The sequence below is a fragment of the Eutrigla gurnardus genome (assembly GCF_963514095.1).
Source record: "Eutrigla gurnardus genome assembly, chromosome: 4".
Classification (NCBI taxonomy): domain Eukaryota; kingdom Metazoa; phylum Chordata; class Actinopteri; order Perciformes; family Triglidae; genus Eutrigla; species Eutrigla gurnardus.
The window spans coordinates 20297500-20440109 of record NC_139918.1 but is presented as its reverse complement, the minus strand read 5'-3'; the positions used below and the strand labels follow the sequence as shown (position 1 = coordinate 20440109).

Genomic DNA, 142610 nt, shown 5'->3' with positions numbered 1-142610 from the left:
GGGAGATAATGACTCGACATCGGGTGAAAATAAACAGTAGCAATACATAATAGTCGATTAGTCAGTGTATTTACTTTTACTATTATGTTTGCACTGCAATTATTTTGTTACGGTCATTGAGTCACTTGCAGGAATCGCTCAATAGCTTTTTAAAAATATATTTTTTTTTACAAGGAAGGTTTCCTCATGACATGATGTTTACAGGAAGCACCATAGATTATTGGAAGTTAATTGTAAATAGTTTGGATCCAACTTTCCCTCCTGATCAAGGATGAAGGAATTTATCAATCCGAGCTCAAGTTTGTGTCATGAACTTAAAGTCTTTCTGGAGGAATATTTTTCTGGAAATGAATAATCCACAGATCAGTGATGGGGGCAACTAATGTAAAGTAAAAGTGTAGTATCATAGGGTTAAGATCATGCTTCTGTTCACATTTGATAGATTTTTGTTCAGAGGCTTAGAAAAGTGGCCAGATGTCATTTTGTACTTTTATTTTAAGTCTAAGTCTGAATTAGTTGTAGCTCTTCAATGCTGATTGCCTCCTTAAAGGAATACCGGGTAAAGCGTTTAAATGACTGAGTTCTGGGGAAAGTATTTGGAAAAATTAGAAATGTTGCAAATGAGATTGCAGGTCATTTCTGTGTGTTTATGTAATGAGCCAAAGGAGGGAGTGGTTCCAGTGTTGCACCAGTAGTGAGCAGATAAGCTTTGTTTGTACCAAGGCATTGGGAGGATCAAAGTCCGATGCTGCCCAAACTGAGATGCCATAGCACACGCATACGCACACACACACACACACACACACACACACACACACACACACACACACACACACACACACACACACACACACATTCAACATTAGTGGATAAAAGGTGTACAGAGGACATCTTTTTTAAATCAACTGCTTGAATGATAACACATTTCTATTGGGGGGTAAACACTGTTTTTGGTATTTTGTGAGAAACCTTATTTATAGTGTGTATCAAATAACATTCCAACCTCCATCATAACATTGATATTCAAATAATCATCCGAATCCCAGTTGAGCACAGCACATAGAAAAGTCTTGCACCTTCTCGGTGAACTATTGATGCCAAATGAGATTTTAAAACGGTCACATAGGTGTGTTCAACCACGCCCCCTGCTGGGCAGACGAGACAGGTGGCCTCAGCTGGAAAGAGCTGATGAATTTACATCGTGTAAAATTAAAATGAAACAAAGCAATCATTATTGTGTGTGTGTGTGTGTGTGTGTGTGTGTGTGTGTGTGTGTGTGTGTGTGTGTGTGTGTGTGTGTGTGTGTGTGTATCATTTGTGAATTAGTCCGGTATTTTTGTAACAATTAACCTTGAAGCAAAGTTCTGAAATATAAGCTATATCAAAAAATAGTAAAAAGTATTTTGTCACTGTGTTGGGCTGTATTATAACTGGTTCATATGCATTAGAAAGTGAGATGGTCAGCTGCATCACTGTTTGAAGATTTAAATAAAATGCAATGCAATAGGCTTTCATTGAAAAGCATCAATAAACCAATGCTGGTTTAAATGACATGGCGAAAAAGAAAAGCAGACGCATTTCAAGCAGCAGAGCGATCAGACTATGCAACCATTTAGGAGGGAAAGATAACATCATCATACAATAATACACACACACTAGGAAAGGTTTAAGAATAGTTCATGAAAGTGTTTGCAGAAGCTGCTATGGTTGTACATTTACACTCCAAAAATAATTACTTTTTTTTTAGCTAGTTGGAAGCATTTTGCAAAGTTTGGTGGATTTTCATTAATGGGAAAGCAATTATTTTGTCACCAGAAATAAAACAAAATATAGAGATATTTATAAAAGCTAAAATATTAAACACGTCACAATAATTGTTTAAATATTTAAATTTTGAATTGCTTTGAAATCTTTTTGCTCTACAATAAAATCTGAGTAAAAGTGATTTAAGTGGAATTTGCAGGAGCATTTTACAGGCTGAAATTGTCATTTATTTCTATTTTAAAACCATATAAAAACGTTGTATAAAACTTTGTAAAAGCTAATGGAATTTGTTTTACACATTTCAAACAGCTTATTTCATGTCATAGCGATCCTGTTACGTGACAAAGTCTTTTTAGACTCAAACAACATTAGAACTATAACCTAGCATACAAAAGCCTCATTCATATTCTATAGACGGACCAGCTTGTCCCTAATCTTTATTATCACACAGCAAATGAATATTCCCTGGGCAAATCCATCTCGATGTTGTTCCCGCTGATGTTCAGCAGGCCATTTAATCTGGTGCCGGGGTGTTTCCCCGCCGTACCGGCCTGTAGCATGTTGTTCTAACCGAGGTTGTTAAAACCACCACGCCGCTGTTAAGAATACTTTCCCCCGGGGGCTTGCAGACGTCTTAGCATTTAAGCAGGACAGAAAGCTTTAAGTCTCATTTAATGGAAGGTCAATATTAGTGTTAAGTTCACAGTGTGTCCTTTTCATTTTTACACCTCGAAGAATGTAATTGCATCGGTGCACTTAAGGATTAATGCAGCGCTGTTGCGTTTTCCCATATTCTCAATCCGGTCTGGTGGTCTGACTCCTGAAACTGTGGAGTGAGAGGCCTGATGGAGCTCTAGGATTTGACTGTTGCATGATACACGCAGGCTTTGAACTATGATTTGTGCATTTAATTATCTTATTGGCTAATTCTCTATGTGAACATCCTCTTCCATTTGACTGTTTTAGCCATGTGTGCCATGTGGCTCTCAGGGAATGCAACCACCGCTCGGGTCCAGGCTGAAATTTCTTCGATTGATTATCATACAAACATTATACAGATGTTTTTGGTTCCCAGAGGATGAATCATCGTGACTTTGAAGATCTCTTGATTTTTTTCCGTAATGCCACCAGAAGGTCAAGGTTTTCAGTCATCCAGTAAAATGAATGAAGATCTAAAACATGGATGAGCACAAATGTTTGCACAGATATTCATGGTGCCCAGATGATGAATCCTGAATATCTATTTAAATTTTTTAAATTGAATATGGACAAAGCCAAGTTGGGGAATAAAGTAGACATGGATGAAATATTGGTGCAAAAAGCAGAAATGGAGATTAAGCTCTTAAACATTCATACACAGAGCGACAAATAACAAAGACAATATGTGGAGGGGAAAAATAGGTCAACCAACAACAAGGCAAGGGATATTAAAAGAGCAAGGACCGAGAATTAGATGTTTTTTGATCCCCTGATTTTTCCTGTTGGAGTTGACGTTTGTGTGAAAGAACTCGACAGCTATTGGATGACTTCCCATGAAATCTGGTATTGACATTCCCATTGTTTTAGGGATTCTGATGCCACATTTTAACATTCCAGTTTGTTTCTAGCACAAACGGCAGCATGCTTAAACACTCGACTCAGATGGAGAACTTGGTGAACTTTTAAACGTGCACGCTGACCTTTCAATTTAGCTCAAAGTATCAGCTCGTACAGCCTCTTCTGTTTTTAGCACATAAAATGTCAGACGGGTCCGTCGAAGCCATGTGGCGCGGTCCGTCCGCGAAATGCATCCTATTCCCGTCGCTCTCACGAGAAGTTGCTCAACGTTCCACTTTGAGTGGCAGCTCACGGTCTCGCAAAACGTTCTGAAAATGAGTAGCCAGTGTGTCTGTGTGTTTACACTGAGGTTCTGCAGCTCCGAGTCAAGGCGACAGAGGATCTCCTGAGCCCTGTGTTTACACTGTCTGTTTCCTGTATGGCTGTTTGGGAGCCTGTGAGAGAAGAGACACTGCAGTCGGAGACCAATCAGACATAAACACCGAACAATGGGCGATGGATTTCGGTCTGAAGACGCAAGTTTTTTGGGGGGGGGTATTTGTGTTAGTGCGTTCAAAGGACAACTCAACAGCTCTGCTACACATACATGCACAGTGAGGACAAAAAAAAGGACTTCACCTAAATGAGTTCCATCCTTTTGGGGTGAATTATGGTCATTAAGAGAATGTGCTTATATTCCCTTACAGCCATATCTGGAGTGAAAGTGACTCTCGTGACACAGCTCTTTGCCTCTCTGGGGTCGTCTCACTAAGTTGTATGTTTATGTTCACTAATAGGCCCCGTGATGTTTGCTAACGGGCCACAGCTGAAGCAGTAATTGACCAACAGGCTCGCCTGGCTTTCCCTCGGCCAAACTCATGTCCCTATCAGACTTTGATCCGGCAGCTATCAGGCGAACCTCGCTACTCTATCAAAGCACCATCCCTCCTCGGAGAAGGCTTGCCTTTCTTATCACAACAAGGACCCCGGCCTCTGCACAACCGGACCCCCGGCTCCTGGGTGGTCCCGGGGCTTAGCTGTGTAATAACGGGTGTCTGGCTGTTCCAAGAAGACGTGGAACACAGTGAGAATGCTTCATTTCAGCCGGATAGGAATCGCCGGATAACCTCGATGGGACTGATAAGGTAAGCTGGTGTAAGGCGCCCTTTCTCAAAATGAAAGTAAGTGAAATGTTGGCGAGGTGGAGACGTGAAGCAGAAAAACAAAAATCTTCACATATCACCGAGATTACAGTGATTTCATAGGTATAAGTATCAAATCACACGCATTCGTTCCATGGCCGTATCTCAATTGTGTGGAAGCGTGAGTGAGTCCGGCGCTTGGGAGGTGATGAAGAGGAGCACAGTGAAGGGGGTCGCAAAAACAGCCTTGGTGCTGAATGCTGTATGCCCTTCTCCACTGCCTCTGTCCCCATGTCCCCGACCTGGACCTGGACCCGGACCCGGACCTGGAGTGAGAGAAGGGGGTGTGGTCTCTTCTTGTCTACCCCATTTCCTGCCTTCCACACCAGCTCTAATTGGAAATTTGGGTGGCCCTATTTATTTACATGGTTGAAATGCGGCGAGGTTGTATTTATATTTTCATGGCGCGTTCTCAGCAGTGCTGCATTACATAGCCTTCCCCTGAGATCGCTGTGGGAGAGAGGAGTGTAGAGTGGCCCAGTGGTCGAGTGTGTGTGTGTGTGTGTGTGTGTGTGTGTGTGTGTGTGTGTGTGTGTGCGCGTGAGGGAAGAGCGATGAAGGTTGTATGAGGTCTAATCACTGTGAATCTGCACTTAATGATCTCTAAGGTAAGACCGAAATGTCCCGTGTTACCTCTGTTGATTTAATTGAAGACTTAGAGGAACAAGATACTGTCAATAAAAAATGATTTGATTCCATCATAAACAGTCGACTCAGTTCAGAAACAAGAACCGGGATTCATCCAACATGGGACAAACATTTCAAAATTGAAAATAATAAACCGAGCTGTACACGGAGGGGATCAAAAATTCCATAAAAGAAATGAATATGTGATAACACTCTTCATGGTGCTGAGTCAGAGACCCAACATTTGTGCATTTCATACAAGGGTTCAAAGGGTTATTTATATGTAACATCAGTGTTAAGTGAAAGGCAATGGTGTGCTAAAAGGCTAAATATACAAGGATAAAAAGTAATAACAAAGGGAAGTTGAAAAGAAATTATGAAAAGACATTTAAACGTCAAATGTTATGTCACGCAAATATATTAAATGTCCTTGAACACACTTTGTAGGCAAGATTAAGTGATTGTGTCAATTTCTAATCCAATGACATTCAACAATTATTCCAAACAGAGCTGTAGTTTCAGATATGACATACTACACTAAGACCCTCTAACCTAAAGGTCTCTCCGGTCCCGTATGTATACATGGATATTAAAATGATCCTTAGATGAGCCATGTCAGAGTGGTGGCAGTGTGTGTTTATCTTTCAGCCTGTGGCTGCTGAGTGGCGGAAGGCAGAGCTTTCTAGTCAAAGCCACGGCTGCAGAGAGCCCGGGCCTGACTCTGGATAAAGTAAACACATGGTGCGCACACACACACACACACACACACACACACACACACACACACACACACACGTACACTCGCGGGGCTCTCCCGTCCCTCTCCCTGCCCGTCAGCTGGAGACCACACACCCAGACCACACAGAGTCTGAGAACAGCCCGAGTCACTCTCACGCAACACGGCACACGAGCTGTCACTCCGACCACCTCCGTCTCTCCGTCAGCACCGCTCCTGGCCGTCGCTTCACACGCCGGACAAAGTATCTGTGTTCAAGGAAGACGTAGCATCCCAAACTCTTTAATCTCAAAAAGGAGCAAATCCAGAGGCTGTGGTGTGATGATGTTAATGAATCCAAATCAAGTGTGGGAATATGTTCTAAAAGTGTGATGGGATGTTTGTCCTGCCAATACGAGTGGATGGAACCAACGTGGACACATGCAATGTACATTGGCAGTGGAGGTGTGTGTGTGTGTGTGTGTGTGTGTGCGTGTGTGTGTGCGTGTGTGTGTGTGTGTGTGTGTGCTGAGGCAGGGGTGTTACAGGGAGTCACGTCCCTGCACCACTAAGTGTGATCAAAGGCTTTCTGTTCCTGCAGTCCAACTTCCCAAATTCATATTTCCCCTCCCTCCAGTGAAAGTACTGCAACCGGCCGATGACACATCACTCCCTGCTGGTGACTTAATGTACTGCACGTGTATCAATTTGATCTCGGTTGGTAACTATTTACTTTATAGCTCCGCTGTGTCTCTCTGGTGAGGAAGACTGTGGTGAAACGCAGCATTTCCTCCTCTATCTAATGACGTCTAAGCGCCACATCCTTTATCTCCAAAACCTAAACAGGCGAGGCCGACCCCTCGCACCAGTGCCAGGTGGAACGCCATATTGTTCTGCTTATCAACCCTTATCTGTTTACACTCGCGTCCCCGAGTCATCCGATTGTTTCGCATTACCTCGCTGCTCCTTATCCGACAACTGTTATTGCTTTCCTGCCATCGTAACGCGTCGGGTCGAGTGCATTGTTAACAGAAGAGTCCCAGATAAACACAGACGTCTGAAAACAATTCAGGCCGATTAATTGTGGCGATAAAGGTTTTATTCACCGGTGACGGGGAGCAATTCTCATGCCTCGTGTAGGTCACATCCTATAATCATTATTATCAGGATTGATAATAATATGTTGTTTTAATGATAATGTCTTACAGTTTAATAAGGGGATAATAGAGAGTAATTATAGTATGTACTCAGTCACACCTACGCGGGTCAGTTTTATTGTCGTCATTACAAAAGTCTTCGCGTGATCGTCTGTCAACAGTTCGGCTCGTGTTTGTTCCCATCAGCCACTGCTGCATGAGGAAACAGCATCAGCGTTGGGCCTGGAAGTGACGATTGGTTGATTTGCAGTGTCACTTTCAGGGTTCAAAAAATGTGGTCTAACGGGAGAATGAGGTCAAGGCCTTCCTAACCGCGGGGTCAACGAGCAGGATCTGCCGGAGTCGACGGCGGTTAAACGGAGCTGTCATCGAATCCGGGGCAGAGGGCTGACCCTAAACAAACTGGGGTCACCGACTGAGTGTAGAATTACCACAGGTATGCTGTGAGGGTTTTAAGAGAACCAGCAGGGGGATGTTGGTCAGTTCAGGCTAGAAGAATACAACTCATAAAGAATTGAATAATTGTTAGAGGCTTGAAAAGGTAAAACTATCAGGGACGTTATGAGGAGAAGGCACAGATACAGCTCATCGTCCATCAGCCAACACTGACTGGGGGATCCCGAGGCGTTCTAAGGCCAGTGTGGAGATATAATCTCTCTCAAAGATACGTGTGTTTAGAAATTATTTTATGCAGCAGAAATGTTTTTGTTGTTCTCTCCTGACTTGTTGATCATCTCGTCTCCCCGTCAGATTCAGAGCCTTTAGTTCAGCTGCAGCAGCACCAACCAGTAGATGTCAGCAAAACGTTGTTTTATTGTGAAACACCCTCACGTCTTTCTGGCCTCGGAGCCTTGAAGTGTGTATGTGTATATGTGTGTGTGTGTGTGTGTGTGTGTGTGTGTGTGTGTGTGTGTGTGTGTGTGTGTGTGTGTGTGTGTGTGTGTGTGTGTGTAGAATAACGAGAATGAGATAGTTAGTTATTAAGCAAATACAGTGATTTTTAATACAATTATTTTTGTGACAGATTTTCAAGGAATCTGAGAGGAAATATTAAGCATAAATATTTTCACAGTATATGTATAATATGTCAGACAGGTGATTCATAGTCACTGACTCACGATGGAATGGATTTGTTTTGTTTATATGCTGATTTTAGTTGAATTTCTCTGTAAATCACTTTTCGGCTGATGTGCGAGGCATCAGTTGACTAAACGGTCTGTTCCAAAACATTCAAATGAAGGGCTGTATGTCACTTGGAGTAACGGCTCATTAGGGCGGAAAAAACTGAAGCCTGACTTCAAATGATGTGGCTTCCTGCAAAAGGGGAAACACCATGATGTGTGAATGTGCTTTTTTCTTTTTCTGTTTTGTCTTTTACTTCGCAGATAGTAGTAGTCTCACTTTTCCTCCCCTTGTTTGGAAATTAAAAAGAGCTCGATAATAAAAAAAAAAACAGGCACAGCAGACGTGAGTTGTAGAAGACTGATTCATTTATTTCAAAAATAATTCAGGTATTTTTTTACAAAATATTGGAGAAAACTTTACATGACGCCCATGTCTATATTGCATTATAAACAAACGTAATTTACTTTGCTCTGTATAATTATAGCTGTAAGGATTCATGAATATTCATAATGTTTTATAAGAATAATCTTAATAAAACATTTCAAGGTAGATCAAGTATCATAATACTTCAGAATTCACTCTTTCCAAGGAGCATACAGAATTATAATACCCATTGTTGTAATATATACATATACTTTTTAATATGATGAGTAGTCAAAAATTATTAAATCTGCGAGAACTGCACACAAAACATGATAAAATATTTTTTTACTAAAAGCAAACAATGGCCATATTGAGTCACTTTTAATGACATGATTGTAATGGTGATTATAATGTATCACAACTATGGTTATTATAACACACAACAAAAACAATATCTGTAAGTGACCAGCAATTATGATACTTGTCCATTTACGTCATTATTAAATACTTTACAATTTGTTGTGATTACTGCATATAAAGCTGATAACTCAAATGATACAGTGCTTTAAGCAGATTTTAGCACATTTAATGTATGTTTATGATGCATTATGGACATAGTTTAGTACCCAGCACTTAGAATGCATTCCTGTTTACTGTAACTGTAAACTATGATGTGAAATCGGTGTGTGTGTGTGTGTTTCTGCATTTGAGTCACCGATGTTGTAGGTGGGGGAGTCACATGTTTTATCCTGAGTCCATAAATGTCAATTCCTGATAACAATAATAGTGCAACCGCGTGACACACACACATCCACCTACACACGTGCACACTGCACGGTCCTTTTCTACACACACACACATAGCGTTTACCACCACAGCACGCTGCACACGGAGCTGGCGAGGGTTGGATTTTGATTTCGTCAAATATCTCACTGTGAAGTCATTTGAAATAACAGTTTTTTAACCCAGCAGTGAATCAGACTGACTGAGATGTTAGACAACGACACACAAAAACAAATTCCTGCCCCCGTGATTTTGGTCAGACATTTGAAGCCATTGTGAAAGTGATGTGGTTCAAGTGAGAAGGAAGTAAATGCAGAGATTGAAACTCTGGACCACAGATGAAAAACGTCACCAATCCTTTATTCCTGCTGCTGCAGCGTCAACCTTCAGGGCGTCAGCTGCATGAGGAGTTGCATTTTTCGATTTGGATTTTCACTTATGCTATGTACACATTCCAGTAGGTTGTTAGGATCGTGAAATCAAGTGAACCCCTACAGTGTCGCCATGGGAACCAGAGAGCTCTGCCCTGGCTGAAGTTGCACTCGGACCACAAAAGTAGTTTTTCTTCCCATTTTACGAGGCCTAAAGTTTCAGGTCAAGCGGAACAGGTACAGTTTCCATGAAGGTTACGGGATGAGTGTGTGTGTGTTTTTTTTCTCCAGTTAATCACTTTTAGTCCAGTCGTGACAAGGACGCCCTCTCTTTGGTGATGACCAAAGCCTTGAGGGCTGCACTCTGATCAGGTGTTGTAAGCCAGGTGGTTCTTTGAAGTAAATGTCCACCTGCAAACCCTCGTCGCAAGTCTCGTGTCAATAAGTCCTTTTGATGTCGTAAAACTACGAAGCATTTTACAAGAAAAAGCAAGAAACAACGGATGGAGAAAACGAATGGATTCATTTAAGGCAGCAAATACAATATATATATATATATATATATATATATATATATATATATATATATATATATATATATTAACTCTTATCAGTAAGGTGTGTAGGTGCTTTGATAATTTCCACGTCATTTAAAGGAATCAGATATTTTTCAAAAGCTGACCAGATTCAGTAGAAATAGATTTTCTTGAGTGAGTCCTGAAACATTCAGCCAAGAGATAAACAATGTGTGATAACAGCTTCCTCCACTACCCCACAAGACCTGTGATAACATCAATTTCTCTCAAACTACAGTTTCTTCTACTTCTTTTTCTTTTTTTTTGCAATCAAACCCAGCATTAAGGTCTACAATGGACTAAGCACTGATATTGTTCCACACTTGCTCACCTAAATGTATTTAGTCATTTTGCCCATCTAGTAGCGCATGTGTCAGCTGAGTTTAAAAGTCAGGTTCAGTGTGTAACAATCACGTTGTTGACTGTTACCTGTGAAAATGCAATAAATATTCATTCATACTGGGTTTGTGTCCCGTCGATGTACCAGTGTTTGTCATAGGGGCCGTTTCTTCCTGTGCACCTGTGCTAGTACTTCCTGTCTCTCGCCCTCCGCTCCCCTCATCACCCCCCACCTCAAACCGCATCCTTCACACTGTCACAATACAACTTGTAGAAGAAGAGAAAAAAAAACACACACTACTCCAGAGCAAAGACACAAAGCCTACGATGCATAGGTGTGCAAGTGAAAAGATCAGGGTCTTCCCCACGTCTTACCCTCAGTACCATGACAGCTTCTACCATTTACAGTACAAAAAAAAAGTCACAAAGGTGTGAGAAACGGTCAGCGGTTTACATTCACATTTACTGTATATGTTTGTTTGTGTGTGTGCGTGTGTGTGTGTGTGCGTGTCAGTCCTGAATATGCTGTAGGGGTCTCTGGGAAGGATAGTCGGTTGTTGGAGATGTGTTCTGTTCCTGGATGTGATCGAAAGGGTGCAGGTAGTGGCCATTGTTCTGCTGGTAATAGTACACCAGTTTTCTGGCGAACACTGGCTCCACCTTAAAATGAAATCAGGTCTTTGAATGAAATAGGTATTTAATAGATGATACAGCGTGTGCTACACAGGAATAAAGCAGTATCTAAGAAGGCGTGAACTCGTAAAAAAAAGCATACTGCCTTCAGTTTATGTCTTTTCAGGTTTATTCTTGTTTTCCCCACAAAGATAAACTATACATAGAAACTACGTAATATCTCAAATATGCATATACTGCATATTCATTGAAAATTCACTTAATTTTGATTGTTTACAGTCCATAAATATGAATAAAATGCATCTGCATTTTGCGAGATGTCTTTCTGTTGGACTCGACTACTTCATATTTTTATTGAATTTAATTTAATTAATTTATATACATTTGAATACATTTAAAGGCGACTTAACCACACTGAAGTGCAAGAATTCAACCAGCTAAGCTCATTACCCTTAGCATTAACTGTTTTTCCTCATTTATGATTGAATATACTGCTCTCTCACTGCCTCATTTAGTTATGTTGAATAACCATCAACTTGTATATAAGAAGGGGAATAACTGACTGAGTAACTTATATGTCAGTTGTCTTAACTTTGACCAAATCTGTAGGCTAGTTAATGCATTTTGTGTTTACAGGATAGTATTGAGGTTGAATTACTTAAAAAATAAATAATATCTAGCCAATATGCACACATGGTTGTGAATTAAATCATTCAAACGTATTTCGCAACCTGAGAATGTAATAGCTAGTGAATGGGTACCTGTGCTGTGATCATCTTCCTCGGGCGCTGTAGGTCGGGGAACTCATCTCCAAAACACAGCACCACCTGGTGTCTGGGCAAATGTCGGCCACTGTGGGCAAAGTCTTGAAGCTCTGAGAGAAGAGGATGAAGAAAAAGAGAAGAGGATGATGTGCATCACCCACACAGATGTCCACTTTGTGCTACTTGTCACACACTCCAGCCTGGAACATTTCAAATATTAACATTAAAAACCCCAATTCGCTCACTTTCACTTATCATCTCGACTCTTCCGGAAACGACCGGTGTGGATGATGGAAATGTCGGTGTGAAATGGCACAGAAAACACCATCTAGTCACAGTGTGGTGGACCACAGCAGGTGGGTGGGGACTCCACACATGTCGGACCCCCGCTGGGAAGGTAACGAGCCTTTCTAGTGCTACTTCAACACTGTGAGGGACTTACCCAGCCCCTGCAGCCTGTCCTTCATCCTTATCATCAACACATCCAGCCTTGCAAGTACATTTACTTCATCAATGTACTTCAGTACAATTTTTAAAATACTTTACAGGAGTCCACTTTGGGCTATACTTTACACGATGCTTCATTTTGGGGACTTTATTTATCATAAAATTTGACATGCAAAACACTAATGGTGAAAATCGTCAGGATTCCATTTCAATTCAGAGGGTCAGGATTCCATTATTAAAGAATTCTCCATGCATCTCTATTTTGGATATAAATATAATTTATAGTATTATTCCTTCAAATGTTTCAAACCATTTCCTATTTGTATAATACAGTTGATGTGCTACATTACTTAAATATATATCAAATGTGGAAAGATTGCCCCAAAACAAAAAATCATTGTGTATTTAGGTTTAGCTCAGGAGGTAGAGCGGGTTGGCTGGTAACCACAAGATTGCCGGTTCGATCCCCGGCTCCTCCTAGCTGACAGCAAGACACCTCACTCTAATTGCTCCTGACGAGCTGGCTGTCGCCCTGCGTGGTTGACTCCACTGTCGGTGTGTGAATGTGCGATTGAATGGGTGAATGTCAGTCATTACAGTAAAGCTCTTTGGATAAAAGTTCTATATAAATGAGGACCATTTACTGCATCAAATCATTCAACAAATCATCACGATGCATCATAGAATTGATTATTTCTCCAACCTCTACAAAACATGGGATAGAATTAGGGGTGTGAATCTTTGGCTTCACAGCGATTCGATTCAATTAACGATACAGTAGTTGGCGATTCCATTCAAGGACGATTTTTTTTTTTTTTTGTAACGATTCGATTCAATTCAATTCTGTAAACCACGATTCGATTCAGTAACTTGCAACCAAAATTCTATATCCATGAAATAAACATACAATAATGTGAGTGAGACTATTTGTATTCTTCTGAAAGGTGAAAAAATAACATATTTATTCTAAAAAAAAGTAGTCCTGCATAATATTTTATGCTGAATACAAAAATGTAATTAAACATTGCTCAGTTATTTTTAACAACAATAGACTACATGCTGGCAGGGGAGAGAGTGTCTTAAACGTATTAAAACAATCATAAGTAAGAATCACGATTCATCCGATTAAATGCATTTATATCGATTATTGGTGAAGCCAAAACGATTCATTCTATTTATTTATTTTAGCAGATCGATTTGGTTGAATCGATAGAACTGACAATCGATTCATCGATTAATCGAATGAATCGTTACACCTCTAGATAGAATAGATCAAACTACCAAACTGTATATAAAGTAGTTCCAACCAGCAGCTTACATGGTAACACTTTACTCTTCTCACTTTACTTTACGTTCCATAAGTAAAAGGCGAACATATCTGCTTACCAATAAGGAATTGCTGGGTGTCAAACAGTTTGCACGGCTGCTCCTTTTCCAGCTTGTTGGGTTTATCCACGTACGGAGCCAGAGGTCCTTCCCAGTAAACTCGCCCCTGGCAGAGGCGCTTTGCGTACAACCCATCGGGTGTCATCCACAGAAGCACCCCCCTCTCCAGTACGCTGGGAAGCATCTCGGCGCCCTGCCGCTGAGAATCAGGGTACGGGAATGGGAAAAGGATGGTTTCTGCGCCGCTGTGAAGCTTCTCCTCTGGGCATGGCGAAGAGGAGGAGGAGGAAGAGGCTGGAGAGGAGGAGGAATGAGAGGTGATCCGACATCCTTGTAGGTTGGTGGTGGTAACCTCCTTCACCAACGCCTCTCTGTAGTATAGGGACACGTGCAGGCTGAAATCTGGAAGAAAGAGATGAGCAGTCAGTGGCTCCATCTTTATGGGAAACAAGTAAAGCCTCACAGCCTGATCAGATGGCCCCGAAATCAACCTTAAAACAGGTTTATTCTCAGTAATCTTGGCATGCATAGAATTACTCACTTCTCTGTTATCATGCCAAGCATCTTTTACAAAAACCCTCTTTTTTAATCTATCACCATGTGATAGATTAAAAAGAAACTCACAATTCATTATCATGTCCTGTTGCTCTTCAGAATAGGGAAGTGAGTAGGTGTTGTACAAAGTTTGTAGTTTCTTATCTGTAAATGCAAATCGTTCTGTTTCAAAATAGTAAACAAGAATGTTCGCGAACGTTCGTGTGTGCGTCGGTCTTTAAACGAGGCCGAGGCGATGGTTTACCTGCGATGCCGTTGTTCTGGTCGACTGAATACACGGAAGGTTGGGAGTCTGAGAAGTAGGTGTGGAAGGAGAGCTGGAAACCTGCGCAGATAAATAGAGGCTATAGTTAGAGGACTGAATGTCAGAGATTGTATTATTAAAATCTGGAGAAGAGATGAAAAATCCCATAAAATAAATGTATTGAAGCGCAAAAGTCACATTTTTTATGCATCAGTCATACCCAAACACAACCTTCCTCCAACAAGCAAGCCGTCCACAGAAATGTTGTTTTTTTGCTGCAGAGACCACTGATGCGTAGTGCCGTTTCCCAGCCACTTCACTTCATCTGCCCTATGTGTGTGTGTGTGTGTGTGTGTGTGTGTGTGTGTGGTTGTAATGATTAACACTAATAACATTTCAATTAAAATTACCTCACCTGATACAATCACAGGCTTTTAGGTGATTTCAAGCTCTCTCAACATTTTAACACCAAAGTGACAACTTTATTCCATCTCAGAGTCCTCTTTAGTAAAAAGAAATTGATGCCATTACTCGGATCATATAAAAGTTGGGGGGAAGCATATTCTCATACATTAAAGCAAGCTAAAAATCTATGCAATACACCAAATGATACTGAAGATAAGACATTGCGTCACGCTGTGTATGCCGAGCATTCCAGCCACACTTACAGTTCATGATGACGTCCATCTATTCCCTTCCACCTCTAGTTTTATAATATCTTACCGTTTTCGGCGTGTGACCCCGGCCACGCCCGGCTGAACGCTGACGGGTAGTGGCACTGACCGTACTGCAGCTCTGCATGCGGCCCGTGTGGATGTGGAGGAGGAAGAGGTTGCTGTTCTGGGGTTGAGTAATCCCTCCAGTCCCGTCTCTCCTGAGAAGCCATATAGCTAGACACCTGAGACGGAACCACAGGGGACGGTCACTCGGAGAATAGACCGATTTAAAGCATGCAGCAGCCGCAAAATCAGTGTCCTGACCTGGTTATGAAGAGACGTTTGTGCAGTATAGCTATGGGCATTTACATGTGATGGGGTCTCCTCCATGCTCATCTTTATTCCTGTACATGCAAAAAAAATAAAAAATTCTCAGATAACTGATCCACGATATTGGCCATACTTTGTTTTGAAGACATTGCATTTCCCATCCTGAAAAAATAAAAAACATCTCTGACAATAATCCAGCTTCATAAAACAGTTTGATTGTGCAGCCTGACAATAAACCAACTCTATACGAAGCACACAATATTCTGTGAACCTAACTAACCCGACGGGGTGTTTTGCAAAGTGAGCTGCAACAACTGACAGACGAATTCCTGTTGATTTTTGATTCGTTCGCTCAGATAGCGAGAGCTGCTCTGGTGCGACAAACACTGTCGTGTGATGGCAGAGGCTCGGTTATGCAAGGCTGGAGGTCGCCTGGCTGTGTTACGTGCACCCGGCGCTCACTAACTGAAGCCCTCTAAAAAAAGCACTACGGCCCTTTTGGTACAGGCTTTGGCTTCCTTTGTGCTTCCTGCCTCATCAGAAACAACTGCAGTGGTGCATACGTGTGTGAAAAGAGCTGCCAATAGTCTGTAAACAAAGTGAGATGCTGTGAGAAACGCAACAGTGTGCTGCATATATATATATATATATATATATATATATATATATATATATATATATCACATACAAATGTATGTATGTGCTATCTATATATAGCACATACATACATTTTTTTAATATTTACCTCTTTTGGCTCCCTCTGGAATGATTCTGTAGACTTTATACGGGTCTGAGATGTCCAGTTGGCTTCTTTCCACCAACTCATCAAAGTCATTGCTTTTATTAAGAGCACAGCGTAGTCTGGTTTTCCATGTGGGGGGATCTGGCTTGTCCACTCCTTCCTTGTATTTTCCCTTAAACAATGCCCATGCCTGAAACAACCATTAAATAGAGTCACTTCCACTTCCTTCTTTTTTAAATTTGAACTGAAAATTTGAAGTTACGGCCCCGAAGAATGAATAATTGCATGAAATATGTGCGATTGAGCCGGTCTGACCTTGAAGAGCGCAGCATCCTCGTCTCTGTTATAGTCTTGTTTCCCGGCATGTTTCCATGGAATCCTGAAGATGCTCTTTTCCCCGTTTTCCCAAACCAGGTTGGGATACACCCCACTGTCGATCTGATCGATCAGCCACTGTCTCAGCTTGCCGTTGCCACAGCTGACGGACAGGCCGCTGTCCTCGTCCACATTCATCTCTGCAAAATAAAAAGAAAGCACGGTGAGGTGATGTAGTTTAACGATATTTTTATACTTTAAATTAAAGGTCGATTCAGATTTTTAGCTTCAACTCAAAAACGCTCCAATTACCATTATTACATTATTTTGTTTTAGTGTTAATATTTAGTGAGTCAGTGCTGAACAAACTTCTCCTCTGCAGCTCTATGGCTGCTATATTATTAATCATTTTAAACACATTTTATCTAGCTGTGCTTTTGACTCTTATGTCGACGCATAAAGGAAGGGCATGAGGATAGAATAAAAAAGTTTGAAGCACAAGTCTATTATTTAATTTAGGACTTTTAACACAACTACATTGCATGGTGGAATATATGTGAATAAGACATAACATGTTTATAAGTGGGACATTAATTCACCTTTTAATAAGAATTATGGAGTCCAATTAGCAGAAATTCTAAGCTCACTTACAGATCTAATGTTTGCTGTTATTTCCTCCTGGCTGAAGCTGCTGGGGTTCATGGGTACATTGAACAGCATCATGTAATAATACTATGGCTCATTTAAAAAGAAAAAAAAAGGAGCTGCTGTGGCTTACCGTTGTTGGTGCGAGCTCTCCCCGCTGAAATGTGTTTTGAAGCTGTCGCTGCTTCTTCATCACATGTTGCTGTGTGACGGGGAGGAGGAGTCTGCCGGGCTCCGAGGGCTTCGGGAGGAGATGCGCCGCGGTCGAGCCCTCGTTTCTGGGAAACTCGGCGCCAACGCAGCGCTGCGGTGGGGAATCCCTGTAGTGACACGGAACGGAAGAGTTACCTGTGAGACACACACACGCACGCGCGCGCACACACACACACACACATATAAATACCCCTTTTTTTAGAGTTTCGGTGCAACATTATTTCCAGTGTCATATTGTTATTTGGGGAAGATTGAGGCACGAGGAAACCAAATCCAAAAGATGTTTGAGGCTACTTCAGTGTCACTGCCCTCCAGTGGCTATCAATGCGCATGCCCAGCTCTCTCCTACTGTAACTGTATGCAGTAGGAACGACCTGCCCGAGGAGCTAAGGCTTGCTGGATCAGTTACTTCTTTTAAAACACTTCTTAAAACACATTTTTATAGATTTGCTTTCATGTGACGTCATCTTTAGTACATTTATTATTATTTATTTCTTACTTATTGTCTTTCTACCGTCGTTTTGTATGTGTATGGATTCCTATGTGCTTCTGATCTGCTCTGTCAAAAGCACTTTGTAAACTTCTGTTTATAAAAGGTGCTATATAAATAAAGTTATTATCTCATAGTGTTAAATTAATGTTTTTTTTTAATGCTTTATCGTCTCTGAAGACAATCGAGAAGAAAGAACGATAAAAGAATGTGAATGTGTGTATTTGGATGTCACCAAAGTGTGACCTACTGTGACATTAGACAAACAGGAAGACAACCAGGAAGCAGAGATGTAAACACAGCAGTGTGTGTGTGTGTGTGTGTGTGTGCATGTCTGTGTGTGTTCTCATCACCTTCAATATGACAGCACACTGACAAAACCTCAAAATAACGCTTGGCTTTACTCATTTTATTTCGCAATTTGAAATCGTCATGACACAGTACATAGAACGACGACGGCGTATTAGGGCTAATGTAGGGGGGGGTATTTTGAGAAAAAAAGTTCCAAATTTGCAACCTTAAATTAGCAAATTTGCTAGTTTTAATGGCGCAAATTCGCTACTTTATAATGATGCTAACAACCGCATTTATGCTAGCTAAAATCCCATGAAAGTCGCATATATTTTTGTAATTAATACATCACAATGTATGACAACGCTTTGCTAAGGTCCTTAGGGTGACTGTTGATGGTTATTGTTGGTTAATTTGATATATGGGCCAAATTCTCAAATTATGGGTGTTTATTGATCAGGCAGTTGGGGCTAATGCTAGCAGTAGCTTGTCACTTGTCATAGCAACGGCAAACATCCGGATCCAAGCAACTTGTTTATAGAGAGAGGGGGCAAAATTCTTTATTATATCAAAAGTGGCAAATTTGCGACTTTATAAAGTCGCAAATTTGTGACTTTTTTTCTGGGTATATTGCCCACCTCTCTCGGCTCCGTTTTGTTTTTTCCTACAGTGGCCCTAATACGCCGTCATATAAAACACGACACTAATAACTTAGAAAAAAAAAAAAACATCAACCAAAGCTAAAGAAAAAAAGAAATATGTGCTGTAAATGTTGATTGTCTCTTTCGGTTTTCATGTCCCTGATATTCAGAGGATCAGTCCAACGGCACTGAACAGTAGTCCGCTAGACTTCCAGATATATCTTCCAGAATAACGTAGCATCAACACAGTGATGTAGTCCTCCAGGCTGAGCAGCAAAATATCTCAACGGATCTGATCAGATATCTCCAGGTGGGGTAGACGCCTGTTTTTCCACCACCTCACCGTTGACTTTCGATGCCGTGGCGAGCAGGTCACGTAGATCAGCCTCGTCGTTGAAGGGGTTGTCCTTATATTCCCTCTGTAGCCATTCTCTGAACTACAGCAAAAAGGGGGAGGAAACATCTATTACGTCAGTAACACATTGATTGATTCCTCCACTCCACCTCACCCTCGCTCAATTCCTCGGACTCACCTGATCAGCTTGAGTCGCCTCAAACTCCTGGAGCTGATGCTGAAAGCCAAGGTTGGGACCAGCACAGGGCCGGACCAGCTTCACTGCAGCCAGCGCCTCCTTCCAGCCCAGGCCCGTCACCGTCATGATGTAAGCCACCACCAGGGTGACACTGCGGGACACACCTGCCAGACTGGAAGAAGACAGGACATGATGAGCATCATTTTTCACTTAGATAGAGGCGAAAAGTGCTAATTTTTTAACAGGGTAATCTGTAAACCTATTCAAGTTCTAAAGTATCCTTCCCAACTCTGCATGCAACACATGGTATCCTGGTTTGTATCTATGCGAATAAGTCCTTATCCTGGTGTTGATAAAATGTACTGTATGAGTATTAGAGCATCGTTCTAATTGAGGATTATGCAAAATAGCTCAAAGATCCCCATTATTAAATGTTAGATTAAATATCTACAATACCATTAAGATGATAAAATAAGGGAACTGAGGTGCAGAAATGGATTAAATACACATTTCACATACTAGATTCATAAATCAAAAAGTATGCTGTATAACATGCGGCAGCGCAGTGCTCATAAATAGCCTCTTGTTCCCCTGTATTTCTGAGAAGACCTCCTGTCTAACCAAATATAACTTTCCCCTGTGAACATATGGTCAGCTACCTCAACACGCAGACACACACACACACACACACACACACACACACACACACACACACACACACACACACACACACACACACACACACACACACACACACACACACACACACACACACACACACACACACAGGTCAGACTGGTTACTGAACTCCGTTTTGGGAAGTTCAAGAATAGGCGTATGCTTATCATGTAATCCCCTCTGTACAGCAGATACACATGAGTTCACTTGGTTGATCTCAGTATATATCTATATATTTTTTTTTTTTTTCAGCTCTAGATGAACTGTAAATCATATTCAACACATCTGTGATTGTGTCGTAAGACAGATTGGAGGAAAACGATCCGCTTTGGGTGCTTCTCTCGTGCGAGTGAACCTCGATTCTCGCTTGACGGCGGACACAACGAGCGGCCTTGTTCTCACCAGTGAACGATGCAGCCTTCTCCTTTCAGACGGGACTCGTGCATGAACATGATACTTTGTTTAAAGTGCTGCGTCCTGTGGAGCAGAAAAAGGATTGTTAGAAGAGACCGGGTTAAACCGCTATGAGAACTGTAGAGCACCTACATGCAAGGGTTTGTTTTGTTTTTTTTATACATGCCATGCGTATGATTTTGCACCTGACTTGACAAGCCGTTTGACTTTTTATCCTGGGTGGGTGAGGAGGGGGGTGTGTAAGAAAAATGGGTGTCATATTTCACATAACAGGTTTCAAACACTTCGTAGTCTACCTAAGAGGTATGAAGCAACCACGGCTGTAATTGGGGCAAGGGCATTAGCAGTGTGTATATATAGTGGATGTGTGTGGAGGTGTGTGTGGGGAGGGGGGGGTGCATTTAAATAGAGGCACAGCACCGACCACAGTGCTAAAAGTGCAGAACTGAAGTGCAAGTCTTCCTTCCTGCTAAAAGACTGCCTGATATGCGACATGGCCATATACGATTGAATGTGCGTCTATATCAGGGTGTCGTTCGGTGGTGCATACACAACCCCCGATTGTCTTGATATTTCTTCCCCCAGTTTCCCATGTTGCTTAAAAACCACTGCATGTTTTTGTGCACATCACATGCTGATGTAAAAAGAAAAAAGAAAAGAATCCAGCCGCATTAGCGTGATCTGGTCAGAGAATACGTTGACAGTTAAACGTTGAGCTTGTGAAAGCATATCATTTACACGTCGGTTAGAAGAAAGTGAACCTCGGACGCCCACACGGCGCAGCCACACATGGATGTACTCGCTCTCTCGCTCTCTCTCCGCCTTCCATTGCTCTGTGCCGCGTTGCTGCGCTACACATCTCGGTACTTACAGATTTTGTGTGGGCAGGTCAGCTGCTGTGATGCAGAGGTAGGTCATCTCCTGAAGGACAAAGCCATGCGAGTTACATGTCAGCAGTCACTTGCTCTGTAACACGGATCAATAAGGAGCGGGGAGATGAACGCAGCTGCACATCAACGCTCCCAAGGTTTTATGTGTGAACATGTGGCGCAACGTCACTTTTCATCAAACCCATTGAGCTAGAGAAAAATAATAATGAAGCGAGGCCGTGCGGTCCACACTGGCTGAGGCAAGGAAAAACCGCCCACTGTATAAACCCACGCAGGCACACAGCTCAGCACACTGAACAAACCAACTGTTGTTTGACTTGCATTTTTCCCGATACTCCCAATTATCACACGAGTATGAAACGCCCCTGCTTATTGTTTGCTCGCTCACTCGGGACGGCACAGCACACCACTCTGCCGTGTGGCGCATCTTCCCGACCGACCTGTCGGACCGGTTTCTGGTCTGTGTGAGAGCTGAAGACATGTGCGCTGTACTAATACACAGAGAGGGCCAATCACAGCCCTGTTGCCTGATCGTTCTGCTCGAAATACGGATTTAAAGACGCACACGAGTGGATGTGTATGACTAGGGGATGGAGAGCCTCTCACCTGGAGGATGGGAGCTGCGTTGTCGTGGATGGACAGGATGTGTGTGATGTTGTTTCTGGCTAACTGCTCTCGGTCTCTTGCATCTGAAACAAACACAATAATAAATAATATATATAAAAACAGGGTTTGTGCTGTCATATGCAAGAACAATATCAAATTGATTTAAAAAAAGAAAACACTGTGGCAAACCTTTGAAATTCCCCAGGTACAGGTCAGGCAGGACCTGTAAGGACAGTTAAAAATAAATAAATATATATATATACACAGACACACACACACACACACACACACACACATATGTACACGTGAAGCAGATGTGGTCAAAGCATCACTGATATCAGCAGCTGAGGGAACTTGAACTGAGAAATGATTGGTTCAAATCCAAAACCGAGATCACGTGACATATCAGATCGAAAGTCAAGCATTCTTAAATATTCATAGTTTGATCAATTAAGTCAAAAGTATGTTTACTTGTATTTGTATTCTTATTATACTCTCATACTGATGACATACAGAGCACAACTCTTAGAATAAACATCTCAAAGACGACTGATCTCCTGAGTTGTATTCAAAACACCGAGAAGGTCTCGTGCGCGTGAACTCAACGCGAGTCGCGTGCAACAGCTGAGACTCCTACCTTGTTGATGCCGTTCCCCATGCTGAAAGAACCTGGAGGAGAAAAAGACAAAAACAACCGTGAAAAGAAAAGCCGCGCCGCTGTTTGTACCCGGAGACGTGTCGGCTTCCCGGCCCGCCGTGGAGGTGCAAATGCGGCAGCAGCTCCGCGTCCGCGTCCGAGCCTGGTCCGACGCGACTCGAGGGAGCAGCACTGCTTCCCAAGCTCCCCGCGTTGGATGCTGGGAGTTGTAGTCTGCTGGCTGCTACATTATGGTGAGGTTTAGTAAAAAGAAAGTAAAAAACACTGGTATAATGGGTCTACAGCTGAGGTCTTCCAGTCCAGTTTTAGTTCGACATGACACGGTTATTAAACATACTTAATCCTAAAAGAAGCTTTAAATCCAACAGACTGTTTCAGTATTGTGTTAAACCACATTAGATTATAGGTCAAGCCTTACACTTAAGATATCCTGTTAAAACTGGGGTGATGATGGTTGGAATAAATATACTAGCAACTTTTATTCACACTGTTATAGTAGTTCAGTTTATAGATCTGTGATGTAGATCTATGCTAGAAGGCCAATAATGTTTAGGGGCAATTCATTTTTAATTTACAAATGTAAATGTAAATGTAATTCCTGTGGAGCCTGCTGGTTGACTTTGCCATCATGACCATAGAGGGCACACAGACCAGCCTATCACAGCACACCATTAACTCTGAAGGCACTATTCAGCCTAATGCATCCCCAAAATAAAGACATTAAGCAGCCAATCACCAGCATAGGAAGGTTTAGTGGTGCTATTAGAGAGAAAGGATGGCACCTGGCAGTTCTGTAGTAATTATGAACCCGATGGAAACATCAACAGGAAGTGCCATTACCCACCACCCCACATTGACAGAACATACACCACAGGCACCGTCTTTTAACTTCCTGGTGATCTGATGTTCTATGTGAAGCAGTGTGTGACAGCGTGAATGGGAGGAGGTGTTTGCCTATTACAGCGAGGGTTTTATGTGGTCAAATGGCCTCTTGCACCATGGCTGGAGCTAGAAAACTTCATGCTGAAACCCCATTCCTAAGAATCCTCCTGTTATTCTAGTCTAAGACCATCATTGTCTCATGGTTAAATACCTGAAATAAGTCACGCTGTTAGTAATGAAGTTGGTTGAGTGCGGACGGACATTTCATTGTGTGACTTAATGACTCACAATTTGCAAGACATATTTGAAAACAAATCATTGCCAAAGATGACTGATAACAGTTTTGCTCAGTTTTGCTCAATACACTGCAAACTGTCACAGGTGGGACGTTTTCCAAATAACCTGGGGATTACTAGCAAGCAATAATAGAAAAGGGGATTGGGGGGGGATGTTAACCAGAAAACCATGACAATATAGGACAGGGGAACATGATAGCTGCTTTGTTGTGGCTTTAGTGTGCGAAGGAGACATTTAAAATGTGGGTGTTTGCAGATAAGCTGCCCAAAATGTAGGCCTACATGCCATAAATCGCCCACGCTGTCAGAGACTACAAATTAAGGTGGTTTCCTGCTCTAGTTTCACATAAACGATCATTTTATCAATGAACTTTTCTTTTTTGTTATTTTTACCCAATGACTATTGTGCGTATTTAATTCAAATTGCATTTCCAAAATAAAGCTTATCCTCCTCATTATTATTGGTTCTGTAAAAAGCTCTGGTCTTGGATGACAGATGCTTTTTAAATACAGCTGGAAACTGTCTTGGAGGTAAAGTAATGTATCAGCAACTCCTTGAAATCTGAGATAATTAATTTCACCAGTAGATGGCGACAATGCTACATGAGAAGATTTACAATAATGGTTATCGGCTTGTGAGGTTGTTTGTAGTTTTTATGTTTACTGAAATGTTGCGCTAGGTTTATAAGGTCGAATACTGAATCTGTGTTATCATGAGGAGCCGCCATACAGGTTTTCATTTATAGTTCTCTAGTTCGTTGGTGTTTTTTTGTTATCTGAAGATGCTTATGCAGCCAAGGCAATCTCTAGTGGTGCAATTTCACTCCCCACCGCTAGTTGGCGCCAATGAGCGTTAAACGGCGGTAATGAGCGTAAAATGGCAGAGCGACCCCTAAAGGCCGAACGACGATGAGTTTTCCTCGGTTTTGTTTAGTGTCGTTACGTGTCATCATGACTCGCTTAAAAATGTGTTTCTTCCGTTATTTACAGGTAAGCAATCATTATACGATCATTGTCAGACTATTTTCATAGCTGTAAATGTTCTGGGCTTTTCTATTTGAGGCCTTTAGGTTCATTAAGAGGATGAAAGGCCAAGTATGTTATCGAGGTTTTCCACTTTGCTGTTTACTGTTGCATTTAAATTATCTTTTTTCCTCTATAAACTATTTGTATTTCCTTCCAGTCCCTGCTGCCTGCTTTCCACCCGTTGGGTTGTCGTGCAAAAAAGTCAAAAACTGACTGTTGTTCGTTACAGTATAAGTTTTTCCTGTTTAGCTTTGATTATTGACCTGACCTTTGACATTACATAGATGGACAGATCCACTTGAAGGGTTGGGAGGAGGGGCAACTGCCCCACTCAATGCTCCTGCCTTTACAGTACAGGTATATATATATAGCATGTTTGGGACCATGTAAGCACAAGACAAGTAGTTCTTGAACACAAAAGCATCACTTAGAATCAAACATTTAACATCAGTAGCAAAAGCAAACAAACATCAGCATTAAAATTCCTGAAATCTAAATTTGAATGTCACTTACTTGGTGCTGTCCGCAGGTTTTCTGGTGCAGTGAGCCCTCAGGAACGGTGATGCCGGCCTGTTCACCTCTTGAGCATGGTGGCGGAGCAGGATGCAGGCAATCGTTGACGTTTGGAGGAAGAAAAATGGTCGCCTTAATCTGTCCTTCAAAAATTATATATATATAAAAAAATAACACTGTTGTCCTGCAGTGGGATTTACAAAAACTGGTTGGTCTGTAACAAGAACAAACCTAAGTTAAATTTGTACATCTTGGTGAATCAGAACAACTGTAGTAGGATTTGATATCTCTGAACAGCGAGCCGAGGTCCCACACAGATATAGTGAGATTTGAGCTTGCGGTTATATTCAAGTGATATCATCTGTCTTCGGCCAGACTCGACCAATAGCAGCTGAAACCTGGGCCCTGGGTGGATGAACACTGAAGCAACCTGGGAAACTCGGTTGAATGGCTGTCCTTGATTTCTTAACAACTTTCCGATATACTATATTATGGCTTTTCTTAACATGCTATACTAAGTCAAATGTTGAAAAAAGTCATAGTATAGCATGTGGGAAAATGTCATAAAGAAGTCATAATATAGTGTGTGGGGAAAAAAATGTAATTAGTCAGTTATAAGTCATAGTATGTGGAAAAAGTCCTAAAGAAGTAATTGAAAAAAAAATGTAAAAAAAAATAAATTAGTCCATGTTAATATAATTAATACCATGTTGAAAAAGTCATAGTATATTATGACAAAAAGTAATTCAAAAGTTACAGTATAGTATGGAGGATAAGGTAATAGTATAGCATGTTGAAAGAATTAATATGAACTTGGGAATCTACATTGTTACTTTTTCTCTTGCAACATTTTTAAAACTAAATAGTGACATGTTTACAGTGTCTGAGCAAGAAGTTCAACAGTTTCAGCCATTGCTCAACACACATGCATGGATTGCGATTTATCAAACCGAACATATACTTTAAGGGTTTCATTGCACTTCATCCTTTGCTGTCGTTTGGGAGCAGCGAGCCATGAGCAAGTACTCCACAGTTTAATCTGCCTGTTTAGTTTTGGAAACCTCATCCCCATTAGTGTTTAAAAAAAGAAAAAACCCCAAAGAATGAAGACTTTTAAAGCAGGTGAGAGCAGAGTGAGAAAATGAGACACCAAACTCGAGGTTAACTGCTCCCACTTGTCTTTTATCTGACGTCTTGCCACAGGTGTGCTCCGGGCAGAATCGCGGTTGCCTGTATTTGCGAGGGTTCATAATGTCACGACAACGTACAGGTAAGTGTTTTATTTACAGGACAACAACATTTGGATATATCTACTTGAGTTCTAGCTGCAGTAAATCATGCTGCAACGCAGCCAACCTGGAGCGTGCCCACTTGTACTGGCATGAACAGGTGCGACCATTCCTCACTACACAGCATACTGGGCTTTGCTCCATTATGTCTGTTGGACTTGTATGTGAAAATAAACAAAAACCCATATGGACATTGATGTTGGTGGCAGAAGAACATGATGATGCAACCCTCCCCCCCTATAGCACGGTGGGTGTCTGTTTCAGAGAAGGGGCTCTGGAGAATGTTCCTCTTAACACATTTCAAGTGTGCACATATGCGCGGCGAAAACCATTCACACATTACAAACTAAAAGCAACATTTATAGCAGCAAACTGAGAACAGCTTTGAGGAGATAACACAAATAAACGGAGCGAAGTGAGACACTCGGAAGCAAGGATAAGCCTCATTATTATGTATATGCTAGTGAGTTATGTCTCCTGCACATGAATTGTACACTAAATTCTGTGTCCCCGAGTCTTGGCAGCACAGAAACCAGGCCAACTCTCTTCAGGCAGGCTGTCGACGACGTCGGCGACAACGTGGTTCTGTAAAACTGCAATTTTGACTCTTACCTGAACAACAAAAATGATTAAGACAGACTCACAGACCCACTTCCTGTAAACCCAGCAGGAGATCTAAATTGCTTTGCAACAAAAAGGAAAAATGTGATGGACTTGGCTACTGACAAGTTCAGAAACTAGCCCACACTGTAGTAGCCTACTTCATGCCAAATGAGTGAGACCAGATCACCACGATCTGGATCAGAAGTGCAAATCAACCCCAGAAATTTTATCTGGAACTTTTTTTTTTCTCTCTCTCTTTTTTTTTTGTTGAGTCCCATCAAGGTTACAAAGTCACAAGTAAACCTGTCATGTGCAGAGGGACTATAAGGGTAAATTCAATGAGATGCAACCATCATTTTGTGCCTCGTAACAATGCAACGCACACCTGTTCCCCCGCTAGTCAATGCCACCCTCAAATCAAGCATAAGAGCTTTGTGTTGAAGAAATTCTCAGCCATCTTGTGAGGCGTATTATGGTGTAGAGCTAATAGATGTGGGAGGACAGGGCATCTAGGAGCTACTGTTGTAATTTCTCCTAAGGGGTTATTTAACAGTCCAAAAAGAAATCCACTCGATCTATCTTCTGGCTCCAAATAATGCCGAGCCTCTCTTATAATTCTTGCCCCTCTCTCTCTGTCCCGTTATATTCTTTCCTCTATCTCACACAGTTGAGTTCAAGGGCACAACTCTGTACAACATATGCAACGGGAGTATCCCTCTTCCACGTCTTCACACTCACGTCTTCCATTTCATTTTGCTCTGTTGCTTATTCATCTATTTGGGTACAGCGCCGGTAAAAAAAAAAAAAAAAAAAAAAAAGAGCAACTTCCATTATCCCCAGGTTCCAACAGTCCTGCCTTGAGATCGGCTTGTCAGTCATGTGATAGAGCCAGTCAGTAGGCAGGGAGAGATGAGGCGGAGGGCTGCAGGGAGCCGGAGGAGTTTGAACGCCTCATGTGAGGGAGGAGGTAGGAGTCCGAGCACAGTTGGTGAACATCAAACCGGTCCTCCTTGCGGTAGGCCAGACAGCGCCGGATAAACGCCTGTAGAGAAGAACATATATTAAAAAAATGAGCTGCAGGCTTTTTGTGGACTCTTCATATTTACTTAAATAACCTGTACCTTTTGTCTGCTTGTTGGCAAAGACTGTACTTTAAACTAGCTATACTTTAGAGATGAATAACATTGCAACACGTGCAATGGGTGGATCAAATACCATGAGACCGTTTACATTTGCCAAGTGTCGCTGTGCTTTGATGTTTGTACTGAGGTAACCTTCCCTTTGATATCACCGGTTTAAACCAGTACACTGTTTATAAAAAAATAAACACAAATTGACATGTCATAAAAGAGACACATTCCTTTTAATCTGAGGCTCCACGATGTTAGAGTTAGGTGGGCTGCTGAATCCATGGATCGCAATTAATACATTTATTTAGTTTAGTAATGTAAACTTATACGTGATGACTGGTAATTCATTGAAAATACTTTTTTTGGGGGGATGAGCAGCATTAGCTGTCAAACATGCATGTACTACAATGGAGCGTCACGTTGAAACTGATGCCATATTTTGCAAAAAAGCATCAAAACTCAAAGGGTTTGATACATTAAAGTGTATCCATCTACTCAAAGGAACCGATTCTGTTAAGATTAATTCTGCTCATCACTATTTCTGTACAGTGAAACTGTAAAACCCTTGTATAAATAAACGTAATGTACACATGTATGTGTGCGTATGCTACCTTGGCCTCTGTGCTAGCCTGTGGTTTAGCAGGGAACTGGACCTCTGTGGCTTTGAGGATGGTGTTTTCCTGCAGTATATCCTGCTGAGACTGGTTGTGACCAAACGGCTGGAAAAAACAAAACACAGAAAATCATCACCAATGCAATATCTTTTAAACAATCTACTGTAGCGTAAACGGTCTTCTCTAAGGTGGTTTAACATGAAGCAGGGGGTGTTTAGTGTTGTACCTTGCGTCCGTAAAGGCATTGGAAGAAGATCACCCCCACAGACCAGACGTCCACCTTGTTGGAGATTTTAGGTGGCTCCTTTCCCACCACAAAACACTCTGGAGGAAGGTACCTGTATCACATATACACACACAGAATGCCATCAGTGTCATGCAATGTAAAAGATTCACAAATCCTACTACTACACTATTTTATTAATTTATAAATGATTTCATACCATACATGTCGGTAATGGGAGGTAATTCCTCAAAAAATCCTGTGACAATCCACCTTCCGTAATAATGATAGAACCATATATATGAGATTTGCTATAAACTACAAGAAATGGTCAAGAACACAAGACAGGTCTCAAATCAACCAAAAGGGGGTAATGGCGGAAAGGAGAGTCAAAATATGCCATGAACAGGAGCGTTTAGATAGAACTTTGTTTGCAGCGTTAGATAGCACCCTGGCTTTGCAGGACGTCGGAAATCGGATTAGCTCGATGCATCAAAACAACTACCACAGGTAAACTTTTGGTAGTCTCGCATATTTACACGACTGTTCAACTGCAAGCAAAGTTGCTGTGCATCATAAACATGTCGATGCGAACGGCGGCCTCGTACAAGCAACTAATGGCGTTTTATCTGCTTCGGATCTACGCTTTGAGCTCGTTGAGCTCGCCCTGGTAACCTGCTTCACTACATCACGTCTTTTCCGCCTGAGGTGCTCGGAGCATTTAGATAGAACGCTGTTTCGCCTCTGATGTGGCTCTTTGACTTCCTCCGTTGCCATCTCGGAGGCGTAATATTCTGCCTTTCTGCCTAGAAGTGCGTTTGGAGTGACGACGGTGCGGAATAACAGCGGAATACTCCCGCAACGAAAAGGCAGTCTAAAAGGGGCTTTTGATAGTGTGTGTGTGTGTGTGTGTGTCGTACCAGTAGGTGCCTGCTCCCTGTGATGTGAGGTCCATCCCATCCACACCATAATTATCATCATCCATAATCTTAGACAGGCCAAAGTCTGTGATTTTGATTTCTCCACACGCAGTTCCATCCACCAGTAAGATGTTACCTGCACACCATGCAAGACAGTGAGACAGTTTAATGTGTGAGACGCAGTGATTTGACACCGATTCCATCCAATCCAATCCAATTCTAACTCATCCAAAGACGTTTTGAACATGTGACCCACCAGGTTTGAGGTCATAGTGGATGATGGGGGGTTTGATTTCGTTGAGGTAGCGCAGGGCGCTGACAATCTGCATGACAATGGAGCGTGCTTCCTTCTCTGACATCAGCTTGTTTTGCTTTAGGTAGAAGTCCAGGTCGTTGCCTTCACAGAACTCCAGGACTGTACAGAACCTGGGGGAGCAGAGGACGCAGACGGACACACAGTTACATACAGGAGAACGAATGGAGGTCAACAGTGCTTGCAGCTTGTTCTTACTCTCAGAACAAAAACGTAAGAATGCTGTCATCAATGTGCCGATCCTGAAATACAGAGATCGACTGCTCATCCAGGTTAATCTAAGACTTGGAATGACTGAGGAGAAAGAGGAGAAATTTCACTTCCGCTTCCTCCACATGGAGTCCGACCTTTCGTCCTAATCTGATAACACCCCTATGATGCGTGTCCTTAAGTGTAGCACCCAGTGACATAAAGCCTGGAAGCAGAATACAAACATGTGCATTGTTGTCAAACTTTACTGGGGAGGGCTTTGAATCTTACTGATGTGCCCCATGTTGTTTCAAAGTCACTGTGAAAATACTTTTTAACCCAGCACTGGGTGATATACAACCTCAGGATACGTAAACCCAGCAGGGCAGTAGCTGGCAGAGGTCAGAGGTGACTCACGTGTCAGTATCCAGGGAGAAATAGTCGTACAGTTTGACTATTCTGGGATGGTCCAGCTGCTTGTGTATCCGGTACTCCCTGCATGCATGCCTGGAAGGAAATAAATGTCAACGTTGTGAGAAACGTGTCGTCTTTGTGCAACTTAATCACTCTGTGTGTGTGTGTGTGTGTGTGTGTGTGTGTGTGTGTGTGTGTGTGTGTGTGTGTGTGTGCGTGTGTGTGTGTGTGTGTGTGTGTTGGAGACCTACTTGTGGTAGTTCTCCTTTTTCTCCTCTCTCCAGTTCTTGTTGAGCTGGTGGATTTTAACAGCTGCATAGCGCTGCTCAAACAGGTCGAAAGCCTGTGCGTGACAAGAAAACACACACATTTGTCGCTAGACATACTTTACAGAGAATAGAAGAAAAAAAAAGTCCAACCACACAGACATTACCTTATAGACTTCACTGAAGCCGCCCCTGCCCAGCAAGTGCAGCAGCAGATACCTCTCATTTAAGGTAGGATGGTCTTTAAACCTGTGTCAGAAAGCACAACATTTTAGGCTCATTCCTGCCCCACTCTATTGACAGAATAAATTAAATGTCTTGACAGTGGAAACAGATTTTTAGTCTCAGTCTTAACCATTAGGCTACTTGGCACGTTATGGTTCTGTTTGCAGAACGGACTTACGCTGAGCTGTCCTCGTTGTTTATCCTTTTCAGCTCTCTGATATGGAGGTTCCTCACCCGCTCCAACCGCTCCAGCTCGGCCTGAATCTCAGCTTCCTCCTGCATAAATGCACCGTACAAGATTATTACCGTTCATACTTGTAAAACCCATAGTACTAGTCTGTACATGTGCAGTATCAATCAGGCAGGATGTACAGATTGGCTTGCGAGTGAAATGTGTTGTTGTTCCTGTGTAGCGTGATCTGATAAATTATATGATAATGTGATATCAGATATACACCTCTTACAAGCTAATATACAATTCAGCATTTTAGGCCCTGATAGAGACATTTACGAAACTGGTATCAATATCGGAACAACTCTAATGCATAAAATCAAGCAATTATAGACTCCAGTGTCCAGTTTAATTACATTTGCAAAGTACATGTTGGCAATTTCACTGGATAAAAATGTCTTATCACAATATGTTGGTAATCAATTTGATTTTTTTGTTCTACCGACCTTCTTCAGATGTCCAAGGCGAAGCTTGAAGATCTCTTCCTGCTCATGGTACTCAGCAAGGGTCAGTCTGACAAAATGTGGACAAAAATAGAATAAAGAACACAGACACACTATATTGGGAACATTCATTTCGGACTACAGGAACATTGATAATTCAACTCCAAGTCATCTTGTACTTATTTTTAAGCCTGCAACTGAAGAGGAATTGTGAAAACAAGTGTATGTGAAAAGAGGTCTATGACGTAAAGGCTTCTAAGAGTTCTAAACAATACAAATACATAACGATCATCCTTCTCATGGTCCAACAAACATTTATGGTCTTTCAGTTTTCTATTGCCTGCAGTTATTTCAGTGTACTCACAGTTGAGGCAAGGAGGGCTTGAGGAAGGGGTCAGAGTCGTTGCCGTTGACCACCTTAGTTTTGCGCTGCTTGGGTTCAGAGGTGGAGGCAACGGAGAGGGAGGGAGATGCAGGGTTTGGAGGCTTCCTCTTAGCCAGCAGCTTCCTCTGTCTCTCTATGTCCTCTCTCTGCTGGTTGATGCCCTCTTGTTGCCTGCACAGGGAAGACGACACAGAGGCGTAGGAAATGGGTCATATGGGAAACGCTGTAGCGGACAATAAACAGCCTTTCTGATGTTTTGCTCCTGGCTATGAAGCATACACAGAAAGATGTACTTAAAAGCCACTGTACTGACCTTTCAGCACGGTTTAGTGCTGCAACGATAAATGCTAAATCTAAAAGGAAATACTTTGAAATGCATGTATTTGAATGGAAAAATTTGCATGGGTTTTTAAGTCTCTCACTTGATCAGGTTCTGGAATGCGTATCCGTCTGTCCACTGCTCCGTGTAGGACGCTCCGTGTCTGACAGTGGTGAAGTGACCGAGGCGGAGACGGTCCTGCATGCTCTTCTCACGACACGACTGCTTCTCCTGGGTGCTCTGTTCACAAAAAAGGCACACATTAGACACAACAAAATGTGACAAGACGCCCTCAACGAGAACCTCTCTCCACCCAGAATAAACGTGTGGTCTGTACATCTATTTGTTAATGTTAAATACTAGGGATCAACTGATTTTTTTCAGGGCCGATACCTATTATTATTATTTATCAAGTGACGGCTGATTCATATGACGGATCCAACACGGGTTGAATGCACATGGGCAGGTCCGCGTCAAATTCATCTGGTGTATGAAATGCCTGTGTCCTCACTGTGCTGCATTTATATGATAAACTATGATAATCTGGTCACATCTCTGGTCCGCATCAAGGCGCCATCTCACTCCCTTTTCCTCTCCTTGCAGTTGTCGTACTTGTACACGGACGCTACGCACAGCATAACCAGCAGAATCAATGGGTACTTTTGCAACTTTACCATAGAGGACTGCAATGTTTATAACAACAGAGATGGGCGACTGCATGAGAGCCAAAGGAGCATATTTTTCAATTAACTTTATCAGCTAAATTAAATAATAATTCCGATTATGTAAAAAAAAAAAACGGAATATTGCAATCAAGCAATCAATCAATCCCTATGAAAGCCCCATTCAGGAAGATTTCAATATCACAGAATCAAATTACTGTATTTTTGGACGGCACACTAAATCCCACTACCACTGTGCAGCTCTTTGCAACTCCAGCCAAGTTGGACCAAAGCAGAGCTAAAACACCAGAGAATATTGTAGCTGCATGTGCTAGTAATAGGTTTTGAATCTTCTTCATAATGCAAACACAACAAGTGTAAGCATTAAAGATGATATGATGTCTCTGCTTATATAAAGTGGGCTGTGTTTCTGTCAGTGTTTTTCTTTCTGCCCACAAGGGGATAATAAAATATCTTAATTTTTTTTTTTAAATCAAACGTACAGTAAATATATACCATGGTGTGCATGCATGCAAAGATATACCTTTTCCATGAGTAGTTTTTTGCTCATAGTGATGCATTTATTGAGCCTCTCCTTGTATTTCTCCAGGAGTTTTTGCTGTTCATCTATCTGCCTCCGCAGGTCACAGTTTGCCTGTTGGAGAGAGACAGCAGGGACTGCATTAAGTTTGGTTGTGTAGTTATAAATGTAATACAAACCTGACACGATAACACGTTATACATTAGACAGCTGTCCTTCCATGCACTCCCCATCAAAACTCAAGTTACGGATGTTGAACTCACCCTGAGCAGGTCATCTATTCGCCCCTCTTTTTTTTCCAGGTCCAGACTCTTGTTGCTCTCCAGAGCAGCAAGTTTCAGGCCTGTTAAATCCGTCTAAGGAATACAAACAGAGGTGAACCAGTCAGGGGTGTATTAATACATACAATGAAGTGTGTCGTGTCAGTGTTTTCATGTATGCTTCACATTACCTGGACACACTTGCTGGAGGACGCTTTAGGATTGTGTTCCCCAAAACACAGACTCGTAGGAGAGGAGCTGTTCTGCCGGATCTATAGGCAAAATGTTTTTTGTTTTTTTCAACTTATGTGTGTAATAACACACATAGGCTCACATCGTCTGCGAGAGAAAATACTCACGATTGAGCCCGGGGCAGAGTGCGAGTTCTGTGGAGAGCGGCGAGCTGATGGGAGGCCTCTGACTGGACTGGAACCATTTCCACCCTGAAACTTTGCAGAGAAAATGGCCGAACTTAAAAACCTGGATCGAAAGTAATACGGAAGGTAACAGGACTCCAGAGTGTGACCATTTTGGGCGCACATTCGACAAAAATCATTGAAGTGCAACTAAATATATCCCTTGGTCGCACCGGTGCACCTAACATTTAGCTGGTCTGTTTATGTGTGTAGAGTAATGTTTTTTTCCCCAGCAGCATACAGCGAAGAAGAATCACCACGGTCTGAGCCAATCAGAGGCTGAGTAGGGTCGGGCCTTCGTCTCTGATTGGCTCTGACCCCGGTCTCTTCTTCGCTGAATGTTTGTGGGAAAGCCTTAATATACTAGTTTAGAAACTGTCGTTTTCCTGCTTCTCCCCTCGCAACGTAATATGCCGGTCCCGTCTCACCCGACTGCGAGCCGGTGTCGTGAACAGGGCGGTCCAGTCGGGCATAGCTTTAAGAACTAAAACTGTTTGATTCGGTCTCTGGTTTGCCGCGGGCGGGCCGATATTATGCATTTACTGCAAAGAGTACGACCAGAGCCTGGCTGGGAACGCTGCTTTTACTGTTGGAGCATCAAGTTAAAAAAAGCAACCCCCCCAGTGTCTCAGCACCAGGCAGCCACAAACCGAAGCAGTGAGGAGTCAGAAATAACAATAACATTAAACACTGCTTATAAGCTTTTAAGTTCATTATTAAACAATTGAGGTTATTGTGAGAAAAAACATTTTTTATTCCTGTTAAATTAATAAAATGAGTATTAAATTACCAGTATATATGAGAACTGTAAAGAAAAGGTGCAAAATGTGTATTATTATTATTAAATTAAGTGCTGGTGCACCTAAAAGAAAGAGTTAGCCTCACTAGTGTGACCAATGTAAAAAGTTAGTCTGGAGCCCTGGCTAACATTTTGGAGTTGTTGCAATACTCACATCAAAGTAGTCGGAGATCTTGGGCCCACGTGTGGAGGTCTTCCCTGTGAAGAAAAGTGAACAGAGATTCATTGCAAGCCGCTCAGTAAGACATTGATGCCTGTAGTTATACTGATTTCATGCAGGCAGGTGTCAGTCATACCTTGACTGCTCTCTGAATAGGTGTCAGCTTTCCTTTTCCTCCCTCTGGACGATTCAGAGTGCTTCTTCTCTGGAGTCTGTCAATCGATATGAAATAAGAAAGACAAAGAGAAAGAGAGAGAGAGGGAGAAGGAAGGCATGAATCCCCTGTGTTTTACCTAACAAAGCTGGTTCGAGTGATGGTGTTCAGCAGGAAAGAGCAGCAGGAAGAAAGAGTACATACTGAGTAGGCTGGGGAGCTCCCTCTTTTCATATCAGAGTTCTAGGAAGAGAAGAGAAGGAGAGGTGGAGGTAGTGGGAGAGGCCGAAAAACGAGTGGGCAGAGCAAGGATGGACTGAGAACATTGCAACTGTGTCTAACAGGGCTTCACTGTTGGAATCTGTGTAATGAAGTAGGTCATATTTAATTTGAATATCTTTTGTTCCGTCTCCTCAAAATAAATAGTCATCCATGCCCGTTCCAAAAATGACGTGTGTGTGTGTTTGTGTGTTTGTTTCACCTCTGACTCTTTGTCACTAGATGAGCCCAGACTGCCATAGCTGTGGTTAGAAGACTCATTGGCCAGACCCTGCACAATGTGAGAATTCAAACAAATGAGTGAACACATGCAATATGAAAATATGCTCCACAAGTGTGTTGCGCTATCCAAGTTAATCCTCATGAAATGTAAACAAACGTCAAACAAAGACTGGGCGCAGGCCTCTAGTCTGACACGTCGCCTCAAAGGAATCCAGATCTCCAGTTAATAGGTGTGTTCCTTGGCTCTTTTCCACCACATGAACATGGGATCCCTCCATTTTTTTTAGAGAGAGAAACAGCAACTTCTACCTGCTTTTCCACCATGAGACCTTGATGTGTTTTTTATTTCCTGCCAACAAAAACCTCTCCTTTGCTGAGGAGGAACTATCATAGTGGAGTTAGTCACTGACAAACACAAGTCTAAAGACTGCTACAACTTGTCTACAGCATTCTTTATGGTACAAGCAAGCACTGGTTGTCACTAGTATTGATATTAGAACTTGAGATTGGAGATTTCTTATTGTTGGACATTGAAAACAATGCAGTCACTTTCTTGAGGAGCCTCAAAAGAGTGTTTCACTTTTGAGCAAAGATAGTGACTTTTTATATATCAGTGAGAAAACAGGAATGCAAGAAAATCACCTTTTAGCTTATGAGACTCTATAGTTCCTGGGTCAACTGTGTTTGTGTGGGGTGTCTCATGTATCATAAAAATAAGGCTTCAGTTGTTCTGTATGGTTACCTTGGCACCTCCACTGGTACTCCCAGTGCTGCCTCCTGTGTTGCCGCTGACAGCCCCTGTGAATCTGGCCTCCAGCAACTCCTGTCTCCTGGGGTCCAGACTATGCAGCTCCTCCATGGGGCCTGACATAAGGGGATGGAAAAAGGGTGAGGTTAAACACTTACATTAGAAGCAAACAGCGATGAGAAGTACGAGGAATCAGCGCAAATGGAGCGCCGAACATTTCTTGTGACCAAATTGCCAGAAAGGAATAAAAAAAAAAAAGGGCACTAAGGGAATGAACAGAGGACAGTATCTGGGGAAGGCTTAGAGAAAATTAGAGTGATTAGAGGGTAAAAATAGAAAAATGGATTCAACGGGGCAGTAGAGAGAGCTCTTTAAAAGATGTACTTTCATGCTACGATGGAAGATACTGGAGATGAATGACACTGCATTTCTCACATAAGCAGGAAGGTCATTCTACCACTGGGAAGTCAGCACTGAAATCTTCAACCAACCCATCTATTATGTCATAACTTAGACCGCGTTCACAAATGTCTCACTGCACAGTGCTAAACTGGTCCGACATTCAGGGATCCCAATACATCAGAAGCCTTGCATATAGAGAGCAACACCAGCTGAAATAAGGACACTGGAAGTTTTCTTCCAAAGTCACATTTTTCTACAAAAAGAGGGATGAGGACTAGATTCGGGCCTTCCAGCACTTATGTGCTAATTCAAATGCTACATATCTGCATTGATGATCCTTATGCTGTTGAAACACAATTTTTTTAACGGGCAAACAGACTTTTGCAGAGTTTTACATTGCCTCACTATGTAGTCAGCCCTGCAGATGTCTGAATGATAGACCTTACCACTGCACAATCTGAACCACAGCGCTCATAAATGATTCTCACACAAGCAGCAGGCTAAAACATATATATGCTGCCTGCCTGGGCCTTTCTTCTATCACCATATTCCAGGGAGGGAGACACACGGTTCCCCTGCTCCCCTGCTGACTACTGCTGCAAGTGTTTGTTTCCTTATTGGACGTTTCCTGGCTGTCATCTTTGCATAGCTTCTGGCACAGGGGCAAGCCCTAAAAGGCGTAATGGACATTTTGAAACCCCTGAGCAGTGAAACAGAGAGCACACAACAAGGCCGCAGTGAGTTTATCCAAGGACAGGGGAAAGAGTGAGTTAGCTTAATTAATCTATACAACGTTAGCTAGAGCTTCATGTTGCAGCATTATATTTTAAAAGGTACATTAGTATAAAGATGTCTCGGGTTGAAAGTGAATTATTAAACGATTACCTACAGTTACGTTATAGTTCTTATACAAAGCAGATGTTCTTAGCGACTTATCCACACCATCACCGTCTTTTTACACGTCCTGCAACTACTATTCTTAGATAAACATCAGGAGGTTACGACTAAATGCTCTCACTCGTGATCACGGTTTTGTCACAACAACTCAGCAATATCGAGTTAATTAAGTCGCAACAGCACATCGACAACAAAGTCGGGCAAAAATAGATGCATCCAAACTGTCCCCCCCAAAAAAGGTACAATCCAGGGCCCTGTCGTCAAGTTTATAGCAGCCGTAGCATGCAATGTAATGCATTAATGGATGCGTGCACAGCTACGTTGTTTAATATGCAACTGTATGCTGTTGATAGGGGGGGTCGGATGTTACAAACAGCTACAAAACACTGTCGCATCGACAGCTACGAGTAACAAGAAATCATGTAAGCTGACGAGCAAAACAAGCTAGCGCTTCCTTTGTGTAAACATGATCGCTTCGCTGCTACTCAGACTGGCCATCAGATGAACTGACAGCTGACGTTTGGCTTCCAATTCACGGCATCAGTGAACTTGACATCCATTTTTTTACTTCAACAAACGTTAGCTCGACACCGCCGATAACAATCCACTTCTCCCGTAAAGGACACGCTTTAAGGGGGATACGAGTCAGTCGTGTGTACTTGGTGGGCTAATATACCTTCCTTGCTCTTTGCGGTCGCCGTTATATGTTGTTGAGAAATCGTTGGGGACGAGGAGAGCTGCGACCAAGATGGCGTCGCCTCCAAACTTCCACCACCACTTCCACTGTTACTTTGGACACTCATGAAGCCACTTTACCGCCGATAGGAGCCAGCGTACACACTGCCGTTCGCGGAAATCCCAAACTCGCGTCCATCGTTTGACACCTGCTGTAGCCAAACGGGCCGGTAAACGTTGAGTCCGGGCGAGTTTTTTTTGTGTAGCTAGACGTCTCGCATGTTGTGCTCCGTGCGGGTCCTGTGGAGAAGCGGCTTCTTCAGAGACTCGCTGAAACAGATCCAATGTAACCTTTGCATGATGACCGCACCGCGCGCCTGTCAGCATCCAGTTCGCGAGCGGAGCTTTGATTCTAGTAGGCGAGGCTATCGCGAGGCTGGCGTGCTCCGATGGGGGATGGCATGACACCGAAACAGACACTGATCTGGGATCATTTTACCCTCCTCCAAACTGGCCATAGGTTGACTGGTAGGCACGTCTCAGCGTCGACCTGAGAACAGCCCCTTGTTTTGGTGAAAACAACAAACACCCCGAAAAAAATGGCCGAAAGTTCTTGTCTGCTTCGGCTCGAGAACGACAGAAAACAGGAAAACATACATGCGCGCGCGCGAGTTCTCCCTCTCTCTCTCTCTCTCTCTCTCTCTCTCTCACTCACTCACTTACTCACTCACTCAGACACACACATAGACAAAATATTTAGAATATATATATATGTATATATATGTATATATGTATGTATATATGTATGTATATATATGTATGTATATATATGTATATCAATATATCAATATATATATATATATATATATATATATATATATATATATATATATCCACAATATATACATATATATTATACACATTATATATAAATGTGTGTATGTGCATTATATATATTATAAATGTATATTATAATATATATATATATATATTATATATATATATATATTAATATTTTATATAATATATATTATATAATATACATTTATAATATATATAATACACACACACACACACACACACACACACACACACACACATATATAATGTGTGTATCTGTATCATATGTCACACTGTTGTGTGATTGAGTAGATGTGTATAGGGCTGGTCTTGATATGCTGTTTCTCAGTCTTGAAATATAAGTTGCGGGGGTGTGGGGGGAGGGGGGTGATGCAGGTGGGAGGATAGTGATGTGGTCTGGGCAATAAGGTCTTTTGTTCCAAATTTGGTGCAGTGCATCAAAATGCCTTTGCCTTCTTGTAGGGCAGCATACACAAAACACACACATACACACACAGAGATGCTTTGACATTCAACTGTTTGACCTACATCCTATTCTTACATCCCTTGCTAATTTGTTTTGGATTGAACATTTCTCTTGAACATTAATTCACGGTAATCCAGACTGTGAGATCAGCAAATTAATCTATCTATCTAAGAAACATTTTTATTTAACCTCTAATATTTAAAAGGAAATGATAAGGTAATTGGTTCAGATGAAGTATTTACAGTATGTTAGTAAGTACACTGTAAAGGGGTCTTGTGTCTGTCAAAGCCCAGGTTTAATTGCAGCCAGATTGCATCAGGAAATAAGACAGTGAGGAACAAATGCTAATGCTGCACCTCATATGCACCTGCCCATGGTAACCTGATTTTTGGTCACATGGTTTCCATGGTAACAGAGCAATAGTCTTGACAGACTGGTTGTATAAGTAGTCTACTACATTACACTACTACATTTTACACCACACACACACACACACACACACACACACACACACACACACACAGTTTGTGATGTCATTTAAGTTATAAAATTGGAGTTGTGTTATGAGAGTTAAGAAGGATGGATGGGTGACTCATATATTCAAGCAGGAGTCAGGACGTTTTAGGAGGATCAAATGTCTGATGGAAACCTGGGAGCATCGGCTGATATTGTGTCTCAAGCTTGTGAAAAAGATACACAACTGTGGCCTACAGCAACAAAGGGCCCTTCAAATAATAATATTTGGAAATACAAAGTAAAGAGGGAAATAAGTAGCTGTACATTTATATAAGGTACATTTCAAAACTGTCTAAACACAGCTTTATATAATAATAAACATTAAACCATCATGGTGAAAAGGAAACTTCACCACCAGTTCATGTATTTATGGCTTAATAACAATTAGCAATGTTTTCATCATGATTGAGATTGATGGAGTCTTTGGGGAAATATAGTTAATTCAAAAATTAGAAGTAATTGACTTAAATAAAATACAATTTGAAAACATCAAATTAAGGCAAAAGGAGGGCTTAATCTACTGGAGTAAAATGATGGAGCAGGTCAATTAATTCACTCATCCGTGACTGCAATAGGTATTGATAAATCACTGTTCATATATTAAGTTAAATGGCTTGGTTTTAAAGGTTAATACCGCTAAATTTACATTGATCTCAATTCATGTTCTAGATTCACAGTACACAAAGGCAGTCGAGACAAAAAAATACAATACAATATATTTTAATATCACTATCTGGTTTCTATGAGCAATCTGTATTGGGGGACAATTTGATCATTTAAAGTCCACAAATACATGAATGTAAAGATATTGATCAAGAGTACATATAAATCACAGCAGCTCAGTCTATGCTTTTGCTCTTGAAGCCTCAAGAAAACATCTGGTTCTTTGGTCGAAAGGCCTCCCTCTGCCTCTCATACATGAGGATGTACGATCTAAGAAGGTTCTCCATTGTGTCGGCCTGTAAAAAGGAAGACATGGAGGTCTTTGTCAGAAAAACTTTCATTTCAAAATCACTTCTCAAGGACAGAGGGATTTATAGAATAGTGTGTATTGGCTTGCGCGTTTGATAATTAGGACGTTCCATTTAAAAGATAGAAACTTACATGTGAAGATTCACAGACAAAGATGTTGCCGAGCGTGCCGATGGTCATCTCGAAGTAGCCGCTATCGCATTGGTAGTCTGTGATACGACTGAAAGGATGCATGACCATCGTCTCCTAAAAGATTTACAGTATCATTAATATAGGTTAGTACATAATTTGGATAACAGTGAAATAAAATACCACACAATATGACACAAATGAGGATACATCACTTAAGACTTGCCTTTGTACTTGGGTCTATGAAGCTAACCCCCAGCTTGCTGATGATGATCAAAATCGTGGCCGGGTAGCTAGACTCACACGTTTGCTGCAAAAGATAATGCAAATGAAATCGTAATGAGACAAAACAGTTTCCTCAAATTGTTTTCCGCCATCTTTTGCCGTCCTTTCATCCCGATGATGACTCACTTTCACTTCAAAGAAGCTGCAGCCGAAGGTCGGCCAACTGGAAATGCCTTTCAGGAAGGCGATCTTGGCCTCCTGCACTGTGATGCCACTCTGCTTGTTGTAAGCGGAGATGATGTGCTGTACGTAGAACAAAAAGGAAAGTGGACAACTCTTATCCTGCACACAGTTATGTAAAAGCTTTTTTTTTAGAAGAGGAATTGTCATAAATGTCTTCCCTGCCTCTTTACATTCCTTCATTTACCTTCTTCCATTCGTCAGAGGACATGATTTTTAACTGGTCAGCAGGAACCAGCTCCCTCAGCATTCTGGGGATCATGACAAACTGCGACCTGTCGGAATCTACTTCTACTCTGAAGAGCAGCCCACCCAGGTTGATCATGTCCTCTTTGCTGCAATTGTGGTATCCACGCAGGTACCTCGGCAGCTCCTATACGGAGGCAAAACGTGCTTACGTGTTATGACAAATTCTGCATGAAAAAGAGTTAAAAAGCCAGCAGCATGAAGGGTGTGTTTTGGTTGAATACCTGTGGGAAATGGAAAGTGAGATCTGCAATCACATCTTTCCCTGGGCTCACATTGAACCAGAGCTTCCTCTTGAACATCACCCGGTAGGGCACGCTGGCCTGGTTGCCTGTGAAACAAAAACCCCACTTATAATACTAGGAATCACTGACTATAAAAACCTGAACGTGTCGGTATGAAGCGTTACCTTCTTTAATTTTTTTCCCTTTCTTAGGAACCTCTGAAGTCAGCCTCAAACTGTCGAAAAAATAGTCCTCCTCCTCCAAGCTCAGGACCTAAGAATGTGTTAAATATGTTAAACAGGGGAGAAGATAGATTAGATTTTAAATTCACCAGCGAAGATGAGATTAAAATTATTACCCTTTTACATCAAAGTGAGTCATAATGTAGCTGTATAAGTTATCAATACATCTAATCATCTTTTCTGCCATATTATACTATATCCATATTGTAATGAATAGTTCGAAACGATTATGAAATCAAACAAACTCCTGCAGGAATGTAATCCCAGCCCACCTTGTTTGGCGTTTTCAGGTACAGGCCATATCCATCGGCTGAGCTCAGTTTGAGCTGCGAGGCGATACTGAAGCACAGCTCGTCCATTTTGCTTGTTGATTGCACCTCAAATATCTGCACAACAGGAAGACCAGTGAGGAAAATGTGTTTGCTCATACCAACAATAATAGAATAACCAAAAACGGCTAGTAAAATTAGTAAAAAATGAAAAAAGAAGTCTTACATCACTTGTGTCATTTGGAAAGTGGACTTTTTGGAAGATCTGGGTGCTGTTCTGTATGATGGCGTCCACTTCGACCGGATGGGGAGGAAGCTTCCTGGGCTCCTTACTGAGGGTTTAAAGCACTCAGATACATGTATTGTACACACACACATATACACATCAACAATACATTTGGAGTATGACCAAAAATAGCTAATTCCTATTCCATTTCAGAGTGAAAGATGATTCATTCATGCATTTTTGACCTAACTGCCTTTAACACACCCTTTGTGCACTTATTTCTAATCTCTGTTTCTATCTCCAGGCTGACCTGTACATCCCGCGCAGTCTCTGCAGGCAGCCAGCAGCCAGCTGGTCTCTGGGCCGCGACACCAGGAAGTGCTCAGTGTGGCTCCTCAAATTGGGACTGGGCGGAAACAAGCCTGAACACAGCCACATTAGCTGCCACCCACGCTCCACACTCAACCTGAGTGTGAGGGAGCGCAAGAAAAAGGGGGGGAAATTTAATATGTTGGCTTTTTATTACCCGTGGAAGCTTTAAAATCTGAAATACACTGAGGGGACACCTGCTGCCATTGTTGGTCATCTGTCTCATTATTTGGCAGTAGATCTCGTCCTGCAGAGCTTCATGCTGGGTGGCAGGACCAAAGATCTGGTCAGTCAGCTCCATGGGACTGCGAGCATGTTTGATGGGGTAGTCGCCCATGTACTTCAGGATAGGTAGCGGCCGCGGTTAAGAATTCACACATACAGTCATGAAACTAGGGTCTGTATCACACAGTCCTTTATGTGGTCTCTAGCAGGGGTGTCAAACATATGGCCAAAGGGTCCAATGTGGCCCTCTGGATGATCCACTCGGGGTCACGCTGTCGTAATAAGAGTAGCAGGTCCTATGCTGGATACGCTACTATAGATCCACGTGCTTGTAGGCTATTTGACATCACAATGTCAAGCATCGTAGGCTACTGTTCATGTAGGAGGTATACTGGTCAAAAATGTCTTCACAGAAAAGGAGAAAAGTGGAAACAGATGGTCTGATTTTCCAAGAAAAATGGACCAGTGCCTTTCCCCATAGAGGTTAATGGTATTCCAGTGTGCTTGGTGAGTTCACAGCACCATTCAGTGCTCAAGGGATAGAATATTCATCACCACTAACAGACTCGTCATAGCAAAAGATAACATGTAAGGACAACTAAGAACACAGAAGATAATCTAATTACTTTTACTTAACATGTAAAGAATGCAATGGTTGTACTGGTTTGGCCCACTTTTTTCAATTTTAATTATAGTGTCACAACAAAAAGGACACTTTACACATAGAGCAGGACTAGAGCACGCCCATACATTTTAACTAAATAGTCATTACATTTTCAAAGTCTCAACATCACCCAGGAGAAAGCATTAATGTGCAAGAGTGAAGACTTTTAGGCAGACATCTCAAGCAGACCAGGCTCTTGGGTAGAAGCATGATGAACTGAAATTAGTTTGACACCCTGTTAGTGAGATAATTTCCTCTAAAAGAGTTACAAAGGTACAGGTTCATTGTGTGGTATCAACAATATTGTGTGTCTGACGTTTTGATTTAAAGCCAATTTCTCCGAAAGGAAGCTGGACATATTCTCTACAGAAAACAACAGAGTACAGTTTTGGAATTTGGGGTTTCACCACCGTAATGTATCTCAACATCCTCTAAATTTATAGCTGTCACTGAAACAGGCTGCAACGGGGAATCATTCGTTTCAAGGATATCAGTGAAGGCGCTGCACGCCAGGTTGCTGAGGTCAGAGTTGCGGACCAGGTTCCTCATCAGCGGCTGTTTGAGAGGTTCTCTGGAACAAGCCCACAGCTTCTCCCTGGTGACCCCTTTGGACGTGCCCTGTCGACCGACATTACCTGCAGGCCTGTTACAAGGAGGAAACGGCGTGAGAGCTTCCAAAGAATTGTTCATATTTAAAACAAGCTAGAATTCTTATAAAAGCTAAAGAAAGGAGCCATGATGGCTGACATATTGTTAGATGAATATTCAATATTTGAAAGTGACTGATATCATATCAAAACCTGAAGTTTTCAAGTGCAAACTCTTTAATAGAGATGGGAGCCACGGTTTCGTCTCTGTGTGTGACGCTTTGTGTCGTCGAAGGTTTCCTCTGACCTGGACTCAGCATTTCCTGAGGGGTCAGAAGCAGTTCATTAGTTACACCACAAGGGGGGGCTCACATGAACCATCATACTCATGGATCCACTGATGCATCCATAGACCTGGAAGCTCACTATGCAATAATTTCACGTCTATGCATGTCGACTTGAATAAACTTATTTTATTATGCAAATTATTGTTGTTTTGAATTTGCATATTTGCCATTATATAAATATTAACAATCGTATTAAAGGGATACATATGGATCTATATCTATGCCGATCCAAATAATTAACATTCACTCTCTTCTCATGTCCGTTTAGTATAAAGTTAAGTTTAAGTCTGCAGAAATGTATTAATTTTCCAATAAAATAAAAATATAGTAACGGTAGTAACGGTAACTCTACCAGCATATCGTCAGCGGGCTTCTCTAGAGTTGGCAGAAACTGCACCGTATCCCTACAGACTTCCCCACTGGCACTGGTGCGTGTGTTGGTAGCTTTGATCCACTTCTTATCAGGAGAACTTTCCTCATCTTCCTCCACCTGCAGCAGGTCCCCTCGTTTACAAGCCAGGAGCCTGGGGTCATCTGTAGCAGTGAGAGAATAGACTGTATAGAAGTGTGTTTGAGCCTACGATAACAATCTACACACTGTAGACTCCTACCTGATTTACCGCTATCCTGCTGAGCCAGTGCATACACTGAGCGCTGTCTCAGACCTTCCAGGTTTTTCTCAATTAGTGCAGTCATGACCTCGGCTTCCGTGGACTTCAGAACAAACACTCCTTTGACTGTGGCCAAACTCAGTGACTCACTGTGTTATACACAACAAAGTATTAGTGTTTTGGGAGTAAATTCAAAACCAAAAATGATCATATTAGCAGATTAAAAAAACAACTGTCCATACCTGCTGCTCATGGATACTTCCTTGACTTCCAGGTAAGGAAGCTCTAGGAGTCTCTTGTCTCTCCCGTCCATGAAGAAAATACCATTCCCATTTACAGCCACAACAAACCTGCTTACGGGCAGAGGAGGTCCTGTGGACAGATATGGGAATGCACATGCCATTTCTTAACTTGCAACATATTAATTCCAAGAAATGGTGATATTCATCTGCAGTAAGAAGTTATTTACCCTCTTACAATGTTGATTTCTTTTGTAATGATAAAGAAATACAAATCATTTTAGGTCATACAGGCATAAAGACATGGAATTATATCAAGACCTCCCTAGACCTACCTATACTACATGTATATAACTGCTTGTAATATAAGCTGCATATTGACTGACCTGACATCATTGTAGCTTCATAAAACTTGGAGAAGTGCAGCGGCCATGCGTGTCTGGCGTCGCTGACCAGTTCTCCCTTCACGCTGTCGGTTTCCGGCTTGGCGTTCATATAAGGACCCTGTGTGATCAGGATGTAACAGTGATGCTGAGGTGAACCACCTTCATTGGGCCAATGTGATGAGGATGATTGATTGCATGCATTATACCTGTAAGTGTTCTGCACTGATGAGTTGGATCCACTTTGTCATAGATTTGTTCTCAATAAGCGGTGTGGCGATGCACTCCTCCACCACTTTCTGGACGTTGTTTCTGTCGTATGCGGGACCAAACTGGATGTAATAGTGCTTTGCTGCCAGCTGGACGTATTCATCCTCCTGAGAGATGCAATGCATTGTTTATTGATTCAATTATTTATGCATATAAATTATCATGCTGCAATAGGAAAGGTGTGGCTGTCTAATATGCTATATTTTGTGGGATAAAAAATGATGTTTATCAAAAATCAGAAAAGTGGTGTTCAATGGTGGACATTATATTGCTGAAAAAAAAGTGTAAGTATCATAATGTTTTGTTGACAACTGAGCTTATTTTCTGTCCACCTCATGGCCATTCAAATGTTGGTTTCTGTCTTTAAGCTTCACATCGGGAATAAAGTTATACAAACTCCTGATCCGCACCTTCTCACTGGTGTACTCTCCCATCTTGATTCCCTTGATGACCTGTCTGTAGATCAGATCCGTGCTGATGGGGTCTGCCGAGGAGTCGTGCCACGGCGTGAAGGCTTCCTTGCGGAAGGAGAGCCTCCAGGGCGTGTTCTTCTCCTCCCTGCCCTGCCTCCTGATCTCCTGCTCGCACTGAGACACTGCATCCATGACGTACTTCTCGCAGCTGCCCAGAGACCACATCTGGAGACGGAAGACCGACAGTGAGTGTGGTTCTGAACAAACAATATCAAGAACCTGCTTGCACAGTAAATGGGACAACCACATGTGATGTGCACATCTGTATGCAAATAGAAGCGGGGACGCTCTGAATGGATACTTTCATAAGAAATGAAAGCCCACCTTCTCGTAGAGAGTGATATACAGGGAGAAGCCATGCGTGTCTCGAAGATCAATCTTTTCGGCCACAGCTTGACAGACTTCAGCAGAGGTGGAGGCCGAGTCCAGATGTACACTGATAGCACGGCCGTCCAGTAGGGTCACAGACGCATCAATGGGCTCCTTGGACTTGGCAGCCTGTCAGGAAAGGGAAGGAAGATGAGATTGGATTGAACATAAAGAAAATAATCCAATAATTTGGAAATTCACAGGTGATTAATGTGAGGAATGCGGCCTTTTGTTTCCAAAAAGTAAAGTTAGAAATATGATTCCGTGATTCTACCTGTTCCTCTATCCAACAGGGTAACTCTTTTCTTGCTCCGTTGGCTAATATACGACGCAGGCGCTCAGTGCAGTATTCTCCATAACCACTTGGACCTTTGCGGACAAAACACTCCAAATACTGTGGAAAGGAGGAGAACAGGGTAAATAAAATGCACTGCCAAATGATATCACTTTACTACTTTGATCATATCAACACAGCGGGCGGTTATGAACTACAAAGAGAAGTAACCGTGTTTATCATCCGTCTTTGTTATGATTATATATATATAAAAATGACACCATGCAATACACAGTTTGTTTGTTTGTTTTTAATTTAAAAAGCTTCTACATTACCAAATACTTGCAGCAGACTGACCTTCTCGAAGCGCTCTGTAGGGGGGAAGATCCCAAGACAGATGGAAAGAAGGGTCCAACCGAGCATACGACTCTTCCTGTTCTTATTGTTCACCAGCTGCTTACAGATCTGGCAGTAGATCTCATCCCTGCACAGGTTGCAACGGATTAAACAATACAGATAATACAGATATTATATATATGTAATAGCCTGCAGTAGAAGAGGAACTCAACAATGAACAACAAGATTCACAGAAACCTCCAGGAGTTTACAAGATGGTTAAACTGTTAATTATGAAACAAAGAAACAGAATAATATAATGTCATGAGGCTGCCCAATGTATTTCCACTGTATTTGGATGTTAAACCTGCATATCTGTTTGTTTGCCCCCTATCATGTGATAAATCATCCCACCATTACCTTATGTCTTGTCTCGTTACACCGTATCCGGCTATAATGTGCAGTTTTTCCAAGGACGAAAGTGGCCGATCCAGAGTTGGACCCTCTCCGATCAAAATGTCCTCATCCTCCGTGAAGTTCTCCGGCTGGTTAAAGATGACAACAACAAAAAAAGAAACAAATGAGCATACGACGAACATAAGGAATCAATACAGAAATAATGATGAGTGATGAACACCATGGCAACATTAGTGCTGACCTCCTCAGGAATCATGGAAGCTTTTCTGCCTCCAAGCTTCTTCTTGTTCTTCCTCAGTATTTTCTATTCAGAAAAGACGTGATAATTAGAGGACTGATGCTCGTCATTCAAGCTGATCTTCTTTATTATACAGCAGCAGAAAAGAAGCTGTAACATGTTACCTGGTCCAGTCCCACCAGGGAGCTCAGCCTCCTTCCTTGCCTATGAGATGAGACATGACGGGAGATGGTGCTGGACGCTACAGACATGGAGTCCACAGATTTGGGTTCTGGAATGTCCCCCATGAAACGCAGTATAATCCACCATACAGTCAGACATGCCTGGAGGGGAAAATGAGAGGAGAAACCGGTGAGCGGGCTTTGGCAAAAGATGAAATCTTCTTCTCAGCTGGGCAGGAAGAAGGCTGTCCTCTTACCAGTGCATCGCCCTCGTCGTCGTGGGGCAGAAGAGACTGCTTGAGTCTCTGGCTGAAGTGCGTGTGGCCGATATTGCTCTCGAATTTAAGGATGCTGAATTTGTAGAACGAAAACTCCTCGCTGATATCATCAAAGTCATCACCATCCTCCTCTTCCTCTTCCTCTCCCAGCGAAGGGGTAGGGGTTGTTGAGCGTGAGGCTAGAGGGATGATTTTAATCTCTGGGATCTCCATTGAAGTTTCCTCTACTGGCTCTGGCAAGTCGCTCGTCTTCTTGTTGCTCTTCTTTTTCTTGTCGCTCTTCTTCTCGTCACTCGTCTTCTCGTCGCTAATCTTCTCGTCGCTCGACTTCTCGTCGCCCGACTTCTCGTCGCTCGACTTCTTGTCCTTTGACTTCTTGCCCTTTGACTTCTTGTCTTTTGACTTCTTGTCTTTTGACTTCTTGTCGCTCGTCTCCTTAATAGTCTAAACAGAAGTAACATCAGGGGTTCAGTCAACACATGTATTATCCATATACCCCAAAAGGCCACACATTTATTCACATCACATTACAAAACGGAAATATATTCTAACCTCAAATTCATCTGACTGAGGTGTTTTCAGTTCTACCACTTCTGCAGGAGGTGTGGGCAGGAGATCATACGAGCGGCCCTCTGGATCCAGTTCAACGTCAGACTCAGGCTCCTCGTGGGTTGGCTGTGATTTGGCGATCGCTTCCAGTCGCTGCTGAAGCTCCAAAGCTATCTGCTCCGAAGCTATCCGCTCTTGTTTCTCTTTCTCCAGGCGTAAAAGGGTGGCCTGTGAGGGAGGGTTGGGCAGAGAGACGATACAGAGAGAGGAGGTGAAATGGTGTCTGAATACGACACCACTATTTCTTGACATTCATTACATTATTTCCAGTTTGAAGACTTACATCGTCCCTCATCTTTTGAGCTATTCTTCTGGCCAGAACTCCTCTTCTGTAAGCCTGCATCACTAGGACTGCCTTTCTCTTCTGCTTGCAGTCCTTCCTCGCCCAGTAGCCACGGACCTATAGGTGTTCAGAAATGTTTAATTGTCTGATTAAATAATTATAAAAGATTTGTCTTACAATTGGACCAACTGAGAAGTCGTTCTTGCTTAAAATATACGATATGAACTATTTAAACTTTCAACCAGACTGAATAAAGCTACACTGTAAGCTAATCTGCAGTATGTAGTACATGCCTGGCATTGTATGGCGAGCGCCGCTGCTTTCTTCCTTTGGTACTGCCGATGCAGCTTCCGACTGCGGATCTTTGATGCCAGTCGAGCAAAGCCGTGCCGGATCTGGTTGGAGCATGAGTGGAATCAAAGGACAAGGTCACTTGGACATGAGAAGGTTCATAGCAGGTAGGGAGCATGATGTCAACTTTAAGCTGGGAGTTCTATGAAAGGTTATTGAGCACCAGACCTTTCTTCGTATTTGCTGCTGTTTGTAAGCCCTCCAGCGCCTCTGCAACATCACAGCGGCCCTCCGCTTCTTCAGGAAAAGCTTCCTGCAAAACGCACACATCTCTTTATATCTTTTTCTATGACAGCCTGTTTGCTCTGTAGCTAAAAAGTACATTAAAAAAGTGAATGCAGCCAAGACCTAATTCACTTCATACTCTCTATGAGATTTCCCCCTTTTTATCTTCTTTAGAAGCTGCACCTGTCTTTGTGTCCCAGCATGACCCTCTGGATCACCAAAGCGATCACGCTGAGTTTTTGTTCCCTCAGACGTTCCAGGACGGCATCGTGGGCATCCTGCAATAAAGTGGGGAGAAAAAAAGACACGTTTCTGTTTTGTCCCAAAAATTCTAAACCAATTAAAATCAAGTCACCTGCATCACATATTAATGAATGAACAATGTACAAATCACAAGAGAAAGTAATGTAACTGTTTAGTTCCGATCACTACTTCACCAGTTAATGTTGTTACTGTTAAACTGCAGCGATATGATGCAATTATAAGGTGTTGAAACCCATTAGCGAAGCTGTGGTAAAGCATTGATTGAATTAAAGGTTTTCCTCACCCTCAGGAAGATCTTGGACTTGCCTAACTTCCACTCGTCCGCTCCTTTAATCACCGTCTTGCAGATGGCTTCGCAACAGTCGGCTGCCGACTCCTGGAGAGACAATAAAGATGTAGAAGAGACAATGACCCACAAAAGCCCACATCCTTCTTCCCGGGGGAAAGATGACAAAGAAGTCTTTGTGCCCATCATAATGACATCTCCAGTATTATCTTGAGTAGCATTAACATAATATCATTGTAGCCTATTGTAATCAACACATCACAACTCACGGTTTTGGGGTCACAGACGGTCGTCCTCAGGAGCACCCTGTAGCGCTTCAGGAATTCCTCATAGGTGTGGCGAACCGGGTATCCCAGCTTCCGGATGCGGATGGTGTCCATCATGCCGGAGTATCTCAGCTGGCGCATACACAGTTCTCGGTCAAACGCCTGGAGGAGAGCACAGAAACGTGGTGGAGACATTTTGACCAGATTCAGATAGAAGAGTGGCACAAGTTGGAGGAGGTGGATTCATCCTCTGGGGACCCTGAATGTCTGTACAAAACTGCATGGCAATCATCGAGTAATTGATATATAAGTGGTGGTGGACAGACAGGCATTTCCATCACAACTCGCCATTAACACGGCTGAAGAGAATACGGGTGAAGGAAGATAAATGATACTAATTTAAAAGGGTGAGCAAAGCTTCCCAGTTGCTACCTCAACACTGTATATTAGCAGGTTATATATTCCAGGAAATTTGCTCGATTGCTTGGGAAAATGTGTTTTATCCTCTTCATTTAAGACAAAGGGGGAAGGAAACAAATGCAGATAGGGAAGGCAGGCTTGCAGTAACATTATTTCAGGAGACTTCAGAATTTAGGACTTGATGTCGACATCCCTACTGCAACTTTTCTCAACCCTCATCTCATTTGTGTATCCAAGACAATCGCTCAATGATACGGTTATGTTACAAAGCTCTTGTGTCATTCACCTCAGAGTGCTTCATGCTGTTGGGTTTGAAGCAGCGGATGAAGAAAGGCTGGCAGGCGGACAGAGCTTTCATCAGGGAGTCCAGGGACTGACGGAACTGACCGCTCAGCGTGGCAACTTTGCGGTTGTCGGGCTGGGCCTGCACGGACGATAGACAGGAGACTAAAATCACGACGCCAAGTCGGCAAAAACAGCAGCAACTGTCACACCAATGCCACAATCGGTGCACTGTATCCCGGAATATATGTCCTTCAAAGGGACTGGATTCCAAATGTAGCAATGAGAAAAGTGTGTCATGCTGATGTGGTTGTACTTTCATACCCGTAGAGAGCTCCGAGGTGTCATGGTGACCTTCTTGTTGTTAGTGATCTTCGCACCATTAGTTGAAAGCTCAGTCTCAAATATCTGACGAAGCAACTTATTGGTGGTTACTTCAACCATCTTGATTATGTCAAAACTGATGGCATCTCTGTTCTTTTCCAGGAATCCTTAACAGAAAAACATGTGAATTAACCAGCAGCTGACAGCAGGGGTTTAGTGTTCGGTTGGATTTTTACTTTTTGTACCTTTGGAGTCGTAGTGAACCGCGCCTGCAAAGTGGCAAATCCCAAAGTCTGTGTCGTGTTCACTCTTGGAGGCGATGTAGGCCTTGTTCCCACGGTGTTGCTGGTTCATCTTGTTCAGCATCGTGAAGTCTGAGCCCTGCGGCACACCGACAATACTTTGAATTAAAAACATTATAATATAGCCGGAATATTTGACTGACATGGCATTTCACAGTAAACATTGAAGTAATGTTTGGTGTGTGTGAATCGATTAACCACTACCTTTGGAAATTGGCTTTCTTCGTCGATCAAAGCCAGCAGGTTACAGGGTTTCACAGCGAGAACATCCAGGATGTTCTGATTGTCACTGAATTTGATGTTTTCCCACACAATGTCCTCTTTCAGGTACTCTTTCTGCTCCAGCTTGAAGATGTGGCCCACGAAGAACTGCTGCAGCTTCTCGTTGGCGAAGTTAATGCACAGCTGCTCGAAACTGCGAAGCGACAGGGTGACGTTCAGTTTTAAGAAACCTGTGAAGCCGTGCTCAACCTGAAGGGTGCGCGAAGGAATGTCCTGACCTATTTGTGGCGAAGTTCTCAAAGCCAAAGATATCGAGCAGGCCGATGGACAGGTAGGAGGATTTGGAGGTTTTGGTCAACCTCTTATAGATGACACTGTTGATTTTCCCGACAATCCATATGAACAGCTTATTGTAGATTGCCTGAGGGATCCATTCAATTCACAGTTAAACACTTTTAAACTTCTGAGAACTCGTACTCAGTCCAAATAAGCTGAGGAGTATCAAAGGCAGAGTAGGTCAATTGAAAAAAAGACTTTCCCCGCTCCCCCAGAACGCCCCAACGAGTGCACGCAATCAGGAAGTAAGCCTTGACAGACAAGCAGGCCTCCAGCCCGACTTTTTTGATTGGACTGTGTTTTTACAGTCCTGCTACGTCCCAAGATGACATTTTAAAAAAATGGTTTCATGTCAGACCATTTAATTTATTTATTGCTATCGGTATGTAAAGAGGATTTCAAGTAATATAACAGAACGTGTTTCTGAACTCAACCTTTAAGCACTGAAATGTATTTGTAAGTATGGATCTTCCCTCTCCCAACAACTGCTGTATCAGAAAGCTCTGCTTGCACCCTCCTCTATTAAACTGTATGAATGTTATGATCTCTGCAATCAAAGGTCAAATCATGCTTGGAATACTCCCTTATGAATTGCATATTGCAACACTTAAAGGGTAATGTCTCTTCCTTTAATCCAGGGAGAGGAATCAGGATCCAATAAGGAAATAGGCAACATTTTCATTTCCCATCACTGAGTCAGCTTCATTACCTTGACGAAGGCGTCTCTACAGTCGGAGGCCTGTTCGGAGCTGAGCGGTTTGGTCACCCTCTCTCTGTTGGTCATAAAGGAACGGTGGGTTAAACTCGTCGCCAGGGAAGTCGTCTGGACCTGAAGAAAACAAGAACGACGGTCCGTCAATGACCCAGCAGGTTCATGTTGACTCATTCTCCGTTTTGCAACACGACGTGGAAGATGCAGAATCCCCTCTTGTGTCACTAAATATGATCGATAGACTAGAAAGTGCTCGCCTCCAGTAGTGATGCCGCGAAGCTGAAGTGTTGGGACTTGCTGACATCGCTGGTTTCCAGGTTGTTTTGTGTGTTGCCTGGTGGGAACACAAGATGAAAGGTAGAAAAAACAAGCAGCTCAGATTGAGATACTCTACTTGGGTACTTTGGGAAGTATTGTACTTTTTACTACATGTATTTAACAGTAGTTTTTTTTTTTGCAGATGAAGTGGGAGGAGCTTATACAATACAATGCATTACTTTAGGTCTACCCAATAGACTGTACATTATAATTAGCTTCACCTCAACCAGATGCAACAGAAAATGCTGTTTATACATTTATGTAACACAGAAGACAATATATTACTCTAGAAAGAAGAAGAAAAACCACAATATTCTAAAATGCACACACTCACCCTGGAAGCACATGTTTCCCAGGTGTAATATGGCTGCCAGCAGCTTGAGGATTTCCTGACACTGACTTTCTGAGAAGTTCAGGATTTTCATGGCGGAACGAATGATCTGGTAGTCTTTAGCATCATCCCTGCCTTCACACACGATCCCGCCGCCCTGCAGCACACGAGAGAGAAGGTTTAGATTGAAGGTAACCAACATGTTGTTTTGGCTTAGGCAGGTAGCTAATGTCATACCTTAGAAAGGAATTTGTACTCCTTAGGATCACCAAGGCTCAAAGTTTTCTTCTCCTCCGCTGTGATTCCTGCTAGCATGCAGTAAAACACGTGGTAGTTCCTCTCCTCCGGGGCCTTGGAGGTTGCAGAGCAAAAGGGAACTTTTATTATGATTAAATGTGTTTGGTTTGCTTACAAGTGGCTGAAACATGCCATTGATGATTCCTTATGGCTTTGTGTACTTTTACTCCTTTACAGTGAGCGTGAGAGCTGACAGTCAACATGGAATTATCTACTTTCTCCACAGGCCACTAACAGCTTGTTTCCAATGATAACACCATGTTTATCTAACCAGCCCTGCTTTTATAGGTCTGCAGCATAAATCGCCCCCCCTGCTCAGATAAGAAGAACGAGGTGTTTAGACAGAGCGAAGTCACCTGATGGCAGACACGAGACTTCTCCAGAAGATACTGCTGCACGCGAGCACCTTCGATCACTCCGTCCTTGTTGAAGAAGATCTCCAAATACTTCCCGAACCGACTGGAGTTGTCGTTGCGGATGGTTTTGGCATTTCCGAACGCTTTATAGGACAGAGAAGGGAGGCGTAGGATCGTTCTTTCACTCATTCTGTATGCGTGTGCGTTATATTAGCTGTGCTGATGGCGTACCTTCTAGTATTGGGTTCGACTGCAGGATCTGCTTTTCAATCTTCTGTTCAGAGAGCTCACCACTGACTGCCGCTAAGTACTGCAGGATCAGCTTAGTGCTCTCCGTCTTCCCTGCTCCTGATTCCCCGCTGAGGAACAAGACAGAGGAGATGCTTCAGACCTGACAACACTTATTCTATTATCAGTTAGCAGGGGGGGGGTGACTCATTCTGACCTGATGATGCAGCACTGGTTCCTGAGATGGCGCATCATGTTACAGTAGCAGGATTCGGCGATGGCAAAGATGTGCGGAGGGAGTTCCCCCAACTTTCGACCATGGTACAACCCCACCTGAAGGACAACAGGTCACACGTGTGAAATGCCACTTAAATCGATGATAAAGAGATTCAAAGTTAAATGGCAAAGGGGAAATGACCTAAAACTGTAGTAAAATTAGTAGTAATTGATACCAGCCTCACCTGTTCAACTGAATATAAAGGGAAATCCTTGTATGGGTTCACCGCCACCAGCACAGAGCCTGTGTAAGTCTACAATTAGAAGAAAAATGACTGTGAGACATTTAGGATACAGAATAGGTTATTCATCCACATTATTAGAAACCATCCTTTGGTTTTGTTTATAATAAGGATTCAAGGATAGTTTATCATTAAGCAGCATACAGTCATAACCCATTTATTACACAGGTAAAGCAGTAATGCATTCCTTAATGTGTTTGGATGCCAGCCAGGGAGGTGCAGTTGATACTCAGATTATTGATTTCACTATAGATATGGATATACATTTGACCTGATTTAGCTCTAAGGACTTAAACCTTAACTTGACGTAAACAGGATCTCTGACAAACAAACACATTGTTTCCAGAAATGTTGTTGAATGTTACCATCTTAGTTCATAACTAAAATTCCATTCACCTATTCTACAGCGGATATATATGAGGCCAATAACTCAAATCTGGCAGGAAAAAACAACCTATCTGCATGGTCAGGTCAATTGGCTACCACCAGAGGCAACTTGTATGTTTTTGTTTTTTTTGCAATTTGGATGTACCAAACCATTAAAAATTAATGTTACAAATAGCAGTAATCATGCTTCATTCAAGACATATAAGGTGAAACTGAAATTTCAAAAACTACAAGTGCGCCTTACATAGATGATGCCTCGTTTGTGTCGGAGCAGCAGGTTCCTGAGCAGGCCGGCCTCGGTCATGTCTCCCAGTTTGATCATGTCATCCACACCCTCCACCGATGTAGGGTGCATGATCCGGAGAGAGGCTTCCTGCTCCTGGGACAGACCCTGCTCCTGGAAGTGGTTAAAAGGAGAAACTAGAATCACAGCCTCATAGTGATATGCCTCTACTAACCAGTCGAGGTGGAACCTGGATTAAAATATGTTTTATGATGATTGATGTGAACAACATTCAACATGTTTTTACCTTCCCCTCATCGTCCACCAGTAACCGCTGACCAGATGATGTTACTTTGACCCTCGCACCGATGGGCACCCCGATGCCCGAGTCCACCCAGACCCACTCACCCTGAAAACGAAGAGCACCAAATAAGCCACTTTTGAGGTTTAATGTCCCTCGGAATACAGAATTTACGATGGGACTACCTTTATTCGTTTACAGTATTTCCTTGAATGAATGACTGCAGGGCATTGTGACCTTATTGCCAGGAGGCTCTGATTTAAAGCTTTCTGTTAAGCACTACTCTTATCAATAAATCCAAACTCAGTACATATTTCAGGCTTACCTTTCTCAGCATCGCTGATTTGTAGCGTCCCTACTCCCTGCACAAAGAAAGTCATGATGAAATACAGTTTCAACGTGATTCCAACAAATCCTGCTCGGTTACACTTTAGCTCATCAGCATTATAGCCATTTAAACCGAAGGACGTGTTAAACAGTATCCATTACGAAGATACACGGGTACCAGAATACAGAAGCCTGTAATGTAACATAAGAATCAAGAGATCTACCTGACAGTCCTTTTATCAGCGATCTTCATTTATTCTCACTCTTTCAGCCTTGCTTGGGAGCCGTTTGCCTCGTCTCCCTCTTGAATCCTTCTCGATATGAAGGAGGAAGAGATGCAGCCTTCCTTCAACTGACAGGTTGATTTTATGGCACTTTGACTTTGGACCTGCTGTAACAGAAAGGAAGAGGAAGAAACATGCATCTCACGCAGAGGTTCATATATGTCTAATCATCACCTGGCCACCTATCCTATGTGATGGCCGTCATGTAAAAATACAAATCTATTTTAGAGCAACGAGAGCCCATTCATATATTGATATTAAACAACTCCTTATATAAATGGCCTTGACGGAGACTGACCGTAGTTACCGCAAGTGAATTTATGTGCAGCCTTTGGACCCTGGCAGTGTAAATCAGAGGAGGTTTTTTTACAGAACGTCATGGCAATAAAGATGAAAAAAAGAGATTAAAACTAAATATCTTTCGATTTCAAGGAGGATCAGCTTTAGAGTAATTATGTGTACAGAGGTGCAGTCATATTCTGTGTCATACTGTTGGGAGTGGATAAATCAATAAGTCATTGTCATGAAAATTCTATAAAATGCAAATTAACCCTGCCAGCTATCTATTGTGCCAGGCTAGAAGTTGGACTTCAAACCTCAAGGGAAACCTCCCTATAATAGGCAAATGTGAGTTATCTGCAACACTGTAAAATTAAAGTCATAAGGTCATGTGGGTTTAAAGTCAAAACGGTACACTTGGCTGGGATGGGAGTCGCTGCGGTGATTCACTGGCGTCAGTGTTTTCAGTTACGATAAGGAATTCTCAGCGAGGAAGCTGGAGGAAAATAAAGAAAAATCGTTAACACAGCAATGCAATTTGCCCGTGCTACCGTTCCAAAGGTAAGTCACTTAAACACCGTCTGTTGACTCTGAAAGAGTCTCTTTACGTGACTGTTTATGATACAAAGCAGCTTCCTGTCAACTCATCTGATCTTTGACTTATAATGACGTCATGGAAACCAGTTATGTCATTTTAGGATAACAGCAGGCCTTTATATATGTGTATGTGTCTATGTATGTATATGTATGTGTGTGTGTGTATATATAATTGATACTAAGATAAAAAATAAAATAAAATATTATTTATTTATTCAAATAAATAAATACATAAATAAATATATAATTGATACTAAAACAAAAAAATAATAACAAGAAACAAAAATAACACTTTCTTATTCATACAAATGAAAGGTTTAATTTGTAATCAATAAAATAAAAAAAAAACAAGTAATATTGTCATATTTTTCTGTCTACCTGGAAATTCCAATATTCACTCTCTTTTTATGTCTACTGAGAAAACCCAGCTCTTCAGCAGCTAGCTTAATGCCCCACTGGTTTATGGTCGATTAATCACAAACACTCCTTGGTAATAAATAGCACAGAGATTATCTCTGTTTATTCGCGATATAAACTAAACAGATGAGGGCGGTGCAACATTGTAGTTAAGGAGGGGCTACCAGTGTGTCACTGGCAGCACAGATAACTGACTACTTTGTTTACTTCAGTGACTCCATCATCACCACCTAAATGTAGTCATGTTTAAACCAGTATCGAGGGAGGGAAAAAAAAACAGTTTGAGTCATTCACGTATGTATTTATTTCCCTAAAGACAAGTACAACTATCTATTGCTTTGTATGGTTTAGCAGAGAACAAACGCACTTTGAATACTGACCAGAATCAAAGTTACATGTAACAACTTTGCAGAAGACACAGAAATTGTACTTGATTTTTTTTTTTTTTAACTTTAACGGCATTCTCAGGTTTTCAAATGTGAGAATATTATTATTGAATCCTAATCACAGAAACACATCCCACTAAGTCTGTATATTGGTTTTGAACAATCACTTAACTTGCTGGTTTAAAATACATTTAAAGCTCACATCACAGACAGTTACGTGAAATAAAATAACTTAAAAAACAATAGCTAATGGTCTTTCAAGGAAACTGTCAAAAGCTTTTTCTGTCAAGAAAAAAAAATAGATTTGAAATCCAAAAATAAAAACATTTTGAAGACTGAATATATGACACTACGTGGCACTGAGAACTGAAGACAGGCACATTGAGGAAGGCGCACAACTATTAATCTTCTAAAATATGTAGCAACACTGACAAATCTTTTTAGCGTTGCTTGGTTAAATTAAGGCTGAAATTCACAGTTGACATTAATGAGCTCCATAAAGTATTTTTGCTGCATAAATCTCGTCTGAGCATTAAAAACCCCACAAATAACGCTTGGGACCACTCAAAAACTCATAAGGCCCTGAAGATCTCAAGGCCGCCCCCCAACTACTTTCAGCAGCAATTCAAGTCATTCCCATGTTTTGTATTAAAAACAATAACAGTTAGTTGATAAATTAAGAATCTTTGGCCCATCTTGCACATTAAGTACAGAAAGTGGGCCTCAGTTTAGACCAGAACAATATGTTAGATCGATGAGACCCTCCTTCAAGATTTTAAATCAAATAAAAAGTCCTATGATGTGTTCTTCAAGACTCCATCCGCAATCCAGAAGGATCTGAAAACTCTTCCTGTATAAAACACTATAAATACATACGACAACGTAAAAAGTCCTGGATGGCGCGTGGTAACGTTAACATACTTGTTCTGTCAATCTGATGTAGACAAAAAGGTTTTCCCTTGCTATTAATGCTACATTGTTACTGTTTGATTCACATAACTCCACACTAGCCACAACAAGTTATATCACAGCCACTACAACATGTTACAGACAAATATGTGCTCCAGTAGTGTGGTTTGCAAACACAAATATGTTGATATTAAACTGAAAAAAATCAGCTTTCACACATGAAACTGTGTACAGTTTTATCGCACAAACACTGTCCTCACAGAAGGTCAATAAATCATCAGCAAAATAAAACTACTTGCTGCTTTAGTTCTTTCCCCGTCAGACCGGAGTCACAATTCAACTTGAGATCCACCCACGGAATTACAGAAAATAGTGAACTCATTAGTGAGACAATGAGGCCTTGAATTAAAACATCTGTGTTCACGTCTTACTATAACTTAAACATGTCCCGTAGTCAACCAGTTTCCAAGGCATAGCATAGTTCTACTTTCAAGATGGCTGAAGAATGAAAGCCAACTTTTATGCCTGGGGTGGGTACATGGTGCCAGTCTATAAATGTGGACTTCCATGTAATAGAGAAATTAATGGAAACCAAAGAAAAGCTGGAAGCTCTGTTCTTCAGCAAATCCAAACTCAGTGGGGGATTTCAATTGAAATCTGACTCCGACCTGAACTCCCATCAGCAATTCCCCTGCTTACCACAGTAATACTGCTTCTAAACTATGACTACTTAGACCAATAAGAAAACAAAATGTGCAATTCAAAATGTCCATATGAGCATTTGTGTGTACTGTTTAAGGGTTTACGAGTCGTTTTCCCCGGGCCTCTTGAGCACCGCGCTGTACTTCATGGCTGCACCCTCCGCTTTGAGCTGCACCTCCACTAACGTGAAGATTGAAATGACCTGCAAGTGGGAATAAGAAGTGATTGTTATTGCCATTTACATTCTACATCATTTTACACCTTAACCCCAGCTAGCTGGTTCATCTCTTCAGGGAACAAGTTAGTAATTTTGATTTCCTCTGGGTTTTTTCTTCTTCTTTATGTTGTTAATTGTTTTATACATTTACATTTAATATTAACAACTCATCAGAGAGGGCTGCATAAAGGTCATGTACTTACCTGAGAGGATACTGTAGTAAAATGATTAATAGTTTCTCTGTGTCTCAACTATCATACTACTGTTGTTTTGATGTACCTTCAAAACTATTATCAGACATATTTATATTGAATAATATTTCTATTTTCCTATTATTAGGCTAAACGATGACAATGGTATTTGGAGTGTGGAGTTCTCACCTGCTCAACTGGAGCGTTCTCTTTGTCCTGTGCGGTCCAGACCAGAGTCAGCTCCGATTTCTTCCCCACCTTATGATGGCGGAATGAGTCCAGGCCCTCGACAGACTGAAGGTGGAAAACAACAATTTCAAACTGTTTCAAATGAAACTGTCACTTCACTTTCATGTCTCTCCTGAACAAGCTTGTTTTGGGGAAATAATAGTCTGGCTTCTCGCGGTCAGAAAAAAACAGTTCGATACAGTCTGGTTTATTGGAAAAACACACCCCAGCCCGGTGACTCCGTTTCTCGCATCGGTGAAATACACTTTGCGGATGTATTAATATCTAAATAGCAATATAAGTGGCTTCCTTTGACATAACTGCTGTTAGAAAGTGAAGAATGGATTTCATAAGTGGAGGTATTTTGCCGGTGGTAACATTATAAGTCAATCTGGCAAAGATGTACACAATTTGAGTTCCAATGGCAGAGTGGTGCTGTTTCTGTAGAGCTCGTTGACTTGCAGTGGAAGTGGTCTGCAGTTAATTAACCGCGGCCTACAATGGCCTGCTGCGGACGATATGCTCAACTCAGTCCTGAAACTCCTGAACGGCCACGCCCGCTGCTGCACAGAGCGCTGTTCCTTTGTTTATTCAATGTTTATTCATACTGAATGTATCCTGTGTCCAATTTGCACCAAATTTGCAAGTTCTTTGGGTCGCAACACACCCGCCAAGGGTAAAGTAGATGAGATGGATGGTTCTTGAGATATGCGTAGGGCATACCCACGTACAGACACTGATTTATTGCTTTTATAGTTAGATGACAAAGCTGAATTGAAATATATTATACAGTCAAAATGTCTATAAATATTGCAATAATATCATCAGTGGACCTAGAGACCTTGAAATTGCCACTTTAAGAGCAAAAACATTGGAAACATTTCATAAACTACCAATGTATGAACAAATGTACAGCTGTAACTGAAATTATTATTTTAATATTGTTTTTATTTTCTGGGAGTAGCTTAAATTAATAATGTAGGATAGCACTTCAGGCAGGTCCTTTTTTCCGTACTGTACTAGATTGTATAGTGTTTATACCTATTGTATTAGGTGTAATGATTCATTAATATACTGCTACTACTAAAGTGATCTCTTTAAATAGAGTGTATTAACGCTGACCTTGCAGTACACGCGTTTCTGCACTCCGTATCGGAGAACCAGCACATCAAAGGACTGATCAAGCACGCCCATCACCATGGCCTCAGAGTCCAGAGGGCCACAGTCCTGTGGAGCACAGAACAAAACATACTTCAGTAGGGTTTTGACCTGGGAACTGGTTTAACCTTGTGCTTATTTTACATTTTTTGGGGCATCCAGATGAATGGCTGGAGGATACCAAATAAACTGCAACTCAACTCAATTCATCAGCCATATTCTTCAACTAGAATACCCTGACCACCAAATAATGTCACCCAAAATGGTTTAACTTAGGAGCTCAAACGACAGAATATAACATCGAAAAAAAGGCAGATATTAAATGTATGTAATACCACATTTCACAATATATGTTGAGAAAAAAAACCCTCTGCAGCAAAAAAAAAAAAAAAAAGGCAGAGATTTACCAGAAAGAGAAAAGTATGTGTCCTACTCGTTGACAGAATACTTCGATTTGGCCACCCACCTTTACAAACACTCCAAAGAAGAGCTCAGAGCTGAGCTCCTGGACTCTCTTCGATATAGTCTTCTTGTCATTACAGTGTGATGCTTGTTTTTGGACTTCCTTTGTCGACAGCCCCAGATTAGGCCCACAATCTGCATGCAAAATGGACAGACACACACACACACATACTGAGTACCAGAGGAAACTGACGTACACACACACACACACAGTAGTGAAGGGCAGAAACAATGACAAAGGCAACCGTACTAACAACACAACTCAATATGAGATCTGAGGCTGCTTTTTCTCTTTTCTACATCATCAACCAGATATATATCTTTCTATACGAGCCCGACACTATCTGACCCAAACAGGACATTCTGTTATTTGCTTAAATTTTCTAGAGAGAAGGTACACACTCAGTGAAGAAGCCAGAAGCCGGTGAACAATGATGTCAGCGTAACGTCTGATGGGGGATGTGAAGTGAGTGTAGAGAGGAACGTTGAGGGCGTAGTGCTTAAACAACTTCTGATCCTCAAGAACACCTGTACAGAAGTACAACGCCATCTGGAAAATACCAATAACCCACATTAAATATAGAAACGGATTGCTGCAAAGGTTTCATCTTACAATAGCACATATTTAGTTCCAATCTCACAAAACAAATTGATTCTGTACTACATTAGGTAGGGGTCAGGATTGTCAAATATTCACAACATTATTTTCAAAATCAAATAGTTTATGCGACTATCATCTTGAGACAGAATGATTGAATTGTTACCAGTGATTTTCAAATAGTACTTTTGCTTGAAATGCCATCACTAATGATAAGATGCCAACAGTAACAGTTTATTCTAATTTTTGGCATTTTGAAGAAGTCATTTGTCTGTGTTCTGCACAAATTTGACAAATGGATAAAAACAAGGTGCCCTTCAGAAGTGTTCACTTGGCTCTAACCTGCATGGGTCTGGAGCACATGTGGGTGAGGACTTCCTTTCTGGCAGAGGTATACTCATCATCACCAAGAGCACTGTTGAGACTCCTCTGCATGGAGAAGCAGAAAAGAGGCTTTAATCACATATACTGACTTATTCTTTTACATCATTTTCATAAAATCAAAGGCTTAGTGAATCACGTATTGAGCTTCAGATCCACTGTGAGATACCAACATATAGAACACAATAAAACAATAAACTGGACAAGAATTCTAATTCTTGTAATGCTGCGATTTTGAATTTGATCACTTAAAGTTAATCTTAACTTTGTACCTTGCATGCTGATGCAGGACAACACATCATTTCTAGTTCTACTGAGATTTTAGAAACCAGGCTACATCTGCTCCATTGTGAATACTGACATGCAACGCTCCTGCAGACGAGAGATCTATGTTGATTCCCAACTGGTCACAGAGCTCCTGCAGCTCATCCACCATTTTGGCCTTTGGTGGCGGGTGGCGTCTGAGCAGGGCCAGCTGAGGGAATCTGGAGTGGATGTGGTGCGCTGTGGCAATGTTAGCCAGTAACATGAACTCCTCCACCAACCTAGAGAACACAGTTATAGATGACGATGTTGTTAAAGGGCCAGAGCGGTGGAAAAATAACAAACAAACAACCGATATTTACCCCTCCAGACTAAATATATCTTTAACACGTATCACATTTAAATACATTTTTATTTTGGAAGAGAAACACATCAGAGATGTATCTGAAGAGGGTTTGTTACTCACTTGTTACTATCTCTGTACTGGTAAACATAGCAGCCTTGAGGCATCATGGTCTCTTTGTCCAGGGTGAAAGATAATTTCAACTGAAATTGAAAAAGGCATGTATGTGAAAATAATGTCAAAAAAGCTGACAAATTAAATAATGTGAGTCTTGTTTCAAATAATTTCTAATGCACGACTGTTATATAAGCATTTTTGGGTTATATCAGGTTAGCGAGCTGAAATCTTTGTTAAATCTCTTCCAGCAAACTCTTAAATTTACTCGGATGAACCCTAATTTGAATCGAAGGGGAACATAAGTGGACTTGCCAAATCATGACCGGTGGCTACACAGTCTTTACCATGCCATACAGCATAACTAAGAATAGAAATCCTACCATAGAGACCACAGTCAAACACAAGTCAACAAAGGCAAACCTGGTCCAGTCTGAGGGCTCCTCCTGAGAAGCGTTGAGCCCGCAGGTTCTTGGCGATGGAATGCAAGTTGAGCACAGCCCGATGGATCTCATCAATGGGGTGTTCGGGATCGGCAGGTGGCAGCTCCTCTGCAGTGAACATCTTTTCAGGGGCCTCAATCATGCTCTGAGCATGGTCGTAACTGAGCTTCACGCAGGAGCGGATGACTGAGCGGCCAAACCACTCACTTAGGATCTGGAGGGGTGGGGCAATGGAGTGGAACCAATGAGATGATACACGAAACAGAAAGACAATCCCGAGCAAATCCTATCACAATTTCATCTTAAATGGCCATACCTTCCCCTCCGGTGTGATTTTCCAAATGACAGAGAAAGTAAGTCTGTCGGTGAGAGGATTCAGACTGCACAGCTCTTCACACAGCAGCCTGGGCAACATGGGGATGACCTGGGCAGTGGCAAAACAACGGGAAGGCATTTAGGGCTGAAGATAGCATGAAAGGTATGTTTATTAAGCTACAAAATCAACAGTCAACACAACAACTAGTAGTTTCAAGTATACTTCTGAAGATGAGCAAGGAGCCCTCACCTTTTGAACCATGTACACACTAGTTGCTCTTTGACTGGCAACGGCGTCCAGAGCGTTGTCCTCCCCCACGAAATAACTCACATCAGCAATGTGGACTCCCAACTCAAAGTTGCCTGTGTTTGAAAAAGACAAGACTATGACACAACCTCCGTTCCCGCAGGAAAAACAGTATCTATAATCACATTTAATCATCATCAAGCTCAGCTGTTCAGGTAGATTACCATCCGGGAGTTGTTTACAAGACAGAGCATCGTCCAGGTCTCTGGCAGTAGCTGGGTCGATGGTGAAGATACACTCCTTCCTGCACGTGAGAAAACAGTGGTTTTTGAATCATATACATATACTTAATTCATTCATTTAAATTTAAAATGCTTGTTTGCTGCCATGGGGTGCCAAACTCTTAGCCCAATCAGCAAAATAAATACAGAAGTTCTGCGTTATTAGTCTGAATCTACAGAGTACACTTCCCTCCTTTTGTGCCAAAGTGGATCTGACTCATTTATCATTTTCCCACGTGGAGACCATATTCATAAAAGCTAAAAACAATGCAGAGCTCGAGCATGAATGGGCTACCTTAGATCTTTCCTCTTTGTCAGCTCCTCAGGAGGGATGGTCCAAGGCAGGTTCTTGGGTAGGCAGCCCAAAACCTCATCTGAGAACTCAGAAATATCGACTTCGTACTCTATCAGGATGCCCTCCGTCTCTGGCTCGATTTCTCCAGCCTGGCCAAGTGTCTTAGCAAGCTGACTGGATGAAGCATTACCAGAGAGTCAGGTTGGTTGTTATACTGTTAAAATGGCTGCCCTGCGTCAAGCTTTGAATACACCACTCACCCTTCTGCAAAGTTGCTGTCAGCTGACCAGTTGGTGATCCTACATATGAACAAGGTGTTGGTGTAGTCACCCGGCCGGGAAGGAAAGTCTTCGGGACAGTCAGCGAGGAAGATGTTAATCCGTGGAACCCGGTGGTCCACAGGGGAGAACATGGCAAAAGGCTTATCTGGCAGGAATTTCAGGAAGCCTGTCACGGCTCTCGAGTGTTTCTTTTCAACAATGTACACCACCTGGAAGACAAACCATCAGTGAATACTTTGGTTATCTTTGGTTAAAATTAATGCAAGCAGTAATCATGTTAGGCCTATCAGAGTAGATAGATTAAGTATAGACAAAAACCCTGCATCATTGTGGTTCTTGAGAAAAAAGGAAGGGATGGGGTGAGTAAGAAACACAGATAGGATAGGCGAGACACTCACTCTAGCAGTCTTTTGGAGTATTTCCCCATTGGGCCGTGGAGTTGAGTGATCTTCCAGAGGCTCCCCTATTTCCATCAAATGACAGGAAAAATGTAGATGTGTCAGCTGATGTATTCACTTTGTTTCTAGTTTACTGGCCCTGACCAAATACCAACTGAACCATTTTAATATGATATCATAAATAGCATATTAATTGTGTTTGCCAACAGCTGCAACACCAACGACAGCTCCATCACAGTACCTGTGTCAGCGAGGGTGGTATTCTGTTTTTTGCCGATGAGTTCATCCTGGTCGCTATACTGGTCTTCCACCATAACGTTTGGCTTGGGCGTGCCCTCCATCTTCTTTTGTGCCCTCTGCACCATGTTTTCTTTCTGGGCCTCTGACTCACTGGCGCCGTCACAGTCAGTATCTGACCTCACAACCTAAACAGACACATTCATCATCCCCTGCCGGCACACTTATTACTGGAGTGTGTTGCTGTCCTGTGGAGCTAAAATGGAGGCCGTTACAATAATCCAACTTTGAAAAGATGATGCCCGAGTTTACGACATGGGGCTTACAAACTAAAACTAGACTGTGCATATTTGGGTTAGTGTTGTCTACCTTCCACAGCTCCCGAGGGAGGATTTGCACCACCACTACGTCTCCGTTCAGGGCTCTGTTGCGAGAAACAATTCCGTCCAAAAATATATCCCGTGTGTCATCCTGAGGAAAAAATAAATTAATAATAATAATAATAAAAAACAGAATCTATTAAACACATTTCTGGGGCAGGAAAACAATGTTGTCAAATTATTTCTGGTTTGAACTTACAGGAGATGGGACGAATGCTTCATGGTATTTCTTGGGGTTGATTCTTAACTGTCCCTGCAGGGGGAGCATATAGAATTTAGAAATGAAATTGAAGTTTTTTTGTGAGATTTGACCACCTACTTAATATAGATTTGAGTAAGTCTGAGGTGTCTGAGGTGAGGACAATGAACAGTAACCGTGGGTTTGTACCTGAATGAGTTCTCCTCTTTTAAGGCCATGGGAAACCTCCTCAAATGTCATGTAGGATTCAAACACTTGTTTCTTTGCTCCTCTGCCTCCTTTGTTCCTGCCCCTGTCAGCAGGGGGATTTGCAGTTGAAGCTGAAAAAGATTTAACTCGTTGATTTAATCCATCATAAACCATTAAATGTATGCAACTACATTATTCTAAATATTATGTATGTACACCTGCAGACTAACATTTAACAAACCTACAATTTACCTCTGGCCTGCTGAAGTCTTTTGTCTTTGTCATGAGGAGATTTGGGCCTTGGGTCAACACCAGATTTTAGAGTCGCTTCTCCACTTTTTTCCTCTTCTGGTTTTGGCATTTTCTTCTTCTTTGCCTTCTTTGCCTTATCTTGCTCCTGTCCACTTGTAACGGATTTCTTATTTGGGGACTGGGGACGTCCAACAACTGAATCAGCCTCTTTGGATGCAACATCTCTGGGAGTGTCCTTGTTTTTCTTCTGCTGCTTCTGGTGTTTTTTCGAGTCATTCGGTTTTAAAGAGCCGAGTTCCTCACCAGACTCAACGTCTCCATCCTGGCTGGTGGCGGTGTCTCTTCTCTGTCCCCATCGCTGTCTGTCAGGCACACCCTGCTTTCTTTCATAGTCCTGCGGTGCACTGCGGGTGCTTAGTTTCTCCATGTACAAAGAAAGTGAACTCTCCTCTCCTTTACTTTTCATTGAAGATGGGGAGAAGTCACTGGAATCAGAGAAATCATTGGTCACTTGATCCCTTTTGCGCTGTGGTATGTTCTGTCCATCACTCTGGGCTTTGAGCAGGGTGCTCGGCCCATTTCCATCCCTTTGAAACGCGGTGTCCTTTGCATACTGCTCCAGATACAGACTGAACTTGTTGCTGCAGTGCTGGTTGAGGAGCCTGGCATAGGCATCTTTTTGAGGAGGAGTGCTTGACTGATTCTGACTGCGCTTCGGCTCTCGGTTCAGGTTCTTTGATTGCCGAGGAGAATCCATATGGCAATCCTTAAAAACGCCGTCTCTGAAAAGACCAATGGCATAATTAATGTCACAGTACACGTAACTTTGTGTTGGGGCTCTTAAATTAGGCAACAAATGGTGACACTTCAGTGCTCAAAATTGTTATTAGTTTGAAGAAAATGAAAGCAACTCTTCAATAACGTTAGCTGGGTTCTTGCTGCGTAACATGAATCCATTAATTTTACATATTTACACATAACGTTATAAGTTACCCGATTAATGTTACCTAAAAGTTGCATTGGGTTATGAATATACGAGACAACAAGCTATGTTTACGTCTCGGCAAGCTCAGGATGCCCTTTGAACATATCCTAGCCGTTAACTGACGTTAGCTAACAGTTATTAGCCTAGCATCAGCTATGCTAACTGCTACGGCAGGTTTTGGTTTTAACATTAAATAACTACCTAAATGTCAGACAGACTGCCGCCATGACGAACGTTAAAACGACTCGAAACGGATGGAAAGACAGTCAAATTTAACATTTCAAACATTACCTTATTCACTGTGTGTAAGTTATGTAACTTCGCTGCTGCTCCGTGTACAATGCTAGCTGGTGCGTTCACTTCCTCCGTCGTCATGAATGCTTACAGTCATGCTGCCTTTGGGTGCAATCGGAAATATTAGGATTTACCGAACGCACAGAGACGCAGTAAACTAGGAAAGTCAAGATCTGTCTTCAAACATAGAAATGTGGTGTAAATTCTTGTCAAATATCAGGCACGATCCCGTTACTAATTTGTTTGGGAAGTTGACTTATTAATCAGGCGGTCATTTTTTTTGGAAATGTTTCCATTGACAGTGGAAAATCACACCGGCGGGGACCAGTCACCAGTATTCACGGAGCAGCAGGACCATTGGATGGTCATAAGAGGGACTCAAGTGACATCTAGGGGGCAGCATAGACTAAATAGTTAATTTACTGTATTTATCTATACAGGGACAAGTTACAATGTGTGTCAGTTGTGCAAACTTATCCTGTCTGATTAGAACGACGGTAGGAAAACTTAAAATTCAGACAGACAGAGATCTCTGTGTGATGTGAGTCGGTGACGGTGTTGTTCCACATGATGAAAATAGGTTGTAGCTAACACCTACATTTGCTGGATATCCTCTTCTCTGTCCTGACAAGCTGATTTCACACCTGTCTGTTCACACTCACTTCGCTTTCACAGTACAAGACAATTCACGAAGTCTATTTAAGCGTGCAAGCACACGTTTTCTATTATAATTCCCAGAGGATAATATAAGGGTGTTTTTTGGATAGGTGTAAGAGCTTTGCATGATTGAGGAGAATACAAATTTGGTCTTACCTGATGCTCATAACTCATCAAAGTCCTCTCCCCGACATATAATGTCCTGTGAAGCCTCACTGGCAACATTTCAATGCACTTATTTTCTGACACCTCCACAAAACAATTCAGATGGTCTGTGGCAACATCTGGTCTCTAATTATAATGATCCACCTGTGCGGCAGTGTTCGTCAAACAGAGCTGACGTGATGAGGTTGTAATTGGATTAATTATATGATTTAATTCAATCCGAGCTGCTGTTAGACATAGACCTATTTGGTTTAAGCAGTGCTTCCAGCTGGGTATTGAATGAATACTGAACTAAACGAATATGACCAATAGGATTGTATACTGTATACTGTGTGCAAGGACAGTTGAGGTACTTAGGGACCATTATGACTTACAATGTACACCAACAGGTGCACCAACCAGTCGAGTCAATTGTGCTCAAATACAAACTGATTTCCTGCTTTACGCTCAGATTTCAGTTCTGAGCCACACTTTTGGTTTCAAAACATCACACTTATTCTTCTGTTAATATGATGTGATGTGTATCATTTATTCACAGAATACCACTTTGAGGAGACACATTGTTTTGAATGCAGAGTTTCACCTTGCAGGAGATTTGTGGACTTTTGCCTTTCGTGTGTGGATTTGTGTGCAGAGGATGTGAGGTTCATTCCGAAAGTGTGCGTCAATAATTGAGGAAAAACTGCAATCTGCATGTATCTGGTGTGGGAGAAGCTGCAGCAAAGTCACAAATAAATGGTACTGCTATATGTTCCCACATGTTATATCTGATTTGTTTTTTCTCTCCAAGGGTGTCTGAGTGATTATTATGCTGCTGCTGCACAGTAAGCATGCAGCAGTGGTGGGTCCTTTCTGTGATTGAGTTTTCCTTCCTCCCGACGGTTACAAAACTTGAACGTGGTGACACTGATGCACAGAGTTGTCCATTGGGGGGGGGGGAGGCATTTCAGGATGAATGCCTTTGTCTATTTGCTGTGTGTCTTGTTATAGACTGGCAAACCATCCAGCGTTTACACAGGCTCTTGCCAAGTGTGTGCTCAGCTTCCATTTAACCGGGGGAAACACATGTCTATAGACGAAGAACAACGTTGTTATTTACCAACATGTGATAGGAAACTGTAACAATACACACTCAGACCACTCATTTGGAACATTGTGCTGATATTTGCGGATTAAATTGATTTTTCTATCATCCACATTCATTTATCGAGCTGTCCTTCCTTTGGCAAACTGCACCTGAGGGAAATTAACATGCTTTCCAGCAGCCTTTTTCATGTTCATTAGACACCTGCAGGTAATCTGACAGCTAGAGCCTTGGCATTTAGCATAATCATAATAGTTCCCTACTTTGCATGTTGATGGCCTGTTTATGTATTATGCAACCACAAAACTGGTCGATTTGACTCAGATATCAGATGAGTGACAGAGGTTGAGCTTCTGAATGTTAGAGATAAAATCCAGCATTTCCATCGGCATCATTTTCCCCTTGTTCTACTTCATTACTCAGTTACCTTCCCGATACCCTCTAAGGTGTTGGAGGAAGGGACATGAGTAGCCACATCCATCACATCAAACTGAGGTTAAAAGTCAGCAACCATAGCTTCCAACAGTCTCTATACTTCCAGAAGCTGCACTGATGGAGAGTTGTGGCTGAAACTGGAGCTTTTAACATAAGAAGATCCTGTTTTTTGACAGTAAACCCTTAGCACATAAACCACCATAATTCATACATATGAGGACTACAGAATTTGGAGAAAATTTGACACCATAAATAAAACACATAGCCACACACTTGTGAGGAATGCTGTAGATTTTCATTACAATACACCCTTAAAAGCATGACATTGTAAGCCTCTCTATTGAGCCGCGGGCACCTTCCAACTTACAGCAACTTTACTTGTTTCCATTCTAAATACAGCAGACTCCCGCATGCCCCCCCAAAAGACAGAAAAAGCATCAGAGGCCATTCCCTTCTACTCATGAGGCCTTTTTTCCCCTTTCCTCTGCCTTTTCTGAGGAAATCTGTAGGGGAACCTCTGGGAGGACGGAGAGCAGGGCTTGAAGAGCAGCTTGTACAGCAGCCTCTCAACCACTGTTGCGGCTGTACAGATTCAAGTTGTAAATGCATGCAGATGAAGCAGCAAATGCCTATCAAATATTCATCGGGGAGAGGCAGTGCAGCTTGTAAAAGAAGATGAAATAGAGGGGGCAGGAGCAGTCATTTCGCACAGTCCCTCGTCTCTTTCCGTCTGATGCTCTCTCTCCGCTCTGTCGTCCACTTTTCCTCCACCTTATTCACCATCTCCTCCACATACACTCCTTCTTTTACAGGGCCCCGGGGCTGCTTAGTCATTTCAGCAAATGTACCAAATGAATGAAAGAGTTTTTAATTGATTTATTTCCTACCACCAGTTATTCATGCACCAATATGAATATCTGTCCTCATCATGTGTAAATGGGCTGATTTGGCACAGATGGAACAGTGTGAGTGTGTGACTGCATGCTGCAGGTCTTGTGCTGCAGGGCCAGACAGGCCACTTTCCTCATCACTGGCCGCAGCGGGCAGCATAACCAGATCTCGGCGGCCGTCAACTTCCACTGCCATGGCAACGGCCAGCGAGTCACCCCGGGCGGACCGTACACTGCAACGCCCATTTACAATCAGGAAGAGAATGTCAGAGAGAGGGATGCATGAACACAAAGTCTCATGCACGACAAACAATGCTTTCCTGTTTCTGTTGTTGTTGTTTTGTTTAATTATTAACAACAAATTAACTCCTGAAGCATCTAAACACAGAAAGGCAGCACAGAGTGGGACGTCCAACCTGGCGCATCAGTGTGAATGAGTAAGAAACAGGTGACACAAATGTTTATCTTTTTTACTTTCCAGATTCCTTGTATATATATAAACAAACAAACACGGTATGGCCAAAAGTAGGACACCTCTATCCTCATACATTTGTGTACTTGTACTAGAATAGTTCAATAATAATAATCCCATAGTTTTGGGAAGTTTCTGTCATCATGCAACAGAAGCTACATAGGTGTCACATCTGCCATGTGGATGAGCCAAAACTTTCAACAACAATTAGTAGCTAGCTATGCATTACATAACTTCTCCGCATGCTGTCACTGTCATTTCCGCATCATCTCCGCTGAAGGTGAACATTGGTCTCTGGCTCCTGAGCATCGCTGCATTTACAGTATATCGCTCACTGCTGTGTTTACTTCTCCATCTGGTCCCCAGTCGTGAAGGACGAGATGACAACACAGTGTGACTCTCCAGAAGGGTCTGAGACAGCAACACGAGCATCGGTGTACTGTGATATGCAACCCTACTGTGTTCTTCTCCCCTTTTCATTTTCAACATTTTTTTTTTTACTGAAGTTTCAAAACACAGATGGCTGAACAAATTTGAATCAACAGGGAAAAAAAGTTCACACGCATTCCGGCAATTGTTTTGCATGTAGTTGTTTAGTCGCTGGTTAAATTCCCAAATGTGTACGCGTGTGCAAAGATGAATCACAAATTTCCATCAAAAAGCTTCACAATCTGTACAGCACACAACACCCTCTATAGACCAAAACTCAACTTGCAAAATGAGTAGGGAAGGGATTATTTATAGAAATGTGATGAAAATTGTAACAGCCACGGTTTAAAATTAGATATCCAAAATACTCTGGGTCCTAAACTGTACATATAAATATTGTATATTTAGCAGTATAACATAGACGTGTATATGTTCAGACCAATGTTCTCTATTAGATTATCTAAAAGAGCAACCTTCAATAACCAGATTGCTCCTCAATCCTCGTGACAGGCGATCCTTCACCACCACCAGCACCACCACCACCACCTCCACCTCCACCCACCCTCGCTTTCCCTCCTACGGGCGCTACTTTCAGCACCGGACAGCTCCGGTCTTTCCCACGCCCCGCCCACCTCCGGCAGACTGGCAGTGGGAAACAACCACACACACCGGTGGGCGACACTCTAGGTGGCCTATTAGGGTTATATTGGGAGGGACGGAACTTCGAGAACAATTTGCTCCGTTCCTCGTCATCCAACTCCCCTCACATGTTTCCGAGAGGGAGTAAAAGGAGACCGTTCGGTTCTAACGTCGGTACACATGAATGGATTGCGGGCTGACGACGCGTCGCTGTTGTTTTTGACGAGTTAGGAGGTTTGGATCCGATACTGGGAAGCGGAGGATAGGAGAGAGGAGGAAAGTCGGCGTCACCACGGATCGAGCAAAGGTGCGCGGGATCAGAAGTGGACATGGTTTGGTCGTTTTCAGATTGAGCATGGGTACGACATCCAGGACATTCTCCGCCGCGCGCGTCTTAAAGTGTCTCTAATCACGAGAAGCAGCAGGAGATAGACGCCGCCTTTGGTTATGCTCGCCACACTCCGCCAGGTGCCCACGGTTTCTTCTCTGCGCCCGTGAAACGTACGGACACATGGCTCTCCTGCTCGTGCCGCTGCTCCTGCAAACGGGACTCGCGCTGGGATCGAACTTCGGCTACGTGGAGTGGTCGGACAATGAGCGCGAGGACAAGAACCCGCCCGTCTTCGGCACCCAAAACGTCAACAGGGAGCCGCACCACCACCCGACCTACTACCCGGTGCCGGCCACCGAGCGCGCGGTGGTGGCGCACAAAATCGAGGAGGACCTCCCGCGGGTGGTGACCGCGTTCCTGCACAGCGGGGACTCCTCGGCGCTGAGGCACGTCAACTGCTCGCGGAGGTACGAGCTGAGCAGCCTGCGGGGCGGCCTGCACGTCGCCTCCCACTACTCCCTGCACAGCATCCTGGACACGGTGGCGCACGCCACGAACTTCCTCAACGTGATCCTGCAGGCCAACAGGTCCCGGGAGCAAGTCTCGCGGAGGGACGCCCACTGGTACCACGCGCTCGTCCAGAGCATCCTCGAGGGAGACCCCAAAATCCACAGGGCGGTGGTGACCTTCCACGCGGACGCGCCGACGCCGGGCCCCCAAGTGTTCCTGCAGGCGACCAGAGCCGAAAAGGAGGTGGTGCTGCAGGACCTGTCCGGCTCCGCGCACCGTCACCTGAGGAGCAGGAGCCCGGAGTCCAGCTGGTTTAACGAGTTTCGGGACGGGAGGCGACCTCTCGCGCACAGGCGAGTCCCGGAAGCGGCGGGCGCCAAGAGTGGAAGTTACCTGCTGGACAAGAACCAGATCAAGTGGTCGGCTCCGTACCTGGAGTGCGAACACGGCGCGTTCGTGCCCTATTGGCTGCTCACGTTGTCCGCGGGTTTCTATGGACTGACGAGCAACTCTGCACCAGAGTTCAGGTGAGACCAAGTTTTCACGAATTTCTGTGTGTGTGTGTGTGTGTGTAAGAGAGAGAATAACTAGTTTGTAGGCTATTTAGTCGGTTTTTTTCTGACATCACATTTCTTTTCGTTAAAGTGCATTAAAATGACTTTCACATTACAAGTACATCCATTCAGTATATTTTCAGTAAACATTACATCAAAAGTAACAGTCAACCAGGACTCAGTCCCCCACGTGTGAGTGTCAATATGGATCCTGATGATGTTTTAAAAAGAGGTTTCACAGAGAAAGATAGACCTCTCTCAGTTAAAACGCTCGCCTGTCAAAGCACAGCTGTGCATCTTTACTGCTGGAGCCCGGAGCATAATGAATACTGCAAGCTGTACACAGTGGGTGAGTTGGTGAAGAGATGCACACGAGTTGGATTTTATGTGCTTTTTGTTTTTTGTTTGGTGCATTTTAACCCAAGGATCTCAGATTTCGAGGCTCTGGTCGGAGAGTGTCCCGAAAAGATCAATTCGATGAAAGATCACAAACTGCAATATAAAGCTACTTTGAATTTCAGGTGCACTTTACACTTAGAGACGTCTAATCTAAAAACCAGTAAAATGTACTCTAACTGCAACTAGAGAATAAATAGGACTAATGAATGTGGGTGACATACACTGAAATGTTGCTTTGTGTGTCGTGCCAGTGATTTGGGCCCCAGGTTGGCAGACATCCACCCTGCTGACGTGTCCCCAACAAAGATCTGCGTCACCTTCTACAGGGACAGTCTCTTATGGAGCACATGATCTGGCCCGGAGCTGAACTGGACATTTTACAACGGTGGAGATACCACAGAATCAGTTTGATCACAATGGTCATGGTCGTCAATTTTAGTCGCACAGCAAGCTACAGTGAGTGTGAGTGAGACACTTCACTTCAGTTAAGAGTCTTAAGCAGTACAGCTTTAATTTGCTATCACAGATCACATATTTCTGGCTGTGATGTCACGCTTGTCTCCAAAAAATGACTCGCTGCCGGTCTGAAACCATCAAACATGAAAGATCTGCTCAGTTAAGCACCTGTTAAAAGTTTTATTATATTAATTCAGTGAATTAATTCATAATGAATCGACTATTCAAGCTCAGTCAGGAGGGTTTTTGAGTGAGTGTTCAAATGACTGTGACAAGTCACTGTGAAGAAAAGTCGGATACTTGTCCTTTTTTTGTGTGGGGCATTTTTGCCTTGATTTGACAGTGTTGAGATGGAGACTATGAGGATAGAGCAGCCATGCAACGAAGGCCCCAAAGCTGGAAGCAAACCCGGGATGTCGTGCTAATGGGGGCATGCACTGGGACCACTCGGCTACGAAGGTGCGCCATCAAAGCCCATTAATGATGCTGCAGAAAAGACATTCCCGAGCACTGCTTTTGCAATATAAAACTATATTTTGCCAGATTCTTCCAGGGCTCTCAGTCACACCGCACGTTCTGGCTTGGTGGTCGGAGTGCGCTCAGTCGTCATGGAGATGGGCTTGTTGAGACAATAGATACACGAAGCAAATCACACTGTCTCTATGAAGTCCACGGCTTCAGTAGCTTGGGTCGGATTACACAGGAACAGCACGAATAGAGCGCAGGAAATTAAAGCTGTGGAAGGTTATGCACAGTAGGTGGTGGAAAAGACGAACTGGTAGATTAAAACACGATATTATTCTACTCTGTTACTTTGCGTGGTGTCCACGGATCCGAGAGTGTCAAACCTTGACCTGTAACACTGGAGCGCACACACAAGTTCCGTCGCTCAAAGGTGTCACACGTCTGCCTTCCTCTCTTTCTGTCCGTCTGTGTACTTGAAGAGAGCCGATGGCCAAAGCCTCTCTCTCTCTCTCCATGCTTGTTTGTTCCACTTACCAGCAGGCAGATGGAAGTAACGGGTGTCAAGCCCATCCACCGAAACCCCAGATGAGACCGAGAAAGATGAGAGAGTGGGTGTTAAAGTTCAGCTTGTACGATGGTTAAGGAAACTCTTGGGAGAGCATGAATCAAAGAAGACTAAGCATGCTTTACATACCTGGGTGAGAGAGAGAGAGAGAGAGAGAGAGAGAGAGAGAGAGAGAGAGAGAGAGAGAGAGAGAGAGAGAGAGTTATAGCTGAAGTGAACTTACGGTAGCTCCAGGGCCAGTCTTTCTCTAACGCTGTATTTCAGTTCACGTCCCTGATCAGTATTTAAACTTCAGTGTGGATCTGTGATAGCTCCCTCCTTCACAGACCAGCAGTCTCCGGTTATTGAGCTGCACCAAAGCCCGGCAGAGATGTGTTGGTCGACAAACGGAGAGGAAACACAAAAACATTAGAGAGCACACTGCATGTCCGACTGCTGTCTTTAAAACATTGAAACACAAAACATTGAAAGCTACTTCAAAAACAATTAGCGCTGGCCAGCTAACTAAATCAAGCCCTTTAAGGAAATAAACCATGTACCTGTTATTGTTTACAACAACACCACACCAAAAATTAATTACTTCCTCGAAGAAAGGAGGCCTGATGAATCATATTCTTCTCTGCGATGGAGCTCCATTGTTTTCCCCCAAAAAACTATTAAAAACACATTAATGAGCCACGGAGTTGCTCTGGGTAACATGTTCCCTTCATCACGATGAATAATGAGGAAACACACATTACTGTAACACACATTGAGTGTGTATTAATCTGGGTCTGAAAATATTCCTCAATAAATGCAAAATTTACTTTGTGTTTTCAATAAACTTCAGTGCCCTGCTGTTTTAGGAAGTTGCACTCTGTAGCCCATTCATTAGGTTCATCTTGCTAAAATAATGAGGTCTAATACAACAGCCCTGCCATAACTTCCACGCCCATGAAGGTTGTAATGTTCAGTTTTAGTTGATTCAACCTGGTAATCATTGCAGAGGCTGTGATTTGTTGTGCTTTTCATGTGTATCGTGTTAGAGGACAGGTGTTTCTATTATTTTGTCCACCCCATTTACTATATATCATTGCGGGTATGAAAAAAAAAACAGAAACACCTCTCTGTATAATGCAGTCCAGAACAGCCACCAGAAAGCAACAATATTAATTTAATTTGAACACAAGTCCCATATTTCCTCTGCTTTTAGCTCTGTTTTGGTCTCCACCAACTCCTAGGTAAAACATACGACTAAGGATGCTACATGCTCCACTATGCCCACCAGTTAGTTGCCACTCCTCCTTTTTGGTGTTTGTCAGGTAGTGTACAGTTAGTTAATCAGGGTCCTGAAAGAAATAACGCTGTTATTACCAACACTGGTCCTTTCACCGAAAACAGCCCGTCAGAGAGATTTACAGCCAGCTGGCGCAAATATTCAGTTCCTTCGGCAACGATTGCGACACACGTCCATCTCCCCACACCCATAACACAACACCACCAACAGCATCCAAATATTGTCTTGATGATAAATCTGCTAATGGAGTATGGTTGTTCAGCATATATTATTAAAGGAGGTTTAAGAATGAAGAGTATGAAAAAACAATCTCTGCATTTCTCTTGACTGGCCAGGAGTGGCATGACTCGTTTCCCTTTTTCTTTCTCTTTATCTCCCTTCCGTCCCGTTTTATTTCCATCACTCTTAATTTATTTCCCACTTTCAAACTATTTCATTAATTCTATTACTGCCCTCCCTCTCTCTGCTTCGTCCACCGTTGACCTTTCTTCCCCTGAGTGTCGCTCCACCTGTTCTTTTTAATTTTCTTCTCTCTCATTCTGGCCTTTTCTGCCTCCACTTCCTCCACCCTCCTCCTTCTCACAACGATTTGCTTGACCTCCTACTGTTTTGTCACATTTAGCACATTTCTGTCTTCCCTCTTTCTCGAATGTCTCATTTCTACTGCCAATGCTTTTTTTAATCATTTATCCCAATCCACAAATTCTGTATCTTCAATTTCGACTTAATTCTTTGCTGCACCCCCTCCCCCAAATGTAATTTTGCCTCCTTATGATTTCCATCTCTTTTTAATCTTTCTTCTCTCTGTGATTCCTATCTTTGCAGCGTTTTCTCGAGTGATTTCCCTCACTATTTCTCCCAGCTCGACTCATCATTCCTTCCTGTTCTTCTTCTTTCCTCTCTCTCTGGCAGGGGTGTGGTTCGTGTGGATGTGAACCTGCAGGATGTGGACATTGACCAGTGCTCCAACAGCGGCTGGTTTGCCGGGACTCACCGGTGTAATCTCACCAGTATGGAAGTGAGTCTGCTTGGCAATGACAGAAAATGCTTTTCACTTTTTGTCATTCTGGTTTGCTGTAAATGAAGGGAATGTATTTCACTGTCTGGTTCAAACATTTGTTCACCCATGCGACCTTCAGTCTGATCATTATTTCCTTGAAAATGCAATCAAATGCTGTGATAAAGCAATCAAAATGAAAAAGATCATCAACAGCTGTGTCATACCAAAGTGTGAGGACTTGAAGGAGGCATTTGAAGAGCCTTTCCTGATGGTGATTAGTGTTGTTCATCATTTCCTCCATACTCCCATTATTGTGTCCTTGGCTTATTAACTGTAAAGCGACCAAAACGGGAACTCAGCCACAGTGTATGAAACGTAGCCTTATATCTTTAAAACGTTCATGAGATAGAAGACTTGATGGTCTTGAGCTAAAGGAAAACGTAAAAATGCCAACACCCTTAGAATGACAATGAATAGGAATATTATTTTTCAGTTATTCGTTCATGAACCAAAGTATGCGACAAATTAAAAGTAACCTGATGGCGAAGCTAGATGAATGTCTGAATCACATTTCATGGCAAAATCTCACTATTGTCAACCTCATGGTGGCGCTAGTGTAGATCACCAAAGCAGTTAGGATTCATCCTTTGAGTACCATGGACACCGATACTAAAATTCATTGCAATCATCTAATAATTGTTGAGACATTTCACACACAAAAAAGGAAAAGTCAGGGGATGATCAGTACATATAGGTTTATCCTCCGGGGACCATGAATGCCCACATGGAATTTCATAGCAAGCGGTTCAATAGTTGAATAGATATTTATACATTCTGGACCAAAGTGGTGACAATACCACTGATAGAGCCACAGAGAGACTGTTCTCACATGGTGGTCTGAAAAGACAAAACTCCAGACAGCGTGTGCAGACATTAGTGAGTGCGCTGCAGCGTGATGATGATTGTCGGTGGTGGTGATACGTGTGTGTAAGTGTCTTCTCCGTGGTATAGTGCTTGTACCTGTGTGACCGCTGTGATGGAACTGGCAGCAGCCATACATCATGTTTGGATCTATTAGAGTGCCTGTGTGCTGTTTGTGTGCGTGTGTGTGTGTGTGTGCGTGTGTGTGTGTGTGTGTGTGTGTGTGTGTGCGTGCGTGCCTTTGTCAGTGTGTGGGCTCGGCTGTGCGTACGCCGCCTCACTCATGTCAATGCCAATGCGTTAGTTTTATGTGATGTATTGCAGGAAGCCTCTCTTACAGGAGAGAGTGGCTGCTCAGGCTTGCGTGGCATGTCGCTGGCCACATGATGTATAATAAATGTAGTGTAATGGATTGCTGCAAGATGCGGTGAATAATTGACCATGCTCTTTGTCCGCGTGCCTCAACCCCCTTTTTTCGGTCCGTCATGGGGTGGGGTGGGGGGGGACTACAGAGGAAACTCTGTCTTCGTATCCGTCTAGATCTGTTGTGCCTCTGTGTTTTTATAAGCAACTCTCTCATGTCTGGTTAAACCTGCATGGTGCTGATTATAGTACTGTAGTTCTTCTGTACAGCTATGTGTGAGAGCAGGTGGTGTGTCATCACAGTGGTGGCAGAGACAGCCTTGTAGTTACCAAGGTTATTCTAGCCCGTCCATCTAAGCCCACTCTCACTTATACAAGGCATGTGTGTGCAAGTGTATTTTGGTTCAAACGAGGTACTTTAGTATGCACAGCGTGTGCATGGGATTTTCCTTCTACTCTCTTTATGCTAAAGTTTACATTTGCATACAGGGAATAAAATTAAACCTCAACATGAAACGATGTGAGAACAGATTTTCAGGCGGATCATAACGGAGCTTACCATTCATTAGTCTCCGACGACGACGGCGACTCTCCTTGACACGCCATATTTGGCCAAACGGCAGTCAATGATTCAGTGCCATCTTGAATCAGCAGTGTTATTTGGATTCTGTTTCAAATACAGGAAGCAAGAAATATGAATTACAAATATTTTATTAGAGGGGATAAGTAATGACCAATGAGATCTATCCGTTTCTGCTCTCAATTTTAATTTAATAAAGTAATGCCGTCAACATCAAAGTCATTACGATCCATCCTCTGGAGACCACGAACGTCTGTAACTAATTGAGTGACAATCCGTCCAATAGTTGACATTCCAATCTGAACCAAAGTGGTGGGCCAACCCGGAGACTAACACTACCGTCCAGAGAGCCACGCTGTAAGTGTCGCTGGAAACACATAAAAAAGGAAAATATAGTTCCAGTGAGGCAGATATGGTTCCATCTCGAGTCTGCTGATGCTGTTTGAGCCACTGTAATATCTCCAGACTGTCACTTAAATCACTGTTATATGAAGGGAGGTGACAATCAGCACAGTAAAGTGGAAGTGCAACAAAGACAAATCACTTTGAAAAAGTAAGTGAATCTATAGATTATTGAGTGGCGTGAACGCTCCTCACCGAGATGACATACAAGCTGTTTGTTTGCCTCGTGATCACAGTGCAATTTGGTTTAAATTTAGGATGTAAAACGTTCCGTATCTTGTCTCTGTCTCCTCCGTCATTTTTCCTTTTGTGCCATTTCCATCTCAATAATTCACTCTTTTCATTTCTTTCCTCAGCTTGTTCCTAATTGCTGTAATCAATTGCCTATTGCTGTTGTTCAGTCAGCCTGTTACCCACAATTTCAGTGTAGTACTTTTGAGACTTTAACTCAATCTTTCTTGTCTGGAAACAGTGCAGTCGAGAGCTTCCAGGAAAACATGATTTGGCTGCTAAAAGAATAAATCCCAGTCCATCACTAAAGTACTGCATGTAGGTAAGACTATAATAAGAGGAAAATAAAGTTGTTGTTTATTGGCTTGCTATCACAGACCAAGTAGAAATGATTTCCCTTTTGTCCCAGAGCCTCTAATAGAAAGCAGTTCATTACTAAATCTCACTAAATACAGTTTTTTTGGTGCTGGGCTGTGGAAAGTCACTGTGAGGCTCATTGCTTTTCTCCACTGAGAACAAACACACCCTGGGGCTCTGTCTCACAGGAAAACATAATACGAGACAGACTCTAGTAATGTGACAGCGCAGAGCATTACCGCTATGTTGTGCTTCTCATTGTTACTATGACGTCGGCCTAATGGCTCAGTTTGTAACCGTTTACAAGGCAGTTTTAAACTCTTGTTTATTTTATTTTGGGACATTTTGCCTTAATGGATGGAGAGGGCCATGTTAGAGTGAGAGGAGGGGGGAGGGATGTGAAGCGAACGGCTGCAGGTCGGACTCGAACCCGGGGTCGCTGCAGTCAGGATGTAGGTGTGCATGGGGAACTCCGTTCATCACATGTGATGGAGAATAGTTTTGTTTTTTTTGTGTCCTTTTCTTTTTTATAAAGGTGGTTTAGTGAAACCAGAGGAGATTTGGAAAGGTCTGGCAATGTATCTCTCAAACTGTATGTTTCACGTGAATGAAACTTCTTTTCTTACAAGATACTGAGGATCATTATTGGCACCCAAACCTGCAATAGTTAATTTCTTTCTACTGTAGATTAACAGAAGCTCAAGTGCTCCACAGAGCTAAAAGGACATGCAGAATTTGGAACTTGGGGTTCAATTTAGCTGGTTTCAAACAAAAGTAGTGGTATAAATAATTAAAGTTAAGGTATATGGATGAGCATCCTTTAGCTCAGCTTCTGAGCGCTTCTTCTTCTTCTACTTCTTCTTCGCCTTTTTTTCTGCTCTGCCCAGATACAGCGAGGCTGTGGAGGAAGGTAGGATGTGTCACCATGAACCAAATACAAGACTTCATGCATTATGGATAGTCAGTCGTAGGGGAGGCGTCTTACGTAAGGAGCCCCTGCTTATATAATTAGACGAAGACTACGAGAATGGGAATATTAGCGTGCTTGATTTGTGACTGCATGCGTCTGAGTGGGGGTATTATGGGATTCTTTTCTTCTTTGTCTGTGCTTCTTAAATGTAAGTTAGCATCAGTGTGCGTGTGTTTTCTGTCAGCCCGTCCTGTGAAACGTGCCGCTGGAGATAAAGGGCTTCAAAGGCAGAGCTCTGCTAATGAGTGTAAACTGCTGTGACAGCCAAGGAGGGTTGCCCCCTCTCTCTCGCTCCTCAATCGGCTACACTTCCTCCTCCTGCTCTTTTCCACACAGTTCCCGTTTCCATGGCCATTTACACATTCCCAAACATCTCTCTCTCCATCTTTGGCCTTCACTCCATCCTCATCTCTCGTTTACCCACTTGCTTCCCTTCTCCGTCAAAGTCAATTAACTCCTCTGAGGAGGCCAGGAAGACGAGCCAAAAATTGTCCATCCATCTGTCTACACGTCCCCTGCTCTGCATTTGCCAGCCTAACCCATTAAATCATATTTTGAAGTTATTATTGAGATATCTTCACCTTCTTGCTGCTTTAAAAGGCTGCCGCAACAGACATGGATAACCCCAGTCTGGAAAAGGAAAGAGCAGCGACATTATTTCTAGCTGCAGCTCAGCTACTGTTTATAGTGATGCAAGTCCCTGCATTCTTAAAAAATTAATTACCTGGACACATGTGGCCCCTGCTCTGCTACGCTGCAAGAAACCCGGCACTGCGGTCTCAGACTGTGTAGGGTGGGAAAAAAAGGGGGCGTAAATTAAATATTTGTTTCTGCGTTGCTGTGTGTGTGTTTTTGCTGTCCTTATCGTCTCTGGCACATTGCTGAGAAGGAAGAGGATTTAAGCTTCAAAAGTCTTAAAGTCAGTATAAATACTGAATGTAAGGAAAGGGATCTCCAATAAGGCACTGCAAAAGCCTGAATGTTTGCATAGTGGATGTTAAGGTTGATGGAATATGCTGGGTTCTATATATATATATATATATATATATATATATATATATATATAAAGCAGACACTTGCAGGACCTCTTTTTCTACCTGCCTTATCTCTTGGAGGTTAAAAAAAAAAAGAAAAAAAGGTGACTTGAGGACCAGAGGAGAAAGAAAATAACAATTTCCGCTGTCTTTTCCCAGTTCACTCCTCTTTCTGTTTTGTTCTGCCAGAGGCTTGCCGTCTCTCCTCGGGGAGTTTGAAGCTCTGCAACTAAAGCTGGGTTGAAGTGTTACAACACTTCCTGCATCTATATACCGATTGGCAACACTCGTGAGTGTGTGTGTGTGTTTATGGGGGTTTTTCTCTTTTCTTTTTCATCATCAAAGAAACTATTCGTGTTTATATTCAAAGCTGCATTTAACAAAAAAAGAAAGGTCAAACGTAGGTAAATAAACTAAAATTAATGCAGCAAGCTTTACTGCGCAGCTGTGAAAATATAGATAAATTCAAAACAACGTTTCTCTTTTGGGGGCTGTGGTGAACACATAACAGAGCACTTACACTCCACCATGACAGTGACAATAAGTCTCACACAGAGTCGCGCACTATAAAAATCTTTCTTTACAAATCGGCCCACAAAACATGCATGCCGCTGCAAGGTGGATGGTGAAAGCATCCAACAAAAAAGACGTATGTAGTTATTCTGGGCCATTCGTTCTTCTACTGTACATTTAGACAGTTAGGCTGCAAGACACAAGGTGAATAAACAGTCCAGGTGAAAGCAGAGCAGCACTATTTACCATTGGAAATGTATCGCTGGACTTTTGTTAACCTTTGTTATATGAAAACCACATCCATCGAGGATAAAATACCACACATTTCATCTTGAATTCTGCTCAGCTCTGCTCAAAACTGATGCACTGACCATAAACAGTTTTTGATTAAAAAAGGAATTTGGCAATAGCTCTCCGTTCCGTAATAAAACACTCGGTGAGAAAGATAACCGCTCAGCTTTTATGGGGTTAGTGAATAAGTCAAAGTTTACAGACATCAACTTCACTTGACGGTAATCTGTTAGTTATTGATGTGATTCGAAAAGTGCCGCTCTTCTGCTGCACGAAGAACAATTAGATCGCTGATAGGAAGGAAACATGTAGCGTTTGAGTCGGATACACAGAATTATATAGATCATTTTTCACATCTGAAATTCTAATTAGGAAAATCTAAAAAGAGAATTCCACCACTCTAGAGTTAGGAACCCCTTGCTGAAAAAATGTGCTGCTTTAATTGTGGCCCTTCAATGCTTGCTTTCTGAAAAATACACACTGCACTTATCTAACTCTAACAGTATCCCATCAATAAAAACGCCATTAGGCAATTATTTATAATGTATTTTAAAAACAAAACTGTAGGTGCATGTGCTTTGTTGTATTTTCCGTCAAATCTGGCATAATTCTTCTTTGGATCTTTGATGAGGCTGATGACTCATGCATTGTGGCATGAAGTGGGGAAGGAGAGTGGAAGGACGAGGCGGGGATGAGGAGTGACAGCAGAGAGCGACAGTCGTTTGGGAGGATTCATCCTCCACAGAGAAACACCATTCACTCTCTAATCTGTTGCCTGCAGCTCGGCGGCTGCCACGGCCAAATGTAAGAGCCTGTCAAGTTGCTAGCAGCAGTTGGATCTTAATTGAACGAGGCCTCCCAGTCGAGTCCATATAGGGACTCGGGGACCACCCACCCAGATGTCTGTGTGGGAAAACTGACGATTCATCTCATAAGTCTTAAAATGCCAAGTGAGACTTGCATTTCGCTCCCGTCATATTTCCTGAGGCTGCACAGCCAAACGGTGGTAACATTTTTGATTTATTTATTTATTTTCCTACTTGAAATCACAGCCCTGAATTTACGGTCCCATCGCCTGTATTCCCTCGGCTTACGTGCTTTCAGACTGCAGGGAGACCAACAGCAGCACTCGGCTGGTGACTCCATCTCTCGTCACAGCGCTGTAACCGCGACAAGCCACCAATCAATAAGCGGCTATATATCGCAGTTTCTGCCTCTTAGCTTGATAGAGAAATTCCAGACAGGCTTAAGTCCAAGGTCTCTCCTCAGACATCCTTCGTTGCAGTGGTTGCTAGTCTTGTGAAATAGCAGCAGGCAGATCCCACACCCAGGGGACACAGCGATTGTAATGCTTTTAGGGTTTAATGCTTTTTAGTGTATTTATAGATCTCTGAGGGACACAGAGTGCTCCCCCCCCCCCCCCCCCCCCCCCCCCTTCCTCTCTTGCCAACTCCCATCTTGGTGTCGTGTTCACAGCCTTTTATCAAATTGTACGGCGTGAAATCTGAAACAGGTACCCCAGACTGCAGTCCAAACATGAGGGCCCTCAATGTGAGAGTTACGGATTATTTGTTATTAGATTTCACGCTGCTTCACTCACATGAAGTATGTTTTACACCTTGCGTGATAGAATCAAGAGTGTTGTTATGCTAAAACTTGTGGTTTTGGATTCGTTAGACAAATAACCAGGTGCTCGCTGGCTTTTATAGGGCTGTTATGTTCCGATTGTGGTTTTAATATTTCAGTATTTGTATAGTTTACGATTGAAGGTAAACTTTACAAACTTTTTCAAAAGACTATCTTTAAAACAGCTAGGTCTAACTTGTAGTGTGATATTTTATCTTAGAGATATCTAGGGTGGAGCCACAATTTACTGATATTGCAAAACTAATTACTATTAAGTATTAAAGTCCATCATAGAATAGTGAGAATTGACGCCAGCCTCTTCACACAATAATGTAATGCAGCCACCGGACTATTGTTGTGCTGTGCAAATGCAGTAACACAATTTTCACTTAGCTTGGTTCTGCACCTTTGAATCACTTTTCGTATTCTCCATTTGTTCAGTGATCCAAAACGTGTTTTTTTCCCCCAGAGATAGAGAAAAAATATAGAATAGGTATGTCACTTTTCTACAAAGCTATAGCTACTTAAAAAAATAGTGACAATATGCAGACTGATCTCATGAAGTGGCGTATGTATGACACGCCAACTCGTATGCCATTATGGTGCGTTATCAACGCTGAACCCTAACCCTAACCCTAAAGGGCGTTTACATAGACGCGGATGTGATGGGTCGTTTCGCTCAGAACGTACACATACACGCGGATAGCTCGAACAGATAACACACCACAAAAAGTCATGATGCCACGTTGGAATATGGCAATAAAACTGCCAACAACAACGGATGACATTGCTGGTTGTACAGGGTGTTTGTAAGTCGACTTTAAAAACAACTCTTAAACCACAATTTAAATTAGCACGTCTTTGATCGCCGGTACAAAACGTGACCCTCTGCTGCATTGTTGCACGGTGATGATTGGCAAACACAAAACAACACAAATGCTCTTACAAACAAAAATTGGCAAATTAATGTCATGTCAAATGAATGAAAGGAAACAAAATGGTTCATTTCTTCCCTTTTCATGTTTGCTTGCACTCAGATTCACAAAAATAACACTTAAATGCTTAGCTCAATAAATAAAAGGCCGGTGCTGTAATGCATAAAACCCTCACTCATTTCTTTCTCCTCAAAATTAGCATTTTTATTATTATAAGTCTTTAAGGACTTATTCAGAAAAAGTATAAATCTATCTGCAGTACCTGGAAAAGCACACAGAACAAAACCAGACATTCAGTTCCATTCAACACCATTACACAATCTCTCTCACACTGACAATTAAACAGAAAAATGGACCAACACATGCCCAACATATGAATACCAGCTATAACATTACAATCAAAAACCTTAACCGCAGTCAAATTATTGTCAAACAAGAACAAAAGTCCGAATGATCAAGTGCCATTGATTAAACTATACTATCATAAGGTTCGAGAAAATGAAGGATCGGGTCTCGACTGTAATAAAACTCCCTCCTCTCCTCAGGCTGTCCTTCTTACAAGATAAGACATTTGCACTTTCTGTGATTGACAATGCAACCTTGAACCCTGTCAGCCAAGTGGTGTGTGTGTGTGTGTGTGTGTGTGGGGAGGGGGGGGTGAAAGTGGAAATTAGAAGCCCCCCCTGCATTCAGAGTAAGGTGGAATTATAAAATACTTTTTCACTTTCAGCCTGCGGTCTGATTAAGGTGATCCATCAAGCTGAGACACGTCAAACGACCGTTTCATAGCCCTTTCATGGTGGCTGAGGAAAAGCGAGGCTGGCCTTGGCACCGCTAAACCCCCTGCCTTTCAGTGTGTGTGTGTGTGTGTGTGTGTGTGTGTGTGTGTGTGTGTGTGTGTGTGTGTGTGTGCGTGTGTGTGTTGTGGAGCCACTGTGTATAATTTGCTGGAGAAAAGCAGTGCTGGCGATAGACGCCATATTGAGCGGTGTGCTAGCGAGGCAGTTCAGGGGTATTAGGTGACATTAATCTAGTTTTGATGGTCCTTGTCAATCCCCTGTGTGACATGCATGTTTTCTGCATCACACTCCCGGGATCTGTACTTGAACTAGTTCTGAGAGATGTATGGACTCAGGTACTGTAGGTAGGTCGGAAACAATCTTCCACTCTCACACGAGGTTGGAAATTAGCGGGGATATTAACGTCATGGGCACTTATTTCTTCCACTCTTTATTTGCTGCGCTTTAAAATGCACCCGGGATACCGAAAGCTGCTTCAGCTGTGATGCAGACAGGTTTAATGAATGCAACATTTCGGATGCACACAGCCCAATAACAGTCTAAAATAAGCATCATATTTCATCCTTGCCCACCTCAGTGTCCCTGGGTATGTCTCATCTTAATGAGAATCCACTTCCTTTGGAGTAAGCAGAAAGTAAGTTTGTAACGATTGCTGGTGGTGTGTGTGTGTGTGTGTGTGTGTGTGTGTGTGTGTGTGGTTGGTTGCGTTCCTCAATTTGCCGTACAATATGTGTGCTTTATATGCATGCTTGTACTCTATCTATAAATCCATCCATGTGTCTTTTCTTTCCTGCTCAGCAGATGTTAAAGTTTCAAAGTTGGACCCCGACTGTGTATAGACCCTGTGGGAGACCGAGTCCTCGGCTCGCCACCTGCTCCTCCGCTCAGAGGTAGAAACATCCTGGCCGAGATCCAGGTTCATTCTCGTTTGGAGGGATAAAATACGATCGGGCTCTAGCTTTAATCAGTGCCCCTTCCTGCTTTTTGTAGACTTTAGAGGTATGCGTATCTCCTGAGAGAGGAGACAGATAAACACACACGACTCAGCAGTTGAAGAGCTGGAGCTCGCTGTGCACTCGCCTTCTGTTTTTTGTTTAATGCTAGCAGGGTCTTCAATTCATGTTTTGAACTAAGAAACTCCAAAACCACGAAACATGACTCATCTGCCCACAAGAAAATGTGATTTATCAAGCTGAAACACCTACCCTGTGTGTGTGTGTGTGTGTGTGTGTGTGTGTGTGTGTGTGTGTGTGTGTGTGTGTGTTTGACACTGTTGTGGCAATTTGTAGCTCTTTAATTTTATTCATGTCTACTGTGGAGAGAGAGAGGTCTTCATACACGATGTGGGAATCTGTCTTTATTTGCATAAATGTAGGGAATCTTCTTTGCCTCTCCTCGGGAAAAAGAGCTGCTCTCATCCACTGTGCGCCTATTTTTACTTTAATTAAGAGGTGTGGCTAAAAATTAGGGTCTGTTGGTACAACCAGCATATTTATCATTAAAGCAAATTATTAACATGATGTTTCTTTTGTCAGTGCAGGTGAGAGTCACTGAGCAAATAAAATAATGCTGAATCATAGTAAATAATAATGGAATGAATTCAGCGGTTACCTTGCAGGAAGTTTACAATGTTGTATCGGTTTGTATTGGATGATTTTACAGTCATGGTAAATGCAAGACATTTAAAAACCCTGCTTCAAAATCATGTACTCTCACTTTGTGGTGCAAAGAATCAATTTTTTATAAATAGACATACTGTACAGCACGAGCTGCATGTGAATGTAAAATATAATAATGACACTGATTCATAGATTTCTTATGAAGATGAAAATAAAGAGGTATTTCACAGACCTCATAAAACAACATAAAAAGAAAACAAGAGGCAAAGTCTCCTTGGTGTGAAGCTAAAATGTGGAAACGTCCACCATAACTCCCAGGCCTGCTTGTCAACCACTTCAGTTCAGACATTTATGCCCACTAAAGTTCATCCCTCCTGCCTTCCACTTCAGAGATTTTGGAGTTTGTTTCAGCTTTGAAAAACATAGTTCAGCAGGAAGCTTCGGCGTGAACTCTTCAACTTCGGGAAAATAAAAAAACACATAAAAACAAATCTTATCAAAAAGCCACAGAAAGGAGAGTACCACTGAAACACCAAAACACAAACATGCGTAGATATTTCTTCATGTCCGTAACTCCTCCCATTGGGCTGACTTTTATTGAATTGGGGTTGGGCTGGAAACTGACTGTCTGAGCTGGCAACACGACTAGCAGCAGGGGGTCACCATCTTGGATTAACGCCCACATTGTCGTGACAATGGGAGGTTTTCCTGTTCATCCCATGCTTCCCATCATTATGTGAATGAAGCATTCGTATAGCTGGAGGCTGGAAGAAGTTAAGCTTAGCATTAAAATGCAAAAATATATCAGACAGCACCTCTAAAACAACAATGTATTGTATTGTGTTTCATATCCACAAGTAAAAATGACTTGTTGCATTAAAAGATGCCTTAGAGGTGCTGATATGTCTATTTTTTAAATCTCTGAGGAGAGCCAGCTGGCTGTTTCCACTGCCTCCAGACTTCATGCGACACTAAGCTAATTGCCTCCTGGCCGCCTGTACATGAAGCCCCCCGTACTTAGCGCACAAACATGTGAAAGGTATCGATTTCCCCCTGTAACTCAGGAAGAAAGCCAATAAGCTTATTTCCCCCGATCCGTCAGCATGGGCTCCTATTTGAACATTGGAAAAATAAAAAGACTTGCAGCGACTGTTGCAGATGAAGTGCAAACACAGTCCTGCTGTTCTCCACAGCGGCCGTCCCAGAGGAGATACGCTGTTTTATTGTAGGCATGCAACGCCGTGCACTATTTATGAACGTTCATGTCAAATTTATTGCAGTTTTATTTTAGCACGGGGATATGTGCATTCACATGGACGTGCAGAATCCACACTGGTGCCTGAGTGAGAGCGGGTGTGTGTTTTCGCTCCAGATGGTGCGTAAGCCCATGTACTGTAGCTCCGCACAGTTATCAACGCAAGCCGGAATTATGCAGATGCACTTAAATTCTGCAAACAACCCCTTAATTCTTAATTTAGATATTAATTAGTTTCCCGGTTACTTGGCAAAGCCCTATGATTTCCCCCGACACCACGCGTGTTTATAACTGGAGCTTCTTCTGCTTGGCGCTGCGGAGGAGCGTGTCGACGATGAAGGAGACTCAATAACATGACTGAAACAAGTTCATTAACTGAGACCACAGCAGAGGAGCGTAATCGTCAGCCGGCAGTGGAAACACACAGGAACCGTCGTCCTTCTTCAGTTTGTTGTGACTGTTTTGACTACAGTACTCCTGCAGTACTCAACCATAAAGAGTTTAAAACACCATAGCTTATTTCTCTATTTGTAAACTCTTCTAATCGCGCCGTTGGGTCCCGCAAATCAACTTGACAATAGTTTTCTGAGCAAATCACATTTACTCAAGGAGCTTTTTGAGATGATTTTCAAAAATACTCTGAAGCAGAGAGGCTAAAAATATTAATGAATGTGTGAAGACAACAATCAACACGCTGTTTGTGTCTTTGTTGTGACTATAATTTCAACCTTTACTTGATACTTGGTCCATTTAAATTTCTTGGTGATAAAATTGCCTGCTTTTATTACTGTCGGGCTGCGACTAATAATTATTTTTGATTCATCTACAGTATTTTCTTGTTTCTGTCCTCACTATAATAAAACAAAACAAATGTAACATTTTGTCATATGGACAAGGCAGATTGTTGTTGCTGTGACGTATGAGATTTCATTCTGCTTTTGACATTCTAAATACCAGAAGAAATGTCATCGTTTTACTCCCGCTTGCTTTGGGATTCATGAAGTAAAACAAAGCTGCGTTGGCTGAGTCTCCCCCAGAGTTTCATGTTCACGTAATTTACTCTCGAGCTTCTTTCGTTTCTTCCTTTGTCCACATGCAACTAACTCGTGTGACGACACTGATTGTTTCTTTCTGTCTCTGCATTTTCTTCTCCCAGTGCACTCCCATCGTCGGCCATGGATTTGTGTTGGACAAGTACAAGTGCCAGTGCCGGAGAGGATTCTACCATCCAAGCCGTGTGGCATTCAATGGCTTTAAAAGTAGGTTACAAATCCCTCTGAGATAAAAATACATATTGCAGCGAGCTGTCAGATCAAAACTTAGAATTTTTTCAAAAACAAGCTTTTGGGATTTATGAAAAAAAGGGGAAGAAAAAAGCTACATCTTTTTTTTTTTCAGCTGACAGCCACAAATTTAGTCTAAAATTCCTCTTATGTTTCTGAATGGGTATCCTGGGGCCTGTGAGGTTATGAAACCCAAGCTTCACTCAAAGGATCTGACTGCTTCTATTGTGGAAATTTCTACCGTGTTTCTATTCTGAGCTCTTGAGGCAGCAACAGGTCTCTCTGAATCACAGACCTGTTGGATTATAAAAGGTGGCTACACAAAGAACACATGTTGGAGGAATAAGACCTGAATAAAGGATACATCACAATTTAATTGACTGTTCACCCTGCAACCCCTAGTTACCATTGCTACCCCTTTCAAGCATTTCCTGATACATAATGGCAGATTTGCCATTTTAAAATTCATTTTGGAAACAAAGGCTCTTTGATTTTAACAAGTAGAAAACAAAATGACCATGGATTGTTGCTGACTGAAATGATACGTATCCCTTGCAGATTTATTCAGCTGTTGCTAGCTAGCATGAGATGATGCTGACGGTAAAACTCCATCTTACAGAAAAGGATATCATGCTAAGGAACAACCAATAGTGGAGGTTTGGGCGGAGTTGCTAAAATATAAAGTAAAAAAACTCACCCATGAAACCCTTGACAGTAATGTTTGGTGTCATTACAGTAAAACCCCTTGTACACTAGAAATCCAAACCTAAGCCATGATTGGACAATCAGTTTGAGGGAGGGGTTTAGCAAATGGTCATTTGATGTCGTCTGTCTGAAACATCTGGCTATCACTTCTCATATTTCCATTACTTTTTATTCACTTGACAGACATGATTATTCACTGAAATTTAAAGATCTGAACTTGTAGACTAACTGTTCTCCATTGACGTTTGCTCCATACAACTTTTAAAATGTTCAAGTATATCCTTAACTTGACTTTCCTTTCATGCTTGTGTTTTGGTTTTGAATGCCTGTATTCTGACATCTTAACTGAAAGCACTGCTGTGTCCTCGGGCAGGAAGCTTGGCCCTGATGAACGAGATAATCAAGCAACCGTGGTGGTTTTCATCCCCGACTCCAACAATGCAGCACCCCGAGTGGGATGATATGCTAAGCTGGAGCTTTATTGTAATGCTGCGTGATGAGCCTCTTCAGTCTGTGAGGAGCCTCATCTTCCTAACCCCATGCAGACCCAGTCATTAAAATGACTGCGGCTCAGATTGGGTCGCAGTAGCTGGTGACCCTGATCCCCCCCCCCCCGCAAAACCTGTGTGTTATTCCTTGTGCATCCCAGAAAACAGACCAGAATGGAAACAGAGTCTGTATTGTTCCCTAGCAACAGGCCAGAAGGACAGATATGAAAGAGGGGGAAAGGATGGAGGGAGAAAACCACGGCCGGCAATAACAAATGAATTATTCTGAAATGGGCAGCAGGACCTTGTGATACATGACATTTTATTCGAATGTCACCATCACGCGTTTTGCCGGTGATCTTCCATCAGATAGATATAGACGTTTGTGAGCTTAAGAGAAAATATACATAAACCAAACATGTTAAACTGACAAACATTTGCACATTTCAACACAGGACTTTCAAATCCACGAGACTGGTGTTCGACCCCGTGTGTCCCAAAGTGAACCTACTGCACATATGCATTTTAAGTAACAAAACAACTTAGTTATGTTGCCTAAACCCAAGTTTATTTTGCAGCGCAATTTCGTCCCGATATCTGAAAGCACCATTTTGCCCCTCTAATAATCAGACTGTGTGTAAACTAAATACAAATACATTATTTTGACATGCACCGGTCTGAACAGATGGTAAAACATATTTGGCTGTTACTCCATATGCATATATTTGAGATGAATCCGTTTGAAGTGTTTGAAGTTGGGGGTTCCAATTTAAGATGCACCGACTAATCGGCAACTGATCAAAACAGGACTTCTATCAGCTGATTGGCTGTATTTGAAATATTAAAAAATAAATGTGAAATCTTATTGTTATTGATTCCCATGCATCCTGCTCAGAGTTATCGCAGTGACCGGCTTGTCTGGTGACGGAAAAATAACGGCTTCTAGTATATATCTTGTATGAATCTGAACATGCATACAAATAGGTATTTGTGAGATAGATACAGATAGTAGCTTTGCACCCCATCCCTATCCGATAGCGGACAACTTCCTAGAAATGATCCATAATATATCAATTATAATGTCTATAAATGTACTACTCGATTCCTCCTTAATTTGTTTAATCATTACCTAAGTGCTTTCTGCACAGTCTCTTTATCGAGCTCTGCTGAAGCGCTGTCCAACTTTAGCACAGTGTTTGCATAGCGTCTGAGCTCTGGGAGTTACATGCTTATCAAGCATCATTTTTCAAGAAGAGCTGCACCCCGTGTGTGTGTGTGTGTGTGTGTGTGTGTGTGTGTGTGTGTGTGTGTGTGTGTGTGTGTGTGTGTGTGTGTGCGTGCGTGTGTGTGTGTGCTGGAAACGGATAATTAGGATTAATGACTACCTCCTGCCACAGCAGATATTTCACCGAATGGAGATTTGACATTGACTGTCCATTCTTTACATGTAATTGACTAAATTTGAGTTTAAAAGGCGCTTAACAAAACAAAACAATACCAAGGTGATCAGTCTAAGATGAGACAGTCGGGAAAAAAATCATCCATAGACAGATTTGATAAACCACATGCTGGCATAACAACAATTATGCAGACTGGAGTGATGAAGGGAGCGGTGTCCTCCTCTCCTTCATTATTCCCTCATGTGCCTAATTAAAGGCCGTATTCTTGTAATTATCACCCCCAAGGCTTTGTGATTTATTGCATTGATGATTTCGACTTCTTCAAATTGATTAACTGAGCATTTAATGAGAAGTCAGTGTGTGACAGTTGAACCAAATTAATTACACTGATAATCCTTGAAAACACTACAGTAAATCAGACCCACGTACGCAGTTGCGATTATGCACGACATTCTCAAAAGGCTGTCCTTCCATCAGTTAGAAGGGTAAAAATGCTTTAGCTCTGCGGTAACATGTAGTAAACAAATATACAAACAGTGTTTCTTGTTTTCGACTAATGTGTGTTCTCGCATCCTCAGGTAAGGAGCAGGGCTCTAACAAAGACGAGACCTCCGACATGTCCAGTAAGTGCCTGCCGTGTCGTGAGGGCTGCCCCTACTGCCGGGACGACACACCCTGCCTGGTGCAGGAGGACGGTGCTCTGCGGCTCGCAGTGGCCTCCTTTCAGGGTCTGTGCATGGTGCTGGACCTGGCCAGCATGGTGGTGGTCTACCACTTCAGGAGGAAGAAGGTGAGGATGGGATACAAGGGATAATTTGGAGGAGAAAGTCTGCTCTTAAAACTGGGGAATGTCTTGTTTTAAGGACATCATAGCAGCCATTTTGACATGTCATAGCAGGGTAAACACGGGTGTAATTGATCAAATTAATTATGGGTCAATTCCTATTGCAGGGAAATGTCACAGCCAGTGAGGAAGCATGCACAACACCAGGGCCCTGGCCCATTTAACGTTATTAATTACACCTGTGTTGACCATGCAGTGACATGTCAAAATGGCTGCTGTGAAGAGGGCTTATGGGAACACTATCCAGGGAGGGCTAGATAGTAAGCTCATCTGGGGGGAAAAAAACAAAAAACCCTTACAGAGACACTACTCGGGTCATTTTCTCTGGGCCATTAATTACATCAGTGCTGTCGCAATTAAAGCATGCCAGATAAATACCATCAACAAATTTTCTTTTTAATAAATACATATTTCTAGCAAATTTGTTGTAATTTAAGTCCCTGGTAAGCAGTGATGCCGCATTTATGCCTGGGGAATTTATTGTGAAAGGAGCGGGTTGTAAGTATTGGGGCAATTCGCACATTTTCCCAAATCAATAAATAAAAATGAAGGACTTTGTGACCGACTGTGTTATGATGCAGTGCTCTACTCAGATAAAAAAAAAAAATTTCACACAGGAACTAATGGATTTTTCTCAGTCACGCTGCTCTCTCTGCTCTCGTCCATCTGGCATTTTTCCTTTAGTTCAATACATGATGGCAGATAATGCTACGTTAGTGACCATCAGTCGCACACTACTTTTCAATATGACTTGTGGGAAATGTTTTGTCCTTTATAGGGTATAACAATTCTCACTTAACATTTGGACAGCACTAACACGACAAACTCACTATATAGTGGAGTGAATAATTCGCAGTGAGTGATTTGTGTTGGGAAATCTAAAGGTCATTTAACTGGAAGAAGATGAAGGGCCAACCATTGTGCAGTGGCTCACCTATCCCCTTTACTTTGCTGTTTTTGTCTAATGTGAGATAAGGACCTGAAGGATTGTCCTTTTATTTGAAGGAAAACGGCTACAAAATGTGCAATAATCACATGAAATAAAAAACCTATTACATCCAAATGGGCTCATATGTAGGTGTATAAACAAATTAATACATATATAGACTGTTGCCAACATATAAAATAAATGATCTGGCTTTGTTGAGAATGTCTGTCGATTATCTCTGCTGCTTTTCACCTGGGACAACAGCGTGTACACACACACACACACACACACACACACACACACACACACACACACACACACACACACACACACAGTCTGAGAAGAACTAATAATAATCAATGTTGATTCATAAAGCATAATTATGACTGACTTGGGCCACGATTACCATGGCAACGGTCTAATCCACTCAGCTAATAGAATAAAGTGAAATAAATATGAGATCCTACTGGTGTAGCATAATTACAACCCCTCCTCAGGCAGAGTTCAGTCGAATCTTTCCCGGTATGCTATTTATAGGCATTTGTGTCGTTGCCTCAAAATCTCATATATTTCTTCAGTTCACAAGAAATGTCCCCGGAGCCCTCGGAAATTTACATAAAAAAAACATAGAAAATCTTCTAAGAGGCAATGTGGGTAATTAAAGCAAACAGAGACGATGCTGTCGTCACATATTTTGTTTCAGGGGAAAGCAGAAAGGCAAAAAATGAGCATACATATATACACATATGTATATATATACACACACACATACATACATACACACTCTCAACTGCTTTTTCAGTTAGCTTGCTTTGAAATAGGCGATTTTTATTTTCATTTGCCTGCAACAGCAAACAGACAGCGATGTCACACTTACAGCAACAGGGTTTGATGCATTATTTGTGAAATGTTCGTCACATTGTATTTCACAACATGGTGCCAATTCACAGAGCAGAGCAACACATTTTAACTCATAACTTAAGATGGGTCATCATTTTTCAACCTCCCTCAACACACCACACCCATAAATACATCACTTTTTTCCCCGTCAGTGATTGATGCGTTTGTTCCTGTTGTTTCTCTTTGCCCATTAACAGAACATCCGCACATCTGGACTCATTCTACTGGAAGCCATCTTGTTTGGGGCTTTACTGCTCTACTTCCCAGTAAGTCCATGTTCTGATCTCAAAATTCACTCCCTCAGTCTATTCTGGTTTTGCTTTGTCCTGTCCTGATTTGCCGATACCAGTGGTGACTAACCAAGGAGACAAACGCATAACATTTCCTGTGGGGGCTTCACAATAAAAGATGTCTTCCACCACGCATGTGAAGGCAATTTGAATCCAGTGATGGTGGACTCTAACAATTAAAACTAGTGACCATACAAATGGTGTTTGAGGTCATGAAAATCTTAAGGATTGTACTTTCTGTTCCTAATAGAATACAAGCAGTAAACCCTGTCTTCAGCTGCATGCTGCTATAAAAACGGTACTTTTGATATTTGTCTGGTCAAAAACAAAGAGTTGGCCATCACATTTGGTGTGCATGTACAGTACGAGTGTGTCTTATTGTGCGTGTGCCTTTCTGTATGTGTGAGCAGGTTCGGGGTAGGTGCCAGCGTGCATCCCATGGGTGTGTATTTGCACTTGTGAACACAGCCCACGGTGCACCTGGAGTGCCACGTCAGAAGCCCATCTTTAGCAGGGAAGCAGATGGAAGAAAGCGGAGCGCCATGTAACAGGGAGATCAGACGTAACCGGGGGAATTTGCTCCCTTCAAAACGCTTGCACAAACTGCCAACAGTGAGCCTCGGCTCTCCTCAAACACAAGGCCTGATGGCTGGATGTTAGCCATTTTTAAGAAGGGGAAAAAATCTGTTGTGCAGAAGAAAGAGAAAAAAAACTTCAGAGAGCTCGTCTGGCTCTTGGGGAAAAGGTTTTTGTTCTCATTCTAACGTTACTGGAGTGTTACTGTAAGGAATATATATTTGAATTAGAATAGAAAGCCTTGTGGTTTTTGTGCAGCAGATAAAGGGCTGCAGGTGTTGTAGGTTTGTCCTTATGTGACACCATTTCAACTCTTATGAGGCTTCCAACGATACGAGCACTATACTGGTTGGCCACGATAATGGTCCTCACATGTCCACGATAGCGGATATTGAGTTACGCAACATCTTTTATGAATTTGATCCCTCTCTTTTTCTCTTGCCTTCTCTCTGCTTTACCACATTGCTGTAAAGTATCTTGGGATATTAATAATGAACCATTTAACCATCAGTTAAACAATATATCAAAAAGGTAAAAAAAAAAAACTATGTACACCTCAAAAGAGCCGTTTCTCACTGAATAGCTGGTCCACCTTTACTTGCGGAAATCCTGACAGTATGCCAGACAGACAAACAGCTGACTTCACAGTTAAACTAACTGATGTGGTGGAAACTTGCTGTAGAAAGTGTGAATGAAAATGCATGCAGCATCATGGCCGCTATCTCGCCCGGACAGCTGAACTGGGCCTGTCTACACTACAGCTGGTGGTAAATTATGGATTTAACCCGTTCTGTGCCTTGGTTATTTTTGCATATTGTTAGGCAGCTCGTTAGCACCTCGACCGCAGCACTGGGGCTGTGGCTCAGAGGTTGAGCGGGTCATCCTTGAAGCGGAAGATCGGGATTGATCCCGCCTGCTGAAGTGTCTTTGGCAAGATTCTGAGACTGCTGTACCACTAGTGTGTGACCTAGCGCCATTGTATAAATGTTAGTAAATGGGTGAATGTTGAGACTAGAAAGGCACAAATGCAAGTCCATTTACCATGATTTTGTTAAGGGTCAGTTAACGAAGGTTGAATTAGCATCCCTAAAAGCATCCAAAAAGGAAAAACCCGCCTGGCATGTCTGATTTGAGTTATTGTAATTATATGAATGTGATTTATGTTGCTGTTAGATTGCTGCTCGACCATCCTGTTAATACAGGTGCCTGCGGGAGAGTAAACAAAAGCAGAGCAAATGCAACTACTCAGTGATTCTTTGGTTTTAAGCCAAGCGAGGATGTGAACTAAGTGATGTGTAATCTGTGCGATAAACTTGGCTTTTGCAAAGGCAACAAGATATAAATGTGACCGTCAACTCTGGAGAGACTGTACAAGGGCAGTAACTACCACTTGATCCAATTTATTGATCTCAGCATGCCCATAAAGTAGTGCTTACTGCCTCTTCATTGGGGCCACTTATGGGTATAATGACATACGTGTCTCCAGTCCATAGATATATCTACCTAGAGCTCTCTCCCTCCTCACATCCGTCAACTGGACTCTCTTCATCAATTCAAATCACAACTAACAAACACATCTGTTTAGATAAGCATACCAGACATAACTTTCACCACCTTGATTTTAACGACTTAAATGTTTTTAATTTTGACACTTTTTTGTCCTTGGGTTTCTTGAAAGGCGCCAACAAATAAAATGTATTAGTATTATTATGTGAGCGTGTCTCTCCTCATCTTTTATTGGACCAAATTTTGGATCTTGTTTTTTTTCTTCCAGGCATCGGAAGTAGGGGAATTTCAATATCAGCCAACCCTAGCTGTCAATGCTCAAAATGGATTTGACTTCACATCCACCCACCCCACCCCCCAAATACACCCCAAGGATAGCCCAACGACCAAAAATAGCTCCCCAAAAATATCCTGCCACTCTCTTATGTTCACACACACACATCATGAGACACTCATGGGTCTGTTCCCCCCTTAGCTCTCCTCTATCCCCCCCCGCATTTCTTAGCACCTCACTGCCTGTCACTACCATTTCCTAGCCCACCCTTCCCCCATGTTTTCCTTTCATTAGCCCGTTGCGTGTTGTCTCACAGTCTCACCTTTGTGTCTGTCTCCTCTCCTGCAGTCTCTACATTTGTTGCCGCCGCCGTTTTCTTTGTTGCTGCCTCCACCAGCCTCCTCGGCTAAGCTTGGCGCAGCTGCTTTGCTCTAGTGCTCGATGCATTTTTAAACAGTCCATCAAGTTCTAGCACAACTTGTTTTAAAAATACACCTGCTGATTAATTGATGGAGGGGGGCATGGGAGGTTGGATGCAAACCAGGAGGGCCACCTTCTCATCCGGGCGATGTAAAAATGTGGCTTTTTATTGTGCAATCCCCCGTGACTTTGTAGTCCGCATGGGTAGCACTGCGGAAAGGATGTTTGCCTCTCTCTCTCTCTCTCTCTCTCTCTCTCTCTCTCTCTCTCTCTAAGCTTGTGTGTGTGTGTGTGTGTGTGTGTGTGTGTGTGTGTGTGTGTGTGTGTGCGTGTGTGTGTGTGTGTGTAAATATAGGCAGGGTAGAATGGCTTTAAATCTTCACATTTTCCTGTGATTGTGTGCATGCGCATTTGTCTAGGAATTTGCATTTCTGCAGTGATATACGTATGTGGGTGTAAGATACAGCATGGCCTACTTTTACCTCATCTTTGAAGAGGTGATTTATTGTTTTGGTCAGTGATTTAGGCTCGACCAGAGAGCTGGAAGGCTGGATGTTTGCTTAGCAGGCAAAGAGATGAAGACGCCATGCTGGATCCTAATCCTATCCACAGGTTAACATAAGTACCTAACACACACAGGGGTTTACATTCAGTTATTTCTTTGTCTGCTTCTTTGCTTTAGCTCCTCATTCAAGTGTCATGTTGCTTCACTATACTTAAACCGGCTCTAATCAATACTTGCATATTAACAATGGATCACTACATGTCATTTGACAAACCCAGAGAGAGACACAAATTTAGCAACTAAATGGTGAACATAAGGGAGCATTTAACAGCTAAAGTGCCTGATATTTCCCTCAAGAGTTGATGGAGACCAACACAGAGCTAAAGGGAGAAACATATTGGGCTTATATTCTTCAAGTGGCCCTCAAGTTCAAATTTTGCTCCACATATGCTTGAGCTGTAAGCCACCGTTTACTAACAAGTTCAACATATCAGCATTAACATGGGGATTAGATGCTGATGATGGTTATACAGCAAATTATAACCATCAATAACTGGCTAATTAAAAAATAAATACATTAAAAATCTATATTTTTGGAAATATATTTGTTCACCTTCCTTCTGAGAGTGAGATGAAAAGATTGATGCCAGTCTTATGTGTGTGTTAGGCATGGAGTTGGAGCCACAGCATGGTTAGATTAGCTTAGAATTCAATCAAAAAATAAGCTTCATAATACGTCAAAAGCTGTAACATTGTGTTAGGTTTGCTTTATCCGTACAAACACTGACATGCAAAAATGCTTAATTTCGGTCTTAGTTATGCACTTTACCTCTTTCCTGAAGAACAACAGTGTAACAGTCAGCCAGCACCTCTCTGTGGGTGGGCAGGTAGAGTCTGGCAGATACAATTGGTATTGCTGGCACAATGTTATGAAACATGGCAACCTCACAAACAACTCCTCTCTGGAAGCTGCACACAGTCACTGCACCCAACTATTGTTAGCCAAGAACAAATTTTTTTTTTTTTTTTGGGGGGGGGGGGGGGGGGGGGGTAATATTCTGGTTTGTGTATGATTCATACAAACTATCATGTTAATCAATGCACTTGAAGTGGGGCTGATTTTTTTAATTTGGACAGAGACAGCCAGGCATTTCACACTGGTTCCAATCTTTATGCTAAACTAATCACTTCTTGGTTCTAGCTCCATATTTCCGAATATTTCAGAAAACAGAATGAATTTTTTGTAGAATGCATTATTGGTATGTCATGTCAAGGCTGTTTTCCACAAATTCCCTCTAATTTTTGAAGAAAAAAAAATGTCTGTTTATGCAACTTTACTTTTTTGGTAGTAACAAACTTATTGGATCATGAGCTGCAAAAATTACTCACAGTCTGGAGGGGAGTACTAGAAAGGAACCTCTATAATTCCTGGTTGCAGGATAAAATGGACTTGGCTCCCCGCTCCACCAGCATACCAATGGCGGACACTGCACACGGTTTTGATGAGGATTGTGGCTGGAAGGAAACTGTTGCTTCAATTCTGTGTGACACAGTCTTAAAAAAAGTCTGTATAGCAGAGCTGAACTGAGAGTGGACGGACTGAAGGCTGAAGTAGGGACGTTATGACAGTTTAATTGCACTCTGAGCCACATTTTGGTAGAATGGGTGATACTGATCTTGTCAGTTTTGTATTAGAGTGTACAAATAAACATGGCAACATCGTGATGATTAAAGCAAGAAACAAGCTGCAGATTACTTCTTTGCTCATGTGCCTGTGACATTACAATACATATTCACTATGTGCCATCTTGATCATCTATTTTAATTGTTACATGCTGAATAGCTGTCAGCACATTCCAAATTGTTTGTCATTTCATCGTTCTGTCTTTGTGCCATCTTTGTGCTATACTACTTACCCTGCATTTCTTTGGAGGGCACATGAAGTATAAACCATCTGTATTCCCAAATTACTGTTATTACTGACAATTTTTGTTTTGTTTTTGCTACCACAAAGGTTTAGGCTACTTGATTTGGGTAAAACTTATAATACCCTTCAACTAAACACCAACTGTGAAACTATTTTAAGTAACTGACGGAGACACGTATTAGGAATGAAACTGAATAACAAATTACCGACTGATTTTTTGAAATGTACAAATAATATTTACCCTTTAAGTTGAAAGAAGACAAAAACACAAATTAGACTCCTTTAAAATAATTATTAGAGAGCTTTTAAATAATATTAAACATAGTTTCCTACTCAAATGTGCATTTCAATTAATTCCATTATTAAACAGTATGCAACATGTAATTTGCTTATACGCAAAATATCATGCGACACAACTTAAACCCTCTCATGTTTCTTTGGCAAAATCCCTATTTCTATATTTCCTATAGCAAAAACACAGAAGGTCCAACTCACAGTTCGGCGTCAGTTGGTGGATCCAAACGTCATCCGGACGGCAGCGAAGGTGAAATCCTCGTCTGAACGTCAGAACACAAACACGCATCCTTCCTGGTCAGCATTGGCCTTCACCCGACCTTCTTCATCACGGAAACCATGCAGCTCCCAGTCACCATGGGTGTACGTCAGACCTTGAATCCAGCTGGAATCGTTCCGGACACACACTCGACTCATTGGGTGCAGTCGAATAGTCTTTTTTGCTTAGGAAGGTTCCTAACTGAAGAAGTGACCCGGAAGTAAACAAGTGGCCGCCATGATAAGAGCTGTTCGAATTCTCTAAATGCATAGGAAAGGAGCTCCAATGCTTCCTTTCAGAGCTCCTTTAGCATAGGATGCAACGGACCTTCCTATGCGATAGGAAAGGAGATTACGCCGACCCACAATTCTTTGCGAGAGCAACATTTAAAGTGCCGCACACCTCGGCCGTTCATGAAAACAAACGATATGTGTATTTGCATATTTAACAATGACTTTCATGCAGACATGTAGTAATTGGAATAGTGTTGATAAATGTGTGTGGACAGTGATAATAATTGAATGCTTTTTTTTTTATTTATTTCAATCATGTTACAAATGTTTGACAAAAACGAAACTAAAACCACAAATGAAACGTAAATAAAGCAAACGGTCAAACAGGAAGGAGGAGCTGCTGGACCTGAAGCCGGTCAGTGAACCAGCTGTTTATAAAACCAACATGTGGAGAAGTGGACGACGCGTTTTTTGTAGTCCATTATTGTAGTTTCTCCAGCGCAGACGCACGTCAATCGCCGGTGCCGATCATCAGCTGTCAATCATCAGCGGCCGCGATATAATGACGTAGTTTAGTGAAAGTCCGGTCGGATTCTCTGAACCCCGCGGTCGACTATTCCTAAGTCCTTTTGAGTTCTCCTATCGCCTTTCCTTAACCCCGTGACGTTTTCCCCAGAGGTCAAGGAATAGGAGTTAGGACCTTATTTTTTGACTATTCGACTGCACCCATTCTCTTATCCAACAGTCACACAAACTAACCGAAAGATCCCGCAACTAGCCGACGATGCTAACACTTAACGCTAATTAGCAGCTAGCTTATAGCGGTGAGCACCTAGCTAGTTTAGCGACGAACTTCAGCGCTTTTTCAGTTGCTTACAAAACACTTACCGTCACGCCGAGATTAGATAATAGATAATTGCGTGTTAGTGTCTTCACCTAATAATACTATTTTCCTCCATTTAGTGGTTCTGAGCGTCATGTTCCTTTCTCCCGCCCTCTTCCTGAACTGCGACCAATTACCACAGGTGTCACTGACTGATGCCTACAGGAACCAATCACACAAAAATGGCTGACACTAAAGGCACAATCTGCCCTTTTTCATTTGCCTATTTTAAATATGAAGAAATTAATTAATTAATCTCTTAATTGTATCCCTATTTGTCATGAAATTGTTAATTAAATGCTCTGAGAAAAAGCAAACGAAATCCAGTATTTGTGGATGTAGCAGGATTGTCATGCTCTTTGTTTACATCCATTAGGAATTTCTGGAGCTGGTGCTGCTAACAACTTTCTTTAGAAAAGAGATGGCATGCTTTGGCTGGGTTTGTTTGCTTGTTTCTCAACATTACCAACCTTTAATTGCCATGTGTCATTATACATTATTTTTATTATATACATTATTTAATCAAATCAACTTGTTTTAATTACTTACTTTTGCTCCGGGTCTACGCACGAGGGCTGAAATGAGTCCTAAAGAAACTTGATTTCACCTACTTTTGTTCAATCAAAGTATATTTAATGAAAAAATACAATATTTTTTCCCCTCATGATTTTATTGAATTGTGTAAATCACATTACCAAGGTAGAAGGATAACATTTACAATGTTTTGTTCAGTCTTATTTTCTCTTTTGGATATTTACTGCTGCTGCTTAATATTTAGAAAAATCACCTTTTAGCGAATCACTCGATTAATGGATGAAATAAAATTAGTAATATAATTGTCAGCTTCAGCTCGAAACATTACTTTCCCTTTGCCTCGAACACATCTTCCAGCCAGACGGTTACAGCCACAGGGTTGGTTGGTTTCGTAGTTGAGTTTGCCACAGATGTTCTGCTACTTTTCTGAGGAAAAGAGGTTACAGGTGCTGTTGTTTGCTTAATTATGTTGGATGGCTGCTGTCTCTTGAATGCCAAGGCATCGTAAGAGCTGGGATGAATCACTGGCTGTATACTCCTCCAGGGAGCATTTATACTGCATCTGTAATGATAACCAATATTCTGTTTGAAGCCATGTGGTTAACTATAACCTACAGTTGATGGATTTTGTGACGCAAATGTCCAACAATATGAATAAAATCCTACTTTATTGGATGCTAGCGCCTAAAGCTCAGGTTTTTGAATTGGTGCATAGCAATAAAAATAGAAAGAGACAATACAAATAAACATCAGGAAATATATGTGCACTACAACTGTTTTAAAATGAAAAAAGCTGTTTGGTGCAATCATGTGCAAAATACCAACCAAGCAAAAGGATAAGGAGGATTTTGTAGTATTATATTCATCGAATGCTGCTTTTGCTGGTCTGTAATCTTCAAGGTTAAAACTTGAGTTCCTGCGTCTGCTTTGTGTGAATTGATGCAGAGCACATTTAAACAGCAAGACTGACTCCCAACATCCTGCAGGATGTGTATCCACCAGGTGAGTGAAGCAGGTGTTCTTTGCTTCGGTGGAAATGAGCAGAGTCACTGTACCGGATCTTCCCTCTGGGTCACTGGAGATTTGACATGTGACGTCCCACCGAGGTACGCACTAATGAGACGGAATGCAGCTGCAACACAAGTGCAAATGGAGGCTCTGATCGTCATAGCTTGACTTGAGACTTGTCACGTCAGTCTCTGTCGCAGCCTCAACTTTAATAGGTGCGAATAAACCTCACACCAAGCAGGAAATGAAAGGCTGACATTTTATGGGCCGCTGGCAAAGTTTTAATTTCATTTCAAATCACACAGAGACCCAAAAAAAATGAAAGCTTGGATTGTGCATGTGCACACACACGCACACAAATGTGAAGATCCAGCCACTTTAAACCCAAAATAAACGTGCAAATAGTAATACCGAGATGCAGTCGCTTGTTAAATAGCAGCAGTGAGATGAGAACTAACGCTTCAGACTCTTGTCTAATGTCTTCTGGACGCTGACATGAACAACGTGCAGTTATGTCAGCGGGAGGTCTGGAGGCGTAAGATGTCTGCGAGGCCAAATCTGCCTCTAGCTCTGGTCCGCGCATGCTGACTCATTTCATTTATGATTCCTTCTGTGTGAAAAGAAGAGCAGTCTGACAGGAGTGCTCTATATGTGTGTGTATATACTGTATATGTGTGTGTATATATAATTTTAAAAAAACAGTCTGTGCACTAACACTGCTGTCCCACTCTGCAGGTGATGATAATGTACTTCCATCCCAGTGTGTTCCGTTGTATCATCCTGAGGTGGGTTCGCCTCCTGGGTTTCTCCATCATGTACGGCACCGTCATCCTCAAGCTGTACAGGTATACCGTCAACTAAACCTCAAAGCGCTGGAATCCAAATAGTGGTAATATGAGTAAGATATGACATCTCCTGGATGTTGTATCTCCTCCCCTTGTCTGCTCTCCTCTCATTTCCTGTCTTCCTCTCTCGTCTCTATTCTTCTCTTTTCTTATATCCTCTCCTGTCCCCGTCTCCTTTCCTCTCCCCCTTCCTGTCTCTTCTCCTCTCCTCTCCTCCCTTGCATCCTCTCTCCTCTCCTGATATTAACTTGCCCTATGAGTCAGCCGTAGTGTTTCAATAATTCAGCCGCCTCTCAGTCTGCACTCACACACATGCATGCAGTCAATAAGCACATTTGAATTTCCCATCAGGTCTGGTCTATCTACATCTGCCCGCTGAAGTATCTATTCAGACACACTCACTTCCTGCTCTCCAGCTCCGAGCAAGTGTTGCAGAGATGGTAGAAAGGGGTTAAAGGCCGTCCAGAGTGGTCCCTTGGCAAAATTACCAATTAGATTTTCCTCCGAGCTCGCCGGGTGTGAAGTGTGCCCCGGGGCCGAGCTCTTACAGCCCAGTCCCACTGAATACATCAGAGATAAGATAGATTTGTCACATTCTGGTCGGGAGAGAGAGCAGATGAGCAGTTCAGAGACGACAGTAAACAGAGAAGTGACTGTTTGAATGTCTGGATTTATAAAACCACACGCTAGCTCTGTCCCCACGCAGCTCTCCTTACCCAGCATCAGATTACTTTAAAACTCTTCCGGCTGATATGTTGCATTTTTAATTCCCGTTACAGAGCCAGAATTGTCTCGCGTGCATGCGGTGAAGATACTGTGCAACCTCTGCAGTCTAATATGCTAATTCCAATCGCATTTGTTCCAAATATGAGACAAATTACAAACCAACACCCATAAGAAAATGCAAGTGTGTTAGATCTGGATTGAAAAACAAAACAAAGACAACCTCATTCTCCTCTCAGACATATATTTCCCACCCCTACATTTATTTCTCCCACCAGCTCAAAAGATATTACTACATGGATCAAGCAAATTGACATAACGGTGCTTTTGCCTCCCTGATCCTTTTAATTCAAGTGGGCATGTTATCAAAAGCAGCAGCCGGGGGGGGCGTGAGTCGTCAATCACGGGGCGAGCATCTCTGACTCACCTACGTCGCTCATCACCAATTCAGCCAGCAGGCTCAAGTGTTCAGGCTCCCGTTGTCCTCTTCCTCCTCTCCCAGAGTGCTAAAGGTCTTCCTGTCCCGCACGGCCCAGAGGACGCCTTACATGACCAGCTGGCGGGTCCTGCGGCTGCTGGTGGTGATCCTGCTGGTGGTGCTGTGGTTCTTGGTGGCCTGGACCTCCTCCGTGTGCCAAAACCCCGAGCTGAGTCGGGCCCTCATCGCTGCGGGGCTCACCCCAGAGGGGCTGCAATTCAGCATGTGTCTGCTGGATCGATGGGACTACATGATGGCTGTCGGTTAGTGTGTGTGTGTGTGTGTTCTCCTGTATTGCTGTACTTACATTCACCCCGATGCGTAGGGACGTCTGAACGGGACATGAGGGAAGAATTTTTCGTCCTACTTACTACTTTAGTGTGAGGAGCTTTTGGGCTTACTGTAGCTCGGGGGTGGGCTGCTTTGGTGAGGCTAAAGCTTAAGTTTAGTTTAGAAACTTCTGGAAAAAGCTGCAGGCAGTGGCAGGTGGAGAAAAATGCCTGGTAGCTCTAGCGATGTTTTGATTGTAAATGGCAGATATCTATTGATTTTCCAACGCAGTTTTTCAAAACTTTTGTTTGAATATTTTGACCCTTAAGACTTCACATTGTATTATTGCTTACAGTGAGCACATCTTTCATTAAAGAGTTGTTTTTATGAGTTGGTTTAGTGTCCCGAGGCTCCGATGCCAGCGTGGTCAAAAGGTAAACAGAAACTGATGGCTACCAAAAAGACTTTCTGACCTCACAGATTGAGTTTTCACAGTCTAGCTGCACCCTATGGCAACCATTTATCTAGTGCAGAAATCGCCCGAGCTTTACAGAAGCTGATTGTTATGCTGATGGCACCGACAGCAAATTCTTTGAACACAAACCGAAAAAGAGCAGTTTCCGGCGATTCATGGGCATTGTTGTTCAAGTGACAAATCATGTCCGACAGAAATAAACAGGGGATTGTGTAAACGTGTTAAACGTCTCTGCGTTGGCAGGTTTCTTGTTGGAGATAAATAGAGCCACCTATTTAAGTGAGGCATAAAAGGCCAATATGATTGTGCTGTAATAGACCGGTTTATTCTGAGCCCCGTCATCCAAAAATCGTTTCGAGAAACCTCTGCTCTGAACTTGAGCTTAAATAGATAGTAGTTGTGAATTTTGACGATGGTTTCCATTCACCTTTCCCTGATGGCTTTGCTCACAAACAGTTTAGCGGCTGGTCCCGTATATTAAAAGAACAACGGGATGCTCTGATAAACAAGACGGAGTACCCCTCTTAGTGTCTTGTGCTGCAACCATTAAAGCCGAACACCTCCAGAGGGCAGGGGGTGCCAGCGAGTTCCTCATTTATTTTTACAACCTTTCACCGCAAGCAAGTCCCTAAGGACGCTTTCAGGAGGACAAGCCCATCTAGTTTTATAGACAATAATCTATCACAGAATAAAATGCTGTAATGTTTTACGGGACATTGTAAAATATGTGAATGCACATCCAAGCACAATAATAGACTCTCCTACTACTCACTATAGGGAAATGTGTATCCGTCATATTGTTGCTACCTTGACTGTTTTACTTTTTTGTGCTCTCTTATTTAATTCATCCCATCCGCTTTTGTTTGATTCACATTCATCCATAAATCATAAATTACATACCGACCCAAAGGACCAGCATGTAAAATGAACAAAGGGACTGATAATGATGAAAAATGATAGACATTTTTAACTAAGAGCGAAATGAACAGTTCAAATTCCTACTGTTCCAACAAAACTACTGTAGATACTGTGCATAAGGTAAAACTTACAGTTATGCTTCATGTCAGGCTCCAAAAGTGATTTTTGGACACAACCATTACCAACTACTCACTATTACTCTTACTAATTCTAAGAGCGAGAATCACTGTCAAGCTAACTAGCATTTAGAGCGATTGCATCGGTGAGAAGTTGCTGTTTCTTTCCCCGACGTATCTGGTAAAGCAGCCAGAGGTGCACTGTGCGTGCATTACAGTATGGCTTCCTAATGACAGACTCTTGAAGCGAGAGGCGGTGATGGGCACCTCACTGAAGCCAGGCTGACAGCAGGGGAGGCTAATCCTGTTTGGAGAGAGGCATCGATGGATTCCTGAGAGAAGCTTGGTCTGCCTCTGAAAACTGATGGACGGCCAGACAGAGACAGAGACAGAGACAGAGAGAGAGAGAGAGAGAGAGAGAGAGAGAGAGAGTGGCAGGGAAAAGAAGAGTGGAGTCTGTGAAGTGTAAAGCTCGGAGGGATTTGGGAAACGATGCAGAGAGAGTTTTCCACCAGCTGGGGGGGAGGGGGGGGGGAGTTGTGTGTGTGAGGGGGGCAACTTGAGAAGAAGAGAAGAAGAAGAAGAAGAAGAAGAAGAAGAAGAAGAAGAAGAAGAAGAAGAAGAAGAAGAGGGTACTGATGGAGGACGGCTGAGGACACTGGAGACATGACAGAGGAACTTCAGAGGAAGTGACGGTGCTTCCCACGAACGCGGCACTTTAAATGGAATGAAACGCATAGAGCGCACATCAATCCCTCCGTTGTGTTGTGTGTATCGTGCGTGCGTGTGTGTGTTTGTGCGTTCAAGACGAGATAAGGAATGAGGGTTCCCCACTGTTCTCTGTGACAGCCAGTAAGAACACACTGGCGTGCTGAGGCTACACTGAAGGACAGGAAACACCATGCCAAGTTGCTCCGGAGCATTGAAGAAATTCATGTCAAGCTTGTGAAAATTAATCTAATTCCTTGTTTGTTTGTTTTTTTGTGATCTTTTCACTTGTTGTGTTTCAATGCTGACAAGGGAACACGTGTTTGCCTGGAAATGAATAAATCATCCTATTTTGTCTCAAAATGCGGAGCGAAACGGTGCCGAAGCAGCAGAGTATCGATACTGCCAACAACAAGCAATGTATTTGAATCTGCAATTAATCTGCATTAGTCGGAATTGTCATCCTTTCCTTGTTGCAAGCAGCTCTCCATGCATCCCGGTTCAGAGGCTAAGTACAAAGTAATTAGTGATGATTTAAAGAGTAGGCCTATTCATGAATATTAATGAGGTGTAATCACTGTACAGACTCCGTGGACTCACGTGCCAACTATAGTATTGGCACAGTTCTTGGCGCTCTTTTCTGTCTGCAAACAAACCGACAAGCTCATATCTCGCATCAGAGGAAAACCTCTGACTTGGCGACGCTCATTAGGAACTCATATTTTCAGTATATAATACCTGAAAGTATATATAACTGAAAAACATGTTTTTTCCTCCTTGCATCAAAGCAAGCACCGTCTTTTGTGTTCTACACCAGAGAGCGGCAAATACGAGATCCATTAGCGTGCTTCAAGACATCATTTCATTTCACTGGCAAAATGATAACAAGCTGGCTGTGCACATATACCGTACAGTACATAGTGAATTATGTTGATTAGGCTGAAGACGGCTAGCTCTTCCCTGTGAATTGCAGCTGGGCTGGGTGACCTTGGTGATATTCGACGCTAACAGGAAGGTGTCGACACGCGGTCCAGGATGTTCCTGAATGCAGAGGATCTACTTTGTACAGTGTTGCTGGGTATTATTGCAGTTTGCATGCAAAATGCAAATAAAACAGAGACTGAAAGAATGCTCAAAGGAATAGTTTTGAGAAATATATTCTGGTGAAGTTGTAGATGAGAAGGTCGATACCACTCAGACATATAAAGTATGTTTTTGTGTGTGCTGCGCTGGAGACAGGAGGTTCACTTAGTTTAGCATAAACACTGCAAACAGGGAAACAACTGACCTCTGATGTAACATGTGTCTCATTTGTTTCATGAAAAGTTAAAATAATTTGATAGGGCAAGTTCCAGAGTGTCACAGTGTGGCACCACCATGCCTACACAGAGCCCCGCGGTACACTAAAATCCTTTTTTTGTTTGTTGTTAGCTGGATTAATCAGCCTAATACCACAAATGTGTGTATGGATCAAACAAAGCAGGTTCAACGTTTTAATCAGTGAGCTTCAGAGGTGCTGGTGGGCAACTTTAGAAGGAGTCAGGTTGGCCGTTTCCCTCCGTTTCCAGTCTTTGAACAATAATCACCTCCCAGCTCCAGCTTTGTATTTAAATACGGAGACATTAGAGTGGTATCAACCTTCTCAACCTCAGAGAGAAGGCAAATTAGTGTTTCCCCAAAAGTTACTGTATAGCGTTGTTACTTTGAACACTTTCCAGTCTCAAATATTATTAATATAGGCTTGTTGCGGGGTATACAAAGACTTAAAGACACTAAATCTAATTAGGAAAATAATGAAAGAAGACTTTAAATCAGTCCTCTAACCCTCCTGGTGACCTTTTTTGTGTCGTTTGTTTCCTTTGTGTCCCAGCGGAGTTCCTGTTCCTGCTGTGGGGGGTGTACCTCTGCTACGCAGTCCGCACCGTGCCCTCGGCTTTCCACGAGCCACGTTACATGGCTGTGGCCATCTACAACGAGCTCCTCATATCAGCCATCTTCCACATCATCAGGTGGGTAGAGGGAAACGGGCCTCCGAATTGAATGGCTAAATGATGTACTCGCAGAAACAGAAAAAAAGGGAAGAGCAGTTCTCGTACTTTTATCGATGAACATCTCTGCGGTGGCAATGAGGAAATAGCATGAACAATGACAAGGAGGCTTAGATGACTTTGCCCCCTTCTTGCAGCTGCTGTTTAATCATAATCATGGAGATATTTGCATGTGAGAGCAGGGCATTACAAGTGCTGAACATGTCAGATGAAAGGCAGAGTTCACCCGCCCCCTTCATCAGGGGAATGAACAGTGTCAGCACAGCCAGTTGAAAGGAGGTGAATAAAAAAAAATAAAAAAAATGGCTTCCACTGCAGACAGCATCGATGTGCCGCGCCAGAACCCAAAATAAACTTTCCGTGCCGTTAATTATTGTGCAATCTTCTGTGACAGGTTGTAGGTAAAGCAATTCACTCAGGCAGTTTTTTATTTTAAATGTGTTTATTTGAGTAATACGCATATATGATATATTTGCTTGAAAATGCCTTGAATAAGCTAAATGTTGAGGTGGGTCGCAGAAGCATTTCTTCAATTCCATATCAGCAAAAACTTCTTTGGAGGAATACATTATGGGAGCGCCGTCTTTAAAGCCGCATTAATCAAAATGTTATATTATCGGATATCAAATAGTGTAACCATGTGGAGCCTAATGTGAAAGGGTTTCTGTGAGTTTAGCAGTGAACACACAAAGAATGACATCATCCACAGGTCTATGGAGCCTTTTAGTATCACTCCAGGCAGGCAGACAAGGTTAGCGACTAGTAGTCAGTGAACATAACGAAGCATTTAGCAGCTAAAGACCTCCATATTTTGCTCAAAAGTAATGGTGGAGACCAAAACATAGCAAAAAGCAGAGTAAACGTAACTTAAATAGGTGAATATGTTGTGTTTTCAGCTTGTTTAGTTGTTTAAAGTGAAAAAAGATTTCAACCTTCTGTCGCCAATATTTTCTTTGAATTCCCTCTCTGTCATTTCTCACACAAACCAATGCAGCAACAGATTATGCTCCAAACTTTGACAAGCAGAGTTTGTCTTAAGCCCAAACGAAACGTCTCAAAATGTCCTGCTTAAGACGCACTAATTTTATCACACATTTGAGGAAAACCTGTCGGACGCTTTTCTAAGCAGACCGAAGGCTGGTGTGATGAGTGATATTTCCCTACCTCCGGCTGGGCTTTTCCTGTTTGTGTTGCATGAAAATTTGTTTGCAGAGACTTGAAACTTCGTTGCGATGCATAACACATCTTTTCACCTGACAATACAAGCACACCTCAGTGTTGTTGAGGGGTAACACAGATGACGGCAGGGACTGCTTGGAAATAAGAAAAGCTCCTCTTTTGTTTGGCATCAACTGGAGGTTTGGAACAATGCATCACTGTCCCAACCGTTAAGCGCATTGTAAACAATTGAATCATAATTTCGAACGATAAAATCCTATTTGACTTGGTGAATCCTGACTCACTTACAACAATGCAATCTTGTGTTCCTCTTAGGAGCTTGTTTACAGACAAGCTGCTTTTTTATATTCCTATGGGAATATGGGTTTTAAAAACCTCAGTTCACAGAACAGAGCAACTAGTAATACCTAAAAATATGTTGTCAATCCTACTGCAGTGGGAATAAAACCAGTCAGGTGCTTTTTTTTTTGTTTTTTGTAGTGCATCTGCAGGAGCCTGGGGCAAAAAAAATTCCATTTGTCACACTCACTCTGATAAAACTGTGTGATTGAATATTCTTTCATTTAGACGGCGGCCTATTGTGCTCAGTTGGACAAAAAGAAATCACTTCGCATCCTTTTAATCTCTCGGGAAACCGGAAGGTCCAATGGGTACACCTTCATCAGTGGTGTGAAAATGTTATAAATCAAGCTGTTCTCGCTTGCTGGAGGATAGAACGCAAGTTTCTTTTCTTCTTTTTTTTTCTGCTGCTGCGGCCCAGAGATAAGGCAGGACTGTGTGTGTGTGTGTGTGTGTGTGTGTGTGTGTGGTAGGGTTGATGAAAACACACACAGACACACACAATGCTTTCAGATATGTAACGTGAATTATGAATGCTAATGCGATTGTTGGACGTGGTGACAAAGGACAAACAACCTCTGAGCCACCTTGGTGGATCTCTGACAAACAATGAGGAAACAATATTCTCACACACACACGCACACACACACACACACTGAACTATTTGGTGCTGCACAGGAGTAACATTTTCCCAGACTTTGGACAAAATGCACATCACTCAGCTTGATACTGGATAATAACGGTATTGATTTATCTGTCATGGTGTCTGGATTTGATTGGTTGTGGAAAATTGGTGCCAAATGCAGACACTTGTCAGAGCCTATTTCGGCTTTTGTGCGCTCACATTCTCCAGCAATAATTAGAGCAATTACCCGTGCCGGCGCTCGTGGAAAACAATACAGACTGCCTGGCTTTCAAAACTGCCACAATAATGGCAAAGTGTTGCGTGGGAAACGTGTTTAAAAGAAAACCACAAGCTACCGAAGTTGCCGCTATGCACTTCAACACAGATCTGCACACGTCTGGGTGGAGTCGGTGCTGACAGAAATGGGACACGACTCCTTTATGTAGAGAACAAATGTTCAGCTCCATCAACTTTTTATATATGCAATACTTTTTAAAAATGATGGGACAAATTGCCACAGTAACAGTTTGAAAATGAAGATAACAGCAGAAGATGGTTCAATAATTAATAATAAGGTGAAACTGAAAATGGATGATGAATAATCTTTTTTTTTTCTTTTTTAAATAAAAAGTGTTTTAAAAGGGGACACATATACTTTATTTCAGATTTCAATCAGGCTGATAGGAGATGAATAAATTACAAATATAAGCAGGAGTCTGGCCATGCCAAGATTAAAAATGCCAGCAGGAAAATCCATTTTAAAGTCTTCAGTCTGCCAGTGAAGGGCAGCAAGGATGTAGAAAATCACTACATAAGTCTGGATTCGGGTGCAGGCAATTATCTGGGATCCTATTTGAGCAGATGCACATAGATATGTTAATACTATCCTCATCATATTTTCACTGCGTCGAAGCAGAAGATAGGAACAAAGATCAAATTTTACAAATCTTCTGAGGTTTTGTGGAGTTGTGACACATTTGACTACCAACCAAGATAGATAGTAAAGATGTTGAGAGCAGCTGTGGATCCCTATTTAACGTTAATTTATTCCGTTACATAACAAGTTGAAAGAGGCTGAACGTTGCACGGTATCAATCTTGTTTTCAGTAAAACACGTTTTATTTGCAATATCATGGAGAAGTACTGCACTACATTCAATCCTACAGTATAACAGCGACATGTGTGATTGGTGCCGTTCGCTGTTACCATGGAAATGTTTACTGCACCCACAAATGGCTAGTGAGTCACTGCTACAGCTGAAGGAGGTTAACATGTCTATCTATTATATAACTCTCAAGTTAATGCTGATAACACGGCATCATGGGAAGTTAGAGGACTGTAAGTTAAGTGGGTATAATAAAGGTTAAATTCAAGAAGCGTGCGATCATTTCTTCCTTCAGTGGTTGATGGGATGAGTAGTTCCTAGACTCTTACTTTATGTTATGAAATGTCAGTGGAGTAAGTAAATGGGAAATGTACTAATCATAAAGTGGTTGATGTATATACTGTTTTATAATTTCCCCTCCGTTTTGCTTTGATGCTTTTTTTTGAAGTGGTGATTTACTCGGGGTTGTAGTAGCCTACATTTGGTCCCATTTGTTTTTCTTTTCTTCTAACTCTGAAGCGCTGGTGAGTGAACAGAATTTCTCCTGTTGATGCTCATTTGCAGGTTCACTCTGGTGCCGGGGCTGCACCCCGACTGGATGCTCATGCTGTTCTTTGCTCACACTCATCTGACTGTGACGGTGACGCTGAGCCTGCTGCTCGTTCCAAAGGTAACGCTCCGTGAACCGTGTCGGCGTTTAGTTTACTGGGTTGTCGGTCAGCACTCTGAAGTGACTGCATAGGCAGAAACGGTCTTAGACTCAAATACTGGATATTCATTACTTACATTATACACCTCTACCCTACACTTTACATTTCAGAGAGATATATTGTATTTTTTGTTCTCTACTACATTTATCTGGCAAAAATAGTTACTTTATACTACAATTTTACATGAAAAACACATTATACACTGATAAAACATAGGCCGTCAGCTAAGATTCAGTCAGTGGTTCCCATCCCATTTCATATATGAGCCCCCCCTCCTTGTGAAAAAATCATCCAGTTTATGGTTTGGGTCCCTTGTCATGTTTCAGATGTTTATGAGTCGTTTGAAGTTTCAACAAAGAGACATATGTTACATTCAAATATTTTTTTTTTCTCCGTGAAGTTATCTTATATTTCCTCAAAAAAGCAAACACTAAAGAAAAGCCCAGAAAATAAGTGCAAACTTGTTGAGCAGAACTTTTTCTTCTTTTAGTCCTGAAACCACGGGACAAAACTAGGAACTGTATGCAGATGAACTAGCTTCACCTCAACCAGCTGCAACAGTTAAACGCCACTCACAACCAGTAATACGTATTCATTAATACATCAGTTACAAGGGCTATTTCACTGCAGGATGAGTATTTACTTTTAATATTGTAAGTACATTTTGCTGATAATACTTTCGTACCTTTAAATCTTCATTGTGGAATGTAGGACTTTAAGTTTCAACTGAGTATTTTCACATTTTTGTACACGTAATTGAATAATGTGAATACTTCTTTTGCAAATTCTAGGGCTCAAAGTCAAGACAAAATGTCACATAAAGCCAAGATCTTGAGCTTTTTATACAACGACACTTATGCTTGAATAAATATTTGTATGATAATTTGTTAACAGAGTTGAATTTATGTGCTTCCAAAACATATTTTTTTCCAGTGCTGAAAATGTGTCATTTGTTGCTCAGAATTGCACAAATGTAATCCCATAGACTTTAGGTATTTGCATTGCTTGATTGGGGAAGTAATCTCTTGAGGAGGCGCAGCTCTCATAGAATGTCAACAGTGCTGTACTGCAGCTTGTGAATACAATAGTCCAGTAATCATCTTAATTGAATTCTTGATAATAGCAAACACATAGACGCGCGCGGGCACATTTGCTGCCATCACCTTAAACTAATTCAAACTGCATTAGTAGTTACTGTAATTTAGCTGAGCACTCCCGTGGGTGTCTTTATGTGCATTCTCACAAGTCTGATGGAAAACATTTAATTTGCATGCTGTGTAAGAAATGCGATACACCATCAGCGCTCTCGGTTCCTTCATTGTTTCTTAATTAGGCACCTCAGAAGTGCAAGTCAGTTGAGAAAACTGGGATAATTAAGCACAATGGGAGGATATTAATCTCACACAGCATCTGTTCCTGAATCTCTGGTTTCTCCGTGTTCCCAGATTTGTCATTTAAAAGAAAGAATAATAAGTTGGCCGCGAAAAAGTCCAAATCAAACAGATCATTACAGATCATTCTCTGTTCTCGATTCAATGTGTTACTTTAACGCAGCCGCGTCTCGCCCTTTGTTTCTCCACTTAGGAGTCCGAGCGGGGAGGAAATTAGTGCCAGTAAAATCTGAGCTGCATAAATTTGAATGTTATTCACAATTTGCATAGTTACGAATAATTGATTCAAATATTAATACATTATGATTGCAAGAAACATTTTCATTACACATAGAGACATAAATTTGAATGTATTAACTCGGCTTTTATCTGCCATTTCACATCCTTCGAAGAAGAAAACAGAAAAATTAAACCTGTTGATGTCGCTGGGTTTGACCTTGTTCACTCCAACAATCAGGACATGGAGATCAATTTGAATTATGAAAGCTTGAAATTGGAAGTTAAACCAGTTGTAATTATCAAATGCAGCATCAATAATACATTAAATAAATAATATAGCAAAACTACAAATCTCTTATAGTGAGATTTTTTCCATTCCTCTGCAGTTCACATTTCTTTTTAGGAAAGTAAAGTTTTCATTACAATACCAGTAAATTCTTTGGTGCAGGGAAATATTTTTTCACCTCCAATGACCCATTTAGCCATCAAACCTATTCTGTCATACACTAAATCTAATCAGAGGCATCCTACAGGCTAGAGTAATATTGTTTGAGAAACCATATTTCCAATTTGACATCATTTTCTCACCCTTCCAGCAGCCTCTGTGATGTCATTCTTTAACCTCGCTCTCCATCCATCTTAGTTCCTGTCCAAAGAGACTCAGGCCAGGGATGATATCGCCACCGAGGCCTATGAGGAGGAGCTGGACATGGGAAGGTCCGGCTCATACCTCAACAACAGCATCACCTCAGCCTGGAGTGAGCACAGTCTGGACCCTGAGGATATACGGGTAAAACCGCACCTAGAATCTGACTCAAACAGTCGCAGCGTAATCATCCAAAAGCTGCCCAACATTTCTGGTCTCGTTCCCTTTTTCAGGAGGAGTTGAAGAAGCTGTACGCCCAGCTGGAAGTCTACAAATGTAAGAAGATGCTCGCCAACAACCCTCACCTCCAAAAGAAGCGCAACTCCAAGAAAGGTCTCGGTCGCTCACTGATGAAACGGATAACAGAGATCCCAGAGACCATGCACATACACAGGCAGTGCAGCCGCGAGGACGGCAGCGAACACGGCAGCAACCGCAGCACCTTGAGGAGAAACCCCTTGGAACAGAGTCACCACGGTGAGATCATGGCTCCGCCCGTTGGACCTGAAGCAGCTAAATGGCATTCGGCCATCGTTGGTGTTATCTTTTACACATGTGCCTTCTTATTGTGACATGTAAAAATTATTCTGTGAAAAAGGCCCGTTAGCATTGTAAGCAACATGGTGTTTAGCTTGTTAGCATGCTAACCCTTAAGGGTTAGCATGATGTTAGCTAGTTAGTACAACCGAGGCGTATCGGAATGGTTGGTGTCGATATTTAAACCAAACAATTGGACAAATATTGTTGAGTTTTTTACTGTAGTGACCATGAATGTCTGCACAAAATTGTAATGGCAATACATCCGCTATCCTGTCTAAAATAATTAATAAATGTAATTTATAGTCATCTCAATTTATCCCACTTTAATGCAATTTCATCATTTGAATCTTTCCTCAGGTAAACCTCGGGACGACTCCCTGAAGAACAAAGTCATGGGCTTGAAGAAGTCGCTCAGCTACGACCACGTCTGTGACCAGGATGAAACTGAAAGCCAAACTGGCTCCACTGCGGGAGACAAAACGACTTCTGTTGGAGGTGGCGGGGAAGGATCTCTTCTGGGTTCCCTGATCGGCCGGAAACACACGAAGAAGCAGCTGGAACCAGCGCCGTCCCCATCGAGACTGCAACCAGCAGAGTCCACCGAGTCGGTCCCGCTGTTCTGGAAATCAGCTAGCGCTCACAACTTGACGCACGAGAAGAAACCCGTCCACCTGCGGACCTCCATCATGCAGAAGTCCCTGAGTGTGATCGCGAGTGCCAAGGAGAAGATGCCGGGGCTGACCAACAAGACACAAAGCGTGGAGGACGCCAGTAAGAAGGGTCTGAGGGGACAGGAGGAGAGGATGCTGTCCGAGGTGGACGAGACCCCCGAGCACTACCCCAAGATGATCATCAGCCAGTCGCAGGAGTACTCCAAGACCCCCATGAAGATGGGCATCATGAAACAACAGGTGCATTTTACACGTTTATATGCAAAATCCAAATTGTATCCTCTGTCGTTCTTAACTCAATACATTTTCAGGCCTTGAATTGTAACTGAAATTGTGTTTGGTTTGATTGATACAGCAGTTGAATTACTGGTTGGATGTTTTTATTTTAACAGGTAAGCGGCAGCCAGCCATCCATTTGCTCCGAGACCGGGAGGAACCTCTACGACGTGTCCGAGGTTTGTCCCTGGGAGTTGGAAGAACCTCAGACCCCCTCCGAAGCAAAGGCCCAGAAACATGTTTCCATCGCTCCCGGAGAAACCACCACAGGCCGGAGAGGCAGCAGCAGCAGTTCTGGAATCAGCAAAGGTGGCCGATCCCAGCAGAGGCAGAAAACAGGGCAGTCCCCTTCAAACAGACGGCGCTCCAAAGATAAAGGAGGCGAACGGGATGAAGGCAGGGACACGAGGAAATCTCGACCACCCAGGTCACCTCTCCCTCTCAAGCCAGACGTCTGTCCCTGGGAGTTCGATGAGCAGCCCATGCTGGGAGGGGATTCAGATTCCATCTCCCCAGACAGGATCAGGCGTAAGAAGAGCGTCACGCCCACAGATGGGAAACCCAAGGGGCTCCACTCAGACTACTCCAAGTCCACGGGGAGTCTATTGCAGCCTCCCTCCCTGATGGTAGAGATCTGCCCGTGGGATTACAGCAGCCCACCTTCACCGAAGCAGGAGAGGTCTTGCAACAGCCCCACCACGCACAAGAAGAAGCGGAAAGGTTCCTGCTCGTCCAACCACAGAGCCGAGAAGGAGAAAGCGAGGGAGAAGAGCAGAGAGAGGCGGAGCTCCTCCAGCAAGCCGGTATCAGAGAGGAGGCGCGTCAGCCAGTCGTCGGAGTGCGGCGGGCCGGTGTCTGAGCGGCGGAGAAGCTCCACCAGAGACCCGGAGGTGATGGAGAGCAGGAGGGCGGAGGTTTTCTCACGGGATTCCGAGCCGTCGCACACCAGCGTTGCTCAGACTAAAAAATCACCAGAGAAGAAGACAGAGAGCTCTTTGAGTACGAGTTACAAGCCTGCAGTCATCAGCGCGGCAAAGGTGGTTGATGTTTGCCCCTGGGACTTTCAGGAGCAAGACTCTGGGGAAAGGGCATGAGGACCACTGTGATGATTGTATCTTTTTGTATTCACAGACCGACAGCACAGAGGACAAGGCAGCCGAACGATAAAGACGTGACATTACATTTCAAAAGAATGTCTTTCTCCGGGTTGACCTGAAGTGGAAAAAAAAATGATTTTGCGAGGAGACATTTATCTCACTGTCCACTGATGCAATTCAAACATCAACGTCTTGCTAAATTGCAAACACCGTGTTGTTTCATTGCAGTGGATGCATCTTTGAAGTCACTTTAGAGCAGTTTTTCCAGTCGACACTCTTGCTTGCACATTTCTCAAAACGTACATTGTGTGTATGCGTTATCACATTGCATCAAGGACATTTGAATATCAATCACACCTGTATTTTGCCAGCAGGTCAGACAATCATTTGTGTTACCCCCCTGTTATGCCGATGATATTCTACGTCGCACAGTAGGCCGGCGGAGACTTGCCGCATCGGATGCTGACGATGAAAAAAAGCAGGTGGCAAAAAGAAGACCTAAGGGGGGAAACATGGGATATGAGCACTGAGACGCAGGACCAAAGCCCCAGACACAGCGGTGATGCCTTAGCTCCAGGCCAAATATATAATTCATGGCACAAAAATCATCAGTTTGATTAGTGAAACATGGGAATAACAAAGGAGTACAGCTTCAGTATAGGTTTCCGTTTTCTGAAAAAGCCATCGCATGTGGCAAACTGCCAAGCATCCAGTAACTAAATGTTCATTGGTTAAGTTGTACTCAAACTATGACAGGGGAACGTTCGATGTTGTTGCTTATGTGTCTCCCTTATGTAACACATGATGCTTTTGAAATGATGTGCATTGCTGTCATTAATGTACATACATACTTCGAGTCGCTGCCATTTACAGTTACGCAACGCAAAAATATCCACGAGGCTCCCCCCTTCTACTGCTTTTTATTTTTGCTGTTAACTCGTTATTCGTGCCCTAACGTATTTCCACATGTCTTAAATAATACGATGAAGGACCAAAACCAAGACTGATGATGGGGATGCAGATTCCATCTGCTTGAATGCACCTTTCAAATCTTTGCACATATTCAATCGTTAAATCCACGACAATGCATGGCCAAAGCTTTCTTTTCTTTCTTGCTACGTTCATGCGAACAGAAGATGAGTAATTTAACCATTTCAACATCATCTTCACCAACAACAGTCCGTCTTGCTGTCCTGTGATCAGCCACCCACCGGTGAAACCTAATGAAATACAGTCGTGCACAGTAGTCGGTTCGGCTCCATCGCAGTCGTGCGTGCATGACGGTGAGAACACGGGAGTAATGATGCACTCAAATGCACCAGGGGGCATAAAATAATCATCGCATATATTATGAAATACTTAATAAGGAAGCACATGGGGATTTTCAAATATAGATGTCAGACGTTGGCATGTGTTTATCAAGGATTTCAGTGTAAGATATCCTCATGGAGCGTCGATGAATAAATATGACTCACCACTCAACAACTCACGTTTTTTTTTGTTTTGCTACCAGACGGATTTAGGCTGGATGGAATGGAATGAAACTTGACCACTAAATGTATTTTATGCTTGTTACAATTGTGTAGTGTTGCTCCAAAAAGTTACAAAAATGTTGTAGCGTCCACATGGGAGTATTTATATTGTACATTCATATTGTGTTGCATGTACATATAGTAAATACCCTGGTCTCGATTATGGATTAAATCTTTCTATAAAACCCAAAATTGCTTTGCATTTCATTTGTCTGTTCAATATTGCATGTTTGAGGTTTACAGTCGGTATCTTGACGACCTTCCAGTGTCTCTTTTACTGTTGGATCACCTCGCCGGACGTATTCACCTTTCCCTGTCTGAGCATCATCAGCATGATGTCTTGGGCTGTTTGCAGTATCGATCAGTCAAATATACAACACAATATTATCATCATATGTCAGCATTAACAGAGAGTCAATTTTGGATTTTTAAATGTATAAATATAAAAAATATTTTGTTAAAAAAAATTACTCAAAGTCGATTTTACAAGAGAAGTGTAAATGACCTTAAAACCAAGAAATGCCACTTTACAACCATCTTAACTAAACTACACCAAATCAATAGGTAAATACTTTTTTAATATAAGCTACAGTGTAGTCGTCTCTTCCAATCTTAAAATGCCTGCTTGTTTGTGCCACATTTCAAATGCAACTGAATCCAGCTCTTTGTCAACTGTAGCAGCCTGTACAACATTGCCACCATGAGGAGAAGGAGACACTCTTCATGTCCAACATCAGTGGAACTATTTACTCAAGTAAAGTACTTGTACTATAGTAGTATTTTCATTTTATGCTACTTTTAAATTCTACTCAATAACATTCCAGAGGGAAAAAGTCATTTTTACTCCATTAAGCTTCCATCTTCTATTATAGAAGATATCTATATATTCTGCTGGATAATTTTATATATATATAAAATAAGTACATTTTGCTGATCATACTTTTTCACTTGCAGAGGGGTATAGGCCATTTATACACTGGTATTACTACTTTTAAAGATCTGAATATGCTATGGCTCAAATTAAAATCCTCATCGTGACCAAACAGCAGGGTTGCCCTGTAGCTTCAGTGGCGCAGACTCAATCAGCAGGATGAGCCACACCTGGGTGGCTTCCCTCAGGTCTAATCAACTGAGTGCAGCTCACCTGTGGCTGTTCTTCCAGAGTGTGAGCAGGTAATTAGGGTAATTTCTGCCTGCCATGACTTTCCCCAGTGGCCTGCGTTGTGGGCAAGGCCGGGCCTCTGCCAATGGTGATGAGGCTGTTTCCCACCCAGCAGAGGCACTGGTGAGCCACAGAATACATTTATTATTATAATATGTAGAATTTTTTTATAAATGGAGGCCTCACCCTAACCCAATCAACAAAACTCAGACAAACAGTAGAACAGCCTTTCAACAGCCCTAGAGCAGCAGAATAAAACACAACCAAAGCAGACAACGTGCACATGCAAACCATATGCAAAACACACTACAGCAAATGAGTCCGGTCCCACTGAGCTCCTCGTAATCGACGTGTTTGGGGCTGAATGAGGCATGAAGAACAGCCGGATGTTTTCTCCCAAGGTAGACGTTTCTCAGTGACACAGAAGGCACCTCTGGAGCCTCACTGAGAACATGATCACATTTAGCATGCTATCCAGATCCAGCATGCATGTAGGTCACGGACTTCGTGGGTGTCTCACCTAGTGTGCTAGTTTTTTTTTTGGTTTTTTTTTGGTTATCATATGCACTGGTTCTAAAATTTAAAAATGTAACGTGTATTTTTATTAATTGCTTGAACTATCATGCCCTTAGACAGACTGTTGCAAAGTAGCTTAAGCTATATCGTGACCACGGAAACTGCTTTAATTCAACATGTTCCTATGTCCCTGAACCCCCCCCCCCCCCCAAACAAACAAACAAAGTATAGTCCACTGCCTAACTGAGTACAACGGGCTACTCGAGTACATGTACAGAAGCACAGCAGCGCACCACCCTGCTACATGAATGGGCGGCCGTGACGTCATCGCTGCAGCACCGGACAGGGCTGCGTCCTTCCAGTAACAAACAGTAGACGCGCATCACATCAGCAGCCCGACACACGCAGCTCCCAGAAGTCACTTTATATCACTTTACACGCGGAAGGAGCCGGAACAACATGGGCAACGTGCAGGTAAGAAGGGCGGATTTCTTCCGAGGCTAACTTCTGAAATAACACGAGACTTTAAAAATCAGGGCGATATAAGTGCGATTCACGTATCGGCGACGTTCACAGCTGCGATGCAATGGGATGCATGACGGCAATGAAAGTCGTGTGGTTATAAACTAACAGTTTAACAACATCACTAAAGTATCACAGAGAATACGGTGGGTTTATATGCGATATGAGTGAGAAGCAGAAGTTGCGCATTGAAGTGGAGCGGAGGGAGTGAGCTCCGGGTGGAATGTGTTAGAAAAACGCTGATCAATAAGGCCGCATTGTATTGAAGGGAGGGTGGGCGAGGAGAGCAGACCGCTGCCGCTGCATGACTCAGCGATCACACACAGGCTGCGCCCTTTTCCTGCGGGAGAAAACGGCCCTGGATGGCCTGGAATAGAAGAAGTCCACAAACAGCACTGTGTTTAATTCCTTTCCTTCTACTTTTGATTCTCCAGCCCACCATAGTCCCATATGAGGACTTTGATGTCACAGCTGACATCAAGGCTATCAGGAAAGCATGTAAAGGTTTAGGTAAGTGGACGGTGTAAGAGTCTCATTCCTTTATAAGTTATTGTGTAATTGGCCTTTTTTTTTTAATTCACTTTCACACACTTTTCTATAAATGTGTGTGGTTAAGTCATTCAATGTCACCTCATAAGAATGGACTTACAATGGATCTTCTAAATTGAGATGTTTGATACCAGACTCCATGAAGAACATTTTAAGGTCCGTCAATGGCCAGATATATGTATACCAGCATTGTTAGATCATCCATATATTGGCAATGCTTCCTCATTAGATTAGTTGGTTTTTTTTTTTCCAAGACTGACCTAATGAAATGAAATATAATCTCACAATTTTGCAATAAACAAATAAGCATAATGATGACAGAATTTCCGTTTTAAATAACGTCAATATGAGCTTGCACATTACTGAGCTTTGTACACTATGTATCACGTGATTGTAATGTGAATAAAAGAATTAAGATAATTTTCATTGCATAAAAACAGCGTATATATAGTATTTGAAGGATCCTGAGGTCAACCCTTGTGAGTGTGTGTGTGTTGTCGTGTACCCTTAAGGCACAGATGAAGAAGCCATTATCCAGATCCTGGCCAATCGCTGTGCAGCTCAGCGTGTGGAGATCAAACAGGCGTACTTTGAGAAGTATGACGACGTAAGTATTTCCTCTCTCTCTCTCTTATATCTCAACTCGTGTGTACGTGCAGTTAATTCTGTGTTTCGCCAGGAGATGGAGGAGGTCCTGAAGAAGGAGCTGACAGGTAGTTTTGAGAATGCCATCGTGGCCATGTTAGAGCATCCTCATATTTACTTCGTCAAGGAGCTGAGGAAGGCCATGAAGGGGGCGGGCACGGACGAAGACGTGCTGGTGGAGATCCTGTGCACAGCCACCAACGAGGTCTGTCTGTGATATTACCCACCTTTATACTACACATTTTATCCATTTCAAATATGAAAAAAATAGATTAGAGCAGCTTCAATGTCAGTTGATTTAATCTCATATTTCTTTAACTTCTTACAGGACATCTTGAGATACAAGGAGACTTATGCCCAGGGTGAGTTTCCTTCCATGCTGAGTCATATAGCTATAAAAAGTGAATCATTTGATGTCACTGGAAAGTGTGATGAATTGACCAGCACGTGGAACAGATACACACCAAGTTTTATTTTTGTGTATTTGGGTGTTTCAGTTTTAGGAGTGATTCATGGTGTAATGAGCCATGTTTCCCTCACTTGCTGGCAATAAATAGATTTTATCCTGGACGGGGTCAAATTTCACTTTAACAAAGTTACTCATTGTAATAGTACTTGAATATAGATGTTATATTTGCTGATGGTGTAAAGAATATCCAATTTTTTGCGTCACCAGTGCATGAGCGTGAATTAGAGGCAGACATTGAGGATGACACCAGTGGAGACGTGAGGAACCTTCTGATGTCACTGCTGCAGGTAAAGACTTCTTAGTTTTAATTTATGCCATATTTAGCATTGATAGTGTCAAGGTGGAAGCCTTGATCTGTATGGAAAACCAAGAATACTACTTTTCTTCCTTTTTAAATACGGCTCACAATATTGTTTTCCACTTGGACAATGGTCACACGTCACATCATTGGCATGCTTGGGCCTCTATGCCAACTTTTCAGTGCTCCCAGCCCATTTCTGCCTCCTCCCTCTCTTCCTTCCCCCAGAAAGAAAAAGACAAACACAGTGACTCATGTTTTACGGCAACGTCTCTCCAAAGAGGCCTCAAAATATTTCCAATTGATGTGTAGCAGATGATTATTATCCAATTAAATGCCCAAGATTATTTTTGTAATCCATCTTTTTGACCTCTCCTCCACTCACTTAATCTTTCCCTCACTCTCTCGAACTCCATCCCCTCAAACCTATCTTCCCCTCCGTATCTCTGTATCGCCCTCTTCTCATGTCCCGCCTTCCCTACAGGCAAGCAGAGACGACGGCTATGAAGTGGACGAGGATTTAGCCGAACAGGATGCCACATCTTTGTTTGAGGTACGTTGCCAGGTGCTGCGTAATTCCTTCGAATTAGAGGCTTTACTCATAGTTTGGCCTTTAAATAGTCCAAGTATTTGCAAGGGAATGTGATCCGAGATTTAGATGTCAAAGCCTGTGAGCCAAGGATGCAATCACAGATTTGATTAAATCAAAACCTTGTTTTTGTGGTTATACTGTACTCTGGTTTTTATTATAGTACAGGTTTGTGGAATCTTTGTGGAAGTTCACAACTAGTGTGTGAAGCTACATGCTAACATTGTGCAAATATAACTGTGGAGAGACATTGTTAATGCATCACAGAAATGATGACCACACATATGAAAATAACTATGCTATTATTGATACTATTATTTCCTTTTTTTGTGCCCATCAGGCAGGAGAAGGCAGATTTGGCACAGATGAGTCCACTTTCACCTTCATCCTAACACACAGAAACTACCTGCAGCTTCAGGCCACCTTTAAGATCTATGAGTCGGTAAGGACTTGCACCCATCCCTGCAAATCAAGCTTCTCATTGGCTTCCCATCCCTGTCGATACAGTGAGTTCTCATGTCAAGCTACTGTATTTCAGCTTTCAGGAACAGACATTTTGGACACCATTGACTCCGAAGCAACAGGAACTCTGAAGGAGTGCTACATTACCCTGGGTAGGTTATTGTTCACAAGCCATTAATTATCGGATCGCATATCAGCTCTTGTAATAAAACCTTCTACCTTTTGTTCGTTTCAAAGTGAGGTGTGCTAAGAACCCGCAGCTGTATTTTGCCCGACGCCTTAATGCCGCCATGAAGGGAGCGGGTACTGATGAAGACACACTCATTCGGATCATTACAGGCCGCTCTGAGGCAAGTCAAAGTAAACCTGGTCATAAAATATGCTCTAAATGGCAATTTAGTGCAATGCAAATATCCAAATCAAAGACAAAACTAATAAAAGGAAAAGGGATTTTGCCGTGACAGCAGTGTTATCTTGTTATCCCAGATCGACCTGGAGACGGTGAAGGATATGTACCTGGAGAAGTATGACGTTACCCTGAAAGACGCTCTGGATTCAGAATGCGGAGGAGACTTCAAACGCCTCCTCATCGAGATGCTGCACTAAAACCTCGCTTTCTTCCGACAGGCCTTATTTAACCAATGTTGACACTGTGTTTTACTCATTCCTCCCCTTCTACCAGTCTGTCACTTTGTGGACATTGTTCTGACAATTCAGTTCTCTTTGCAGCATGGACCAAAAACCAACTCATTATGTTATTATAAAGTGTTTCACAAATGGTAAACTTGCATTCATAGACTTGAAATACACAGTTTTGCCAGTAACATTACATTCAGTGAGGGTTCCCCCATTGTTTTAGTCAAACTATATAATGGAAGTGCACTGAATGTTATTCCTTTGACAATATTAGGGCAGCATTGTGTGCAGCTGAACATCATTTAATGTGTTAATCCAATAGTGTTAGTACAGTTCTTTACCCGCAACCAACTTTGCAGTCCTTTTATGTTCTTAATCGTAGTTCATCATTACAAGCGTACTCCAAAGCTGTAATTAACATAACATAAACTACGTGAACTCTGTGTCATCTTACTAATTTCTCTCATCATCATCATCTATCAACTTAACCACTATTTGCCTCAAAGATGCCTCGCATAAGATGATAGCGATGTCATTTCCTTTTCGCTGCAACACTTAAGTGCCCAATTATCACATTTGATCTTCGATATTTGATATTCGATACGCTTTATTGGGTTTTTCTAGTCACGTCCCTTAATGTTACGTGGGATTTTTAACTCAGACAGTTTGTATTCTTATTTCTAGTCACAGCTAACATGCTGCCTCTCACATTTACACACTTTATTAGAAACTTGTCTTTTTCCTGTTCTCATTACATTTTACTACAATTATGGTCCTAAGTAACAATTGTGTAAAACTTTGAGGTGATTGTGCAATTTAAGGTCATTAGATGATGATAATATTTAAAGAAAATATGTGTATTGCTCTGTACTGGTAGTACAGTCATTGCTAAAGGACACTCTGCATCCATGAATGGAATTATATGGTCACTCATTATATTTAAAGTCAAGATTACAGTAACGTATAAAGACAGTTGTGTTGTCATATATAGCAAATTAATACACTATATTGTTAACCTGTTGTAATGGCACACATGCAGTGATAATAAATGGTAACTCCACCAAACGTGTTATTCTGTTTATGTCCAGAAGGGGGCAGTATTTTACCACAAGGAATATTGTATATTGACTGTTGATGAAATCATGGTGAAATGAATTGTATAATTTGCTCTGATGTTAAATATGAAGACTTATTGGATTACTTACAATGTTTTGTGATGGTGGCCCATGATCCAAAACATATCGCACCAAAACATTTTACTTATTTACTACAAAGCACAGAAACGATGGGACGCCTCTGGGCGACTTAGAAGCAGCTAGAGAAGAAGAACAGTTCTAAACAAGTGAGAACTGCATCCAGATGCCGTTTTCTCACTTTCTTTCCACTGTTTTCTCCCACTGTATCCTTCTTTCTCTTCATATTTCTTGGTGTAATTGTTGTTTAAGCATGAAGGGGGAAGTTTGCAGTCCACTTTCTTTCTGCACATTCTTACCTATGTTATAGCCACAGTCTGTGCACCATGTGTAGCCCCCATGTCCACCTTATGCTACACTCTGGCAGCCTGCCTATCTCTCTGGCTGAGACGGGTGTGTGTGCACCACACATGCCTGTTAATATAAGACAAAAGTTGGGGAGTTTAGATTCCATGCAGGGCAAGGACACAAGTATGATATGTCAGACTCCCTTTTGAGAAACATTTCTCTCAATTTTGTTGGTTTTTGGAGGGAACTCCAACACTATTGCATAATATTCTTGACAAAAAATATTGGTGTGGGGAGGAGGGTTGTATCATGTTACACTTTTTACATATGCAAGACCCTCCATGGGATTGATATCTATAAGAAACTGCAATACCCTTAGACGTTAAATCCAAAACCCTCCCCATAATAAAAAAAACTACAATTCCCCCTTGACAATAAATGCAATACGCTCCTGAACTTAAATACCCTTAATAAACAATACCCTATCCTTAATATCTCAAAATAATGTAAAAGTTAGCATACAAGTTGATTCACCATTAATAATTTATATAAAATCGAAATTTAACCATAATGTTAATGCCATAATTTTTCACAATTCATTTGAAAATTAAATTTGAAATAGTAATCTGCACTCTTTCCTTCTCTCTCAAAAAGTTAGTCTATTCTCCTTTCAGCAAAATTAAAAATACTGTTCCCACCGTTTCTGACCCTCCTCAGTCCCTAATCATTTTTGTACAGTCCCTAAATGACCATGAAATAAGCCATTTTTACGTTTATCACATTAGGTGATATAATTTAGTTTGAATTCCTATTGCATGTTGGAGGCCATGCAAATTGAGTGACAGTCCTAAAACATTCTAAAAGCCATGTAATAATGTTTCTATGTGGGACCTAAACATTAACATCTGTTTCCAACATACATGCATACAAACAAACCTATGCACCGCCTAAAGACACAGCCATACCAACTCGACACACTCATACCCTTGTCTTTCCCGCCATCTGTGCTCGATTATCCAGAGTGCTAATGTGTAAGGCCAACTAGTCCTGCCAGACGGCGCTCCGCTCTCCATACTGTGGGGCTCTGACCTTTTTCCTTCAACGTTTATCATCGTCAGACCACCATAACTCACCCAGCCAGTCATCCATCAGCCTGGAGGTGGTTTCAATTTATCTCAAAATCTTTCTCTCTTTTCCGTTTGTAGACTCAGGTCTGCTCGTTGTCATCCGTCTAGTTTCTGAGAAAGGTTTTATACGAGATTTAGGCTTAGTTCATAAACTGTGGAGCCCATGCTTTATTCATGGGAACAGTCTGGTCAAGCAACCTTGAACAAGAGAGAATTAGACGACTGAAGTGGGAAATGGTTGTGTCGGCAGTCTTTTGATCCCGGAGGCTCTAGCACCTTCAAGACATAAACCTGCATATTAATGGCACTAATTCCCTGAAAGTCAAGATTTATTGAATAATCTATGGCACACACTAACCCGGGGTCATAACTTCAAAGGCTGAAACAATAACATCAACTGGTCTACTGGTTTCCGTAGAACATATGCCCGGGATCGTAATATGCTTTTTGATCTTGTGCCAAAGCAGAGCAGCAGCACATTGGGAATGAGAGGGGTCATTGGTGGATGTGCTTAGGAAGGCCATTGGTTAACTACCCAGCAAATATAATTTCAACTGTTTAAGTTCATGATAAAGGACCTCTGTTCTTTTATGTGTAATAGGAAACACCTGGCAGCTCCTGCCAGAAGCAAACATTTTCAATTCAGCCCCCACGCTTCTTACTGTAGTACGCGAGATTATGTTCAAAATCACATACTACTACCCCTAGAAGAATAACGTAAAATTGAGTATATAGTGCTTTCCAACTGAATGAGGGAAGGCTGGCAAGGCAAGGGAAGGCTGGCAAGGTTGCTAAACGTGAATGTGGTTTGTGTGAAAAATAGCTGGATACATTGGCAAAGCTTTCTGAGTTTACTGTCTTCGGACTGTCCAACCAGGTGGTGCAGGGATAACAAAAATACAGGAATGAGAATGTATTTTTGCACCAAAACTGTAAGCATAATTTTTCCATTTGATATCGGATTATTGCAGAAAATAAACTCTGTAGTAAACACAAGTTTATGATACTTCACAAATGAACACTGCTTTTATGATTTTTTTATGGTTGAATGCAATTTGCACATCTTAAAAGCAAATGTTAGGCTATAAACAATTTACATTATACACAATGAGACTGCAAAGGCGGAGTAGTCAGTGTGATGACATATTTAAGTCTCATTGAGCCACTTGTTGGCAGGTGCATTATTTTAAGAAGAAATTTTGATTTACACAAGAAGTAAAATTGATTTACGCTTCAGATAAAATACTTTCTTCAGGTTACAGTAGCATCATGATCGATAGAGACATTATGCAGAGAAGCCGTATCGCTTGAGTTTTACTTCATGGCAACAGTCTGCTGCTAACATTTGTACTTATTTTAGTAGGAAACTAAAAAAAGAAACTAAAAAAAGGAAACAAGTGCATCCCTGTCATTGCAGAAAAAAACAACAACAACAACCACAGTGACAACTTGTGATGTTGCATGATATCTATCTCTAATCATTTACAAACACAAGTTAACATTTTAAAACCGCGTCTTAAAATGAGCAAGGGTTCTTCTTTCAAAGGTTTTCTTTAAATAACTGCACTCCATCTGTCACCAAGCGGAGTCCTTACACAGAGGCAGCAGCAAAAAATTTGGCTAAACACTTTTATTTTGATTGGGTTTTATATAAAACATCAAATATACACTTAATTGCAATTTAATTTGAGTAAACAGTAACTATAGCTTAAGGTGTTAATATTGAAGATAGCATGCTGTCTCTGGAGGACAATTTAATGCCGACAGGGCCTTACTGAAACACATGACTCTCTTTAAAGTCCATAAGATGCAGAAAGTGGTCATTAAACAAGGCATGCAGTAGATATTCACATTAGAAAATGGCGGCTAACATGAAACACATGCTCTTAAAAGAAAACACTCTTGAATGAAACCAGCAGCAGCGAACCCCTTTTGGTGACAGCAGAAAAATGCTGTAGACACAGTGGGAATGAGCTGAAGGTCCTTTGGCATCAACAGAATAACATAATTACATAAATAAAAGACAGAAGTACAGCACATGGCATTTATGAACATAAAAAAAGCCAAAAACTCAAGTGTGAGAAAATACTTTCGAAGCATCAATTACTTTGTTGAAAATCCTTACACAGTACCAACACTTGCATTGATATAAATACAACAATTGATGCATAATGCTACCTTTTTTAAATAAAAAATTTAGTTTTTAACTCAACATAGTTTCATAAAATCAAGCACCAGAATACTTTAAAGGAGTCATCACCTGGTTTTATACGTATCCAGCCCCCCTTGGATCGCTTTGGATCAATTCGTAAAACTTATTAAAAAAAAAAAAAAAAATTTTAATCAAACATTGAGCTTGTTCTGACCCTTTTTCGTACCGCGATTTTATCACGCGAGATTACGCGCGAGGTTTTGACTGGTCCGGATGTGCATTGTATAATATGTAATGAGGCGCGCGTTGATTCGCCGCAGGAAGGACAGAGCCGGGGGGGCTTGCCTGCATGCAGACTCCAAAGCATAATGGCGGCGCTTCGGCGATTTCAGGTAGCGGACGGGGCGGGGTTGGGTGGTGAAAGAGGGGTGGGCTTATGCAAGTAGCCGCCACGGTGACGTCACCGAAGGCGCAGAATCAAAATCTCGTGCTTTAGGAATGCACACCCTTGTGTGCTATTCCTGTTCGGAAAAAGAGCAGAAGCGAAAAAACGGCGCCACTTTCAAACTCCAGCCTTTCAGGCAAGTTTCAACTGAGGTCAAACACAGATATGCATGTTTTAACAAGAGAAATTGCGATTTCCGGGTGATGACTCCTTTAAAATTCGGGTCATCGGCATACCCCTAGAAAGTTAAATGTAAGACTTTTTAAAACAATGCAATACTAATAAATCCTTATTGATACAATAATATCATATTTATTTATAGCCTATCTTTCCATTATTAATCTGAATCTGCAAAGTAACTAAAGCTGTCAGATAAATGTAGTGCAATATAAAAAATAGCAAGTTACAATACTTATTTCTGAGATGTAAAGGAGCAGAAGTAGCAGAAAATGAAAATACGAAAAATTCAAGTACTTCAAATTTGTAATTCGGTACAGTACTTGAGTTAATGCACAGTTAGTTACGTTCCTTTGACGATAAGTGGGTTGAGAAAAGCCACGAAACCAGCTAATGCTAGCTAGTTTAGCTGACAGTAGCTAGGCTTTAACGCTCGCATGTAAATAAACCGATGCACTGTAACGTTAGCCTCCAAACGTGACAGGAGAAACAACGCACGTTAATGTTCGCTTCGAAAATAATAAAAAAGATAGACGTTACCTCAAGTTTTGATGAACACTCGGCCCCTCCAGAGCTACTCGATTCACTTAAATTGCCTGGTTGACAGTTATACACGGCGTTTGTCGCCGAGCACCCCCGCTGATGGGAAGAGCTAACGTTAGCTTGTTTATGTCCGCGAGTGCAGACGACTGTTTTCCATGACAACTCCCACGGTCGTAAAGTAACGAGCTGACGTAAACAGTACCTGTACTGTGCGTAAAATTTAAGTTGCTTATGATGTAACGATATTTAATCCTACAAAAGGACAAGAAAAAAAAAACACTTTTCTAGACGAAATTCAATATTTGAATGCCTTATTTCGACAATATTAAATTGTTTTAAGATCTGGTCATGTGGTAATTCACCATATTTATTTCCAAGAGTTATTACAGGTGAGAAGCTCGATACCGAGAGACTGCAGCATAACGGCTAGGAGCAAAGGGAAGCAGCTAGTCTAGCATAAAACTACAGTAATTGACAACTTTCTTTTGGATTAAACAAACAAGATTAACAGTTTGTTAATAAGTGACGTTTCATGTGATATTATGCTACGCTAACAGGCTGTTGGCTATAAATTCATATTTAACAGGCGTCTTTCCCAAGGGTTAAACTATTCTTCTGAAATCAAACCAATTAAACTACTTCATCATATAAATGGGTTAACACCGGGTCTCCTGGAAACCATAAAACAGCATGGTAAAGTTTTGCCTTTCTTACGTTATGCTGCCACCCAGATGATTGACACCCCACTTCCTGTTTGGTAGCTGATCTGGTTGACTCGTCCGCGTACACAATCCAGCGTGAAGAACACCGCCGTGCCGTTATGAACCTGGAAGGACGCCCGCAGGCCAACACTGGCCCATTGGCTTCCCTCAGGCATCTGACCACCAACCTGCTGGGCCAAAGTAACGGGTCGTGATCCATCTGCCTCCCGGCCTCCCCCTGACCCCACTGGATCACCTCGCCTTAGAAGAGTCACCTTGACGAAGTTGCAGGAGTGAATTAGTTTGAGATCCAGAGCCACGCTGGCTGTGCCAGCCTCCCTGAAGGCAAAATCTCGTCTCTGATCCGTGGGTCCCTTCCCTACCAGCCCCATCTGGGACACCGGAGAGCTGGTCTGACGGAAGAACAGCGGCTTGTTTCGAACTGCTCCTGAGGGAAGGCCGGTGTGAGACACGGAGGCAGATAGAGAGGTGGAAATTGCAGCGGGAACCCAAACTAAGCTGAGGGTACTGATGCCTGTCTCGTCGCCAAAGAAACGTACGTTGCACTGAGCAGGAGAGAGGATCTCGAAGCCCAGTGTGTCCCCAGACGCAACTTTTGCAGCTCCAGACAGAGATAAGGATGTGTCTCGATAGTGCACGCCTGGTTTGAAGGTACGGCACAACTCCATGCCGGTTCCGTTACGGTTGAGGTACGCCAACAGTTGGAAGCCCTCACTTACACACGCCTGACCCATGGAGTACAATGCCTGCTGAAATACAAAACGCACCGTGCCACTCTCTGCAAAACGTATCCCACGGCCATCATGAGTCAGCCCCACTACGTACGGGTCAGAGGTGGAGGTGGTGCGGAAGACTGGCCGATAGTTTGTATGGTAGTGTGCGGACACCATGGCCTGTGCCGTCATGGCAACAGCCCCGGTGTCATGGGAGAGCCACAGGAGACTGAGTGGAGCTGCCGAAGTGTCATACAGCTGAAGACCTTCACTGCTTTGGTTACAGTGTTGGCTGGCGCTCCGGAGGAGGAGGGAGATCACGTGCCCGGGGGCCACTTCCGCTACCCCGCTGATGCTGGCGCTCTGGAACGACCTTACCTCCTGCTGCTCGACCCTGACGCCACTGAGGTCGCGACCTTCAGAGCCGTCTGTGTTGTTAATACGCAGGGACAGCTGGATGAAGCTCCGACAGCCGTGGCTCACAGAGAGATTCTCATCCAACCAGACCAGACCGTGCTGCCGGAGCAGCAGGTGTCCGTCCTCAGCGGACAGCAGACCTGCGTCGCCTCTTCCCCGGATGCGAAGCTTCACGCTAGGGAAGGCGTGAGCCAGGTTTTGGCCTTTAGCGCCAGGCAGACTCACGTCTCCGGCCCAGGACAGAGAGAGGGCGCTTTCACCGGCAGCAGCGCGGCCGGAGCAGATGGTGTCTGTGGTGAAGGTACATGGCGAAGCCATGGGCTCCCCGTCACACTCGTAACAGGCCTGACACTCAGCCATGTCTGAGTTGTAGAAGTAGCCGTGGCCGCACATTCCCGAGTCGGCTTCCTGCTCTGTCATCTCCTGGCACCTGAATCCACCTGATGATAGGGCAACAAAGAGCTGTTCAAAACGTATTTCAAAAAGCACTGAAAGCATCATCTACAACTAAGTTTGCAGTTCAACGAGAGTTGTAATCAAATGCAGGCAATGTTGACAAAACTTCTCAGTAATTCTTGTTACCTGGAGTGTTGAGACACTTCTGTTGATCTCCGCACAGGTCAGCTATTTCGAGGCATTCATCTCTGTCCTGTAATGACGAATAAATCAACACTCTGAATCAAAAAGCAGCCATAACTTAAAAGTAAATCTGTGTTTCCCATCAGTTTGACAGAGCATCATAGCGTCTATAAGCTCATTTTGTTAATTTTTAGGCTACAACTTTATTGTTTTGCTTCACTCTCCCCTAACATAACTTAGTATTATGCAGCAAGCAAAAAAAAAAAACACCTCTACAAACCCAAACTCCCACACCGCAAAAATCTCCATACACATAAAGTCTCCTGCTTGTTTTTTTCAGTTTCTTCTGTCAGTCATGATTATTTTACATTACAGTATTCAGTGGTGAAACAATAGAAACATCTGCTGTAACTCAGGGACCCACCAACCTAACTTGTACTTGTTTTATTATAGCGTGCAAGTTCCCTGTCATACTGTCAGACAGTAGTGCTGACCTGGCAGATTCTGTCTGCGTGGACTGAACACTGTGCGACCAGGAAGAAGCCGGCGGGACAGATGGTGCATTTCTCGCAGCGAGGATTGCCACTGCTGAAGCCACAGTACTCCTCAGGACCGCAGCTCCCACAGGCCAACAGGGTGCGCCCCACCTGACGGCATAAAAATTACTTTGATCACACTGCCTATATCGTAAGGTTGTTGTTTTTTTATACGCTATATTTTGAGTGCGCCCTTGATTTCTGGTTCAACTTGCAGCTCACCTCCATCACGCTGGCCTCCATGTCCACCTTGTGCAGAGAGAGAGCCTGCTGTGCTTGGTGGGCTCTCACCTTCCCACTCATAGTTTCCATGCGACTGTCTAGCTCCCCCTGGAGGTTCTGGAAAGATGTTTGTTTGATGCTGTCCATCATTGTGCTGTACTGGGCTTTAACCTGGAAGTAGAGAAATAAAAACAGTTTTTAGCGTGATAGTTATAATAATCAACATGACTTATGAATTACATTACATTCTCTGATCAGCAGTCCATCCGTCAATCTTACTTGCTCCATCTGGTCATACATCCTCCTCTGTTGCTCCAGTATTTCTCTCTGCTGGTTGACCAGCGTCCCCTGTTGCTCACCCAGGAGCCTCTGCAGCTCCCTGACCTCATCCTGCTGGCCCCTGAGGGCCTCAACGAGCTTCTCTTGGCTCTTAGACAGCTGCAGCTGGAGCACAAGGGCGTCCTCAGAGGGAAGCTCATTGGTCCCTGTGGCAAAGAAAGAAAACGATCATTTAAGTGATTCTGTTTATATTTGTTTGTCTATCATTACATTGCGTGGCTAATCACTCACAGGCTGATAGTACTGACCTGGTTTCATGTCACACGTCAACTGTATCCACGCACCGCGTTCCGAGCCAAAGTCTGGGAGGTCATCCAGGAATTGCGCCGCTCTGTCTGTCACATGAATCGGCGAGGAGTGTCCTCTCCCGTCGTCTCCTGCATGCGCACCGCAACCGTCGCCGACGCACGGCTTGGGCTTCTGTTGCATCCGTCTTGGAAGTTTACATCCGATGCCTTTGCACTCCCGCGCTGCGCCGTCATCCCCCGTCTGGCGGTGAGCGACGGTGGTCGGACAGGTCCCCCCGGCGCAGCCAGGATGGAACACCTCCGCCGTGATGGTCCTCGGGTTTGTCCTCCTGGTGCCGTCCGCGCCCGCGGGTTGCGAAAAGCCTCCCTGCTGAGGTTGGATGACGGTGTACGGTGTTAACGGCGCGCTCTGGGCTTGGTGGTGAGCGACATGAGCGTCCTGTTGGTAACCCGGATATACCTGCCCTTGTCTGGATTGCGCGTGGAGGTGAAACGGTCGCCGTGACGCCGCCGCCTCCGCGCGCCCCTGGCAGTGCGCTCCGACGCACGGTCTGATCCAGTCCTGGCCGGAGGAGCAACGCGTCCCCCGGCACATCTCAGATACACCTTCAGCGCTACTGAGTAAAGTTACACAGAGCAAAAACATGGCAGCGATACGTGCCATGTTGAGATGCGGAACGTTGAAAACGGAATCAGGTCACTGGAGAATGGTGGCCCCCTTTTTACGCATTAATCCCTCAGTCCTGTAGATCTCGTTTGATCATGTCTCGAAGAGAAGAAATCCCCCAATTTAGTAATTGCCCATACGTGTAAGTGCCAATTGATCTCGAACACGTGGTTGATCACAGACATCCAGCTCGCCTCCGCGCGCACCGCGGTTTCTGCCCCCTTTGCCCCTTTGGAGATAGCTTCGTCTGGCCCACATGTGGCGCTCACTGCTCCTAATTGGCAACAGGCTTTGCTCCTAGTCTTAAATTAACCCCTAGTTTTCCCGGACATACCACTCTGCGGAGTCACCCCGTTCCTATTGAAGCTGTGCATGTGGTAGATATTTGGACTATTCTAATGTTATTTTTATTCTCACTCTCTCCAGTGGGCCATTCATCAGAAGTGTTGTACTCATGTTTTTTTTTTCTTTTTCTATATTTAACTGTATTATTCAAAGGGACGTGGCTATTTCTTTTCTGACGACAGGATCAGCCCTGTTGGTTTTTACAAGCCCTGTTAGAATTAACATCTACAGCATCAAAGCTTTGATCTGCTCTACTAGATTAGGATGTGTTATATTTTGAAGCCAAAGCGTCCTCTGCTGTAAAATGTAAACTTTATTACAGTTTATTGGCACTCTCATTTCCCTCCCTCAACCCCACGTGGCTTTGAAAGTTTTGACCCCCATAAGAAACACTTTATCACTCTTCTCTTTCTCAGGGCACTCACACACACACACACACACACACACACACACACACACACACACACACACACACACACACACACACACACACATTGAATGAGATCATCAACCCTCCACCTTTCAGGAGCAGTTTGTTATAAACATTCAGCTCATCAACAGTCACATGACGAATATATCGAGTGGGGGACTGTTTTTTCTGAAAGTACTGTTGAAGGACGGAAGCAGACACTGTATATACGCAGCAGGGTTGCACTTAGACACGGTTGCACTTAGACACGGTTACTAATTTAGTCAAGCTTACGTGAGACCACACATTATTCTGAGGGAAGCTACTGACAACAACACGCCTCTGCTAAAGAAGAGACGGGACTTCTGAAGCTGTTGATGTCTGTCTGCGACTTCACGCATTTCCTTTGCTGCACTATTCATAGTGATGCTATTATCATCAGTGTCTCATTCTACAGGCCATGTTGTACTACACACAATGTACAAAATGTCAGTATAATGCAAAACAATCACGTAGTTGAATAAATTGCAGTCAACTTAAATCGTGCTTCTTTCATCAATCATGAGTTAGTTACACGCTCCATTACCTCAAGTCCCACAGGTATTTCCAGTTATGCTGATTGATTTCCCTTCATTAAAGCAAGGTGGTGTATTTGCATATTCAACAACATGGCAATACAACACTCTTTACATTACACATAAAAAAGCATTCG

At 42.5% G+C, this 142610-nt stretch overlaps 8 protein-coding genes across 15 annotated transcripts; 2 read left to right on the top strand and 6 right to left on the bottom strand.

Annotated features, from left to right (window-relative positions):
* Window positions 1–8473: 8473 nt before the first annotated feature.
* irf4a (interferon regulatory factor 4a) lies at window positions 8474–17552 on the bottom strand. Of its 3 annotated transcripts, none has more exons than XM_084008756.1 (10): window positions 17408–17552; window positions 16630–16829; window positions 16318–16504; window positions 15567–15646; window positions 15310–15484; window positions 14587–14667; window positions 14412–14486; window positions 13788–14189; window positions 11952–12064; window positions 8474–11217 (listed from the first exon to the last, which is right to left on the bottom strand). In XM_084008756.1, exons 2-10 carry the CDS (start codon window positions 16825–16827, stop codon window positions 11068–11070), a joined length of 1461 nt encoding a protein of 486 aa, XP_083864882.1. In that variant the 5' UTR covers window positions 16828–16829; window positions 17408–17552; the 3' UTR covers window positions 8474–11067. The 3 variants fall into 3 exon arrangements, with proteins under 3 accessions (XP_083864882.1, XP_083864883.1, XP_083864884.1); XM_084008757.1 differs by lacking the exon at window positions 17408–17552 and adding an exon at window positions 17281–17388; XM_084008758.1 differs by lacking the exon at window positions 14412–14486.
* Window positions 17553–18371: 819 nt separating this feature from the next.
* On the bottom strand, window positions 18372–22868 carry dusp22b (dual specificity phosphatase 22b). Its single transcript, XM_084007439.1, has 7 exons — window positions 22668–22868; window positions 22220–22253; window positions 22031–22113; window positions 21406–21455; window positions 20523–20597; window positions 19443–19614; window positions 18372–19346 (listed from the first exon to the last, which is right to left on the bottom strand). The coding sequence occupies exons 1-7, from the start codon at window positions 22686–22688 to the stop codon at window positions 19206–19208; spliced, it is 576 nt and encodes a 191-aa protein (XP_083863565.1). The 5' UTR covers window positions 22689–22868; the 3' UTR covers window positions 18372–19205.
* A 3802-nt stretch (window positions 22869–26670) lies between these two features.
* On the bottom strand, window positions 26671–39825 carry LOC311012051 (serine/threonine-protein kinase tousled-like 1-B). 4 transcript variants are annotated; one of them, XM_084007343.1, is made up of 22 exons: window positions 39187–39825; window positions 37206–37327; window positions 36444–36512; window positions 36167–36205; window positions 35945–36020; window positions 35803–35846; window positions 34793–34882; window positions 34625–34705; window positions 34437–34529; window positions 34177–34287; window positions 33074–33210; window positions 32631–32822; window positions 32270–32336; window positions 31770–31867; window positions 31534–31615; window positions 31352–31443; window positions 31104–31193; window positions 30441–30610; window positions 30185–30320; window positions 29268–29379; window positions 29039–29146; window positions 26671–28339 (listed from the first exon to the last, which is right to left on the bottom strand). In XM_084007343.1, exons 1-22 carry the CDS (start codon window positions 39311–39313, stop codon window positions 28190–28192), a joined length of 2286 nt encoding a protein of 761 aa, XP_083863469.1. In that variant the 5' UTR covers window positions 39314–39825; the 3' UTR covers window positions 26671–28189. The 4 variants fall into 4 exon arrangements, with proteins under 4 accessions (XP_083863469.1, XP_083863470.1, XP_083863471.1 ...); XM_084007344.1 differs by having other exon boundaries at window positions 34793–34876; XM_084007345.1 differs by lacking the exon at window positions 36167–36205.
* A 1913-nt stretch (window positions 39826–41738) lies between these two features.
* Window positions 41739–58220, bottom strand: LOC311011763 (unconventional myosin-VIIb-like; the record flags this gene model as incomplete). Its single annotated transcript, XM_084006892.1, has 49 exons — window positions 41739–41987; window positions 42133–42246; window positions 42356–42439; window positions 42541–42657; window positions 42782–42967; window positions 43065–43171; window positions 43250–43337; window positions 43579–43692; window positions 43802–43907; window positions 44112–44267; window positions 44368–44521; window positions 45551–45702; window positions 45860–45969; window positions 46346–46527; window positions 46605–46753; window positions 46847–46976; window positions 47230–47347; window positions 47436–47603; window positions 47907–48134; window positions 48294–48467; window positions 48613–48732; window positions 48970–49096; window positions 49369–49493; window positions 49607–49669; window positions 49768–49926; window positions 50022–50486; window positions 50595–50819; window positions 50935–51051; window positions 51228–51329; window positions 51454–51538; window positions 51694–51788; window positions 52058–52150; window positions 52330–52488; window positions 53033–53170; window positions 53353–53519; window positions 53598–53733; window positions 53859–54069; window positions 54155–54297; window positions 54922–55041; window positions 55182–55258; window positions 55577–55730; window positions 55811–55924; window positions 56227–56369; window positions 56458–56585; window positions 56672–56787; window positions 56916–56984; window positions 57604–57756; window positions 57890–57991; window positions 58209–58220. The coding sequence occupies 49 exons, from the start codon at window positions 58218–58220 to the stop codon at window positions 41895–41897; spliced, it is 6648 nt and encodes a 2215-aa protein (XP_083863018.1). The 3' UTR covers window positions 41739–41894.
* Window positions 58221–61304: 3084 nt separating this feature from the next.
* LOC311012372 (DIS3-like exonuclease 2) lies at window positions 61305–70616 on the bottom strand. Its single transcript, XM_084007823.1, has 21 exons — window positions 70534–70616; window positions 69258–70039; window positions 69006–69136; window positions 68817–68870; window positions 68607–68708; window positions 68242–68425; window positions 68001–68065; window positions 67582–67811; window positions 67322–67495; window positions 66970–67049; window positions 66749–66861; window positions 66500–66607; window positions 66164–66397; window positions 65750–65829; window positions 65381–65564; window positions 64981–65067; window positions 64443–64590; window positions 64045–64175; window positions 63543–63647; window positions 62382–62486; window positions 61305–61986 (listed from the first exon to the last, which is right to left on the bottom strand). Exons 2-21 carry the CDS (start codon window positions 70012–70014, stop codon window positions 61885–61887), a joined length of 3174 nt encoding a protein of 1057 aa, XP_083863949.1. The 5' UTR covers window positions 70015–70039; window positions 70534–70616; the 3' UTR covers window positions 61305–61884.
* A 4829-nt stretch (window positions 70617–75445) lies between these two features.
* On the top strand, window positions 75446–124346 carry gpr158b (G protein-coupled receptor 158b). The gene is made up of 13 exons (XM_084008351.1): window positions 75446–76675; window positions 80776–80881; window positions 93917–94019; window positions 97215–97426; window positions 99506–99574; window positions 108753–108862; window positions 110088–110326; window positions 114421–114559; window positions 118411–118516; window positions 120810–120956; window positions 121046–121289; window positions 121710–122263; window positions 122416–124346. The coding sequence occupies exons 1-13, from the start codon at window positions 75819–75821 to the stop codon at window positions 123391–123393; spliced, it is 3864 nt and encodes a 1287-aa protein (XP_083864477.1). The 5' UTR covers window positions 75446–75818; the 3' UTR covers window positions 123394–124346.
* Window positions 124347–126940: 2594 nt separating this feature from the next.
* On the top strand, window positions 126941–131853 carry anxa13l (annexin A13, like). Of its 3 annotated transcripts, none has more exons than XM_084008239.1 (11): window positions 126942–127080; window positions 127563–127638; window positions 128190–128284; window positions 128360–128527; window positions 128651–128684; window positions 128999–129078; window positions 129574–129642; window positions 130019–130120; window positions 130217–130292; window positions 130378–130490; window positions 130627–131852. In XM_084008239.1, exons 1-11 carry the CDS (start codon window positions 127066–127068, stop codon window positions 130744–130746), a joined length of 948 nt encoding a protein of 315 aa, XP_083864365.1. In that variant the 5' UTR covers window positions 126942–127065; the 3' UTR covers window positions 130747–131852. The 3 variants fall into 3 exon arrangements, with proteins under 3 accessions (XP_083864363.1, XP_083864365.1, XP_083864364.1); XM_084008238.1 differs by having other exon boundaries at window positions 126946–127080; window positions 128357–128527; window positions 130627–131851; XM_084008237.1 differs by having other exon boundaries at window positions 126941–127080; window positions 128190–128527; window positions 130627–131853.
* Window positions 131854–137115: 5262 nt separating this feature from the next.
* Window positions 137116–141100, bottom strand: LOC311012150 (uncharacterized protein). The gene is made up of 6 exons (XM_084007488.1): window positions 140478–141100; window positions 140170–140375; window positions 139891–140061; window positions 139627–139779; window positions 139136–139202; window positions 137116–138993 (listed from the first exon to the last, which is right to left on the bottom strand). The coding sequence occupies exons 1-6, from the start codon at window positions 141070–141072 to the stop codon at window positions 137417–137419; spliced, it is 2769 nt and encodes a 922-aa protein (XP_083863614.1). The 5' UTR covers window positions 141073–141100; the 3' UTR covers window positions 137116–137416.
* Between the last annotated feature and the right edge of the window lie 1510 nt (window positions 141101–142610).

Coding starts and splice junctions, on each gene's coding strand:
- irf4a (XM_084008756.1), bottom strand. CDS start 16,827: ATGAATGTGGACGAGGACAGCGGCCTGTCCGTCAGCTGTGGCAACGGC. Junction 15,485..15,566: donor AAACGTCTCTTCATAACCAG/GTCAGGACACTG, acceptor GTTCCGTCTCAG/GTGTCTAGCTATATGGCTTC. Junction 14,487..14,586: donor CCAGAACAACGGCATCGCAG/GTAAACCATCGC, acceptor TTGCATTTACAG/ATAAGAAACTACAAACTTTG.
- dusp22b (XM_084007439.1), bottom strand. CDS start 22,688: ATGGGGAACGGCATCAACAAG. Junction 22,114..22,219: donor GTACCTGGGGAATTTCAAAG/GTTTGCCACAGT, acceptor TGTTTGTTTCAG/ATGCAAGAGACCGAGAGCAG. Junction 20,598..21,405: donor GACCTGCCCACACAAAATCT/GTAAGTACCGAG, acceptor TCTGCTCCACAG/GACGCAGCACTTTAAACAAA.
- LOC311012051 (XM_084007343.1), bottom strand. CDS start 39,313: ATGAGTGTCCAAAGTAACAGTGGAAGTGGTGGTGGAAGTTTGGAGGCG. Junction 31,194..31,351: donor AAAAAGGAGAACTACCACAA/GTAGGTCTCCAA, acceptor ATTTCCTTCCAG/GCATGCATGCAGGGAGTACC. Junction 29,147..29,267: donor AATGCCTTTACGGACGCAAG/GTACAACACTAA, acceptor TGTTTTTTCCAG/CCGTTTGGTCACAACCAGTC.
- LOC311012372 (XM_084007823.1), bottom strand. CDS start 70,014: ATGGATTCTCCTCGGCAATCAAAGAACCTGAACCGAGAGCCGAAGCGC. Junction 66,398..66,499: donor AAATCACACCGGAGGGGAAG/GTATGGCCATTT, acceptor CCACCCCTCCAG/ATCCTAAGTGAGTGGTTTGG. Junction 65,565..65,749: donor CAGTACAGAGATAGTAACAA/GTGAGTAACAAA, acceptor TGTGTTCTCTAG/GTTGGTGGAGGAGTTCATGT.
- gpr158b (XM_084008351.1), top strand. CDS start 75,819: ATGGCTCTCCTGCTCGTGCCGCTGCTCCTGCAAACGGGACTCGCGCTG. Junction 76,676..80,775: donor AACTCTGCACCAGAGTTCAG/GTGAGACCAAGT, acceptor TCTCTCTGGCAG/GGGTGTGGTTCGTGTGGATG. Junction 108,863..110,087: donor GTCATCCTCAAGCTGTACAG/GTATACCGTCAA, acceptor CTCCTCTCCCAG/AGTGCTAAAGGTCTTCCTGT.
- anxa13l (XM_084008237.1), top strand. Junction 128,528..128,650: donor TGTGCACAGCCACCAACGAG/GTCTGTCTGTGA, acceptor AACTTCTTACAG/GACATCTTGAGATACAAGGA. Junction 130,293..130,377: donor GGAGTGCTACATTACCCTGG/GTAGGTTATTGT, acceptor TTCGTTTCAAAG/TGAGGTGTGCTAAGAACCCG.
- LOC311012150 (XM_084007488.1), bottom strand. CDS start 141,072: ATGTGCCGGGGGACGCGTTGCTCCTCCGGCCAGGACTGGATCAGACCG. Junction 139,780..139,890: donor TGGAGGCCAGCGTGATGGAG/GTGAGCTGCAAG, acceptor TTATGCCGTCAG/GTGGGGCGCACCCTGTTGGC. Junction 138,994..139,135: donor GAAGTGTCTCAACACTCCAG/GTAACAAGAATT, acceptor CCCTATCATCAG/GTGGATTCAGGTGCCAGGAG.